Source organism: Xiphophorus maculatus, chromosome 21, assembly GCF_002775205.1.
Source record: "Xiphophorus maculatus strain JP 163 A chromosome 21, X_maculatus-5.0-male, whole genome shotgun sequence".
NCBI lineage: Eukaryota > Metazoa > Chordata > Actinopteri > Cyprinodontiformes > Poeciliidae > Xiphophorus > Xiphophorus maculatus.
Window position 1 is genome coordinate 23,191,943 of NC_036463.1, and position 144,179 is coordinate 23,336,121.

Genomic DNA, 144,179 nt, shown 5'->3' on the forward strand with positions numbered 1-144,179 from the left:
ATGTGGGATGCATGGATGGATGTTTTTGGGAGAGTATCGAAACCTTGTGTCCTCTGTCTTAGTATCAATTGCAGTCTTTGCTGTAATTTTAACCTTGTGTGGATGTTGTTGTATTCCTTGCCTGCGTTCCTTGTTTAACCGTCTCATTACCACAGCAATCTCTCCCATGGACGACCAGAAGGCCCAGATGTATCCTTTGTTAGCAAAACATCCTGAGCCTGACGAAGAATACTCTGATGACAACTCCCTTAACCTGTATCCAGACCCTAACCTGTGGGCTGAATATGATCCCTGAGTGTACGCATGTTTGCGTTCCTAAAAATGAACTCCCGGCTGAAAATCGTTTGAAGTGGCTGCCTTTGGAGGGATATGAGAATTGGAACAAATATGTGATAAAAAGGGGGGGAATGTTAGGTGAAATGTATATATTATCATATATTTGTTGTTTCCTTTATAACAATAGTGTTTCATATTTGATGTTCCATGATTGTTTTCTTTTCTCTAAACATAAAGACTGTTTCTGTATGTTTTGATCTACTTTATCTCCGTCTTCACAAGAGGGCCTCCCTGAAGAGAAGCAGTGATAACCGTGCTCACGGGGTTCATTGCTCACCAGGACTTCTTCTTCCTTTGAGCTGTTAGATAGCTGACGAACCGTCGCCTTGAAGATATACGACCTGTTCTGTTTTTACTCTGTGTTCTAATGCAAGATAACATGTGTTTAGTTAGTGATTGCCATTTAGCACTGCAACTAAAATGCTTTGACCCCACCCCTTAGAGTTGCAGTGCTCTCTGTGATAGGGACTCTGAAGATAATAAAAAGAGAGGAGCGGACAAATGTGTTTCAGAGCGGTTGGAGATTTGTAACTGTAAACACATCTCTGTCCGTTCTCCTCGCGAGTACAAAAGAATCTAACTCTCTTGTCTTTTCTGTGTTGTTCAACTTGTCTTTAATAGGTGTCAAACCTGACAACTTAAAACAAGCTCCTATTTCTTGCTAAAAAGTTATTTATAAGTTCTGTCTTATTTGCTCTAGAAACCAAATGAAAATAGTTGGTAATATTTTGTGTTTTTACAGTGTAGAGTTAAAAGCATCCATGAAGCTTCAGGTTTGAACTTTTATCAGGAAAACTGAGTTTCCTGAAACGTTTCCTGAAACGTTCCTGAGCTGAAATCCACTAAAAGTTTCGTTTTAATCTCAGAAAGTGATTCTGTTTCACAGCAAACCTCAAACCAAGAGGCTTTTCTTAAAATGTTTCCCTTTTTGCAATTTGTTACATCAGAAGCGTGTCGACATTTAGACTCAGGATGTTGTCTAACTTAATGTTCTTGTTGAACTTGACCTGTTTTACATGTTCTAAGCTTAAAATTTCCTCTTTTTTGTGCTTTAAATCTGAGAGCGTCTTCAACCTAATGACTAAAACATTTCTTGATGCCGATCACGCCGAGTCACGGTGAAATCATTCAGTTTCTCTGTATCATATGATGCATGAGGCTGCAGGATGTGGAAAGTTTCCGGCTAATTTTCCATTCTTCAGAAGTTGCCACCACTTCCTGATATTATAATGCAACTCCTGTAATAAATATTGCCTGGTGAATTATTATGCTTCCTTAAACAGGTTAGCCTGGGTTTGGGGTCTACAAAACATGATTATTATATTTTCTGTAGGAAATTATTCTTAAATAATGAGATTTTATTCTGGTCAGCTCATATCAGAATGAGCTGTTTTAGGGTTCTGTCACTTTAAATCTAAATAAGCTGCTGCTGACCACGCCCACAACTCAATGTTTACAACCACCTGTGAAATCAGATGCAAAGAGATGCACAATTATGCAACCATGCATCTTTGAAAAGCAGAAGTAGAGCCTCCTGCACAACCAACGAGAACGCAGCAAATGGTTTCTGGATTCTAAGTCAATAACAAAACACCTTGTCTTTTCCAGCAGCCATTGTACAGCGCAGCATGAAACCAACTGACCAAACGTCAGAGGTGAATAAAGTATCCAAAACTTACATTAAAGCAGGAGTAAAAAATATTGATCCAAAAAATTACTCAACAGTAAAAATGTATTTGGTAAAAAAAAAGTTTACTCAAGTAACTGATCAAATTATCAAACGTTTAATATTTAAAAGTTACATCATCAGACGGACCAAAATATGAAGTTAAGTGGAAATTTTGGTATTTTAAGGACCAATTTTTCAATAATTTATATAAGTAACAAAAATAACAAAATCTGGCAAAACAAAATGTTTCCAAATCAGTTTATTTCAATGAAAACTTATAAAACTTTAATAAAAACTGCAGGTGTCTGTCTGTCTGTCTGTCTGTCTGTCTGTCTGTCTGTCTGTCTGTCTGTCTGTCTGCCTGCCTGCCTGCCTGTCTGTCTGTCTGTCTGTCTGTCTGTCTGTCTGTCTGGTGGATTTTTGGTTAAAATGTTTTTGTTTTTCATTCACTGGGTAGAAAATCCAGAAATTTTACTCAAGTAAGAGTAAAAATACTTTGTAATAAAATTAGTCAAGTAGAAGAAAACAATACAGTAAAAATATTCCTAAATGTACTTTAAAAAAAAGCTACTTGAGTAAATGTAACTAGTTACTATGTGACTCTGATAAACCAGCTGGAGCTCAGCTTGGGTTGCTAGGTAACAAGCTGAGCTGGCTGGGGTTGCTAGGCAACGTCTCATTGCCCTCTGAATGTGGCAGAGTTTTGAAACGGCTCGTTTTCCAGACACTGAAAAACATGAACTCACTGCCAGTAAATGTCTGGATGATTTTTTTTTTTTTAAATCACTTTGGTTGTTTTTTTTAGAAGCTGCAGAAACTCAAATAAAAACGTGTAAAAACTGAATTTTGCTTCACGTTCTGTTTTTGACGTGTGGGGAGGTGAAGACTGACAGCGGCGGGGATCTGAGGGGCCCAGCCGCACAACGTTACGAAACATCAAACTTTAGTTTCTGCAACGTCGTTTTTACCTCAGAATGAAAAAACTGGCCACAGCCGAGCGGTTGATGCAGAAAGTTTCAGTTTAACATTTTCAGACAGTTACAAAACTTTTACTGAGCTTTTAAAATCCTGGAAGAAAATCAGGATGGAGGGAAAACCAACTAAATATACAGCTATGTACAAAGGTTGGCTCAGATCAAATGGCCTAGTCAAAGTACAGACCTAAATCTAATTAAGAAACTTGAAACACGATGAACATTTTTCATGTTTTTGTTTGCGAAAACAAATAAAAACAGCTGTGTGTTGTCACGTAAAAACCACCTGATCAAATTTAGATTTGATGCTCTGGAACAAAAGGTGTGAACTTATTACAGCGACTGATTGTGTGAAATTCATGTGCGACTTCCTCTGCAGTCAGAACAGGAAATCCTGAAAATGCCAAATCATAAATCATACAGTTATCCTCACTGTAGAGCATCAATCTGAGCTGCACTTAAAAACAATGCAAGACTCTAACACTTTATTTCTGACGCCGTTATGAACATGAAGGAATCTTCAGAAACTGTCGACATGAAGCATCATTTGGTAAATAATGACACTTTTAATGCAAAGATCCGTTAAAAGTTTCATTATTTACTGGATGACACTTCATGTCATCAGTCAGGAACATAAAGCCTCCTTCATGTTCATGAGTTGTTATGTTTTGTCTCATCTGCAGCCCTTCAAATAAAATGTCACCCAAACATTTAAAGGTTTCTGTTTCCGCTCTGATTGTGAGTTAAAGGAAATTTGACGTAAACGTCGCAGCTGGTGAAAATGAGTCCATTTAAAAAGATATTTTGGTGCAAACTTGAGAAACCAAACTGATGACTTTCCTCAGCATTTGTGTTTATTCTTATTAGACGTCAGGTTGAAACGGAAACCCTGTTTTGTTGTGGCATGTGAAGTTGCCACCATGACAAAGCGAAACAGGCGCCGCGTTTTCTGACGACGTGTGAAGCCGTTTCTCAGAAACGTGTCGCTGAGATGAAGCTTGTGGTCGGAGGGGCGAACAGGCGGAGGGGCGGAGGTGAGAAACACTGACCACGAAACAATCACACACAACCTGCAGAAGCATGAAGACATGAGCGTCACGGGGCCCACAGGGGCCCCGCTGATGGTGCCGATAAATACCAGACCGGAGATCAGCTGCCGTCACTCCGATCCATCAGCTGATGATCAAAATGAAGATCCTGCTCCTCCTGCTCCTCCTGCTCGCAGTGTGTCCGTGCAGCCACTCCTCTGCAGGTAGATATTCCTGCGTTTCATCCATCGGGTTCAGATACTTCAGTTTATTAACTGAGTGCTGCTTTATTTACTGCTGCAAAACACAAAATATCACCAATATTTTTGGTTTCTGCACTTGAAATAGGACTAAATGAACGTTTGTGTTTTTGCAAAGGAGATTTTTGATGTTTTGGCAAAATCTCCTGTTAGAAACTTTGAAATGATTCATTTGCTCTTGTCCTGAACTGGAAATCTTAATTAATGCTTTAGTTTCATTTCGGTTATTGTAATGCATTCTGCACAAACCAAAACTCGGCCGGCTGAAGTCGCCACAAAATGTTCTCATGTGCCTCAGCTGCCGATGCATCGACTCCTGGGACGTTTTCAAATGCATTTTAAGATCCGATACCCAGTAGTTACAGAATCACCGATACTGATACTTTTTATTGTTTAAGTTTTATATACCATGAAACTTCTGACCTTTAGGTGATTGGCGAAGCAGCAAAGTGTTTTGTTGTTGACTTTCCATCCACAAAACCTGGACAAGGCATTTAAAAACTTTTCAAAGAAATATCAACACTATAAACAGAAACAATAGAAGAACAAAACAAATTTATGTCCATAAAACAATCGTCAGAATAACTTCATAACTCGAACTACAGAAATAAACTTGCTTAATGAAAAGATGCCAACTTCAACAAAACTCAAGTTTTTTAAGAAAATGTTTTTTTTGGCTGAATCAAAGTTAGTGACAGATTATTAACCTTGGTCTGGGAAACTCTTCATGAAAACACTGCCAGGCGACGTCTGTTAAATAAAAAGAGACTATTTCACTCAAAATGTCATCATCTACAGGTGCTGTGGTGGCGGAGGGGTTAGCACGACCCACATTCAGAGGCAACGCGGCTGTCGCGGGTTCGATTCCCGGACCCGACGATGTTTACCGCATGTCTCCCCCCCTTTCCTGTCAGCCTACTTTGAAAATAGGAGACTAGAGCCCACAAAAAGACCCCTTGCAGGGCGATAAAAAAAAAAAGGCATCATCTAAAGCTTTCTCATTTACTACTGACAGAAACGACAAAGAAGACGACAGGAAGGGGAAGGAGGATGACGGTGCTGCACGTTTTCTAATGATTTATCACATAAACAGTTACTCATGTTTGATTTTAATTCTGCTTCTCATTTAATGGAAACACTGCAATTGAGAAATTGTGTTTTTTGGACATTAGTGGAATATTGGCAAAGTTTTAAGCACATTTGTAAAGGAAACCAGTAAAACCCAAAAACAGCTTCCAGTTTATCATGGAAAAACTATCATCTGATTTGGGAAGATTGAACCAACGCACTGACTTTTCTGCAAAGCCTCAGAAAACACAGAGCAACAGTAGGAAGGAACAACAACCCAAACAGGAAGATTATTACTGTTACGTATTTTATGTCAATATTAATAAATTATTGACTTAAAAAAGCTCCTATATCTTCATGAAAAGTTATTTTTATGTCATTTTTGTCCCATTTCAAGTGTAGGAAGATATTTTCATTAGAAACTAGAGGAAAATACTTGTTCATATTTTGTGTTTTTGCAGTTTAAACTCTAATCCCCTCTCTGTTGGCAGCTCACTATCCGACCGGGAAGAACCGGCCGTGCTGCCTCCACGTCTCCAGGAAGAACCTCAGCAGTCAAGTTGTTGGCTCGGCTTTCCATAAGCAGCCGGCCCGGTTTCCCTGTGTGAGAGCCGTGATGTGAGTTCACTCATTTCATTTCAACACGCAGAATCACACCAGAATTAACGAGCTTGTTTACATGTCCAGACTCTACACACAGACTGGACCCATATGTGTCCATCCCAGAGACTCCTGGGTCCAACAAGGTACATTAGCTCTTCAGATGCAAACACATGAAACAATGCATGATTTATGAATTAACTCTGATTTTCACTTTCCTCTTTTTTCTTTTCAGTCATTGCCAATATTACGAAGAAGGAATAAAGCGAACATGAACACACTGTTGGACATGCAGCTTCATTTAAAATATTAATAATCCTCAGGCCACTGATTCTTATATTTATTTTCTTCTACAAGAAAAATTTATATTTATTTGACCAATAAAATTGCTGCATTTGCTTTCAACACTGAAAATAATTGCATTTTTCCCACTCGTCTCATTTTTGTACTTATGAACTTTCCCTGTGAAATGCTTTATGAAATATAAATAAATTTGCTTACTTATTCACTCAAATAAGTGAATTGTGCTGCTGAGAATTAAATAAATATATTTTTGTCAATAATTATGATTTTGAACATTTTTACACTAAAATCTTTGAAGGCGAAAGACAGAAGAAATGGAAAAATAACACAGAAGTCAAATTCCAGGACTTTCCTGCCATCTTGTGGCCACAGCTGGTATGAATCTGAAAAACGGCGATTGGCCTAAAAACTTCTCAGTTAAATCCTGATGAATGGTTTGGTTTTAATGCACTGACCAGAAAATAAAGTTTTATTTAGTTATAAGTGTCTAATTATTAGTAAATACAAACTGAAAATGTGTTGGGAACCACATGAACACGAGCATCAAATCATAAATCATGTGGAAACGTTTCGGTGCAGAAGGTCCAGATGTTTTATTGTTACAGCTGAAGAGGAAAATAAAGCAGAAAAACGTTCAGTTCTTTGACTGTTCAGGCTCAGAACCAAAACCGCCTGCAGGATCACCTGATCCAGAGCTGCAGCCCCACAAAACGAACCGAACTGATGGACCAACTGTGCGCACAACGCGACCAACTGACCAAACGTCAGAGGTGAATAAAGTATCCAAAACTTACATTAAAGCAGGAGTAAAAAATATTGATCCAAGAAATTACTCAACAGTAAAAATGTATTTGGTAAAAAAAAAGTTTACTCAAGTAACTGATCAAATTATCAAACGTTTAATATTTAAAAGTTACATCATCAGACGGACCAAAATATGAAGTTAAGTGGAAATTTTGGTATTTTAAGGACCAATTTTTCAATAATTTATATAAGTAACAAAAATAACAAAATCTGGCAAAACAAAATGTTTCCAAATCAGTTTATTTCAATGAAAACTTATAAAACTTTAATAAAAACTGCAGGTGTCTGTCTGTCTGTCTGTCTGTCTGTCTGTCTGTCTGTCTGTCTGTCTGTCTGTCTGTCTGTCTGTCTGTCTGTCTGCCTGCCTGTCTGTCTGTCTGTCTGTCTGTCTGTCTGTCTGTCTGGTGGATTTTTGGTTAAAATGTTTTTGTTTTTCATTCACTGGGTAGAAAATCCAGAAATTTTACTCAAGTAAGAGTAAAAATACTTTGTAATAAAATTAGTCAAGTAGAAGAAAACAATACAGTAAAAATATTCCTAAATGTACTTTAAAAAAAAGCTACTTGAGTAAATGTAACTAGTTACTATGTGACTCTGATAAACCAGCTGGAGCTCAGCTTGGGTTGCTAGGTAACAAGCTGAGCTGGCTGGGGTTGCTAGGCAACGTCTCATTGACCAACTGTGCGCACAACGCGACACGCTAATAATAAAGGCAGCAAACCAAAGCTACTCGTGTGAGGAGGAGGTCGCTGATTCCACAGGACGTGAAGCTTCATTTCTCCTCTTTTGACCAGATTTTACTGTTTCACTCTCCTGCTGCAGGAAAAATGTCCCGTCAGCCGGTCAGTTCCCGAAACCACAAATAAAAAAGGGTCTGATGTGGAAATCTAATCATAATTGTTAAAATTAAAAAATAACTTGAAATATCTATTCTGTCTCTAAAGAAATGTGATAAAAAAAATCCACTTTTCACAAGTTTTGATTACTGAACTAATGGCTAAACAGAAGCATTTATATTGATTTAAAATAATTTCAGAAAATAAATATTTAATAATATTCAATCTGAAATCAGATTTTTTCAAACATTAACTTGACAAAGCTTCAGTAATCGTCGTTAAGTGAAAAACAATAAAAAGAAACAGAAAGAGACTTTCTATTAACAGTTTTTATAAAAGGTAACTGTCCAGATGTTTACAGTTTTTACATTTTTATACATTTATGTCTAATATGATGCAGATAAAAACATTATAAACAGTGAGTCGATTTTATGATGAAGAAAATCATTTTTATTCAGTTATTTAAATTCAAAAGAGCCATAAGCCTGAAAAATCATATAAAAATATAAAACCTGGCTGTAATAACGTTCTTTGTTTTTCCTCCAGGATTTTCAGTCGGTTTCTCTCTGATTGACATGTGGTTTCTCCCCCAGCTGGGGGCGCTGTGGCAGAACCTGGCTGTTGGTTTAAATGTTTGAGTTTCCAGCCGGTTCTGGTCAGAGCATGGTGGTTTCGGTCTGCAGGATGGACTGGGCCCGGGTCAGAGCATGGTGGTTTCGGTCTGCAGGATGGACTGGGCCCGGGTGTTTCTGGGAAACTGAGTGCTGTTGAGGTTTGCTGACAAGCGGCGGAGCCTGTAGTCCTGCAACACGCAGCGATTCGTGGATAAACTCCTCCATGTTCTCCGCAACTCAGTCTGAACCTGCGGAGGAGAGGAGGAGAGCTGACTGACTGACTGACTGACTGACTGACTGACTGACTGACTGACTGACTGACTGACTGACTGACTGACTGACTGACTGACTGACTGACTGACTGAAGCGTTTCCAGAGACGGATGTGGGCAGGAAGTCTCACCTCGCTGTTGAGGAAGCAGTAGAGGACGGCGACAATGAGGCCCTGAAACACAAAGGACAATGATGGAAATCTGCAGCAATACATCGGTGAATCCGTAGTTCATTTTCTTTTCTTTCTGTTTTCTGCTCCTGATGTCCAACTGAACAGTTAAAACAAAGGGGAGGGGAGGGGAGGGGAGGGGAGGGGAGGGGAGGGGAGGGGCCTTGGACCCTCAGAACCCTCAAAGGTTCTGAGGGTCCAAACGTTTCCTGACCTGGAAGGAGCCGAGGCCGAGGTCGAAGAAGATCTTGATCTGCTTCAGCGTTTCATCGTCCGGCTCCATCAGGTAGAAGAAAACTACGTAGTTTACTCCGAACAGAGGGATCAGCAGCAGGGTGGACTTGGCCAGCCGCCTGGACAGTGGGTCAAAAACAAGGAACTACAATATGAACTATAACATGAACTACAGCAGGAACTACAACACAAACTACGTACAGGAACAATTCCCACACTGACAGGACAAACTTAAAACAATCAAATCAAGCTGAGTTAACGATGATTTTTTACAGTACCTGTACTGTGATTGGTCGTTTCCTCCGACGTCTGAGCTGCGTAGTTTCTGCACCAGGATCCGAATGATGCTGATGAACAGCAGGAAGTTTATCTTCAGGAGAAACAGAGCAGACACAGACGGAGCTTTTATTACATAAATCAGTTTTTTTTATAGTGTAAAAAATAAGTAAATACAGTTTTTAAGAGAACAAAAGCAGACTTTTATATAGTGCAGGAGGAGCGCTCACAGAAAATAGGTTTCAACCAGGTAAAGGTGTCTAAAAACCTTTAAAAATGAAAAATAACTAAGTCTCACGATGATGGACGCCATGATGGGCCAGTTGATCAGCCGGTCAGGAACTGGGTTGTCGTTGATCTCCCAGCATCTGGCAACAAATACGAACCGTTTTCAGAGACTCAAATGTTCCCTGAAGTTTCATCAAACTTATTTCACCAGGTTTTCACCTGGCGGTCCAAACTCACCTGGTGTCCTCCAGGTTGATCCGGCTGACGATCCAGGCCACGGTGAAGACAGAAGGGATTCCTGAGAGAGAGAGAGAGAGAGAGAGAGAGAGAGAGAGAGAGAGAGAGAGAGAGAGAGAGAGAGAGAGAGAGAGAGAGAGAGAGAGAGAGAGAGAGCGGTTCTGTTCAGGTTCTGCCAGATGGAGAACATCTCACCGAGGCGCGTTCAGGAAGCTCAGCGTTTAACAGCGGCGGTGACGCGAGTTTTGATAGATGGTGGAAGAAAAGAGCAGCGGAAAAGAAAACAGAACAGAAACGGTTGTGAAACCAGCTGAGGGTCACTGAGCTGCTGGTTCTGCAGTTCATCTCTGAGGAGAGAAAACATTCAGAACTTCAGATCCAGACGTGAACTCAAACACGGCGCCGAGGCTCTTCAGGGCCGATCCGAAGTGATTTCCTCCCTCTGCATTTAAAACTCGGCAGGATTTAGATGGAATTTATTCAGAACATATTTAACACCAATAAATAAATACAACTTTTGAGAGGAACTTACAGTCGGGTTCAAAATATGATCAATACGTTTAAAAAGCTGCGTAAAAATCCTAAAATTTGCATAAGAGAATCTATTTTGGAACCAATAAAAGAAGCGTGGTGGTTTATTCTTTCTGTTGAGTAAGAAAAACTCGACACACTAAAATATTACCTAGCAGCTTTGATTACACTTTAAATAAGACAAAACTTGAAACCAACTTCTCTGCAAGATACAGGAGATTAGTCAATAAGACAATAATTCCTTAATGATGACGAAAAAGTTCTAGTTCCAGTTACAACATGGGAAAAAGTCTTGTTAGAACTGAAATAATCTTTCTTTTTCAGAAACATTTATTAAAACAAAGCTCCTATTTCTCACTTCTAAGTTAGTTGTGTCTTATTTAAAGTGCACCGAGATATTTCCACCATAAACTAGACTAAAATACTTGGTTAGTTTTTGCAGTGTAGATCTTCTCTGATCACCCTCGACTAAATGAAGCGGACAGCTGAGCCGGTGCGGTGCAGCGGGACGGAGGGACGTCCGGCTCACCCCAACCGATCAGCATGCAGACGGAGAGGCGGACCCAGCAGGTCCGGACGACCAGCAGCAGCATGTGCAGGTACAGACCCTCCACCAGCAGCCAGAAGAAGTTCGCCATGACGAAATAGTTGAAGAAAACCAGGCTGGCCTTACAACCCACCTGGAACAGAAATCAGGACGTGGTAAAAAATTGAATGTTTGAAATATATCGTCACAGGCAGGCAAGAAACATTTATCTCCTTTTTTATTTTCAGTTTTTTACCTTCAGTGCAAATTATCTGCTTTGTTAAACATCCCACCATAAATACTGTTAAACTATTCAGCAGGTTATTTGTGTTGCACAACAACGCTCTCACTTCCGCCAAAACCTACGCTACTTATGCTAAGCTAAGCTAAAATACTTTAAGCTAAACCAAAAAGACGAAACGGTTGACGACAGCCCGTCCTCCATGTTGGATCACCTGAACAGAAAACACCTGATAAACACATCAAACTCGTCTGTAGCAGCCAATAGGCATCGTTTATGTTCACTTCGCTTTGCTAGATGTGTGAAAATATGCCACAGATTAACAATGAGGCATATTTTAGCTAACGCTACATGTAGCGACTCATCGTAAAGATACCTGGAAGGATATTAGGTAAAAACCAGAATGTTGAGCCAAAAAACTTACAGACTTTTAACAAACATTCAATAAAACAACAATGCAGCACTTGGTGCGAATGTGTCAAATAAAGAGAAAAGCACAGCAACAAAAAATGATTTGTTTCTCTGCTTCTATCCTGATTTAAATTAGATACAAAGATTAAATATTTATAATAGGATTTGATCAAATAAGCTAACGTAGTTTCTGCAGAGCCTGACAAATTATTTTTACTCAACTAATCACCAGAATAATTGATTTCTAACATTTTGTCAGATGAAAACAGATTTATAATCGTCTTCTAGATGTAGTAAAGAGCAAAAACTGGACAGAAAGTTGATGAAAAGAAGCCAAAGATCAACTTCAGAAAAACTTTCAGAAAACTTGAAGAACGATTTAAAGGACCAAACAAAGTCCGGCTGCTGGGAGGGAAACTTTAAAGAACTGAATCGAGACTTTCAGAGAACTACTTCCAGCACACTGGGGTAAATGAAACCTAAGCGTGTTTTCTATGTTTTTTCTGTGTATTTTCCGGAAAACGCAAAGACAACAGTTTTCCGTCTGTTTTCTGTGTGTTTTGTGTTTTATGTGTTTTTTCCGACTGTTTTCCTAGTGTCTTCTGTCTGTTTCTCATTTGTTTTCTGTGTGTTTTCCGAGTGTTTTCTGTGTGTTTTCCGAGTGTTTTCTGTGTGTTTTCCGAGTGTTTTCTGTGTGTGGCGCCACCAGAGACAGCTGTGTGCTGCAGTCGGTGCTCTGGTCCTCTGAGAAGAGCAGCGTGTCTTTGATCAGCACGGCCACGGCTCGCAGCATGAAGGACACGAACAGGTTCAGATGGATGTAGTTCCTCATGCAGTGGAGCCTCCTGCACACACACACACACACACACACACACACACACACACACACGGAGCATCAGGAGGAGTGTTTACAGGGAGAGTCGACCCGGTGGGTGACGTGTTGTCCAAACAGCAGCTGGAGTTCCTCCTGACCGAGTCACACACACTAACAGCGAGCTGCTATCGACTCGCTGGAAAACGAACCAATCCGGGTTTAACGAGCTTCTGCTGTTAATTGGTTCATCTTATCTCCACAGAGAAACCGGTCAGGGAGGAAACGCTGAGGCTCCCACATGCTGGACCGTCGTCATAAATGTCTCTCCACACTATAAATAAAACCTCTTAAGAAGATAAATGCAGATTTAGTCAACTGGACAGCGACCTAACAATTTATAAACTCTCTCTTTTTACAGGATTTTCCCAGAAATGTTTCAGATTCCAAAAATCTTTTCATGTTTAGACAAGCGGAAAAGAAATCTAACATAAACTTTATGTTTTTGCTGCATAAAAACGCTGCATGGGTCAACACAGCATCTTTTAGATAAATTAAACATCTTTTAGATAAATTAAACATCCAGATGTGTGTTGATCCTTACAAACGTCTACATTTACGATCAGAAAAATAATTTAAACACATAAGAATCATCAAGTTAAAAGAAGGGCCAAAAAAAGTTTCTTTTAACCTATTTAAAAATAAATAAGCTGACAATATTTTAAACAAAGTAGTCAGATTTAGAAATATGTAAATTATTCTAGATTCAAAACTTAAGAAGTTTCTGCAGGTTTGCTTTATTAAAAGTAATTTTCCAGATTTTCTAGGTTTTAATTGGAAAAAGAGAACAATTTAATCACTTCTGATCAATAAAATCAGGATTTCGGTCACACTTTGTTTGAAAATGTTTGCTGTATTTAGTCAAATAATTAAAATCAGATGAGAGCAGCAAAGGAAAGTTTGGTTTGGAGTGAAAATCACTGAGAAAATCTGACTTTATCTGTCATTGTTTTATCCTAATTATAAATAGAAAGTCTCCGTTTATCAAATGTGTATCATTCTTGAAGTGAAGAAGTCAGGGGCCACACACAGTCAGTGAGGGGCCACAAATGGCCCCAGGCCACACTTTGGACACCCCTGAACTAGAAAAAAATACTTGGTAAACTGAAAATGTCCAGCATTTCTTCATTAATATTATCAGAATTTATCAGAAAGTTTTAAGCAACATAAGGCTGAATGAACTGCAGGTCGTGATGGAACATCTGCTGGAAGGCAGACGACCAGACCGTGAGAACCGCTGCGTTCAGAACCGACCCGATTCTCACCCCGAAAACATTCATCTGGTTATGTAACAAAACAATCCGATTAAACTGGCACTGAGCTGCAGAAGAAAAATATTCTCGACAGGCTGCTGGTCTAAAATATCTGACTTCCAGCTTTTATTTGAGCTTTTATGAACAGTGGATGTGCTGCAGACTCAGAGTGTTTAACGTAAATGTGACGCTTTGCTGCGATTTGGGAGCGCTGTACCTGAAGGAGCAGATGATGGCGGTGCTGGTGATCAGAGCGACGAGCGACAGGCTGTGACCCAGAGTGGACAGGATCTGGACCACTCTGTAGAAGACCAGCTGCGCCGCAACACACAGACATCACTTTATGGAGCATTGAATGAGAAACAATGAGGCCGTTCATCAAAGCCGATCATAAAACATGAGGCGCAGCTGGGCTGGCCTCCGTGAAACCGCATTATGTTTCATAAACACAATGAAAATGGATTATGAGACACAAACCGAGGCCGGCGCTGCTGTTTATGAAAAACATTCTTTTGTTCAAATAAATCTCGTCTGAGTGCAAAAATGTTTATGAGAAAAGACACAAATTCAACCAAATATTTGTGAAGACTGAAGAAGAAATAGGCGGCTTCACAAAAAGCTGAACAATGCAACGTTTTCACTGAAGCAGCTTAAAGTCCTACAGGCTTTAAAAAATAAAAAAAAACTTTCTCTGGTTTTAAATAAGATGTGAAACAGACGAATGTTTCCCTCTTCAAGACAGGAAAGACAACAAAACATGGCACACACCTACAGTTTCTGTTACAGTTTCAGAAGTTTTGTATTGAAAGAAACTGATTTGGAAACATTTTCTTTACTTATATGAATTATTGTCATTTAGGTTCTTGTAATTTTTAAATATTAACTGACTGATCGTTTGAAATGAGTCATTTTCTTTCCAAATCACCAGTTGTCTTACCATGTGTCTGTATCTGGTGAATCTTTGGTTAAAACATGTTTGTTTTTCATTCAGTGGGTAGAAAATACAGAAATATTCCTCAAGTAAGAGCAGAAAAGTAGAGAGCGTCGCATCACTCGTCCTCTGGCAACGCTAAAGGAGAAAACTTCACTCTAAGACTCCAAACTGTTTTAAAACGAGATCCACCCAGTTAGTCATTTCTGCTGAGAATTGGTGCAGAGAAAACCACCAAAGTTGCATTTTTTGTCTGAGGCGATCCAGGAGAAGTACTGACAGAAGAAAAGGTCCAATGAAACCCGAGGCCCACCACAAGTCACAGGAGCAAAACCAGAGTTCCCAGTTTGTTTCTCTGAGCAGGTAATGGTTTGATCAGCAGTATTAACAGATCCAACAGGCAGAAGTTCTGCAAAACACTGAAAAATGCTACAAAACACAAAATCTTACCAGTTTCTAATGCAAATGTTGTAGTAAACCTGAAACTACAAAAACTTACAAGAAACGTTTCTGCAAAATAACGTAGTTTAAGTAAATAAATCCTTAATATTAATAATAAAAAAACATACTACTTCCACTTTTATTTCACTTAAAGATTTTTCCTGATGTTTTAAGTGAAACCAGTTTTTTTATATCAGTGATAAAGACTCAAAATAAGCTCCTTTATCTTGTTAGGTGAGTTTTGGTTTATTTCAGTTGTACTCAGATATTAGAAACCAGATAAAAAATCTTTTTGTGTTTTTCCACCTGACTGAGGTGAAAATCTCTCCCAGATGCATTTAAACTCTTGAAATCAAGAGTTTTAAACTCTGAAGTGATTCTCATAATAACTTGTGTCTCCAACGGGAGGAGGCTCTTTCACAATAAGAGCGGGGTTCTGCTCCGTCTCAGCGAGTTCTGCGCCTGGCGTTCATCGCTCTCTGGTCAGCTGTAAACAACATTCCCCACGGCTGACAATTACCTCCACACACACACACACACACACACGCACACACACACACACACACACACACACACACTCAACATATAGTGTAAAAATAGCTGCATGCATGTCTGCCTCTGTGACCGAAACCCTGAACACGACGCGGAGCAGAGCGATGGAGACCTGGAGACTCGTAGAGTCTGAACTCGTTCCCATGAAGATGGATTCCAGTGGGAGATCCAGACGAAGCGAGTTGGATATTTACAGCGACATTCCTCATTTTCTTAAATATTTCCTTATTTGGAAACTCGCAGCTCTTCTCTGCTCTTTGTCTCAACTATTCAACTCGTTTCTGCTCAAATGTTCTCAAATCAAAAACTGTTTTGCTTTCTTACAGCCCACATCGCCTTCATGCTTCGCTCGGCTTAATTGCCGTTTACAGTTGAAACCAGATATTTACATGAACCGAGTGAAAAGTCAAGTCAAAGTTTATTGATTTACAATTTACAGCAACCTCAGCAAACCAAAGAAGTTAAATGATAAAACAAGATATAAAATTAATTTAAACGATGATAAAATTGAAAGGAAAATACCAAAAATAACAATACAAATAAAAAACCTCGAATAAATTAAGTACTATTGTTTTTATTTTAGCCATCTTGTGATAAAAGACAAACATTTTTCTTGTACTGTCTAAAGTTAAATCAGACCAAACTTTTCTTTTTTTAGTTTTGTTAGAATAACAAAAATTATTTCTATTTGCTAAATAACAGAAAACTTGGGAAGAAAATGTTTTTTTTGGAAATTTTTTTTGTAGCTTTCCTCAAATTCCAAAGTTGGCATGAATTTGGTGAGAGTCCAGATAAATAAATGTCTTTTAAAACGTCTGATTGGTGTTCAAATCTATTGGGTTTCCTGCCACATTTTCATTTAGTTGCTCTTTAAATCTGTTTTGGAGAATAACCGCTGTGAAGAAAATCTAAATAAAACACATGCAAAGCCTTTTACAGCTGCAACTTTGCAGAGTTTGGTTTGACTTTGCGTCACTTAAGAAGCTTCTTTGACAGAAAAGTTGAATTTACTGCAGAAAATCCAAACGTTTTGCTTTTTCTGCTCTTTTTCACACACCGGTTCATGTAACCACTACAGATTTGTGTCTGAAAACATTTAGTGTGCAACTAGGACTTGAACAAAAGCTTTAGCAGACTCTTTTGTTACTTTTCTGTTTAAACCAGCAGACGTCCCTGCAGGCTGTGGCTCTCTGAGGATTAAGCCTCGGTAGATTACGTTAACAGCACCGGAGTGTAAACTCACACAGCAAACCGTCCAGGCCAGTCGAAGCGCGTCTTACATGACCTCAGAGGTTTGGACCAAAGTTCTGCGATCTAACCGATAAATCCTGCAGAATGTCTGAAGCCTGAAGCGTCTCTAACAGCTTTATGACTTCACTACCTCCAGCGTCTCTCTGTTCGCTGCACATAATCAAACCCAAACTGGCAGAAACGATCAAACTGATGAGCTGTTGGTTCTGAGCTAAACTGTCTCTTTATTTTCATCTCAAACACGTAGATATTAAATTAAAATTTCAAGTTTCACTGAAATAATTTGCAAAATGAGCCATTTTCTCCTGTTTTTGACAGTTTTACTCTTAAATTAATGTCCTTCCTCTTGATCTCCTGAAGGTTCAGTTCCTGTTTTAAACACAGATTAAGGATTAGCAGCCGTGACGGAGCTACATGGGTTTCATGAGACGTGGTGTCGAAAGATGTGCAGGAACAAATCTGATCCACGCTGACCGCAGCTCGGACTGACGGGACTTAACGGATCTGCTGACTCGGAGCGTGATACCGCAGGGCACGGTCCGAGGTTCTGCAGAGTCCAGCCGTCTAACGCAGAACCGCAAACTAACTCTGCAGGCCGGCCGTTACGCTTCAGATCAATTCTCCAGCTCAGAATATCCTCAAACTGTTTCGTTTTCTGTTTAGCTTTTTACTCAAGTTGATGCTGCTGACCAGTCAGCAGGGAGTTTTGTTTCATGGTTAAAGCCAAACTGAACTTATTGACAAAAACAGCAGAAAATGCAAGTTTTTTCTATAGGAAGAACAGTTTTTTTCCAGCCGTATCAGAATGACAGTATTTTGCGAAACTGTAATTGAAACACTTTTTTTCGCATCATGTGATCAACAACCAGATGTTACTACTGGCAGAAACAAAGAAGAAGATGACAGGAAGTGGTTGCAGGATGATGGACTTATCATGTAAACAAACTTATTCATGTGTGATTTTATTTGTTTCTTATTTAAAGGAAACATCTTAACTGTGTTTTGGAAACTCGCTGAATCCTGATGAAGGAATCGCAGCTGCTGTGGAGGAGCTGAGGCTCCATTCTGCTTCACTTCTCAGACTTTTCCAGACATTTGTTTCTGCACAGCTTTCTTCCAGATGTGGAGAAGATAAGAAACAGCAATAAAAACCTTTTAATCACGTTTAAAAAACTAAAGCCAGCTCTAAAGTACAACATAAAGGAGGATGTGTGTTTGTATGGAGATAATAAAGATTCTGGCTTTCTGCATTAACCGCTTGTTTAAAGCTATAAAGCAACAGAATCCTGGAATGCAGTAAGTAATAACTGGAAGGTCCGAGTTGAGCTGCATGGCATCGGACTGGAGGCCTCCGGGTTAAAAAACGGGGTTCACTCAGGCTGCGACTGGAACCGCAGACGACACGGAGAAAAGGTCAAGAACGGACCTGAAACGCGCAGGATGAAACCTGCAGCAGCCTCACTCCACTGTTAATCCTCCAGAGTCAGGCGGAGGCGGCAAACTGCAGGACCTGCGTCAGGTTAGCAGGCAGAAACGAATCCAGATGGACCCAAACGGACCGAGACGGAGGCAGACGAGGTCGGATTAGGAAGCAGAGCGCCTCGACCGCGAACTGAACCCCTCAACTGGGAGGTAAAGCCAGCGTCTCGCCACAAACCACCTGATTAATAACCTGAGATCCAACCAGAGCAATCCTAGGAATCCTGAACCCACATGACCTCTGACCTCTGCATCCTGACACTCCAGCAAGTCCCCAAAGTCTTACCACAACAATTTACCAGATTAATCTGGAGTAGTGAAGCGTACGTGACGTCACGCTCTCCTGAACTCCGCCATGACGGACGTCAAAACAACCAATCCGCTCCTGTGAAAACACAGACATCTGGTAGCCTGATATCAGTCTGATTTAGTTGATTTCACTTTATAAATGAATGACTACACGGTGCTGCGCGGCACAAACAGACAAGGATAGAAACCAAACTTGTCATTTTATTGTATAAGTTTTAATGAGGAAAGATGCGGCAGTGATAACAGCAGCCGTCGGTGTAAACACTGATCTGCAGCCAACACTTTTTACCAGGTAAGAAGATTAATGTTCATATATTTTATAAGTAAGTATGATTAGAAAGGTTTCAAACAGTACATTATGGAGAAGGTACATGCCTAACTGTTAGTAATCATGGAGACAATCCCGTAGCCTAGCAGGTACTGAAAGAACTGCTCAGCATCGGGTATTTTGTAGGTTTTTAATGCGGCTCCGGTGTAAATGGAAGGACCGTTTATGACACTGTGATATAAATTATGTGGTGTGAATTCAGGGAAAGTCGGTAATTAGATCAACACGTCAGAAGGCAGGAGGTTCGGGTCGGTTTCTAGGCTACCCAGCGATACCTGTGAGCTCCAACCAGGTGTGTTACGTTCACAGACAAATTAGCTCGACTCGAACAAGAGGAAGAAGCCATGAATAAACCGACAACAACTGGAAAACATTTTCAGTCGCTCCGTTCTTATCCAGTCCTTCACTTCTGACGTCCAGCAAAAACAGAAACATGGCTCATCAAAGAAAAGCAACTAAGGAACACAGAAATTAACAAAACCGACTCAAACGACCAAAGATGCTGACAGTTATTGGTTCGCAAACCCTGAATCTATTGATCCAGTTTGAAGTAAAGAGACTGAAACCACTGAGCAACAGAAGTTCAAACATCAGGAGTCAACAATTAGCAACTGGCAGCTATGAGTTTCAAACTAACATCCTGTAAAAAACACAAAAAAACTCAAATTAGTCCAGGAAGAACATTAAAGTCAGTAACCATCGGGTGAAAGGTCACAGAGACGCTGTTTGTGTTTCAGTCCTTGCAGCCTAATTCACAGAAAACTCTGATTTATCCGTAAAACTGTTCCATGCTAACCTGAAGGCAGAACCAGAAACGACTCTGGTCGGATTCTAGAAATCCTGCAGGTTAAAAGTGGGTCTGTGGTTTGTTTGCTACCTGCAGCAGCTTTTCAAAAGTGGGTCAAACTAGAGACTTAATGCAGTTTTTCTCCTGTTAGAGCAGATTTACCACCTCTGATCTGTAACTGTTTCCTCTCTGTTACAGGACGGGACTTTTCAGTTCTTTGGCTGAAGCACACAAAGGAGCAAACCTGTGGTTTGAATGTTTTTCATTTTAAGATTGAAAAATGAAATTCAACTGCTTTTTCAATAACTACCATAAAATGTCTCATAAAATGCTTACGTTTTATTTTATTAATCCTCTTAACTTGACCTATAAATTACTCAAACATAATATTACTTTGGACAAAGGAAAGTTTAGCAGGGCAGCACAAATGGAAAAAAGCAGGCTAACCTACAGTAGGACTGGTGACTTGTTTTGGACTGTAGGGGTTTTTACCAGCAACCTGTTACAGAACTCAGTTAATTCAGCTGAATAAATAAAAACATGACGAATTTCCCACAGTTTGGTAGAAACTAGGAGTTTTACTCCAGCAATGTGACTCTGAAAGAGCTGTTAGCTGAAAACCAAATCCCATGTTTCTTAAAAATGTGAGTTTTATGCACTGTTTATCATCTGGAGGCAGTTTTATCAGGTCTGGCACTTTTTCCACTTTCCTCTGGACTGAGATAAATAGCAGCTGCAGTTCAGAGGAAAACTTTAGAAAGTCACTGAAGCTGACTTCAGTCTGGTGTTTTAGAAAAGAAAATATGACGAATAACTAAAATCTGTAAAACAAACTTCCTGTGAGAACTCGTCAGGGACGTTTCCTTACATAATCTGTAAAGAGTTAACGTTTCTGCAGAGAAAAGCTTGATATGAAACCAAGGACAAACTCACAGAACCCCGATTAGACAATCAGAACCCAAACAGAGCAGTTTTCAGGTCAACAGAGAGCATCAGAGCGGCTGCAGGAACGCCGCCGCTCCACCGTGCGGCTGCAGGGCGCGGAGCAGATTCCGGGTTTTCAACGCACCTCGTTGGGTTCGTCACTGATGTTCGATGAGCAGGCGGAGCCGATGTCGGGATAAACCGACGACCAGCCGTTCTCCGTGCAGTTCCTGTTTAGGTTACCTGACAGAAACAGAAACAGTTCAGTCTTTTACACTGTAAAACATTTCAGCCGCATTGAGTTGTGTCTACCATCTTCTACTCCTTAAGTCAAATAAATTTAGCGAGTTTTAGATTTTTAACATAAATGTGAGACAAGCTTACTACTAAAGTTGTGTTGACTTTTTATTACTTTTGTCAAACCTTCAAGAGTTGAATAAACTGGAGTTTTTAGGTTAGCACTTAAAAAAACTGAAAAAAGTAAAAGACAGGAGAGGGAACTATTTCCCAGAGTGCTTAGCGGCATGTTTTTGTAACTCCTTGATTTCCTCCGATCATATAAGTATTTTCTTTCCATCGGTATCTTCAGTCTTTCTTTTGAAAGTTTTATAAATTACTATTTTTAAACACAATCCTTCGGTAAGCTAATTGTAGCGCCGACGTCACTTATTTACATGCAGTACCCTGCGGGCCACTAGGGGCCGCCGGCGGACCAAAGTTTGAGAAAGACTGCTCCATGTGGATTAGAAAAGCTTTAATTTGAAATGTAATCTTGTATTTTTAAATGATTGCTGCACCGTGACAACAGAGCAGTTCCTATAAATCATTAGGAGAATAATTGTGTCTGTCCTCCAGCGTCCAGCAGGGCGGGGACATTTTGGAGCCACAGCTGCTGCTGTGAATGCTGCTGATGACTCCATGTTTCATCACTTCAGCAGCTGACCTGGAGCCTCCTGCTGCTGCAGCATGGAGGCGGATGAACCACCCAGAGATAACGACACTTACCCCGATCAAAAACAAGCTGAGAGGGAAAAACCGCAGCAGAAAACAGGATTTTAATGAACAAATCAGAGAAAAAGATCCAGAGATAAAAGTATAAAACCACAGAAACAAAGAAATGTTATTACTAACACAGCTAACCAACCTGATGGAGGAAGGAGACTGAATCCTTAATCTAGATGATAAATTGTTAATTTTGCCACCAGATCTACGGAGGACTCAAAATGCCAAAATCAACAACAAATAAAAGGATTTAGAAAAGAAAAACAATAATCATTTAAATTATTAGGAGGCTGAGATTTCATCAGAAAGTAAAGTTTCAAGTTTCCCAAAGTCGGGATAATCATAATCTCGGTTCCCTAATCTCATTACCGGATTAGGATCCTCAGAAATGTTTGTGCAGAAAGAGAAAAGGCTCGGAGGTCGGAGCGAACGTTCAAACTATGAGCTCCTCATCCGTCCTGACAGATTTCTGATCCTCATGAAGATTTTCTCCTCCTTATCAAAACATCTTCCTGACATTTCAGCCATTTTCATTCACAACGTTTATTTATTATCACCAGGTTTCCATGTATTTTTAATCATAATTTAGATTATAGTCCAACTCTATTGTTATCAATATAACTGGCAGGAAAACTGTTTCTGTTTGTTATTTGATTCAACAGGAATCCAGATCATGACTTTTTTTTACCAAAGTTTCATTTTCATATCTGTTTGTTTTGTCTTTTAATCCAGATTTTTTTCTCTCCGTCTGAAGTAAAATCCGGTCTGTTAGAATCAACAAAATTATTTTTATTTGCTAAATTGAACAGTTTGACTGCAACTTTAAATATTTGGATTTATTATAGCATATCTGATGCCTCATTAGAGAAAGTATTTTTTTTTTTATTTAGTGGAGTTTGGTTCTAAAAAAAAGCAACATTTTTTTATATTTGTGGAAAACAACTTCTTGAGCTTGGAGGGAAAATGTTTATTTTTCGTTTATTTTTAAGAAACATCTGAAGAGACAATATTCCTTCATCTAAAAACGAATCAAAACTTTTATTATTTAGTTTGAATAATAAATTTCTCTTTTACCAATTAACTAGGATTATATTGTAAATTATGTAAATTACTGTATGATTGGGTTTATTCTTAAACGACACCGAGACAATATTTAAATAAACTGAAACCAGTTTAAAAAAAACTTTCCAGATGTCTTAGACTTAGACTTAGACTGACTTTATTGTCATTTTGCATGCACAGGGTGAATACAGAACGAAATTTCGTTGCATATGGCTCAGGACAATGTTTTGTGCTTCCAATGTTGTGAGGTTACTCCAGAATAAAATAAAATACAGTATAAAATATAAATATGAATATAAAATATAAAGTGCAGGACTGACAGTAAAATGGAAGTTATTTAGCTCTGTACATGTGCAAGGTATAAAGTAGAGACCAGTTTTTAAGTGCAGTCCAGTTAAGAGTTCAGCAGTCTGATGGCAAGTGGGAAAAAGCTGTTTCGGAACCTGGTGGACCTGCACCGGATGCTGCAGAACCTCTTTCCAGAGGGCAGCAGGGAGAACAGTCCATGGTGGGGGTGTGAGGGGTCACTGATGATGTTTCGGCCTCGGGACACGCAGCGCTGGGATGAAATGTCCTGAATGGAGGGAAGGGGGGCCCCGATGATCCTTTCTGCTGTCCGCACCACTCTCCTCACGTTCTTCCAGTCGGAGGCGCTGCAGCCTCCACACCACACAGAGAGGCAGCTGGTCAGAATGCTCTCTATGGTGCTTCTGTAGAACGTCTTGAGGATGGGCGGGGGCAGGTGTGCTCTTCTCATCCTCCGCAGGAAATACAAACGTTTCTGTGCCCTCTTGACCAGAGACGTGGTGTTCACAGTCCAGGTGAGGTCATTAGTGATGTGCACCCCCAGGAATTTGGTGCTGCTGACCACCTCCACAGCCGAGCTGTTGATGAGCAGTGGAGCGTGGCTGGGCCGGTTCTTCCTGAAGTCGACGATCATCTCCTTCGTCTTGTCAACGTTCAGGATCAGGCTGTTGTCTCTGCACCAGTCCACCAGCTGCTCCACCTCCTCTCTGTAGTCCAGGTCGTTGTCGTCTCTGATGAGGCCCACCACCGTTGTGTCGTCCGCGAACTTCACCATGTGGTTGGTGGCGAACCTGGGGACGCAGTCGTGTGTCATCAGAGTGAACAGCAGAGGGCTCAGGACGCAGCCCTGAGGGGAGCCTGTGCTGAGGGTGATGACATCGGAGGTGTGTTGTCCGATCCGGACTGACTGAGGTCTGTCGGTGAGGAAGTCTAGCAGCCAGTTTCGCAGGGGGGTGCTGAAGTCCAAGTGTCCCAGTTTTCCTGCCAGATGCTGTGGGATGATTGTGTTGAACGCTGAGCTGAAGTCCAGGAACAACATCCGCACATGAGTGTTCTTCTCCTCCAGGTGAGCCAGGCTCAGGTGTAGGGTGGAGGAGATGGCGTCCTCAGTGGAGCGGTTTCGGCAGTAGGCAAACTGGAACGGGTCGAATGTGGAGGGGAGTCTGGAGACGTTGTGTTCTTTTACCAGAACACATCGCACATTTAATGGTTTCCTGTTTGAACTTTACGTCCGTAGATTAGACGGGTCGGATCTCTTCGTTTTGAAGAGCAGCTTCAGATTTCGGCTGAACATCTGATATAACTGTGTGTCAGATTATAATCTAGAATAAAATAATGATATTTTATTTTCCCACCAACGGCAGAGATGTTTGTTTTATTCTGGAAGCTCTTACAGGTTTTTCCTTTAACTTCTAGAAGCGTTTTCTGAGAAAGACGAATGAAGAAAGGAGGAAGTGCGTGTGTGTGTGTGTGTGTGTGTGTGTGTGTGTGTGTGTGTGTGTGTGTGTGTGTGTGTGTGTGTGTGTGTGTCTCACCGTTTTTACCAAACAGAAGCAGAAAGGGGGAGGGGCACGGGAGGGTCAGCACTTCCCCGACAGCGGCGCTGCGCCAACAAGAAACATTGTTCCACTCGCCTTCACATCCTGCACAGAGACACACACACACACACACACACACACACACACACACACACACACACACACGCACGCACACACACACACACACACACACACAAACAGACAAAGTGAGAGCTGCAGGTCTGAGCTTCCTGTTTATCTGAGCTACTGGTTTCAGACTCTCATCAGCCATAAATCGAGGAACATGAAAGTTTTCCGGCACTCGGGAATGTTTAGACACTCAGAGAATGAAAACCTCTTGTGATGTCATCAAACTCTGATTTAAGAAGCTGCAATAAATACCTGGAAACACGAAGCTTTTCATACTGCAGCTGCTTCTTCTGTGCTTTTTTTAGATCTGCTTCTCTTTAGAAAATATTTAACTACTTACAGGTTCAGAAACGTCATGTTTACACTTTTGAAATTTACCAGTTTTATTAGTTATTAAAGCAGATTAAATGTATAAAATGTAGTTTCATAAAACTGATCCATCATGATGTAATTAAAGTTTAAATAAAATGGTTCCTATTACTGAGCCCAGAGGATCACCGTTATTTTCCTCTGTTGTCTTTATACTCTTTTGTTTCTCATTTACAGCACAGTTTATATAATTTAGTTTTTTAACTTAAAACAGTTAAATAAAAAATAAGATTCTGTTCTCACCAGTCATTATTCCAGATGAATAAACGACTCAGATTTAATCTGAACAGTGTGGATTATCTCTCGACTGTGTGACACTTGCAGAATTAAAATCTGGCCTCAGGTTTCACAGAAATCCTTCGCATCAGTTTGACCTTTTGTGTTCGACACGTTTCTGAGAGAAAAACGAAGCGTTGCTCAATCAGCTGAGGCAACATTTTATTATCAGTCAAACTCCAGAAAGGTTTGAGCAGACCAGTGCAGGGGGAATGAGCCTTTTGCTTGTTTGTTTTTTTAATCTAATCCGTATTCACACAAAAATACAGATTGTCAAACTTTAAATCTTAAATCTCAGGATTTTTTCTCAAGGCTGAGGTGAAGTTCAGGTCAGAGTTCAGGACAAAGGAGACATTTAGTCCACTCTGTGAAAATGTTGCTTCATTCATTCATTTCTGCAGCTCTCTCACGATCCCACCACTGCATTTTGATTAGTTTGAAGTCTAGACTTTGACTAGGCCATTGCAACACATTCTCATTTGCAGCCATTCTGCTGCAGATTTGCTGCTGTGTTTGAGTTTATTGTCCTGTTGACCCAGTTTGGGCCAAACCTTTGACCTCATGGTCCAGTTCATGACTGCGGAACAAGCCCCGGTCATTACTCCTCCCCCACTGTGCTCAGCTGTTGTGATTGTATGATTTTATTCCCTAAATAGTCTAGAAATTAACTTCTATTCCCAGACTGATGGGCAGCAACAACTCTTTCTTTAAATCGTTGCTCATCTTCAACAGTTTAGAGGAAAATGTTCAACAGGAAAGTCTGAACTCCAAGACTGTCCTTGGAGAAAAGTGGATGGATAAGAGGGGACACTTTCCCAGAAGAGCTCTGAACAAAAACACATGAAGAGTTTCGGATTTCAAGTTTCTTTAATGTTCCTGCGGTCCAAAGAGACGGGATTGTTTGGACCCGGCAGGTTTTTTCCTCTGTGTGCGCGGTCTGATCGGGTCGCACTGACCCTGCATGCGCTTTTACGAGGTTTTTTGTGTGTGTGGTTCCAGGAACTGACGATCTGACGGGACAAACCCCCCTAACATTAGCAGGGTTAAGGGACTTCAGATTTACTCCTACACATCATTTAAGACATTTTTACTAAGCTGTTTCTTCAAACTAATATTATTGTGACATTTTCTTTTATATTTTTCACAAATTACAAATATTTTATCTGTCAACATGTTACATTTTACTAGTTTTATCTTTAATTCACCCTCACACTATTATAGGATATATTTTATATCTGTGTAATATAAAGAAAAGAAAGAATTACTTCTTTTTTTTTAAGGCTTCTTGATTGAATTCTTTGTTTTATCTCCTTTTTTAGCAAGTAATTAACCGTCTGCAGACTTTGTAAATCCACTTTTATAACTCTATAACATTTCAGTCATCTGAATAATAAAAATGTTACTTTTATGTTTGAATTCATGTCCTACTTGCTTCCTTATCTGTATATTTTGTTTTGTTTTTTAACACAGTTGAAAAGAGCCTTTGTTGTTTGTTTAATAGAAACAAAGTTTATGTTTCTCCATTAGTCTGCTCTGGGAGGTGTGAATTAGAAAAGATAAAAGATATTTTCCTTTTTATTAATAAATCACTAATATCTTAAGTGTTGAGACAACAATCAGCACATCCTCCTCCTCATTTAAACCAGGAAAACTAATTTCAGTTCATGTTTTCGGGTGTTTTAGTGGTTTTTGTTGGATTTTTTTCAGCTGAAGCAGTTTTACCTTCAGCGCCTGGCGTCTGCTGCTGTAGTTGTGTCTGACAGTCTCCTCTGGCTCGCTCCATCTCCCAGTACAGCCAGCAGTAGGGAAACCTCCCATTAACCTGTCAGGGTGAGGAGGAAATAAACATAACGGACATTAACACAAACGTTAACAAACCTGCCGTCTGTTGAATTCATGCTTCATCTCTCTGGAGGAAAGTTCATGTTTGTGAAACTTGTTGACCTCTGGCTGCTTTCTGCAGCTCAGGGAGGAAAGTTAAGATGAACGGGAGCTTAAAAAATCCTGTGAGCTCATTCTGGTTTTATTTAACACTCTGAGAAGCTGCACTACAAAAACACTAAACCTTACCAAGCATTTTAGGTTTCCAGTACAAACATCTTAGTACACTTGAAATAAGATAAAACTATCTCAGCAGTAACTTTTCAGTAAAATATAGAAGCTTGTTATAAGTCAATAATTTCTTAATATTAATAAAAAAATGCTAGCTGTATAAAAGAGAAATAATCTGCCATTGGAATAAGAGATTTTCCCCAATTATTTCACTGATAACTAGAACTTTTTCATCAATATTCAGAAATAATTGACTTAAAACAAACTCCTGTCTGGTTGAAAAGTTACTTGTAAGTTACTTTGGTTATATTTTGAGAAATTTGCACGAGAAAGTAGAACAAAAATACTTGGTAATATTTTGTGTTAACGCTTTGAGTCGATCTACTTCCATGACCCCAAAATGTAGGACAACATGAAAAAAGCCTTTTTTAGTTTTATTTACAGTTCAGACATCACAAAGTTTGTCTTTAACAGCGGCCATTTTGTCTTCCCACCTGCCCTGTGTAGTCCGCTATAATCACACTTTAGTCAGTTTGTCAGAAAGAATAAAATAGTGAACTGTGGTTCGCCAACTAACCTCGGTCTCTGCTCGGTTGAAGTGAACTCTGGTTCGGTTTGAAAGTATAGGTGACCAAACGGACGGGAGACGCTCCAAAAGCAGGAAGTGGACTACATAGCAGGGCATTCTGGGAAATACAGCCGCGCTAGCCTAGCGCTAGAAGGAGAAATGGCTAGTATTTTTCTAGCCACTGTTGAGGAAAAATTATTATTTTTAGTGCTTAATACAGTTAATCCTACGGCATGTGTAAAAGGTATATTGAACATTCTTATTTTGAACAAATTTCTTAATTTTGAACAGGTTTGTGTTAAGGATTTAAAACTAAACCAGATGGGCAAGCATTCAGACAACAGGAACCAAATGCAGATCAAAGGGGATCTCTCAATGAGGCTCCTGCTGTGTTAACAGAGGACAGGAGGCCGTAAAATTAGCATCTCCTGGAGGGCAGTATCACTTGAGCCTGTAGGAGAGAAGCCTGTTTGGTTCACAGAAGATCAATAGTCTTCCAGAACCAACATCTGGGATGGTGTAAAACTGAATACAACATAGAATGTTGAAACCACTAACATTTAATTTCTAAGACATTTTTATAAGTACTAATAGCATGTTTTTAACGAATATTGTATTATCTAATTTTAAAACTACTAATCTAGTAAATGATGAATGTATTTGAAAATTGTACTATCTGTGACAATATCAGAATCAAATGGAAATTGTTTGAATGAAAATGTTTTGTTTAGTATTAGAAAATTGCTCAGGATTTATGCTAAATGGGGTTTTGGAAAATGATTGTGTTAACTTGTATACTTAGGATTGAATATTATGTTTCATAGGTTAGAAAAGGAATTATACCTCATTTTGTTCTGTTGATTTTATGTGTTATTTTTGGCAGGACTTAATCTTTTGAGGTGCTGGGTGCAGAGGAGTAAAACTGGGGTTTGTGAAGATAACCTTTCCTTGAACCAAATGACTGGATTTAAGTTTGTCCTGAGAATTTATGTAAGGAGAGATAACGGGAGAGACTCCAGATTCCACAGGTATCTGTGAAATCTTATCTTAGGTTTCTCTGTACCCAAATGACTGTAGAACCCAGGAGGCCAGGATGCAGCTGTTGGCTCTTTTGTTTTACCAGAGAGCAAATGGCCTTTGATCTTTGGTGTAAATTAGGGGGAGTTCTAAGTTTCTCTGAGTGTCCAAGGTAGCTTCCAGTTGGTCAACCAGAGGTACGCCTTAAGTGAATATATTAAAAAGGAAAGACACACCTTCAGTATAAGACTTTGTGCACAGGAGTAATAATTCAGAGAGCTGCCACTATTTTGCTTTTTTTGCATCAGCTCTCTCCAAAGACGCGTCTTTGCCTTTTCTTTGTCTTTTCTTTCTCTATTTTTCCTGTCTCAAGGTAATGAATGTATATCTCTGTCCCTCTGCAGTTCTGTTGTTAATTAATGCGTTGCTTTGTATGGGATTAAACTCTGTGATTCTGTGATGTCAACGCGCATTGTTGTTTTCCCTGTGGCTGCACGTCGCCCGCTGAGAGGACCCGGAAGATTAAGGGAGAGAGAGCCAAACTTTTTTCCAAAGTTAAATTATAATTATTCTTCCTTAACACCAGAAATCCTACAGCCGCTAAAATCTGACGCTACTCCATTTTTGTTTACATTTCATGAACAAGGAAGCTGCGATCATTGTCTTATTCGGAGGTTTCCGTGTTGTTTCCTTGTTGGTGCAGCGCCCCCACAGGCGAGGAGGGGGACAGGTTTTCCAAACGGTTTGGTTCATTTAACGCAGTGCAGCGTGAAAGAAATCCACAGCAGCTGAAAATGTAACTTGGTTCCAAATTGAACCTAGTCTTTAGTCAAAGTCTAATATGGAACTACTTTAGAGAAAAATACCTTCAGTTCCATAAAAAGACTGGATTGGAGAGTCGGGTGTGTCGCCTATTTTGAGTTTTTGCGTGGTTTGAAGAATCCATGCTCCAGATGCTTTATCACATGTTGCTGCCCAACCTCACCATATTTCAGGCTGCAGATAAGTGGCTGCCACCTCGTTGTTTAACGTCTGTGTGTTTCCTGGTAGGGCTGATGTAACCAAGGATACGCTCTCAAACACGGCGTACACAAACGGCAGAGCTTACAGTACGGATGAAGGGAAAAACTCCAACAGAGCGAGTTCACACACCAAACCCGACTCCATTGATGTAGTGAGTGTGTGTAAGTGCTGGGAGGTCTGTTTACACTGAGATATACTGCCAACATGTCAGCGCTGTCGGCCCACTTACAACGCACATATTTCCTCTGCTTTCCTCACTTCCTGCTGGGAATGTTAATGCTTTGAACCAACCTGCCACCTTAACGTGTTAGGAAATATTCTTCATATCTGCGTTTTCCATGTTTTGCAGCTCATATTCCTGCCGCATTGCAAAAACACAAAATCTTAACACATCTTTGGTCTAGTTTCCAGTGTAAATATGTTAGTCCACTTGAAATGAGGCAAAACTCGCTTATAAATATTTTTTGGAAACCCAGAAAATCTCCAAAAGTCAAACGTTTTTTCTTTTGAAACTCAGGAATTTCCTGTTTTTTTTTTTGTTTGTTTGTTTTTCAAGAAAATTTGTAAAATTAATCTCAAAATGTCCGAATTTTTTCTAGCTATTTTTTTTTTACTTTCAAGCTCAGAAAATTTAATTTGTTTTCTTAAAAATGTATTTGATTAATGTCAAAATTTCTGAAATTTTCTAGCAAATTTTTCACTTTTCAAGCTCAGAAAATTTAAATTTTTACTAGAAAATTTCTGAGATTTATCTCAATTTTTCAGAGCTTTTGGCAGAAATGTACTCTTGCTTTTCTTTGTTTCCTACCTGCAATGGCCCTAATTCACCGTCGTAGTTTTGAGATAGTTTTCCTTAAACATCAACATTTTCCAAGTTGCCGTCTTTGTGTCCTTCTTTACGTGACGACAAAAAGTTTGTTTATTGTGCAAGTAAATATGCTGCCATGTGGATTTTAACGGATTTAAAGCTGTGATGTTGGAGAATAACAACAAAAATGTTATTTTAATGAGCATTAATAATACATCCCTCTTTCTATCATTTTTTATCTGTAACTTGCAAAGCAACTTTATCTATTTCTCTTGAGGAGTTTAATGTTTCTGGATGAATAATGAACCACAAAATGAAGACATTTCCCGTCGGCAGACTCTTCTTCTGCAGAAAGACGAATCAGAAGGAAACATGGGAGCGATCTGACCGTAACTCTCATCAAACATCGATTCTTTGCTGTTTCTAAGACGTTTAAACTTCTCAGATTTCATCGCAGCAGAGACGACGCATCAGCGGCAATAAAATGATTAGATTCGATTTGCAAAGTGATGCTCTGGGATTTTGAAAAGCTTTATAAGCTAATGCATCAAACATGAGCGAAATACCTGCTCACACTGAAAAAACTTACTAAATCTTACAAAGAATTTGTATTTAGTTTCTACTGCAAATATATTTTTACACTTTTAGGACTTTGTTTTAAGTCAATAATCCTTCATTTTAATGAATAAGAACTAGTTCTGCTGGCAGATTATTTCACTAAAAACAAAACATTTTCTCAGGTCACAAGTGAAATAATCTGCTGGTGGAACTAGTGCTTTTGTTTTATTTATTTATTCATTTTAGCAAAATTAAGGAAACTAGACAAAAATATTTGGTAAGAATTTGTGTTTTTGAGGTGTAAATCTTAGCCTGTCACATAATCTGTGTCCTGAGTGGATTTCTGGACGGCTGACATTCACTTTGGATACTGAAGCAAAAAGCCACTTCAAAAGTCAACTGTTAAATCCAAACCCTGGAAGGAACAAATCAGGTTTTTAGTTTCCAGATTTAAGCCAAAACGAAATCTTAAAATGTTCAGCCAGAAAGTGAATCTGCTCGTATTTTTTAGTAAAATGCAGCAGAGCCAAAAGTGACAACAACAAAAAAAAGTGCTGGTTTATCAGTAATGTGTTGCCTTGGCTGGAAGCGTCTCACAAAGAGGAAGAAGATTCACAATTGACATTAAAAATGTAGAGGAATCCCAAATAAACCATGTCTCAGACAGAATACACTGCAAAAACACAATATTACCAAGTAATTTTGTTCTAGTTTTTAGTGCAAATATCTTAATTCACTTGAAATAAGACAAAACTATCTTACAAATAACCTTTCAGCAAGATATGAGCTTGTTTTGAGTCAATAATTCTTTAATATTGATTAAAGTACTTGTACCATTAGCAGATAATTTAACTTATGCAACATTTTTCTGACGATATACCAGAGGAAGTAAAACTTTTCATCAATATTAAGGAGTTATTGACCTAAAACAAGATGGTATATTTTGCTGAAAAGTTTCTTATTTCAAGTTTACTTAGAAAATACTTGGTAAGATGTATTTATGATGCATTTATGAAAGAAAATGAAAAACAATTGGAGAAATAATAATAATAATAATAATAATAATAATAATAATAATAATAATAATAATAATAATAATAATAATAATAATAATAATAATAATGGAATAAATAAGTTTCAGTTGGATTTACAGACCGACGTTCAGGCTGAGTGAGGACTGACCGTGTGGATGAGGGAGACGCCGAGCAGCAGCAGAGCGAGGCGCTGCGTAAAGAACATGGTCGCATCTCATCCACCTGCAGTTCACCTGGCTGCTGTCATCCTGAGCGGGAAACACGTCCGAACCGAACCGAACCGAACCGACCCGCAGGCTGACAGGTGAGAGAAAGCCGCTCCTGAATCCCGGTCCTCACCTTTACTCGCGGTTCGGTCCAGGTCGCTCTTCTGTTCACCAGCGCCTCAGATATGCAGATGTCCTCCCCTGGACCAGAGAGGACCCAAAGTCAGAGCAATAAAGTCCGACAGCGCCCTCATGTGGCGCCTTCTGCTAGCAGCAGATCTGTTTTAAATCTAATAAATAAATAAAGGAAATAAAAGTAAACTATAGTTTTATTTAGAATATCAGTTAATTTAAAAACAATATGGTCAAAAAAGAAGAAAAGACATTTTAAAAAGTACAACAATAACCACCTTTTTGTTGCCAAAAGATGATTTAGTAAAACAAACAAAAACAATATGTGTTAATAATCTGCCAGTGGAACTAGAACATTTTGAAAATTTATATTAAGGAATTATTGACTTAAACCAAGCCCCTTTATCTTGCTGAAAAGTTACTTTAAGTTAGTTTGGTCTTATTTCAGGTGTACTGAGATGTTTTTACTAGAAACTGGTGAGATTACGTGTTTTTGTACCTCACCTCTCACCAACACACATTTTAGGAAAAATTTCTGCTTCTCAATAGAAACCTCCCCCTTCATGGAGTACAGGATGCACCTGCATTAATCCGCTTGCATTTGAACCATTCTGATTGTGGATGAGCCTACATCCTGATTTTTATGAGAACACAATGTTTTAAAATGGCCTAGTTAAAGCCCAAACCTAATTCCCCCTGAGAATCTATGCCAAGACTTTTAATACTGATTGTCTCAGACTCTCCCCATCCAATCAGATTGAGTTTCAGCTGCTTTGGAAAGAAGAACTGGTACAGATCTGAGTTTAGATGTGCAAAGCTGCTAGAACTGATTTTGTCAGAACAAAATCTTTCTACAAAGTTCTGCAAACAAATGTTTTCATGTGTACAACCTTTGAACCCGCAACCTTTGAACTCTGCTGTTGCAAAACCCAATCACTGAGTTATTTTCAGACAGAAATAAACTTTATCATTCGTTTTTGTTTAAAAACACACAAAAAATTGTGTTTTTAAATAACTTTAAGAGACTTTTGATTAAACAGAGACGACAGCAGATCTAAAACACATTTTATGCTCCAAGCCTCCATCTGGGTCAGTTTTATGGTGTTTATCTGTCCCAGTCTCTGTTTTATGATCACATTTTAACAAGTTTGTATCTATAAACTTTTCTCTTTTGTGTGCGAAGTTGAAACATTTACATCAGCAGGGAAAGGCTGGTATTTGAGCTAATAAAAATATTTTCACAGTAGCAAACAGCTGTCCTCAAACAAAAAGAAAACAGTAAAACTCAACGAGGAAAGTTACTACAAAAAACCTTGAGATGCTTAATTGTTTTTGTGATATTTTACCCAAACATGCTACTTTTTCATTATTTTTGTCAAATATTGTCAAGTAGAATAATTTATTTTAGTATCAATTATGATAGCAAACATGCTGCTTAGCATACTTAAAATATTTCTACAGATAAGTTTAATTAGGATGCTAATTGAACAACTGAACCGCTAACTTTGCTACTCAGCTAATTGGTAGATTAACTTCTGTACTTGATGTCAGTAGAACAATAATTTATCTATGCAGCACAATACCCCTAAATCTGACACATACTTAAAATACCCAAACTTTCAAACTTAGCATAATTTGAAATTTTATAATTTGATGACACTGATTTAGATACTTTGCACAATTAGAATGACAGGGAACAAGTAATCTTTATTAAAATGTTAACTTTCCCATTTTTCCTGGTAGAAATAGTTACTATGGTGCTTGACATACTTTGAAAGCTAACCATGCTAATCAGCATAAACTGAATACTTTCACAAGTCAAATAATTAAAATTAAAATGCCAAGTTTTTAATTAGAATGCTAACTCTGCTTCTCAGCCTAACTGGGTGACCTCTGTACTTTGAATAACATAAAATTATGCTAACTTTGCTAGTTAGCATATGCAGCTCAACATAAACAGATTGCTAACTGTACCACTTAACCTGATAAAAATGGTTAATATGATACTTGACATAATTTGAAGGCCATCTATACAGTTTAGCATAACTGAATACTTTTGTCACTTCAAATAATTAAAAATATTAACTTCTTAATTAAAATGCTAACTCTGCCACCTAGCCTAATAAAAATAGTCACAATGGTACGTGATATAATTTGAAGGCTAACTCTGCTAGTTAGCTCAATGAATACTTAACTTCTACATTAGAATGCTATCTCTGCTATTCAGCCTAACTGAGTAAGTTACTCGACTTAGTATAACATAGTTAGTAGAATAATATGCAGCACAATAAAAATGATAAATCTGCATATTTAACTTGTTAAAGTTCTTCCAATTTGACCCAGAAATGTACCGCATGCAGGATGTAAAAATGTGAATGGTTACGAATTAACTAACATAATTATGACTTTTTACCGATTTCAATTCAAGTTTGAGATATAAATGAACCCATTTCCTCCTCAACTTTAACTCGCCCTAACGATTCCGGTACCATTGTCCGGTTTTCCATTTTATTTGTTTGTATACGTTTCAGTTTTAACTGATGATTCATTAATAAATCGTATTGAAGAGAATCACACATCATCACCTCTGCTGCAGCGGATGAGAGCGGAACAAAGCGGCCCAGCCGGTTCTAGCCAATCAAAGCACTTTATTGCACTGTATAGTGTGACAGGGAGCCGGTAGCAGGCTCTTATAAAAGTGTCATTTCCTCTTTTCATCATGTGTACAAAACAAGTCACACACACACTTTTACCGTACAAAATCAACACTATTTACATACAACACACACACACACACACACCACACACACACACACACACACACACACACGTGCAGTCTCTCTCCCATTCAGCCCTGAACACAGACGGTCCTCCTGGTTTCTGACGTCATCGCTACGCTGCTACCAACAATCCAAGCAAACCTCTGATATGCATAATTAATTTTTTTCCTCCCGATGATGTGAAACAAAACGCGAAGAGATGTCACGTTTTTCACCCGCAGGTGTGTAAACTAAATTTATCCAAACATCGAGACTCTTACATCAGGAGGATCCCCAGGAATCCTGCCATAAACTGATATTTATTTAAACTCTACATAGATTTATTTATTTTTTATCATCTGTTAAAACGTCTATAACTTCGGAAAATGTTTGAGTCAGTGCACATCAGGCGGTAGCTCCGAGGTTGTTCTTTACTGAGGATTCCTGCTCAAAATGCACAAAAAACAATCATTTTTATGGTTTAAAGTCAAACTCTAAGGTTTGCAAGAAATATTTTGACATCTACAAAACATTTTCTATGTGACAAAAACAAAAGACTTTTAGATATTCAGTTCTTGAAAATGTCTCACTGCTTAAAAAAAATCCATATTTATATAGTTTAAATAAAAAAAATCCTGCAATTCAGGGATTTCATAATCTTTTTTTTAAAACAGATAAATTAAATAAAAGTTATTTTTTATTCTAAAACTGTGATGTTAGAGTCTTACAGGCTGATCAGAGTAAAATATATATATATATATATATTTGCATCCAGCAGCTTGTTTCACGTCTTAAAAGTCCTGTCTGCGGGATGTAGTGCCATCTAGTGGCCCAGATTGCAAACTGCAGCCAGCATTTAAACAGCAGCTGTTGTTTTTGTTCTTTTCAGGCCACCGTAGCAGCATTTCTGAAGGGTTTCACTCTAAGAAAAGTGTAATAAATGCAGGAACGTAATGAAAACCTTCAGGTATAGATATGATTGTAAATGCTGTGATGTGTTGAGATTAAAATCAGGAATCCACAGAATCAGTAGAGAACAACCTTTGGATGATTATTGCTACAACGGGAGCTTTTTTATGTAAACTTCATCCTCCTCTTCACCCCCGCAGCTTCCAGATGTTTCTGCCAGGACAAAATTTAACTTCCAACCTGGTAGTTAAATGTTTTAATGGAAACCTTTAATTTAATAATTTAATTCATTTAAATAATCTGAAGAAACTCCCTCAACACGATAAAATGTTTATTTAAATAAAGTCATTTGGTTTATTTTTGTTCACATGTAAAAACCTCTGCAGTAACATCTGGATGCTGAAGATGTATTCTCTAAAACTTTATTTAAATAATGATAACTTTATCTATGTTATATTCACACAGTGCACTTTGCTCAGCGAGACGCTTTTGGTGCTTCAGGACTGAAATTCTGAGTTTGCTCACATACAGAAATGTTTTTATTGTTCCTGTTGAAATCTGCAGCATTATTTTTGGTTCAAACCGACCGCTTTAAGACTCTTTTCCTTCTTTTTTTGAGATAAAAACAAACGTTTAGCCCCAAACAGAAGAAAGCTGCAGCCGATTCACACGGTTGTAGATTTTTTCTTTGATCGTTTTTGAATAAAATCTGCGTTTAAAAGCACAGAAAATGTTCCTGTCGCACATCGACACAGACGGGTGAACACACACTCACACACACTCAGGGTGCAGGTGGAGAGAGCTGCATCAGGGGCTACTACACCTCGCTGTTTGGTTCCTCTCCATATAGATTATTATGTTTATGTACAGTATTTATAGTTTTTACAATAATCTGACGCCCCCTACTGGTGGAACTGAGACAGAAACCACAGATTTGAACACAGTGCTCCTCTAAGGCTTCCTGTTGGCCGCGGGGTCGAGCGAGGGGTTAAAAACGATCCATCGGCCAGAATCAGCCGGCGAAAACAAACGACTGCAGAACACATCAAATCAACGCTCAAAAATACAGTACATCTGGATTTCTGGGAAATTAATGAACAACGACGGCGATATGAGCAGCACACACACACACACACACACACACACACACACACACACACACACACACACACACACACACACACCCTCTCTCACTCTCACACACACACACACACACAGCCAGGCTACATGTTGTAGGCCACGTAGATGGGGTCCAGCTGGTCTTGTAGGAAGCCGTCGCGGAGGTGCATGCGCTGCTTTTCGCCGCGGGAGTTGATGGGTATGACGCCGACGTCCGTCACCACGACGACGCCCACGATCAGGTAGTGCTCCTCCAGCACGGCCTTGGTCACCATAGGAACCAGGTCCAGGGCCTCCTGCTCAGAGCCCTCCAGCTCCACCACCACCACCAGCAGGTTGGTCCAGGTGAAGACGGCGCTGGCGGAGACACACAGCTTTCAGAAAAAACACAACTTCCTGTTGTGTTTTTCCTGTTTACTTATTCTGACGATTAATTGGTAAAGAAACTGGGATATTGTAAAGATTTTTCAGTCAATCACTTAGCCTTTTCTGTACAATGATGCACAAAGTATGTACAAAGATTGAAAAATGCAAATCCACTAATAATTCAATCCCTTTTTTGGAATAAAATAAATATTTTATTGCCTAAAATGCAATAACAGGTGAATTTGAATCAGCGAATATACAGTACAGACCAAAAGTTTGGGCACACAGTTGTGTCCAAACCTTTGGTCTGTACTGTACACAGGAAGGTGTTTTTATCCGAAATACAAAATGAAAATATGTTTTGTACAGTTTTGGCTTAATTACTGCTATGAATACGTTTTTTTTCTCCTGCAAATTGCCTTTTTCTTTGAGTCTGTACGCTCCAGTTCACGATGAATTGATTACAAAATTATTTACGATTATGTTAATAATCGATTAATCAGATTAATCAGTCTATTTTTAGGTTTCCTAATGGCTCTCCTACATGTTAGTTATCTGATACAGGAAGTGTCTGGTCCAGGTTCTTCCACCGACGGCTGCAGAACTGGGAACAGCTTTGCTGATTTAATCTCATCTAACTTAAATTTTTATTTCAGTCATTGATTATTCTGATGATTAATCAATAAAAATGGTACATTATGCAGATTTCATTTTCATTTCATTAGTAAAAATACATAAAAATGCACATAAATAATTAAATTTTATATATATTTGTTACAGTTGTAACTTAATTTTTTATTTATTTGTGCTATTGTCATTCTTGTACAGAACTTTGATGCAGTTTTATGCCTGTTTTTAAAGTGCTATATAAATAAATTTGACATTGACATTAATTTCTGCTCTGAATATGCTGTTCTTTCACCAAATGACCTTCTCTGAATGTTGTATAAACTGTTTAATGATTAATAATTTACTAAATTAGTTGACAATTATTTCAATTGGCTCGATTAATCATGATTAATCCATACATAAGAATATGACACCAGCTATCAGCTGGTCTCAGTTTCCCCAGCATCATTCTGTGCAACTTGTTTAAAGCCTTTCTTTTTACTTTTAGAAATCCGATTTGTATGTTCCACAGAACAAAACATGAAAACAAACTTTTCTCATTATTAATGCTAACAGCTTCGTACTTCAGATGATGCTATCTGACCTGAACGTGTCTCCATGGTGCAGATGGACCTACCACTCCATGATGCTCTTGTGTGCGCGGATGACGGAGGTCTCGATGTCGATGGGGTGGTACCTCATCCCCCGCAGCTCCATGGCCTCCTCCAGCGCCCCGACCACGAACAGAGCGTCGTGCCTCTCTGCTCACAAACCCACAAACACACCGTCAGTCCTGCTGCCGGTGCGGCCGCCGAACATCTCGCAGGAGACGGACGCATCATCCTCACCTCCGTTGGCGTCTGTGAGCTCGGTGCGGCGGAGGAAGCCCAGGTATCCGGTTCTGGCCCAGACCGTCTGGGTGTCTCCGAAGCTGAGTCTGGAGCTGAAGTGGTCCGACTGCAGCACTTCCTCGCCGTAGCCGCTGTAGTAGCCGCTGCCGTTGTGAGCGCTGTGGACCCAGATCTGCAGGAGGAGAGCAAAACCACGTCAGACTGAACAGACACAGTTCCAACAGAAGAATGGCTGAAACGATTAATTGTGATTAATCAATCAATAATCGTTAAGTAATTTAGTAACCGATTAATCGCTAACTGCAGTACACTGAAAAAAACGACATATTCAGAGCAATAATGAAGCTAAAACTCTACAAAAAATATATGAATATCACATTTAAGATAAAAAAATCTTTGTTTGTAAATATGTTCTGCCTTGAACTCTGGTTCAAATTAAGTAAAAAAATGGTCATGTTGATGTAAGTATTTTTTTAAAATCTACCAATAATCAAGCTATACCAATAGCTACCAATGATCACAACAATAATGCAGTTATTGCATTTTACCAGTAAAATGTTTATTTTCCTGTTTGAAAAGGAATTAAAATATTTATATATATTTTTAACATATTTCCAATATATTACAAAAAACCTTAAGTGGTTAAATGGAAAATCCGTACAATGTGTGAATTTTTTAGTTTGAATAATTGATTAATCATTAGAATAATCGATCACTAGAATAATAGTCGGAGCTGCAGACCTCTCCCAGGTGGGAGTCTCCCAGCGGCCCTTTGGTCTCCGGGTTGGCGATGATGATACGGACTCCTGGCAGAATCTGGGAAAATAAAAGCACCACTTAACCTTCTTTCCAGTCCATTAAGAGCCCAGATTACTGTCTGTTAATATTCCAGCTTCTCTTTGAACATTTTGAACAGTAAACTGAAGATCCTGATAAAATGGATCCAAATTGTTTCTCCAGTTTTGTTTTTTTTACTGAATGTGGGCGCAGAGCGAGTTTTCTTCCAGCTGATGAGTTCTTCCTGTTCTGTGTGATTCTTTTCTCCCCGGATGAGCGAACAGAGAGGGAGGCTGTTCGTTTCCTGCTGGACTCAGACCTGCAGTCTGTTGTGACTCACTGGATGTGGGAGGACGTGCAGAGAAAAGCAGCAGAAATAGCCCCAGAACCGGCTGCCACTCCTCATCTCTGAGCTGTCAGCGCTCAGCTCACATCTTTGTCTCTCATTTCTGTCACAATGAGACTTTGACTGCAAGTCAAAGTGACCAACTTTTCTCAAAACTTCATTTAGATCTTAAGTCACGACTTGGATTTACGGTCCAACTTCACTCACCTTCCCAGACTCCATTAGCGGCAGGCTGTGGGGCGAGCCTCTCTCCACCAACCGAACCCTGAAGAAAGAAACGTTTCAGGGTTAAAACCGTTCCCACAGCAGAGGCGGATGACGGGTAGCAGCAGCCGGACCTGTCATGGCGCAGCGCTCTCATGTCCACGTACACGGTGGTGGGGTCGGGTCCTGAGGTCCCCTGCAGCCAATCACAGGGCAGAAACAGTCTGGCTCACTAATTCACACTTTCACCCTGAGTTTTTCTGTTTTTAATTTTAAAAAATGGATAAATGGCACAAAAACACTTTGAGAGATGTGCATTTAAACTGATGTGATCGAATTTATGTTTGTGACCAAAGAATAACAAATAAAGGGTTAGGATGAAATAAATGTTCACTTCTTCATACTCCTTTTTAATCAGGAAAGTAGGAATAAAGAAATAATTTTGTTCTTGATTATGCATGCACATGTTTTCTCTCTGTCCTGCTGATTGCTTGCTCTTAAATCTTTTAAATAAATTAAATAAAACAAAGAATAATATGAAGTGGTTTACATCTCTGTCTGCTCTTGCAACTTGACAAAGTTCATTTCATTTAATTCACTTGTACTTTATTGATCCCGAAGGGACATTAAATGCTGCAAGTCAAATTAAACACTGTTTTAGAGGCTGATGATTGTAGCGGTCTGTTGTACAGCCAATCTAAAGATGCCTCTGACCAAAGACTGCTGTTGTAGGATGCTCCAGATTGTCCGTCATTATGTAAATGAGCTACTCAACCAGCCAATCACAAACAGGTATTTTTCAGCCAATCAGACAGTATTAAGTGCAAACATTGCATTCTTTGGCGTGTTGCTGGTGTGTTGTCAACGTGTTGTCCGCATGTTGTTCACATGTCATAGGCGTGTTATCGACGTTTTCCTCGCGGGTTCCTGGCGTGTTGTACCTGCAGACAGATGGCCAGGTTGACTCTGCAGCCAAACGCTGTGCTGACGGAGCGAGGGTGGAGGCCCAGGTCCTTGAAGAGTTTGGAGAAGGAGTGTGTGAGCGCCATCCTGGGTCTCTCCTCTGCCACCACCACGCAGGCCCGGACCCGGGACAGGTCCAGACCTCGGGCCTGGATCGGAGACGAGCAGAACACAAACAGAAGCTTTTTATAAAACGGGAATGGATCGGTTATTTCTGTCTTTGCTTTCACTCAAATCAAACCAAACCATGTGGAGGGAAAAAAGTCTCCCAGGAGAATCATCTGCTCTTCAGCGAGGAAAGTGTTTTATGAAGAAACAGCCAGAAATAAACGCCGTTTCTCCTCCGCTCTGCGTCTCCATGGAGACTTAAAGACAGATAATCACTAAAATTAACTTCCATAAGTGACCGATCACTGCAGACGCCTCCGGCTGAGCAGATGGAGACGGAGTTTATTAAACCGAGCCGGAGGACAAGCGTCTCCTGCAGAGGACCGTGATGGAGCGCTTAGCCTCACTGAGTGGACTGACAGGCCGACAGGACGTGTCCACCGGCACCAAGACACGTCCTGCTGGGCCTGAAGATCGGATCAGAGCCAAACCCGTCCAGACTCAGGATATCTCTGATGTAAGAGGACCAGAACCGTTGGGTCTCTGTAAGGAATTCATCTAAATCTGAACCACCTCAAAGTTTTAAAACATAACATTTTTACTGATTTCCACTGGTTTGTGATTCCACCCCAGAGAGAACCACAGAAACGGGCCGGTTCAGGGTTCTGCATCATCCTGACCTTCAGTGCTTCGGTCTGCAGGCCGAGTCCTTTGGTGCAGAGCTCCATGACGCTGTAGGAGCAGAAAGTGTCTCGCACCCTCAGCTGGCTGACGGCCAGCAGCCACAGAGCCGGGTTGGTCTCCAGCTCCACCGGCGGGATCAGGATGGACTGGTGGCCCGAGTAAACGCTGCGGACGACACGCAGAGCTCACATCCAGGAACCAAGCTCCCATCGTGGGGAATCGTGCTTTTAACGACGACGAAGCACCGACCTGCAGAGACACCAGAGGACGAAGCCGAGGCCACAGTACGGGTCCAGGCAGATGGCCACCTCTCTGGACGGGTACAGCTCACACTGCAGCTTCACCGAGCGGCAGAAGGCTCCAACTGCATTATGGGACATCTGGAAGGGGACAAATGGAGACGTGAATGACAAAACTACAGAGTTAGTTTCATTTTTACAACATTTAGGCTTTAAACTTGGAATGTGTTCGGACCAATTTGTTTTCAGCTTGGAGCAGTGGTGTCAAAACTTTTTGCACAAAGAGGCCAAAACTGGCAAATTTAAACTACTGACAGGTCACCAAATTAATAAAATAAAAATACAACATTTGGTTTATTGTGTTCAACAAAAAATAAGATTTTAATAAAATCTGTAAAGGTCCAAAATATAAAAAGGGTTTCAGATTGTTGCCTTATTAAAAGAAAAACAAACAACTTCCAATTTGATCAGCATCTTCAATAAAAGCTGAACTTTGACCCCAAATCCCAGAGGAACTGAGAAGAAGGTTTCATGGATGCAGAGCAGAGAGGCGAGGAAGTTCAAACTAAATCTTCCCTCCATCATATTGGATAAGAATCGTATCCCCTACTCCAACATCTCTCTAACCAAACGGCCAGACTGAGAGTGAAAGAGGAGCAGCAAAAGCAAAGGAGGTGGATTATCAGAGCAACTGATGGTGCCATTTATGTATTGATCTGTTAGCATATTATAATAGCAACAGTCTTCAGTCAGAGGCTTCTTTATTTGTTGCGAGACTGACTGCTACAGGAGATCCTTCCTGCCCACAGCATCACCTTCCACAACTCTTTCAACCTACTTGGATGATTTACAACATTTAATTTCAATATTTATGAATTTAATTCAAAATAATAAAAAAAAATTTTCCCACTCGCTGAATGAAAAAGTTATTAAATTAAAATATTCAATGTGAGACTCTGCCACTGCAATAAAAAACAAATTTATTTTAAGGTTTTTTAAACATTTTATTTTTCCCCAAATGTGCAAAAACATCTGATTTCTTCTACGTTACTTTAATCAGAAGTTGAAGTAAAAATCTGAATAACTTAAATATTTATCCTTGATTTTAGAGCCCAAAGTTTTCAGTCTGCAATAAAATAAAAACCCCTTTATGTTCTGTTATTTTTGGACTCTTGTTCTTGCTACAGTCGTTGAACTGAGTCTCCCTGTGGTGTGATGGGTGAGGAAGAGGATCAGGAGGAAGAGGCCCGGTTCTGCTGGGGATTAACCGACCTGGACTCCGGCCAGCATGCCGGTGGTGGACACGCTGAAGTCCAGATAGGCCAGGCCGTCGGGGTTGGTGGGCTTATGGAAAGCTGGAGGCTTCTTCTTTGGCAGGTCGTCTGCAGAGCAAACAGAATCAAACAGAATCATTCGGTTCTGTTCGGAAAGCCTGAGTGACCTCTGGGTGACCCCAGAGCTGCGCCGCAGTTAATGCTCCACTAACAACCGACCTGCACCTGATACTGGTTATTAACTCAGAGGTCGGTTCTGATCCAGAACCATCACAACCTCCAGGATGACAAACACACAGGAAAAAAGAAAGTACACCCTCCTACAGGTGTACATACTTACTTACTATATGACCTTTCTCCCATATTTTAATTGAAATAATCTGCCAGTGGAACCAGTATTTTCTATATCATTATTTTCTTAAAACAAGCCAGTAAATTTTCCTGAAATTTTTCATGTAACTTAGTTTTGTAGATGGACTCCCTGTAGTTGCCTCTTTGGTCCAGTAGGGGGAGAATCAGCAGGAATGAAAGCAGCTGCAGTTCAGACTCTGATTTTACTTTCAGCAAAGCATTTTCTGGGGTTTCTACACGTTCTTTTGTCAGAAATAGAGTTAATTTTTCGAGATTTAAATTCCTTTGTAGTAAAAAACCTAAAGTGAGAATCCAAAAGTTTATGGAATATATTTTTGATAGAAAAAACCCAGGACATATTTTTCTTTCTCTGGACTTTTGACTATTAAAATATTTCTAAATTGATTAAAGCAGAAGACGTTTGTACCGGTGTCCAGAACCGGAGGCCAGTTCCTGATGTCCACGGTGGCCGTGGCCTCCTTAGAGCGCAGCAGCTTGCAGATGACGGCCGTCGTCATGACGCAGGCCGAGTGGCTGACCTGCAGAGAGGAGGGAGACATGTTGGTTTGTATTTTCTGCGGTGATGTTGCAGCAGCGCGCGCTCTGATGGAAGCAGCGGCGAACCTCGACGATCATCTTGACGGTGGGCAGCGTGGTGGAGATGTTCTGGGGGTGAGGCGGCCGCACCGTGATGGGAACACAGCCGGCGTACAGGCAGCCGTAGAACGCCGCGATCAGGTCGATGCCTGCAGGAGGAGCAGAGAGGAGAAACCTGAAGAAATGAAGCTGGAGATAACTATTATTCTATTATTATTTACCAATTAATTTATGGATTATTCAGAGGATTAACCAATTAAGCAGATAAATTCTGAAGATTTTTTATTTTATTCTTTTTCTTATGCATTATTAAAACTACATTTAAAGATGCAAATAAATTATGTAATTAATAAATTAAAAAAAAACATCATATTGTGTGAAATGCAATAACAGCATTCCTTTACTACATGCGTGATCATTTGTAGCAAAAGATGCAGGTAAAAAATACTTCAGGACTTCCGGCCGGAACACCGTAAAGATGGCTGCTCAGTAGAGAAACTCCCCAGGCGACCGGAGAAATTACTGAAATACTCCCGTTCAGCTGAGTAATATTGCCTTGCGAAAGCCATTTAGAGGGGGTAAGACGACAACGAAGCCCCAACGACAATAAAATTAGAAGAGGGAGGACGAAAAACTTCACGAACAGGTTCAGCTAACGTATCGTAGCTTTAAGCTAATAGGACGGAATGGCTAGCCTAGAAATTTTATTGGAAGAACTGAGAGGGTTCCGCCAGGAAACCAAGGAACAACTCTCGACTATTAAAGAGGAAATACGAAAAGCAAACGCAAGGATAAGTGAAGTAGAGGAGCGGTTGGAGAAGACGGAGGAGCGAACTCAAAACATGGAAGAAGTGGTAGCAGAGTTGCTAAAGCTACACATGAGTCTGGAAGATAAGCTGGTAGACCTGGAGAGCCGTTCCAGGAGAGAGAATATCAGGATCTATGGTGTTCCAGAGGGGGCTGAAAAGGACTCCGTGGTTGCATTTGTGGAAACTTTACTTAAAGAGGGGCTCGGTCTGGAGGACAGCGGGCCAGACATGCAGATTGAGCGGGCACATCGGGCACTGGGACCGCAGCCACCGGAGGGAGCGCCGCCACGGTCCATCGTTGTGAAATTTCTGAGTTTCAAATATAAAGAGCTGTTGCTTCGCAAGGCTTGGCAGCGTAAGGGTTTTGTCTGGTGTGAAAAACAAATAAATCTGGATCATGATTATCCACCAGCCATCCTCAGAAAGCGCAGAGAGTACACCGAGGTTCGGAGGGTCCTGAAAGAGAACGGGGTTCCGTTTCAGACGCTCTTCCCGGCGAGGCTGCGAGTGAAACATAAAGAAGGGTCCAGAACCTACGACACCATTGAGGAAACCACCGAGGACATGGCTAAAAGGGGCTACAAAGTTAAAGTCATCAGATCTCCAGCTTCCCTGAAGGAGCAGATTGAGCGGCTGTCCTGGAGCAGAAAGGAGGGGAGGAAACAGAAAGGCTCCTCCGGTTCTACAAGAGGAGAAAATTACAAAGAGAGGCTCTGGGCTTTCAGAAGAACATCTCCACCTGCGACCTGAGAACTGAAGGATACATCACTTTCCCTCCCTGGTTTTTCCTCTCAGAGATAAGTGTATAAAGGGCTGTTTTAAGAATGATGGGACGTTAAAAAAGGTTTGTTTGGGGTTCTCTCTTATTTGGGCTGCTGCCACCTGTAAGGGCCCTCCTTAAAGATATGGGAGGTTTTTCCCTTCTGGGCTGTTTTCAAGCGGCCCAACAGGGTCTAGTCAACAGACCCCTGCTTTGGATGTTGAACATGTTCTGTTTTTTCATGGTTCCTGTTTATATGTTTGTTTCTGGTTCACCTGTTTACATTCTGTTTATATTAGTTCTAGTGAGTGGTGGGGGATCTTCAGGGTCATCTGTGACATGCCGGAGAAAATTACACAAATGGGGAGGACACAGTTAAAGGTGGTTTCTTTCAATATAAATGGCATAAATAATCCAATTAAGAGATGGAGAGTTTTATCTAAACTCAGAAAAGAGAAGGTTCACATAGCGATGCTGCAGGAATCCCATCTAGATGACTCTGAACATGCCAAACTGAACAAGATGGGGTTTAAATCTGTCTATTTTTCTTCCCACAGCTCCGGGAAGCGAAGAGGGGTTGCGATTTTAATATCTAGCTCCTTGTATTATGAACATGTTGCAGAACATAAAGACAGGGAGGGTCGTTATATTTTAATTACAGGAATAATAGATGGCATCCTGATAAGTCTTGTTAGTGTCTACGCCCCACCTGGTAGCGACTGGTCATTTTATAAGAAAATACTTGAATTAGCAGCAACAAAAAGTCAGGGTATAATGATATGTGCTGGGGACTTTAATATTAAGTTAAACCCAAATCTGGACTCATCAAATGGGAAAACAAACTCGAAAAATATTAGTAAAAGAATGAAAAATATGATGGACGAGCTGGGATTAGTGGATGTATGGAGGGATAAGTATCCAACCAGTCGTGACTACACACATTATTCCTCTTCCCACAATGTATATTCACGAATAGATTATTTCTTCATGTTTAAAAAAGATGTGCATAAATTAAAAAATTGGGAGATCGATATAGTCCAATCTCAGACCATAGCCCAATCTATATCTCCCTTCAACTAGCTGAAAAAAGCAGATCCACGCTCTGGAGGCTAAATACAAACTTATTAAATAGTACAATCTTTAAGGAGAATATGAAAATTGAAATCAAAAGGTATTTGGAAGAGAACGATAATAAAGAGGTGGGTCCGGCAATACTTTGGGATGCTCTAAAGGCGGTAGTCAGGGGGAAAATAATAGCCTTTTCCTCCAACGAAAAGATAATTAGACAACAAAAACAAACTCAATTGGAAGTGGAACTAAAAAAACTTCAGAAAGAACATTCCAAATCGTTCAAGAGGGCAACAAGAGCTAAAATTGAGATGGTGAAAAAAGAACTGAATAATTTAAACATACAAGAAATACAAAAGAAACTTATCTTCACTAAACAGAAATATTATGAAGCAGGGGGAAAATCCCTGAAGTTCCTAGCATTTAAATTACGAAAACAACAAGCTGATAGAACTATTCACAAAATACAGAATATATACACAAATATGGTTGAAACAAACCTAGAAAAGATTCAAAAATGCTTTAGAGATTTTTTCCAAACCCTATATTCCCAACCCAAATTGAATAATGAACAGCAAATAGATACATTCCTTTCCCAACTCTCTCTGCCCAACATTACAGACGAGCAAAACGAACAATTAACATCAGAGATAACTGAAGCAGAACTAAGATCAGTGATCAGAAAGTTGAAAGGGGGGAAATCTCCAGGAACGGATGGGTTTACCTCCGAGTGGTACAAAGAAATGCAAGATCAGCTAGTCCCTGTTTTACTAAGAGCTTTTAACAATGTAATGGAAAAGAAAATAATCCCTCCCTCATGGAGAGACGCAATTATTTCGCTAATTCCTAAGGAGGGAAAGGATAAGTTGGAATGCGGAAACTATAGGCCAATAAGCGTGCTAAATATTGATTATAAATTATTTACTGCTATAATCGCACAGAGAATGGAAAACATATTGCCAGTGATAATCCATAAGGACCAAACAGGCTTCATCAGACAGAGACAGACGCAGGATAACATCAGAAAAACCTTGCATATTCTAAATCATGTAGCTCAACAAAAAATAGAGACTCTTGTACTGAGTCTGGATGCGGAGAAGGCCTTTGACTCGGTCAGATGGTCTTTTCTTTACAAAGTTATGTCCAGGTTCGGGTTCCACCAGACCATAATAGATGTCATTGCAGCTTTGTACAATAAACCATCGGCTAGGATTAAAATTAACGGAGACCTTTCTGACCCCTTTACTTTGGAAAGGGGTACAAGACAGGGATGCTGTGTTTCGCCGCTCCTCTTCGCCCTTTTCATAGAACCGTTAAGTCAATGGATAAGACAGAGGACAGACATAGCTGGAGTTCACATGACATCTGGGGAACAAAAGTTGTCATTGTTCGCGGACGATTTATTGTTAACCATAACAAGCCCAGCTCAAACTCTACCTGTACTTATGGAGGCGATCGAGGAATATGGTTCGCTCTCTGGTTACAAGATAAACATTACCAAGACTCAGGTTTTAACGATAAACTATAACCCACAGAACAATATTAGGAGCCTGTACAATTGGAACTGGGAAGCAGAATCCATAAAATATTTAGGGGTCACTTTGCCCAAGGATTTTTCCAGGATTCTCTATGCCAACTATGGGCCCCTAATTTCAAATCTGAAATCAGACATACAGAGGTGGAATCTGATCCCTTTCTCAAATTTACACTCCAGAGTGGAGTCGGTCAGAATGAACATTCTCCCGCGCTTCCTATATCTATTTCAATGTTTACCTATCTTGATACCAGAAAGGCGTTTCATAGAGTGGGAAAGATTAATATCTCAATATATTTGGCAGGGGAAAAAGGCAAGGGTTAGGTATAAAACGCTGCAGTTAAAGAAAGAGAAAGGTGGACTGGGTCTTCCCAATCTACAGATTTATTACCTTGCAGCTCAGCTAAGACCAGTGTTCTGTCTAAGCTCTCCATCCTACGATGCAAAGTGGAAAGATTTGGAAGGAACAACAGTGGAAGGAAAACCTTTAATATCAGTGCTAATGGACAAGGATTTACAGGAGGGGCTGAATATACCACATGAGTCAATGCTACACACAATGCTGGATTCTTGGAGAAGGGTAATTAAAATTTGTGGAGTGGGTAACCAGATAAAAATACTCAGATGGTGTGCCTTTGATTCAGCTTTTAAACCGAACAAGATTGACAGAAGATTTAGAGGATGGATCCAAAAAGGATTAACCACTTACTATACATTTACCCAGAAGGGGGTGTTTCAGAGTTTTGAGGAGCTTCAGAGATCTAAAGGGCTGGAGAGGGACGACTTCTTTAGATATCTACAGGTTAGGGATTATTTTAATCACAATATACGTGATAATTGGGAAGCAGCCAAACCTGGACTTTTTAAGGTGTTTTTATCTTTGTTGAAGTCAGGTTCATGCAAGAAACTTGTCTCCTTGCTGTACAATGGTATCCTATCCTCTAAACAAGGTGACACAAACTACATAAGAAACAAGTGGATAAAAGAAGGAAGCCTATCCATCTCAACTGGAGACTGGGAACAGATTAACAAATTACACTGGATGACCTCGAGCTCCAATACATGGAGACAGTTCTGCTGGAAAAATACGGTTCGATATTTTGTAACTCCAGTTCAGAAAAAGCATCGGGGCAGCGGAGACACATGCTGGAGACTCTGTGGAACAAACGGGGCAAATCATCATCACATCTTCTGGGGTTGTCCTGTGATTAAAGTTTTTTGGGAGCAACTGTGTTCACACCTAAATAACATCTTTACTGAAAGAATCCCATGTAAATGTGAATCCCTATATTTAGGAAACATTTCATTTGATAACTGGACTCTGGATGATAAAAAACTGCTGTTAATGCTTTTGGCAGCGAGCAAAAAGTCGATCACTAGAAAATGGTTGAAGCCTGAAGCACCTACAGTGGAGGACTGGGTCATTATTGTACAGGACATTTACATTCTGGAGAAGTTATCTTTTTCTGGTCGAAGGGAATCGTTCTTCAGGATCTGGTCTAAATGGACAAACTATGTAAAATCAGTCATTCCTGTGGACTAAATATGTCAATCACATGCAAATACTGTTGTGCAGTGTATTGTACCCAGGCTTAGGATTATGGTAAAATTATGCTCTTGATTGTGTTTTCTTTCTCATAACATAAGAAGAATTAGATCTGGCCCTCCTTTACCCCCCACTCACTCTTGTGTTATGGTTGTTTGGTTACTGTAAAAAAAAAAAAAAACCTGGATTGGCTTATGCTATTCCTTCTTATATTTCCACTGTGTTGGAAGTTGAATTGTACAATGTAATTGTAACTTGCCTTTCCAAATAAAAGATTAAATATAAAAAAAAAAAAAAAAAAATACTTCAATAAATATTCAGCCCTTCCTGCTTAAACTCAGCACAGTGCAGGGATGATCTGGTGATTACTTATGATTAGTTGGTTAATAATTGGATGAAAAACCTGCTTAACAGATTTTTTTTACAGAATGTGAACCAGGTGAAGCTAAAAATGCCACTTGTGGAATTTTGGGTAGAGCATATTTACGGATGAAGTTTTTTTTCCATCTTAAATTCAAAATGTATATTTTTTGTACGGTTTTGGCTTAATTGCTGCACATGCTGTGTTGTTCTTTCAGCAATTTACATTTTTTACGTCGATGTGCCATTTAATCGACTAGTACATTAGCTGACGATTATTTTAGTAATTGATTAATCACAACTAATCTGATTAATTGCTCCAGCTGTAGCTGGTTCAGTCCAATGAATCATGTCTGACCTGGCGGGTAAACCAGAGCCACATGGTCTCCCTCCTGCAGGCCTCCTCTCTCCATCAGCAGAGCTGCTACTCGCTCCGCCCGCTTGTGCAGCTGCAGACAAGTGAGGGAGCTCGACACCGCCCCCTGGGGAACCAAAGATGAGAAAACCGGACTGAATATCCACCGCAACACGATCTGTGGCTGGACGTGTTGATCTGAGGGTAGAGGGCGGTTAGGTTACCCGGGAGCTGAGCAGGGTGTAGAGGACGTGGTCCGGGGTGGTCTGGGCTCGCCACTGCAGGATTTCTGACAGGAACAGAAACTGGAAACAAAGACCAAAATCAGAGGAGTTCAACAACCAAATCTGAAGTTCTTCAACACTTCCTGTTCAAACTGCAGCAGAGATGCAGAAATGGGCATTTCTATCTAATTATTGGAGCATCAGCATTTAAAAGGAGCCATAAAGCACCGGAGCAGGACTGCAGGGCGTCTTTAAACACATCTCAGTCTCAAATGGAGCCTGAGTTGCCAGAGCTGCTGACTCTAATCAATACATCAGGGTGTTGAATCTGATGGACTCCTAGTTGTTCTGTTTCAGAGAAATTCAACTGATTCAGTCAGAAACAGAAGAAAAATGGTTCTGACCTTTTGTCCGACGGCTCAGAAAGGCAGAAACAAAACCACCACAGCAGAACGTTTAGCATCCGATCTGCAGAAATCTGAATCACATGTTTGATTGTTTTGTTGTGTTCATCAATCAGTTGATCAAGGTGTCAGAATCAGCAGAAACACATCATTTTTCAGCCACCAAACAACAAGATATTTGATGCATTTCATCTTGTCTTGGTAAAAATATGGCTGAAAAATCTGTGAGGCTTTAATAATAAGGAACCATGTACTCAGACTTTACATGCCAGTGATATTTCTGGCATCATAAATGGACTTTCACTTTCCTTTCAGCAAGCAGCTGGTGTAGATCGTCATGACAGAAAACCTGAAGCTCATGCAGAGGCAACATTTAATAGCATCCTGCAGCTCCAGTTTTATAACAAAAGAATAAATAAAGGAAATGCTAGAATCTGTCTTGTAAAGCAAGTATGTTAGGCTTTTTAGTACAAATAATGTAACTCTTGAACCTGGAAAATTTAGCTGTATTTGTGGAGTCAGATGCTTCTGTAACTTTGTCCTTGATTATCAGTTATTTCACTGTTAGCACTTTCAATTGATCCAGAAAGTAAACTAATAAATCCTTGAATCCTTCCACTGATGTTTCTTCAGTAGAGATGGAGGTTGGCTGAAATGTGATTTTTATTAATCCAGGTACCAGCAGGAAGCTCTTCTCCAATATTAGCTGGAATTGAAACAAAGTTTTCCTGAATGAATCTGAATGTTTCCAGCCTTTGGATCTTCTCACCTGGTCGTTGTCGTCGGTCTGCCCCAGGTCTCTGCCACTGGCCTGAGCTATCCTCTTCCCCGACACCAAGTTCCCCACCATCACGGAGGCGGGTCCGATCTCTGCGGCACACGGACAGAACCCGTATCACCACCCGGATCAGCTCCAGCTTTTCCTACCGACCGGAAACGGGCGAGTCTCACCTGGCTGCTTCTGCCGCGGTTTGGGCAGGTTGGTGACGCAGGTGTGGGGGCACATCAGGACGTTGCAGGGGTGCAGCCCCCCCTCCAGGTACAGCTGCTTGATCTCCGACAGGTGGATGCCGCCCAGCGGGGTTTTGGGGAGGGTGTTGGCCGGAACCAGAGCCAGACAGAACACGCCTACGCCATGGATGCTGTCGATGGCCTGAAGAGGAGCAGATCCGACAAAAATCTGTCGTTTTGATCCATTTCCTTTCAATAAAGATTATTACCTCAAGTTCTGAGGAGCGATGAATAAAAGATGAGTATGCCTAACTGTTGCTATGGCAACCCGACATAAAAAACTGAACCGACACTGACAGAATCTCAGTTTCTGAGGTTTTATAAGGTCTGTGCAAACCACACTGTTTCTAGTTTCTAGTGAAAATGTCTTGCAAATACCAACTCATAGGAGCTTAACTTAAGTCAGTAATTTCTCAATATGGATAAAAAGCTACTAATTCCACTGGCAGATTACTTGACTAATCATTTTTCCTGTTAAGTGAAATAATCTAGTACTTTTTGCATCTGTATTCATGAATCATTGACTGAAAATAAGCTTATTTGTCTTGCTGAAAATTTATTTTCATGTTAGTTTTGTTTTATAATTGCAGGAGAAACTACAGAAAACGTTTTGTTAATATTTAGTTTTGGCAGTGCAGGTGTCCCGTACCTGCAGCACCCGGCTCATCCACTGGAAGCTGTCCTCCTCCGTGGAGTCGGGCCTCTGCTCGGCCACCACCACGATGCGCTCGTCTCTCAACACCGTCACGGAGAACACGGCGATCCTGCAGAGACGGAGAACAGAAACACGGTCGGCGCCGTTCTGATCACACCTGGACTGAAGCATCGGGTCACAGAGGTCAAGACAGATCTCCAGGACCAGTCACTGACATGAGCACTGGTTGATATTGTCCTGGATGAAACCATCAATTGTTGGTAATCCATCTCATTTGTTTTTGCAGCTCCTCTTTAAAGCACCGTTTGGTTTTATGTGCCAAATCATTCAACTTATGTAACAATAAACATAAAAATGCAAAAATGAGTCCAAATGAAGATGATCTGGGACTTTTGGGAGTTTCTAAACACTTCTAAGGAGATGTGTTGGTAACACAGAGGAGAAGATGTTCACACTTCATAGTGTAACTACGGCTTCACACCGACGATGTTCTGAAAGTCAGGAGTAAACAGAGGCTACGGCAAGCCGAAGCTGGAGAAAGGAACGCAACAAACTGAAAGTAACGACTGCTTTGGGAATCAATTCTTCCATCAATAATTCTGACAATTATTCGAGTAGTCTGAGAATTATTTGGATAGTTAAATATTTATTGTAATGATTAATCAATTTTTCTGACAATTATTCTGACGATTAATTGATTTGTATGGCAATTGTTTGGATGATTAATCTATTAATTTGTCAATTATTCTCACAAATAATCAATTAGCCTGACAAATAGTCTACTGACAATTCTGACAATTAATTATTATGACAATTATTCTAATGATTAATTGATTAGTTTAACGATAAATTAATAAAAACTGGTATATTTTGCAATCTGTATTTAATCACTAAGGCCTTTTTATGCAATATTATACATAAAAAATACTAGGAAAATAAACACTAAACTGCAGTAACAGTATTCCTTTAGTGAATCATCAAAAGATTCATCTGCTGTTGAAAATATCTTTCTAACATCAAGATGTGAAAATCTGTCCTTTCTGCTTGACTTTACATCGATACAGTGTAGGACTGATCTGCTGAGTGAATTATTCTTTTAAAAAGGCTTTTCTTAGAGTTTTGACTAGCTATACAAGTTGAAGATTATTTAAACAATTGATTAATCACGATTAATTGTTTCAGCCCAAGTTAACCTGCTTTGGACCAACTGTGGGTTCCTGCAGCTGAAACTTGAAATTGCAGCATTGAGCGTCATCAGAGCCTGTCAGGTGAAAGATGAATTTCCTGCTCAGCGGCTTTGAATACAATTAAGTTTCTCCGTTTTGCTGCATCCCGATTCTTCCGCCATCGCTCGACTTTATTAGATTCATAATGTGCCGGCTCGGCTCTTTCATCACTGTGACAGCTGGGAGTGACGGCCGCTCCGAGTGGGGGGTCCACTCACCGGCCCCTGTAGACGAACTTCATGGGCTCCACCGCCAGCGCCGTGGCGACGATGTCGTCGGCGTTGTGCCGCCGCCCGCTCACCATGATGAGGCCGTCCATTTTCCCCGTGATGAAGGCCAGGCCGCCGGGTCCGATGAAGCCCAGCAGGCCGGTCCGCACGAAGGCGTACTCGCTGATCAGACCACCGCCGGAGCTCACCGGGTACACCTGCAGGTACACGGAGAAACCGTCACCGTGGCAACTAGCCAGGTGTTCAGCCCGGAGGCAGAGAGCAGGATAAATTCAAGCTGCTGGTGGAAAAGCAGAGAACCTGACGGCCAGCCGTCAGATTTAATCATTTCAAATCAACAATTAACATTTTTAAGGTTTAAAATATCAACCGAAACTTTTGATTCTTTGTGGGGTTGGCCAATAAATCAATTTTATCAATTTATCAAATTTTGGTGTTTGAAGATTTAATTTTAGGAAAATCTGGATTTTTGAAGCTTATATTTATTTGCACTTTGAATTCAGGTCGACTCCACCATGAAATATAATAGCCAGGTTACGTTTTTTTCCTTTTTCATTATAAGAATAAAATTATAATATTACAAAAATAAAGTTGTAATATTAGGAGAAAGAAGTTGACATTTTATGAGAACTCTGCCACTAAAACAAAAAAATTATTATCCCAGCCATTTTTCATTAAAACTACTTTTTTCTCCCAATTTCTCAAACAATTTTCTGGTAATATTGTCACTATATTCCCATAATTAAACAAAAATTCTTGTAGCCAGGCCTTAACAGTCCGTTGTACAATTCACAGACGATGGCTGGAATAAAAGACACTTTTTAAAAGACATATTATTTGTAATATGTCAATGTCAAATTTATTTATATAGCACTTTAAAAACAGGTGTAAAACTGCACCAAAGTGCTGTACAAGAACGACAATAGCACAAGTTGATAAAACAGCATCAAAACACCAAAGAATAAAAATGAGTTTTGAGAAGCGATTTAAAATGATCCAGGCTGTGGGCAGATCTCATTTGGAAAGGTAAATTGTTCCATAGAATAGGAGCAACAACAGAAAAAGCCTGATCTCCTTCCCTCTTAAGTCGGGTATGTTTTTTAGAAAAGAGAGCAAGAAAAAAACGGATTAAAATCGGAAATCAGATCTGTTTTTCTGATTCTCAATTTCTGAGTTTGTTTCCTAACTATTTAAATTTGTATTATGTATGTACATAGTGCTTCCTTTTGCAGCAGGGTTTGGGTTTGTGCAGAGCTGCTGCTCCGTCCTAAAACGCCTCACCTCGAAGGTGTTCTTGGTCATTCCTGTCAGGCCGTAGTAGGACGTTCCCGTGGCAACGGAGCAGACGCAGAATTCGCCGATCTCGTCCGTCTGGCAGAGCTGAGGGACGCCCTCGGGCTTCACCACGCACACCAGGCCTGGGACAGAGAAACGAGGACACACGGCGGTTAACGGCCAGCGGGTCGACCGGCACCTGGTTCTGAAAGTGGAACAGGCGTCTGAGTCACAGCCTCCAGCAGGCCTGCAGCTTTAAATAGGCCGTTCTACTCTGAGGTAAGGCTGATGTCTGTGTACCGACAGAAACCGGGATGGACCAACTGGAACTGTGTTAAAGCTGAGAGCAAGCAGCATTATCCAAGACCCAGAGAGGTTTTAATGAAATGAAAGATGAATATTATTCACTTGGTGGTTAATGGAGAGGGTGATTATTGTGTTTTTAATGCAAAAACACAAAATCTTAGCATATTTTTTAAAATACTAATTGAAATAAGATGAAAGTAACAATTAATTTTTCAGGAAAATGTAAGAGCTTGTTTTAAGTAAATAATTCCTTAATATTAATGAAAATGTTCGAGTTTCACTGCCAGATTATTTCAGATTAACGAGGGAACAATGTCTTATTATAAATGAAATAATCTGCCAGTGGAATTAGTCCTGTATGTTAGGGAAGGACCAAAGGGCCACTGGTGGCTCCAGAGCCGCAGGTTGAGGACCCCTGGTGGAGAATGAGACGTTCTGATTGGACAGAGGTTTCCTGTCACAATTAACAATAAATCAATTAATCAAGATAAACTAAAACAATCGCAATAATTTCCATTTGCGTGATTTATCATTTTCTTTTCTCTCTTTCTACCAAACCTGGTCTTCAGTCTGATGTTTGGGTCTCAACAAATGACTGTTATAAATTGTCCTTTATTATTTAGAAGAGCCTTAATCAGTCCATGTTGTTGTTCAGCCATAATGACTCAGGAGATGAACTGTGCTGCGTTTCATCAGTTAAAACCCAGAGAGTGAAGGCTGCTGCTCAGGACAGATTGCAGCTTTTATTAAAACTGGTTTCTGCGTTTTTCTGAACTTCCACAGGGAGATCGGTCATGAGTGGAGAGAGCGAGACCCAGAAAAATGGACAATGATTAAGAGGAGAGGCCACACATCCAGACGCCCTCCGACTAATTCAACTGTTTAATGGACTTAATGGATTCTCTGCCCTGCAGAGCGTGAAGCTCTGACAGCTGATAGTTTAACTCTTCACACAGCCGCGGCTCAGCTTCTGCTGCTTCACATTTAACACTAAACTCATGAAAAACTTACAATAACCCTGTCAGCATTAATATTAGAGTTTATAGAACAATCCCAAAACTTTCCAAAGATATTTTTGCATGAACATTTTCAGAATGAAAGATGACAAGTGGTCTGGTCGGGTTCTGGTTCTAAGTGGGTCTTCCTGAGGTGAATACAGTCCTGGTTCTGGCTGAGGAAGAAAGAAACCGTTTTCTGCTCACATAGTTTTATTATCCTTCAGTCAGCAGAAACAACCTGAGGCTGGAAATCCAGATTTAGATGAAACATCGCCGGAGTCGAGTTCAAACCGTTTCTCTGTCGTTCCTAAAAATCCAGACGGAGCAGCAGGAAGCCGTTACCTCCTGGTGTGACGGTGCCGACGTCCTGAACGGTGAGGACAGACAGACGCTCCTCCGTGTCCACCCGCACCACGCCGTAGCTCAGACCCTGCATGGACAGGACGCCGCGGCCCGGAGGCTGGCTGCTGTCCTCCACCGGCCTGCACACACACACACACACACACACACACACACACACACACACGCACACACACACACACACACACACACGCACACACGCACGCACACACACACACACACCAGCTGACTCTCTGCAGGAAGCTGCTGGTTGAATGCAGCCGATCAGAGCATAAACATGTTTCATTGTGAAGTTAAAAACATTGTTCAAATAAAAAGCTGAAAAGTGTGGAGTTCACAATTTTATTCACACTGCAAAAACACAAAGCCTTTCCAAATGTTTTTGTCTAGTTTCTAGTGCAAATATCTTAGGACATTTGGAAACAGACTAAACTAACTTAAAAGCAACTTTTCAGCAAGATTGTTTAAATAAATAATTCCTTAATGATAATGAAAAAGAACTAGTTATAAGTGAAATAATCTGCCAGTGGAACTAGTTCTTTTTTTATCAATTGTAAGGAATTATTTACTCATAACAAGCTCTGATATCTTGCTGAAAAGTTACTTCTAAGTTGTTGTTATTCTTATTTCAATTGTATTAAGATATTTGCACTAGAAACTAGAACATAACATCTGGTAAGATTTTGTGTTTTTGCAGCGCAACCTTCCTGACATTTTCAGATTGTTATTTGAAAATGATCAACTGTAGAGCAAAATCTGTAAAACTCTTCGTTTTCAGTCTGTGTTTGCGTTTGCATGCAGGAGGAATGTGAAGCATGCTTCATGTTTTCAGATTTCTGCATGTAAAAGAGCTGAGGCAGCATGTTTACCTCCTGATGGCGACCGTCAAGGCCTCGGGGGAGCTGGCGCAGGGACAGATGACCTCTCCCCTCAGCCCTTTGGTCTGAAACACGTTGAGGAAGGCGTCACAGGAGGAAATGGACCCTAAAACACAGGATCACCCACAAACACTCAGAATAACATGTAAAAAAAAATCCAGATGCATTCCGCACCAATTTGTCTGGCTGATACAGCAGAAAATCTCAAAAATATTTTTAAAAATCCATTAAGCATTTTTTGTTATCCAGTTATTAATTGGATAAAGTAAAATAAATAATCACCAGATAAGTCCTGCTCTGTAGGACATCAACTTTTCACATGTTGATGTTAGAAGTATTTTGTAGAAGGTATCCTTTGCTACAAATCATGAAGCGTACTTTAAAGTTATGCTCCTGTTACATTTTATGTAATAAAATGCTTATTTTTTTATTTTAAAAAAGAATTTAATTATTTGCCTTTTTGTATTTTTTCATGTATTTCTAATATCGCATAAAATAAGCTAAGTGGTAAAGAAAAAAACTTTTTTTTATCAGATTAATCATTGGACAACTGATTAATCATCAAAATAATCAATTAATCAGACTAAACAATTAATTGGCAGACTAACCAACTATCATATAATATTAATTATTAGAATAATCAATTAATTGTCAGACTCATAAATCGTCTGAATAATCGTTTACTAAAATAATTGTTGCTGCAGCTCTAGTTTAAGACTCATCACAGATTTCATGCCTGTAAAGTAAAACGTCTCATTTTTCACCAGATGTTGGTCTGATTTCCATTTTTTTCCTAAAGGTTTTCAGACTTGAAAACCTTTATTGTACGACACGTCCACACAGAGACGTTCTGTTCTGACCCAGACGTCCCCAGACAGTTCCTCCATCTCCCACCAGCAGAGAAGCTGAGCAGGAGCTTACAGGGATTGGAACCGTCGGCCACCAGCAGCATCCGCAGCGAGCTCAGGTTGATGTCTTTCTGGTCCTTGTGGGCCACCAGAGCCCAGTGCATATCTCTGGACTTGACGCAGGCCACCTTGGCTGCAGGTAGAAGCGCACATGCAGGAAGTTAGCGTCTAATCTGACTGACAGGAAGGAGAGGAGAGCCGAGCGACGGAGGAGGAGGCTGACCTTTGTACTGGCAGACCTTCTGGATCCACGACAGAGGGTTGACCTTCATCAGGGAGTACGGCACGCTGATCACATGCATCATGTTCATCACGCTCTGCAAACACACACACACACACACTCCAGCTTCTGCTTGTTTCCTAGCTAAATATCCAATTTAAGATTTCTAAGATAAACTTCTAGACGGGGTGAAAACAAATTTCTAGGCGTCATTATTGACAGTAAACTCAAGTGGAAGCCACACAACAGGTACGTCCAAAGCAAAGGCTCAAAAAATATCACCTGTTTAACAAAGCCAGGTCAGTCACAGATGACATCACATTACTGTTCATTAATCTGAGGTAATAATTACAAAAACTACACTACAGACATTTAAAATACTACAAAAAAGAGCAATAATAGTAATTCATAAGATGCGATATTTAGAAAACACTACTTGTAAAATCTAAATAATGAAAATTAATTGTCTGTGAAACTACAGACAGCTCCAATTCTTCACAAAACCAAAATTAAACAATTACTGGAAAAGAATAAAAATCTTTATAAGTTAAGGGGGAATCAAAGTTTAAAATATGCAAATGAAGAACTACTAGAATAAACTTTTTTGTATTAATAAATGGAGTCAAAAACTGTTTGACTGTCCCAACATAAAACTGGGCAAATCATCATATTATTAGTGATTATTGTTGGATACGATATATAATATCAATAATCAATTATTGTTGGTGTTTTATATTGATGCCAGCTTTGTTTTTTGGTGAATTTTAAAGAAACAATGATTGTTCATCCCCTCTAATTAAAATTAAATAGATGCTATTAAATATGGGTTTGGTTGTTATATATGTCTGGATATATAAATGTAAGACTACTACCACTGATGTTTTCACATTATGCTTCACGTTGGAAGTATTTCCTGTACATATTAAAGGAACAGAAAAACGTCTGGTGTGTGTTCTCACCGTCAGGATGCCGTGCCACAAGCCCACGTCCTTCTTAAAGTCCAAGACGTTCACTATGGTTTCAGCTGGATCAGAGGAGGAGAAAGGGTTAACTCCCCCATCAGGGCAGGACGACCTGCTGTGTGTGTGTGTGTGTGTGTGTGTGTGTGTGTGCGTGTGTGTGTGTGTGTGTGTGTGTGTGTGTGTGTGTGTGAGGATACCCTCGGTGTAGCTGCAGGACTGGGTGAGAGCCTGGCAGTGTGTTAGCAGAGCGATCCTCGTTACCGTGACGCCCAGAACGCTGCCGTCCTTACAGGTTTTATACTGACAGGGGAAACAGCAGATGGAGCATCGCAGTCAGGAGCTTTCAGTGTGAAGCTAGCAAAATCTTTAGCTTTAATCTGAAACATCATGCAGTTTAAATATAAAACAGATGAATGTGTCCTTGATTCTGCTGCAGATCTTCTGTCAGAAATGTTTTACTCAAATCTGGAAATCATCCCAAATCAAGTTTGCTTGTTTTAAGTCAGTAATTAATTAGTACTAGTTCTATTGCCAGATTATTTCATTTACAGCAAGACAGTTCTCCATGTTTTAAGTGAAATAATCTGTGAATGTTGTTCTGTGAATCTCCCTCAGACTCTTGAATGGGTTTTGCTTCCTAGTTCTATAAAATTTGTGGTTATTTTTTGTTGTTTGTGCATCTTTTTTCCACCACAGATCTTTCTTCAACTAAACTTTCCACAGGGTTGCTTGGGGATTTATCACCCGTTGATAAACAGAATTCCATAACAAGAGCTTCTGTGAAATTTTAAAACAATAAAAGCTTTTTCTATTACACTTTTCCTTCCACTCAACTTTCCATTGATAAGCATGTATGTAGCACTCTTTGAACAGAGCCAGCTTCTTATCCTTCTTTAGAGTGGGTCAGTGACGATTCCCTTCATCGTGTCAGCCATAACATAGGCATTGCAGGACTTTGTTTTATTTTAAAAATTATTGGTTTTATGTAATATTGTAATTTTCTGAGAAACTGATGTTTAGGTTTTCATAAGATGTCATGCAAAATCAGACATAAATAAACCTGAAATATGTCACTTTGTGTGTGTATTTCAGATGCATAAGGTGGCACTCTTTAACTGAATTAGGGAAATAAATATTATTTTGTTTTTTTGTTGGATTAAAAATTGAATTCATAAACTATAAAACTTGAAGCTATGCAAGTTTCAGTGCGTCTGACAGAGGACAGCCGGTTCTGATCCAAACAGGGAACTGCCGGTTCTGATCCGGGTCCGTCTGGAAGCTCACCTCTATGTACGCCGTGTCGTTGTTTGCGTCCTTGATGTGCGGGAACCAGTCTCTGGGAGGCTTGGAGAGATGCTTGGACTCCGTTACAAACCACAGCAGCTTGGGCCATCCTGCAGGGGGCGCTAACATGTAAATTCCTGCTGAACGCAGCGTCAGCCATGATTAATGACCTGTACTCCAACCTTTGAATTGCGGGATCTCTCCTGTTGCGCTCTTTGGAAGACCCTTATGGCAGGCATCGCTGGTCAGCGCCACGGTAACGCCGCAGCTGCCCAATAAAAACCCGATCTGCTGGCTGCCGGCATCCTATTGGACGACAGAGGGAAGCAGGAAACGACATTTAAACATTTAAATCAACAACTCATGTTTGAGATAAAGGGTTTGAATAGTTTTAGAGACGTACCAATCAATCGGTTGGAGACCGGAACAACTACAGAAAATATGACATGTTTTCCAGTTCACGCAAGGATAAAAAGTAAAATCTCCAACATTTCTAGAACAGCGCTGCTCTTTATGGCGGCACGTTCCAGCAGCTCTACTACATTTGCTCTGATTTATTCTTTTTTCAGACTTTTATTCATCATTTTTCATGTTGTATCATTAAATATTTGGACAATTATTCCCTCTGGGTTTGGATGCTGTGAAGCTGGAAGGATTCGTGGTCTTACGTTTTTACTTTCAGACAGCTTTTATGACAGGTAACCATGGCAACAAGGTGTTGTTTCACAACTGGGAGCTGCTGATTAGCATCTCAAAAGCTCAACTAGTTCCTGAACTACGACCCCAAATCCCACAGGAGCTGAAAAGAAGGAAGTTCAAACCATCCGTCATTCTAACCAAACGGCCAGACAGATTTAAAGAGGAGCAGCAAAAACAAAGGAGGAGGATTAGCAGCTAGCTAACAGCTGATGATGTCATCCAGGACATGCCGTCCAGTTCCAAGAATAATCTAAAAATTCCTTTATTTTCTGCTAAACTCAAATCATCAATCAGGTCTTCAGAGAGAATCATTGGGGCTGACCTTCCCTACATCCAGATTTAGGGTCACAAAAAGAGCAGCTAACATCTCTGCAGACCCTACACATGCTGGACATGCTTAAAGTAAAAGTCAGCACTGAAGAGCACTATTTGTAAAATAAATAAATGTTAAAAAATTACATATTTGTACCTAATGTTTCTTTTTGTTTGCACAATAATCTTAAACTATAAAAACACAAAATCTTACCAAGTATTTTTGGTCTAGTTGTGCAGATTATTCCACTTATAATAAGACATTTATTTTTCTATGTTCTCAGTGAAATAATCTGCCAGTGGAACTAGAACTTCTCCAACAATATTAAGGAATTAATGACTTAAAAAAGCTCCTTTATCTTGCTGAAAAGTTAGTTATAAGTTATTTTTGTGTGTTCTAGGATATCTGCAAACTAGAAACTAGACAAAAACTACTTGCCAAGACCTTGTGCTTTTGCAGTGTAGCCAATAAATCTGATTGTAAATGTTGCATGAAAATATCTGCAGGACATTTTCTTCTCTTTTGTTTCAAACTTTTAGACTAAAACAGGATCAATCATAACTGGACTCATCAGGTCGGACCTCAAAGAAAACTAAATGGACATGAGCAGGAGAAGACTGATTTGTGCGTTATTAATTTATCTAAAGTTTGTAAATAAACTGATGCTTAAGCTGCAACAACATTTTAAACCTTGCAGCAGAAACACAGGCTACCGGCTGAGGGAGGGGTTAAGAGAGGTGGACAGCGCGCAGCAAGACATTTTCTTACTGCAGCAAGTAATCAGAGTGTAACCATGCCAACCGTGACAGGCAGCACGTCTCGGTGTTGGCTCCCAGATTACAGCAGAGGACTCGGTGTGCTGAAGCACAACTGACAGCTGGAGGCTCAGTAAACCGGCAGAACGAACGTGTTTCCAGATAGAAGCTGCTGTCAGAGGACAGACAGACCTCAGACCGGTTCACACCGCAAAGGTCAACTACATGACCCCGTGTCCCAACAGCAGGGGGAAAGAGGGGGAGGGGGGCGTACAGACACATGTTTCTCTTCCCGCTGCTCCCTGTTCAGACCGGATTAACTTCTTAGGAATACTTGTTGCCAAAAACAGATAAGACCGACGATCCGAAGTAGTTTTCCCATCATCACCGACAGGACAGAAACACGTCCAGCAGGAGGTTAGAGGTAAAACGCTGACAGGGACGAGGCGGAGGGGATTAACGTCACACATCACCTGACCTCCAGCTGGGAGCAAAACGAGGAACTCAAAGACCCAAGAAGAAGAAGAAGAAGGAGCATCTCTGATTGGCTGGCTGACTTACTTTGCGACTCAGCGGCACCTCGATGGGAACAGGAACCACCTCAGCCAGCAGGCAGCCGTAGAAGGCCACCATGAAGGCTACTGGGTCGTTGTTAGGAAACACCAACGCCACCTGCAGGAGACACAGAGAACAGCAGAGAGGCGTGGTTTAACCTGTGGTTCAGCAACGCAAACAGACGAACGCAAAACTGCAAAAACACAAAATATTACCAAGTATTTTTGTTTTGTGAAACTTTATTTTGTTTATGACATTTTTTCCATGTTATAAGTGAAATAATCTACCAGTGGAATTAGAACTTTTTTCATCAATATGAAGGAATTATTGACCTAAAACAAGCTTCTATATCTTGCTGACATGTTATTTCTAAGTTTTGTTTTATTTCAAATGTACTGAGCTATCTAGAAACCAGACAAAAATACTGAAGAAACTATGGATTGTTTAGATCAAAGCATGTGTTGGAATGGTCTAGTCAAAGCCTAGTCCTATATCAAACATCTGAACACTCACCCAATGTGACAAAGATTGGCCTATTCTATTTTGTAAATAATATACATGTCTGCCACACTTCTCTTCTGATTCTTGCTAAATTTACCACAAAACATCCCAGAATAAATGGAAGTCTAAAGGTTTAAAGGATGTGAATACATTTGCACTTCATAAGTTAATAAATAAAAGTCTGTTTTAGTCAGATTGAACAGATGAGTTTCTGTCTGCACTCAGTTTCACATTTGCTTTATTTCTTGTCTTACAGACGGTGTTACTTAGGAACAGAACACCAGGCCGATCTGGCTGAACGGATCGTAGATGTATTTTTATAGAAGTCAATATGTCGGATGACGTCTGATCAGCGGCTGATTCATGTAGGAGACAGAAAGAGGAAGCTGTGAGGGGTCGGAGGTGACTCACCCGATCGCCCGGCCGCACCATCGGCTCCTGCTTGCTGCCCAGTTTGTGGAGAATGTTGTAGGCCAACTTGATGCTGCGTGACCACAGCTTCCCTGCAGGGGGCAGCACAGAGAATATGAGTGTGAAAAAGTCCACAGGAAGTCAGAATGAGATTCTTTGTTCTCTGCCTTGTGAAAAAAACACTAAAAAAAAGGAAGAGACCACCATCGATTGATTCAGTTTCTATAGGTGATTCAGCTCCTAATAGACTGACAGAAAATCAGCCACGGGAGAAAGTAAGTACACCCTTAACACTTTATGCAATTTTTAAGACTAAATGATCCTGATTAGTTGACGATCATTAAGTCCAACCAGCTGCTGCTGCAACATTTGGACACATGAAGCGAAATTAAAGATGTTTGGTCAGAAAACAAAACCCAGGTTTGGAGAACCTGCACTTTTCATCAGTATTAAGGAATTATTGACTTTAAACAACAATAAGCTCATACACTCCTTGCTGAAAAGTTGCTTATAAGTAGGGTTGGGTGATATGATCATCCAATATGATATGACCGTCTTTAACAAATCTAGCAGATGATTGGCAGCGATAAGCCCCGCCTCCTGACTCTGATTGGTTGTTTTCGGTCGGGGCATGTCTTCAGACTGCATTAGTAGCTCCAGCAGAAGGTGGAGGAGATAAATTTTTTACAGATTATTTGTCTCATAAACTGTCATCACTTGGTGACAGTTTAAACAAATATGGAATAAAAACTATTTTTGTAAAAGTTACATAAAATAGCTTCAACTGGAATTTATCAAGACAACGATTAATCAAAATTCTTATTATGAAAGATTTTTTTTTCAATAGGTGATAAACAATATGACAAATGCCCACCCCTAGTTGTAAGTTAATTTTGTCTTATTTCAGGTATATTAAAGGTATATTGCATTAGATTTCAGGTTTTTGCAGTGTGCATGTGAGCGCCACGCCCGCTGAGCGTCTGCTTACCGTATGTGAGGACGTAGAGGGGTTTCCCCGCTGTGTCCAGGCTGGTGAGGCAGGGCGCTTTGGGGGAGATGGTGCCCCAGCGCTGCAGCGCCGCCTCCAGGGAGGGGGGCCAGTTAGTGACCACGCCCAGCGGCTCCCCCCTCACCGGCATCATCTCCGCCCCCTCCGGCCGTGGCTGGTTGGGGTCCGGCTGCTGGACTGGAGGGGAAGCAGAGAGATGCTCTGAGTGTCATAAAGTTTTAATTCCTGGTGCATTCGCTGTTGCAAAACCAACATGGCTCCAGTAACCGACGGCAACGAGGCGAAGCAGCTGCGAGGCCGAACACACGCTGCACCTGCTGCTGACACGCGGCTGCAGGACGAGTTCATGAGCAGAAAATCCATCAAACTGTGACTTCATGCAAACTTCAGAGGTGTTAACTGTTACAGGAGCTGTGAAACTATTCACCTCCTTTAGTCAGGTTACAACCACAGATTTTAATGGATTTCACAGGAATTTCATTTGATAAACACAAAGTAGTGCATCATTTTGAAGTGGAGGAAATTATTCACGGTTTACAAATTAAACACACCGTAAACGTATTTACAGAAAAGTAATTTTTTTCTTCTCTCAAATCTAAAATGTATAGATTCTTTGTACAAAATCTACTCTTAATATTCAGCAAATGGCCTTTCTAGAGTCTGGATATTTCAGTTAATGATTAATCGATTACTAAACTGGTTGATGGTTATTTCAATAATTGATTAATTTGTATAATTGCTTCATGTATTTGGATCCTTCTTGTATAGGAAGTAAAGAAAGTAAATGACTGCTGACTGAAAATGAACAGACAGCAGGACAGATGGTGAAGTCTGAGCAAACCAAGCGTTACGCCTCAGAGTGGCTCAGGTCAAAGGTCATCTTCATCTCAGAGGTTCTGTAAACATTTATTCTCCATCTACGGCTTTCTGACCTTAATTATCTGTATAGAGAAGCATTCATCGTGGATTTTTAGAAGGAAATTAACAAACCAGAAAATTCTCCAGGAAGATATAAAAAAATAATATCAACCATAAAGTTTGATATTAATTTCAACCATCAGTGAAACTTTATGAGCTGTCACCGGTCTGCCAGAAAGTTTTTATTGCCAAAATATTTGGTGACCAACAGGATTCCCTCACATGACTCCTTCATGTTCATTTTAAAATGTAAAACATTAAAGTTCATTATGAATCTCTACAGTAAGAAAACTTTATAAGTCTGAGAGACTAGGAAGTATTAAAGGAAACAAGGAAGGAAGGATGGAAGAGAAAAAGAGGAAGGAGGGTCGGCATAAGGGAGCAAGGAAGGAAACAAGGAAATAGATGAAGAAAAAAATACAAATAAAAAAAACAAACAAAATAAGAGAAGGGGAAGAGGAAGTACATGGAGAAAAATTAATCAGACAAGCAATGAAGAAAGGACACAAGAAAGGAAATGAAATAAGGAAGGAAAGAAGTGGAGGACGAAGAAGCAAGGATAGAACAAGGAAGGAATAGAGGGAGAAAGGACATAAAGAACAAAAGACAAAGGGACAGAGAAAAAACCACAAGAACAAAGGATAGGAAAAAAGTAAACGGAAAAAAGGAGGAAGGAAGCATAGAAGGAAAGGAATGAACAAAAGATATAAAAGGAAACAGAAAAAAAGGATACAAAAAGTAAAGGAATCAAAGAAATGGAATGAGGAAGGAAGTTAGTAAGGAACTAAGGAAGGAATTAAATTTTTCTATATTTTTATTTTATCTGCAGCAGTGGCTTTAAGGTTCTAACAGTGACATAACTGTAAACTACGGTGTGGCTTCAGTTTCCACGGCAACTATTCACCACAGAAACTCTTAGAAAACCGTGCAGAGGTTTAAGAGTCACGACTCGGCCTTAACAGAAAACAGTGTGCTAACTTCCTCTCAACGTGGAGCAGAACAACTGGAGAGACAAAACTGACAAAACTCCATCAGTCTGGATTCTGTCAGAAAGAGTTAGAAGTTAGGAATAAAATTAGGCGTTTTTTAGTAATAACTCCTCTGGAAAACGAAGCATGTGTTGCTGCTGAACTGAGAGTTAAATGTGAGTGAGGACCGACAGGCAGGAAGTGATGCAGACATGACGGCGGCGTCTAACCCTCCAGAAGCTCATCAAAGTCGTCGACGAAGAACTCGCGCAGCGGCGGCCTGCGGGGCTGCTTCAGCGTGTTGACGAGCTGCTGGATCTTAGCCGACACCCGACTGCTGACTGGAACACCTGGATGAAGCCCAGCAGAGACAGCAGGCTGAAAACGGCTGGAAAACAGAGCTGGAAACAAAACGGCCAAAAACCACAGCCAGAAACCAAACGACCAGAAAACACAGCCGGAAACAAAACGGCTGGAAAACAAAGCTGGAAACAAAACAGCCAAAAACCACAGCCAGAAACCAAACGACCAGAAAACACAGCCGGAAACAAAACGGCCAAAAACCACAGCCAGAAACCAAACGACCAGAAAACACAGCTGGAAACAAAACGGCCAAAAACCACAGCCAGAAACCAAACGACCAGAAAACACAGCCGGAAACAAAACGGCCAAAAACCACAGCCAGAAACCAAACGACCAGAAAACACAGCCAGAAACAAAACGGCTGTTAATAAAACAGACGGAAAACAGCTGGAAAATACAGCCAAAACAAAACGGCTGGAAAACAGAGCTGGAAACAAAACGACCAGAAAAAACGGCTGGTAACAAAACGGCCATAAAACACAGGATCAGAAACTATTTCATCTGGAAGACGCTAACGAGGCTCAAACAGCAACTGATCCAGAACTGCAACTCTAAAATGCTAATACAGAAATTCATTATGGAGTCATTATTTCAGTTCAGGTCAAAGGTTAAATACCAGGAAGGAAGGACGTGAAATAAGGAAGGAAGGAATCAAAGAACTAAAAAGGAAGAACAGCGGAACGGAAGGACAGAAGGAAGTGCTCTGCACTTCCCGTTTAAAATGCTGCTTGTTCTATTGGCCTCGCCCCCCACTTCCTGTTTACAGATCTGCTGGTGGTGCTGACCCCGCCCCCCACTTCCTGTTTACAGATCTGCTGGTAGTGCTGGCCACGCCCCCCACTTCCTGTTTACAGATCTGCTGGTAGTGCTGGCCTCGCCCCCCACTTCCTGTTTACAGATCTGCTGATGGTGCTGGCCACGCCCCCCACTTCCTGTTTACAGATCTGCTGATGGTGCTGACCCCGCCCCCCACTTCCTGTTTACAGATCTGCTGGTGGTGCTGACCCCGCCCCCCACTTCCTGTTTACAGATCTGCTGATGGTGCTGGCCCCGCCCCCCACTTCCTGTTTACAGATCTGCTGGTGGTGCTGACCCCGCCCCCACTTCACGCCTTGGCTCACCGTCGCCGGTCTCCATGCGCTCGGCGTTGCCGTACTTCTGCGTGCTCCTGGCGATGGTGCCCATGTTGGACATGTGGTGCCGCTCGGTGTGGGAGTGGGACGAGTCCGACGAGTATCCCGTCACGTCCGGCTGCGCCGAGTGGTTCTCTGCAGGAAGACGGACAGGAAGCAGTCAGTCAGTGCCACTTCCTGTTGGCGCTACGCTCCATTAGACCCGTCTGACCGTCACTTTGTGTCACATCCTGCCGCGGTCAGCAGTCTGCTGTTTCATGACTCAGCGTTTTGTTCATGTAAACACTGATGTGAAGCGAGCAGCTTCTCCAAACATTGTCACATAATCTAGTTACAGCTATAAAAATCTGATGAAGTTATTGTCATAAATCATCAATATTCAGCACGGTTCATTCACTTTTCAATTTTAAATCAAAAACATTTTCAAGGAAAGTTTTTAAACAGAAGGATAAGGTAATCTAAAATATATCAAAATGTTATATTTTAAACCATTTCTGTAACACACTCTATAAACAAAATACAAATTTAATTTAAAAAAATGTCCCACTTTCAATAACCAAATTGAGATGATCAATAAGTTATTAGGTATAATAAATATTCATTACATTGAAACAATCCAGACAAATCATGTTAAGTTAAATGAACTTTCTGCTCATATTAATGCTTCAAAACAAAGAAAATTACAACAAAAAAATCTATAAAAAATGTTTCTGCTAAATTCTCTGGCATTTAGCGAACAGAAATAATTTAGGTAATTCCCTAAAATAGTCAAATTTAGCCTGATTTAAGTACAGATAGTGATAAAAATGTCTGTCTTTAGCTGTAAACAATGTTTTCAAATTGTTCTTTTAATCAGATGTTAAATTGCACTTTATTACAAACTGAGCAGTTTGATTATCAAACACATTAAAGGTTGAAAACAATGAAGCATTTAAAAAATGTAAAGCACCGTAGGAACCCTGAAGATGTTTTACTGAATAAAAGGTAAAAATAAATAAATTTAGGTTTGATCTTTGTGAAGTTCGGATCCGTTTTTGTGTGAATTATTCCGTAAGCCGGATTTGGACGCTCAGATCCCGGTCTGGACCTACCCTCCGACTCCAGAGGCGGCGGCCACAGCATGTCCGATCCAAACTCACAGGACCGCCGCAGAGAGCCGCCGTTCTCCGCCACGCTCAGAGCGCCCTTCCTCTTCAGAGACAGGTGGCCGATTCCTGCAGAAACACAGCGCCGTGTCAGAACCGGGTCAGAACACGAGATGCTGCAGGAACAAACGCTGTGACATGGAGCTCTAGTCACCCTAAAATCCAGGCTAAAATACTTTATTCATTAAATAAAACGTTAGAACTCATTGAGTACTTTAAAAGGCTGTTGTAGAAGCTGACGGCTATGGGCAGGAAGGAACTCCTGTAGCAGTCTGTATTACAGTGGTTCCCTGGAAGCCTCTGACTAAAGACACTGTTGTAATAAATACTCAGTATTTTCCTAAATTTTCTTCATTTTATTTTGTGGCTTTTGATTAAAACAGTTTTAATTTGTGCTTTCTCAAGGAGTTTTCACCAAATAAAGCTGAAAAATAAAAGAATCTGAGTTATAAAAAAAAAAATTATCTGAGAATTAGGGCCACTGCAGACAGAAAAAAATATGTAAATTTCCACCAAAAAACTTAGATGAACCTTGGATAAAAGCAAAAATTAAAGAAAAAATGTGATTTTTGAAACTCAGTAATGCCCAAGTTTTTTTTAGGAAATTTCGGAAATTAATCTAAAAATTTCTGAGATTAATTTTGCCGGAAATATACTGCTTTATATATATATATTTAAGTTTTAGGCTTTCATGGCGTTTCAGCCGGTCACAGGCTAACGTTCTAACCGTGATGCGACTGTGACAGCAGGCTCTGCTGGTGGTGCGGCTGGCCCAGGTGAGGGTGGCCCAGGTGCGCCAGGTGCGCGATGTGCGTGTGCGCCAGCGAGTCGGCCAGCCGCCCGGCGTTCCCGCTGCCTCCGCTCTGCGTGGACGACGACGACGAGGAGGTGGAGCCCAGGTGGGCGGGGCCGAGCTGGGAGGGCCGGCTCATCCAGTGCTCCATGCCCGTCATGTCGTCGCCCGGACCCGCCTCCTCCTCTGAGCCCGACGACGAGTCAGAGCACAGCGGCGACAGCCCTGGAGAGTCATGGGAGGATGTTACTTTACACAGCAAATACCAAAACATTCAACATGACAGGAAAAGTTAAGGAAAGAAAAACTCTTTTACCTGCTTAGTCAATTTTATTTTTATAGCAACATGCCAGATCAAAGTGTTTTATACCATAAAAACACAAAAATACAGTGTTTTTATTTGTTAATGTAATAATACAGTAACCAATTATGAAACAAGCCAATGCAACAATACATCTAAATGAAATTAAAAACTAGTGATGGAACTCAATTCAATTGTTTAATTGATTTGACTGCAGACTTTAATTAATTAATCACATTTTAATCAAAAACCATACCTCAACAAAAAAAGCAATATTTTAAATTCAAAAACACTTTTTGCTGCAAAATTATTAAATAAATCAATTATTCTATTTAGGCAATATATATGCTGTTGTCCGTTGCTGCTGTTTGTGAATGTTGCTTGTGCGTCAGATAAACAGGTGTACCAGGAACATGTGAATACAAAGGTTCTGGTCAAAATCTTTGTATATAAAAAATTAAAAAAAATAGAAGCTATTAAAATCTTTCACCCATTAAAACTTTTATGTAGTTAATTAATAAAAACTTCTACAAAGAAGGGATGATTGTTTTAAATGTATTGTTAAATCTGTGGGGTGAAATGATATATTTTTGGTTTTAGTTCCTCTGTGGCTGAGTATCTGAGGAGGAAGAACAACCGTATTGATTTGCTGCTTTGGATTTCTATGGTCCTGTTTTTTCTTGGATTTTTGTTTCTGTGCTTGGATCAAAGCAGCTGAGACTTTTTGTTTTAGGACAGGCTCAATGTTCCAGAGCAGGCGGGAACACGAAACGTTAGAAACGAAGGTGAAAATCCCTCCATTCCTGCCGAACTTCATGAGAAAAAACAAAATATTCCTGATGGCAGTTTCCAGAAAATGAAACATAATGTTCCTGCTGGCCTAACGCTTCACATCCCTGATTAAGATGTACAACAATAGAATCATTTATTAAAGCAGCAATAAAAATCCCAACCTGTAATTGTACGTTTATTGACAGGCCCACAGCATCACAGATTTCCCACCTTACAGTGAGCCTGAGTTGCTTTTTCTAAAGTGTTTGCTGCCAAAAAGCTCGACCTACTGAACAAACACAAAACTAACTCTAGATCCCTTCATATTTTCACATAATTATTGCCCAGACTGTGACATAGAGACGTTAAGATAAGTAGTTACAACATATCTGCCATATTAGAGTGACATGTTCTCTTTTCTTTCCAGTTTTGAAGAAGAGAAATTGGCATCTTGCCCCACAAGGAAATCTGATCAACTTAAAATATTTTTATAAAAAATCTTCATTAAACTTATTTTATACAACTTTTTGAAATCTGTCATATTTATTAAAAAAAATTTCTTAATGTTATTTTCCACTCACAGAATAAATTAACGCTAATTAAAATTTTGATTTTTAAAAATCTTTTCATTGTGAAATTCTGCAGCTGCAAAAAAAGATTCATTTATTGAAACACACATCTTTACAATTAGCGTTTTTTTCACACCTGATAATCCGGTAAACTGGAAGCTGCAACATTCGTTCCATTTCCAGCTGCTGCGATTTGTTTTCTCCCTGCTGAGTCAAACCCACCAAACGATTTGAGAAACTTGTTCCCTTCCTTACCTGTAGGGGCGCTGCACCAACAACCACTGAAGGAAACAACATGAACCCCTCTGAAGACACTGAGTGCAACTTCCATCTTCACTAAATGCAAACAAAAGCAAAGCTGCGTCCGATTGTACCGGTTGGAGGATTTCTGTTTTGTCTTTGGTAAAAGACAACAAGCCATTTCTCCTGCTAGCACTAGGCTAGCAAGCTTGTTTTGGTTACATTTACCCAAAATGCCGCGCGCTGTCGTCCACTTCCTGCTTTTGGAGCGGTCTCCACTCTGCTTTTTGTTCACATAAACATTCAAACTGGACCAGAGTTCACTTCAACCAAACAGACAGAGGTTTGTAGGCGGACCAGAATTTGGTTTTGGTTTGATTACAAATTCACATCTCTCCACACCAACCAGTTTAGGGACAAGCAACAGTTTAGGGCCAGAAAACAAAATATTTCAGCTTCCAAACAAGGAATTAACTTATAATTATCTAAACTATGGAGATTATAAATGCAAAAGTCCGGAAAGAAAAAGATTTCCAATAAGACAAATTTGCCGTTGCAGTACTGTGACCTTTCAGTGACTGAGGCAAAAAGCTCAGCAGCTCAGAGACACCAAATGTCAGTAATTAGTGAATCGGATCTTGTGGCTTGTCAGTGAAACAGCCACAAGAACCAATTTGGGTCCAACATGCTTCAGGCGGCTGAATTTCCTGCTCTGAACAGCAGATAATTGTGAGAGCAGCCGATAAGGCCTGGTGAGAGCCGCTGTGTGCAGACATTTAACTAAGTGTTGCCAGAACGGTGGAAAAACACGACATGATGCGTTCAGGGACACGTCAGCTCTACTTAACCATGTTCTCAAAGGTTAAGGAGCAAATTACAAAGGAACAAACTTATTATATTTCCTTCATTAAGATTCAATCAAAACCAAAATTATTCCATCAACTGTGGTTATGGATGATCTAATGAGCTGATGAGTGAGGTAAAGGTCAGCTGCGCTGGCCGTTTTCTGGACCGTCTCTCAGCAGAAATGCTGCAGAAGGTGACAGGGTTCAGCTTTTACAGGGTTCAGAGAAACCTGCGGCCGGTTTCTCTGTAAATCCCTCCGTGGGTTTTACACGCCACAGAGAATGTGCCTGGTTGCAGTTTTGGGTGGGATGAGCGTTCCTCTGTCAGAGCCGTCTGAGAAAGCAGAGAATCCTGTCTGAGCACAGGGCTGCTTCTCTGGTGGAGTCAGGAGACGCTACTCATTCAATATGAGCTGCTAACGTCACAGCTAACGTTAGCATCTCTATGAGGTGGATCAGAGAAAAACCTTGAGTCTGCCTGGGAGATGACCTGGTGTAGTGAGAGCAGGTTTTGTTTGTGCGCTGTCACCTGGAGGCGTGTAAGCGTCCATGGAGGTCTGGACCACCAGGGAGCGCCGTTTGGAAGGCATGGGCACCGCCATCTTCCTCTCTACGTGTCGCGCCAACACGGCCTGGACCGCCTCAGTGTGGACGTCTGAGGAACAAAGACAGGAAGTTACACGTCTATGGACACACAGGACGACCTTTAGCCTGTTTGTCGTTTTCAAGTTACCAACTCTGAGCTAATTTTCATCTGTTTTTGTGTTTATGTTATGTTCATTTTTAGCAGGACAGACAGAAACACTAAATAAGAGTAAGATAACGTAAGTAAGTCTTCTGATGTAGCCTGAACCTACCTTTTAATTTTGACATGTTGGCTACAGAAGCTTCGTTTCTACTACAAAAATGCACAAAACTTTTTCTATATTCTGCTAATAAGACTTCCTTTAGCATCTTGCAGGCTTCTCTCAGAGTGAATTTGTTCAGATATTAATCTTCCAATAATTTCAAAATTCCTGTCAACTGTAAACATTTTTTAACCCAAAAACATGACGGGCTGCTGGATGGATGACTGCCCTCGCACCCAACCACCAGGCTTAGCAAGTTTTCTGGGGAAAAAGTTGATATTCACTTGGAAAGGTCACAACCAGCTAATCCCAGTACTGCACTAAACCAGACTAAACAAAACGTTAGAATTTCTGAAAAAACCTGAAAACTTAACATAATAAAAACTTTTGTTTTTTACCCAAGGAATACTTAGTTAAGCTTGCTTTGAGATCCACTGGCTGATTAGTGCAATTATTTATTTTAATTGTATTTTTCTGTGTTAGCATTTTTCTTAAGTATTGTCAATACTTTCTTCCTATAACATATATTTTCATATTTTCTGTAAAGTTTTAACATTTTTTAACACAAAAACTCCACTGGTGGCCCGTCTCTGCGCCTCTTCCAGCAGGTTTAGCAGGATTTCTGGGGAAACCCAGACACGTCTGACTGCAGACAGAGTGTGAAAGATTTCCAAGGTGTTGCTCTCAGTTTGTGAAAACCACAATAAAACGGTGCAGCTGGTGTTTCTCTGGGACGAAGCGTGGATCAGGTGGGCTCCCCCGTACCTGATCGGTAGCGCTCGTCTCTGGTTCCGGACGTTCTCCGCCGGTGGAAGCGGGCGGCGGCCGGGGGGCCGAGCGGGGCCCGATGAGACATGGGCCCCTCCATACCTACAAAAGCAGGCAGAAAAGCTTGTGGACACACGGACGGGTTTTTACAGGAACAACATGTATATGCACATGAAAGCAACAGATAAGAGCGCAATAAAGGAAAAACAGAAACATGGAGGTGATTTGAAACGGCAGAAAAATTTTATTTTTCTGACTTCATAACCCAAAATAACCAACATAAAACCAGAAACATGCAGTTATTGCATCTCTGCTCTGCAACAGAACATCTCATCCCTCGACCCAAAGCTTACCCTGGTGTGTGTGATGTGTGTGTGCTTTAGAGACAGGGAGCGACTGCAGCCTGATCAGCGACTGATTCAGAGGAGCAGGCCCAAGCTGAGCTCCAGGGAATCCTAACCTACATCCACTAATGGCGGCTCAAGACTCCATCAATAGAGTACAGTGTTCAGACTACTGTATTCCTCCTGATAGCAGATCGATACTCTAGCAGCGCTATGGGAATATTTCAGCTGAGTGGGCGAAGCGGGTGTGTGGAGGGGGTCAGAGGTTGCTAAATTACCTCCAGCATATGCCCTGATCAGCTTGGACCTCTTCTTCTCATAACCCTTCTGAGTGATGTCCCCTGTGAACAGATAGATAGGCAGAGAGTGAGAGAGGCAGTCTGGCTGCGAGCGACGCTTCTGCTTTCATCAGATATGTTTTGGTTGCACAGATGATCATCTTTTTGTTTTAGGATAATCACTGCAGCCTTTTCTGTCTCTCCCAGTCTTCAACGTCTTTATCTGACTGTTAATCAAAGAGAAAAATGTGAACATAAAGAAAACAAGATGAGATGAAGCGATGCATGATAATGAAAATGAAGAATGGAAAAACAAGACATAAATCATAACCAGATCACCATCCTCTTATCTGAAATATAGCAAATTTAACATTCAAACAAAGATAACCTGAGTAAAAACAAATAGCAGTCGTTAAATTTATAAATGTGAAAATATGGTTCCCCCCTCAGCTAAATCGTGAAATAAATGTGATTAACCGCATGGTTTTGGTCCAGTTTCACTAGAAACAACCACAACTGATTGATGCTTCGTGCAAAGAATCAATAAATCACTTAAATAGAGCCAAAGAATCAATAAATCACTTAAATAGAGCCAAAGAATCAATAAATCACTTAAATAGAGCCAAAGAATCAATAAATCACTTAAACAGAGCCTGTCTGGCGATAGGAAGTAGGCTAAAATATCCCAGAACCAACACATCAGTTCTGAATCTAAAAGCAAAATTCAAGAACTGATGAAAAACAAAGTGAGCTAACTTTAAAAAATGTAAGTCTGCATGTTTCCATCGACTGATTTGTGGACAGTGGGGAACCTTCCCAGGAATGGCCGACCAACAAAGTTTACAACAGCAACAAGTCTAAAACTTTCCAACAAATCACAAAATAACCCAGAACCACATCTGAAGCTCACTAAGGTTAGCGTTCATGATGTAAAAAAGACTGAAGCCACTGCTGAACTATAAACGCTTTCCAGAAATCATGTTGAAGATCCCTGAGACTTGGAAGGTGTAGATCGGGTTGCAGTTACTGTAAAACTGCCGGTTTCAGAAAATAAAACAACACAACAGTCAAACATTGTGGTGGTCAGTGGTTGATTTGTTCCTGGATGACTTGGGACAATTCATGGAACAGTGAAATCTGCTCTCTATAGGAGAAAGTCAGTTTGTGACCTAAAGCTCTGGACTTCTTTGGTTTTGCTGTCAGAGTTCTGGGTTCTACCAGAACCTGCAGGGATGTTTCAGGCATTGTTCACGACTCCAACATGAGTTTGTGGGTTCAGCGTCCAACAGGAGCTGCAGTGACGGATCGTCTCTCCTGGCCGGATCGTTTATGATTCATTTATGTCCGGCCTTCTGAGACACGGAGTAACAAAGTGCTCCCCAAACAGAACCCAGAGGACGTATGGATCCATACATGAGAGCAAACACATAAACTCATAAAAATGGAAGTGAAGGCGCGAACCAGGATTCAAACCCAGGATCTCCTTTCTGCAAGGCAACAGCACTACCAAACGCTCCACCAAAAACTCCAATTTCTTTCGAAATTCAGTCCTAATTTGAGCTTTGTTGACCATTTTTATGACACTGGGAAAAACAGAGAATAAAATAAAATATTAATTGCAACTAACACACATTTTCCAGCTCTTCTCTTCATCAAAGTCAAAATATTAAATATGTTGTTTGCCAAAGGAGCAATAATGCATAAATAAAACATATTTTATTGTTCCAAAAAAGAAATGGGTCTTGTGTAGAGCTGCTGTTATTTATCAGTGTCATCAATCATGTTGGCTATAAACATCAGTTAACTCCAGTATTTTAGTTTTATGTTTGTTTGAATAAATGTATCTTCATATTTATAGGACCTTGCATAATGTCTTGTGCATATTGTACATAACATGCAGTATAGTTGAGCCTGAAATTATTCCTGCTTCTGGCAGATTTTTAAAAAATCTAATAAAATGTTATTTGTGTAGCACATTTCAGCAACAAGGCCTCTCAAAGCGATTTTTATAAAAACACAGAAATACAAAGTCATAGGACACACAGGCAACAATCGAAACTTTTAGTCAAGTGACATCGTTCATTTTTTCAAAAGCAGCTCTAACCAGGTGGGTTTTTAGTCTATATTTAAAGGCACTCCATGTTTCAGCTGTTTTGCAGTTTTCTGGAAGTTTGTTCCAGATTTGTGGTGCATAGAAGCTGAATGCTGCTTTTCCACATTTGTGGTTTAAAGCCATATTAATTTTGCCAACATCTTTCTTCTGACTGGACGTCATATTAACATTTCAGAGCCTCTCAGCCAGAATCAGGACTTGATTAGCACTGGGAGTACCAGGGTTTTCGACTTCTCCCCTGACGTACCGAAACAGGGTCAAAAGACCCTGAGTCCAAACTGACGACTCTGATGGCTCAAATTAGCCTCCATTCATCTCTTCTATTGTTCTATTGTACATGTGGTCGTTGACCGTCAGGCCAGAAGGTAGAAGTGTGAATAGTCCATGTTGGGGGTGGGTATCTATGATACCTACAGGAGATCAGATCTCCTGTAGGTAATGCTCTTCAGTTTAGTTTTGAAGCATACATGAAGTGTTTTTGGAGAGATGTGACTAGGGCTGAAACGATTCATCGAGTAACTCGAGTAACTCGATTACAAAAAATCCTCGAGGAAATTTATCTGCCTCGAAGCTTCGCTAAATTTATTGTATTGTAATAAGCAATGCTGTTAAATACGCAGCACACTGGTCTAGCCGGAGGGTTTTTGTGTTGCACAACGCTACCACTTCCGTTAGCACCTGGAGCACACGTGCTAAGTTTGTAGCTATGGAGGGAACCGGAGAATGCTCAGAAGGAGAACCCCGAAAGTGACAAAAAATGTCAAAAGTTTGGGAACATTTTAGGCTAAACAGAAAGGACAATACAGCGCAATGCATCCACTGCAAAGCAGAATTGGCGTACCACAACAGCACGACATCAATGTTGCAGCATCTGAAGAGAAAACACCCGCTACATGCATCCAACTCGTACACGGTTGCCAACAGGTAACGTTTATGTTCTCTTTGCTAACTACGTTGTGTGATAATCTGCCATGTTATAGATGTAAATTGAGGCACATTATTTTGCTAACGTTACATCTAAACATAGCGGTTACTTAACCGGGTGTAGTGTAAATTGTATGTGACGGTGGAACTGAGAGAAATTATGCAGGACTTAATGTAAGTTTGTTAATAAAAATACGCAGCAACAGATTACAGGCATAAGCTGAAAAGCATTTATTTATTGGTGTCTTTCCATCCTGAAAAGTTACAGTCTTTTCTTCTCGCTACTGTTATGTATGAATTAGAAATTTTTGATTAATATTCCTAATTCTAAATTTGTTTATACCTAAGCAATCAAGAATAAATAATAGCATCGTTTTAATAAAAATAGCAACATTTTTGCATTTTATCATGACTAGTTAAGGCTGCAGAACTCTGTACAAACTCAAACCTTTACATTTTGAGTAAGTTTAATTTTTCCCTAACATATAGATTACATTCTGTTTTCCAATACATAAAAAAACATTTCACTGCATTTAGATTTTTCTGTGATGGTTAAAAATAATGCTTTTAATTAAAGCATCCTCAAAATTGCGTTATTATCAATAAAATGTTAAAGTTAAATGAGTTGTTTACTTAGTTCTTTAACGTGTATGTGTATTACTCACTGAAGATAAATACATAAACTAAAAACTGGAGTATAGACATTTTTATAAGCATATTTGTGAGCCTGCCACTTTATTATTTGAATATAATTTAATATCTTAGTATAACTTTTCTTCAGGTTAAAGCAAACTACTGTTACAAGTAAACTTTCTAAACTACAAACATTTAACTGTTAGGGATGCTCAAAAAGGAGATATTGGACTGATCTGGACTAACTGGTGTTATTGCAGATTTGCCAATAGTTTATTTTATAATTTTTTTTATCCGATTACTCGATTAATCGTAAGAATAATCGATAGATTACTCGATTACTAAAATATTCGTTTACAACAGCCCTAGATGTGACCTTTTGCAGCTGATCCATGATGTTGTGCTGCATTATCCAGGTCATTTTGCCAAATGTACATAGAGTTTGCAAAACATACAATCTGTTTCAAGAAATATGGAAAGGTTTTTCTAAAAGAAATTAGTAATGTTTCTCTTTGAAATAAAGCTAAGAGGGTTTAAAATGACAGTTTAGAAATAAACTAACCAAATTAATTGTGTTGATCCACCTCAAAAAAATCATGCAAAAAGTGTAAGCAAAAGAAATCTGGGAGACTTTGCAGGCGACTGCTTCACCTATTTAGTTCACAAGAACTAATGGCATTTATTTCAGTCATTATTTGCGGGGGGTGACCAAGGTTCCATCACTATGTGACAGCTGGTCAGCAAACCTGGCAAACATGATTGATATGGCAGCACTGAATGCACATGTGCTTTATCAGGCATGCATTGGGGTGCAGGAGAGACGGGTGGACTTCCTGGTTGAGCTTGCAAAAGAGTTCGGTAACTCTCATGTGAGTGAGAAGAAGGCACACAAGGAGAAACTGCTTCGGCAACAACCTTCCACACCCAGCTCAGGCAAAAGGGCGAAGTGTCAGGTCAACCATCGATGCAGGACGCGTGTCCTGAGGCTGAAACATCATCAGTGACCCCTCACACCCCACCATGGACTGTTCTCCCTGCTGCCCTCTGGAAAGAGGTTCTGCAGCAACCGGTGCAGGTCCACCAGGTTCTGAAACAGCTTTTTCCCACTTGCCATCAGACTGCTGCACTCTTAACTGGACTGCACTCAAAAACTGGTCTCCACTTTATACCTTGCACATGTACAGAGCTAAATAACTTCTATTTTACTGTCAGTCCTGCACTTTATATTCATATTTATATTCATATTTTATACTGTATTTTATTTTACTCTGGAGTAACCTCACAACATTGGAACCTCAAACACTGTCCTGAGCCGTATGCAACGAAATTTCGTTCTGTATTCACCCTGTGCATGCAAAATGATAATAAAGTCAGTCTAAGTCTAAGGAACAATTGTGCAACTGTGAGATGCGTTGAGGCCATTACCAGGGTACTTATAAGGTAATGGCCATATTCACAGAACAAAAGCACCTGCTAGATAAAATCCTTCAGGTCAATCGACCCATCTCTGGGGTCCAAAGGTAGAAATGTTAAATGACCTTTCTCTGGTACGTAAAGAACCTGGAGAAAACTAGAGATTAGGGTGATGGCAGGCAGGTTTTCCTAAGGACTGTGGAGACGTGTGAAAGACTCAGTCCAGGATTAACTACCTCACAGAGCAGAAGTTTCCTCCATCAGTCTTAGCGAGGAAACCCAAGGAGCTACATGAGCTAAACGGCGCTCTGCAACCAAAGAGACGACGACATCAGCGGCCCTGTCATCAAACCGAGGGCGGCCATGACAGTGGACAGACACAGAGGTCAGTGGGTGACAGGGAAGGTGAGGGGTTCATTACAGTCCCTGAGGGGGGTCTTCACTGCCATGGCAACCTTACACCAAACCAACACAATCACCAGCTATCAATCGCACCCTACGGTCTGCACAGCACCGCTAATTTCTGCTGATACTTCCTGGTTTACCCCAATTAAATGTTAAACTGCCTCTCCAGTTGCTGATTATTGATTATTCTTTGGAAGGTCAGGGAGAGTAAACAGAAGATGTGTAACTTCATGCTTTACAGTTTTCCCAATAACAGGAGAAAATGGGGAATAATTTGTACTTGCAGTAAAACGATGGATGTTTTCCACTCGCTAAGCTATTTTTCTGAGTCGTGAAACGCAGACAAACTACCAGAACACAGGCAGTCATTCACTTCTCCTCAACCTTTTTAATATCTTGTGTTTTGACACACAGTTTTCTAAAATTAAACAAGATAAACAGCTTCAGCAAATGTTGCTAAACCGAGCAGAAGGAGCATCTGTGTGGAGTATTTTCAGCCCTGCTCCAGAGCTGCAGTGGGTGTTTCCTACAGCAGGATGATTTATGTGGAACCCGACCCAAACAAACCAGTAATGAAGGAACATGTCAGCAGTTAGACTGGGACGGGTTCTGGAGGACAATCCGTCTGGGTTCAGGTGAACAAAGAAAACAAGAATAAATCACTGCTGGGTCGAATCTTTCTGCAGACAGCAAGACTAATGGAGGACTGTGTAAGTCTGAACACAACCAGACAACAGCTTCTTCACACTAAAGAGTTTACAGTCATGAGGAAAAGAAACACTCCCTCCTACAGATGATTCAGCAAATAATAAAAATACATTATTATAATCTGAACAGGGTTTTACTTTTGAGCTTTCAGCAACTCTTAAAACTTTTTCAAGACTATTATGAAGAAAATGTAAGAGACTAGAAAAGACTGGTGACGCTACAAAGCTAGCTAGCAATAGTATATCAGCAGCTAGTTAGCAGTAGCCTCAATGGCCTCGAGTCACAAACGCAATGAAGATGCCTGCGCATCACTCAAAGTTTAACCTGTCCTGTGAGAAAAAAAATGATGAAATTGTTCTGCCACGACAAAATTTAAGATGTGATTAACAAATTCAAGATCAACTTACATTTTTAAAATGAATTTAAGACTTTTTAAAGATTCACAGACACCCTGCTGACCTAACTTCTATGTAAAGATGCAGAATTTATTAGCGACCAGGTGCTGCGGATCATCAGTGGGACGGGTCCATAAAGCTGCTCTTTTTCCAGTTTGCTGGCCTGCAGAGTTCAATGCCAAACCAGAAAGACACCAGCAGTGAGCTTTAGAGCAGAAACTGCTGCTTGACATCAGTTTTGGAAGGTATATTAAGCACATTTCCAAACTATTTGACGTCATTCTGCAGCTGTAAGTCTTCCCAGGAAGTCCACCATGATCAGCCCGTGCAAGTTTCAGAGAGTTAACTAAAAAACTCACAAGCTCCATCTTAGACTCTGCAGTTAGCAGGTTAAATGTTCTGACAGGAGAGGTGAAGAAGAATGAACATGTATGGCTGTCTGGAAGGGCTTAAAGGAGAAAAACTACCACTTAGGATGTTTCACTAAGGATTTTTTTTACACCTGATAGTCTGGCAACCAAAGTCACAACATTTGTTACATTTTCAGCTGCTGCGATTCTCTTTATCGCTGCACTGAGTTAAACAAACCAAACCATTTGAGCAACCTGTTCCCCTCCTCGCCAGTGGGGGCGCTGCACCAAGAACTACTGAAGGAAACATCTGAAGACTCTGAGAGTAACTTCTTTCTTTATCAAATGTAAAAATGTAGTAGCCTCAGATTTCAGAAGTTGGAGGATTTCTCTTTTGTTTTTGGTAAAGACCAGGAGCCATTTCTCCCAATAGCGCTAGGCTAGTTGTTATTGGCCTCACTAGATACTCGCACTAGCTATCCAAACAGCTAAACAATCTTGAAAGATGAAGAAAATCCTGACGGCGATGACTGGTTAACAAAGTTTACTTCAGTGATAGTTCAATAATTTTCTTCTCCTTCCTTTTTTTGTGAAACTGTAACATGCAGAAATGCAATGTATTACAATCTAGGCTTTACAGAGCGATACAAATAAAATAAAGGACCAACATGGCATTGACTTTCAATGAAATGAGGATGTTAGCTAGCGATTAGCAACAAAAATTAGCATATGAAAACGGACTCATTAGCATAATAATAACGGGCTATAAACATACAACTTTACACAATACCATCATATTATGTAACATTACAGGTGCCTTAATGTTTTTACCAAGTAATACTCACAGACAATGCTTTAACAAACACCAAGAAAGAACTAGGAGGAGTGTAGAGCGGCCATTTGATTCTGGGCAAAGCACTTCCTGTCCATATTCTTCTTCTACTATTAACTTAAACAATAACTTAAAGTGACCACAAGGTGGCGTATTTCAACTAATAATAACACTAGTAATATTCTACAGTGTTGTATAGTTACGAAGTAAAAATACTTCACTACTTTACTTAAGTATATTTTGGAGTACTTCATACTTTCCTCGAGTATGAAAATTTTTGATGACTTTCACTTTTACTTCACTATATTTCCGAACTTAATTGCGTACTTTTACTCCGATACATTTTCAATGTGTGGTTTAGTTACTCGTTACAAAAAAGCGAGAGAGAGAAACAAAGTGTTTTGATCCCACCTACTGATTAGCAAGTAGCAAGCAGGCTACCGAACAAAGTCGGTACCCTACTTGCCTGGGCTGGTTCATCACCACCAATAGGATACACCTGTTTCGCTTCTTCCATTAAACACAAAGCAAGTCTGGCAATCAGCAGCAGCCACATGGAGGAGGAGACGGAGACCACAACGACTGCAACTATGTCGGACACGGCTCCAGCGGAACCACCAGCTGGTGATGAGAGCCCATGGCCTTAAACACAATATACTCTTTTGTGGGTGTTAAAGATTCGTCGTACCGCATGCAGTTTATGTTATTCCTGCCCGAAGATGTGGAAATTCTATCTTACAAAAACTCCCCGTCCAACTTGAAGAAACACATCGAGGTAACTTCTTATGAAATGGTTATAATCCTCCTGTTTCAGTAACTATAGCTTGGTCACTAGACACTACTGTATTGTGAAACATTGACCATAAATGAACTTTGTTTGGCATTGTTTCAGTTCCATACGTGGCGTATTTAGCTTAGGCCTAATGTTGACTGTATCAGGCTACCTAGACTCCTCTGTTCAAGGGGGACAGAAGCCATAGCGATAGCAATTTAGACTAAATTTAACGAATATAGGAAAGGCATGCAAGTTCAAAACCAGGTTTACAGATGCCAATAAGCTGCATTTCCCTCCCAATTCTTTTTTTCTTTTGCATAATGACCAGTTGTGTGCACCACCTACTGACTGTAGCATTGACTGATTCACTGATTTGTGAAGTAGAGTAATCGTAACAGATCTTTTTCTTCAGGTTGGCCGCATTTTCTGTACTATTTATTTTTCTCATTTTCAGCACTGACCTTACTTGAAGGGAAAACTTAAGGCTTACAAAAACTTTGTATTTTCTGTCCTGGAGGGTATACTAAGAAGCTGGTTCAGTTGTAAAGCAGGTTAAGTTAACCTTGTGCTATAGGTAAAGCACCTAATTTTCTTAACTAAATGATGCCTGCAGGTATATCTATTAGCAGGTTTCATTTTGCCTGCACTTGGTTGGGTACATTATTTTAAGTGTATTTGACAAGTTTACCAAAATATAAAAAATGTCATTCAAACTGCATTTGCTTTGTTTTACTTTTTACTTGTACTTTTCATTACATTAGTTGAGTACATCCATTTTTACAGTAATTTCCATACTTAAGTACAAGAAGTTTCAGATACTGTAAGACTTTAACTCAAGTAACATTTCAGTCAGTGACTTCGACTTTTACCAAAGTCATATTTTGGAGAGGTACTTATACTTTTACTTGACTCTGAGATTTCAGTACTTTATACAACACTGATATTCTACACAATAAACATAACACTAGTGTTTGTTTTGGTTGGATTTACCCAGAATGCCCTGCGCTGTAGTCCACTTCCTGCTTTTGGAGCTGTCTGCGGTCCGCTTAGTGTTTGCATATGCATTGAAACCGCACCAGAGTTCACTTCAAATGAACCCAGACTGAGGTTTGTAGGACTTCACTTTTCAGGTCTTCATCAGAGTTTTATTACACATTCACAGCTCTCCAAACAAACCGGACTTTCAAACGGACTAGACTAAACAATGCTGGTGACAATGCACCCTAAAACGATCATCACACAATCTGTTGAGCACGGTGTGGGAAGTGTGATGTCTCGGACTTCTACCGTAAACTCTTCAGCGAACCAGATGTGGTAAAGCACGTTTCTACCGGAGCAGCGTCTCTGCTGACTTCATGGATAACATATGCTGAGCTGTGGGGAGTCTCTGGAGTGCAGGGAGGAAATATGTGAGCAGAAACACGAATGAGGGGAAAATAAAGCAGATTCGCTGCAGGGCTGTGATGACTGAAAGGTGTCGGTCTGCAGCTGAATCACAGACGACAGAGAGTGCAGAGAAAACGAGCCTCCGCTGTTTTTAATCACCCAGAATCAAATCAAATGGATTGATTTAACTCAAATGAGGAGAGAGAGGGAAATAAAGAGTTGATAATCTGATGGTGGAGAACAGCCAGAACATCTGGGTCCAATCTTCTGATCGGTGCCGGTAAGCTTCGTCTGTGTGCTATAAAACCAACAGATGCCTCCAGCTTCTTCTTCTCTCTGATCAGCCGCAGTGGAACAACATTCTCTGTTCTTCTATTTTTTACTCTCTTACAAACACACCCGAGGTCCGTGGGGAGACGCCATCTTCCACTCGCAGCGCAGCGCAGCAGAGCTGGGAGGGTGTTGCCTAGCAACGGTTCTCTTGGAGAAGGCCTGAGATGGCCATCTTGGATTTGGAGCATCAGATGAGAGATGCTCCAACCTTTTAAACTCATAGGCGAAGGTGAAAACCAGGAGGAAGATTTTTACACATCCAGACTTTATTTTTTATGGTTTATAAAATTCAAGAACTTTTCAAGCATTTTCAAGATACGTTTTCAAACTTTTCCAGCACCACACTGCACAAATGAACTAAAAAACTGTTTCAATTCACTATTATATTCACTATATGATCATTTATCACTGTTATTAATCATGTCCTGTGACTAGAGCTGAAATGATTAATCAGATTAATTGTGATGAATTGATCAATAAAATAATTGTCAACAAATATAGTTATCAATTAATCACAAACTGGAGTACACAGATTCAAAAAACGCCATTTACTGAAAAAACATCATACTCAGAGCTATAATTAAACCCAAACTGTACATTATATGCATACATATTACATTTAAAATAAAAACACCTTGGCAGAATACTACTGGTATGCATTTTAGTGCATTTTAAAATAAAATGCTTATTTTCCTAAAAAAAGGAATTAAATTATTTGCTTATTTGGATCTGTTAATGTATTCCTAACATTGTACAAAAGACTTAAAAGGTTAAATGAAAAATCGGTAGAATGATTTTTAATCAGTTCTTTCGATTAAACTAAAATAATTTTTAGCTACGCGTGATAGTATCTGTCTTCTACAGCAGGCAAACTAAAATAAAATAACATTTTATGTTTTGAAATGTGTTTCTCACAACTTTTACGGCTGACTGGTCTGAGAACAAAACATTGACAAAAAAATCCTTCAGCCTTGTAAACGTTGTTTATCGTAATATAAGCAACATTTAATGCAATGAAACAGATCAATAAGTCATTGTTAGAAATAATACATATTCATTACACTGAAATAATAAAAACAAATCCTGTTATAGTAAATGACGCTTAAACACAAAATAAAAAGAAAGTTACAAAATAATCTATAAATGTTACTGTGGAATATTGTCTCTGCTATTGAGCTGTTAGCATATGGCAAGTCTTCAATCAGAGGCTTCTTCAGATTTGTTGCAGTACTGACTGCTACTGGAGATCCTTCTGGATGTTATGAGTTACGACAGCTGATACTAAGGTGAAAATTGCAAATTGACATATTCTGCATGTACATAAATATTTAAGAAACTAAATATTTTGTGTTTTCTACTCAATCCTCCGCCTGCCTAACGTAGCTTTGGTTCATCATTGGTGGCAGTCAAGCAGCAAGAAGGCTTGCAAAGTGTGACAGATAATAGCAAAACAAAGCAAAGAATTGGAAATAAGAAGGTTAACATTCTGGATGGTTTGTTACCAGAAAGATGGCTGAGTGCTATCTGAAGGAAAACAGAGCTGACCGTTTGATTTTTCTCCAAAGCCACATTTCAGCTCTGGTTTTCTCCTCCTTTAAGCCCCGTTTGTTTGTTTGGTTTCCTGGAGCTCTAATACGTGCTGGAACTGCTCTGTGATTCTCGGGAACTTGACATTTATCATCCAATGTAAAAATAAATGGCTCATTATACACAGCGTCGGAGCAGAGTGTGCTGAAAATGTCACGTACTGAAAACAGGCAACACGTCTGGTCATATGGAGCGGCTTATTCAGCCAGCCTCCGACTTCTGTCCTCAGCAGCAACCAGGAGCAAATGTTTCTGAGGCCGTGTTGGGAGGAGAGAAAAATCCAAATGTTTGGAAATTCATAAGCAGAATCACTTAGATGATGGAATATCAGATACAAATCTTTCAGTGTCTAGAGATTTGATTCAATTCTGATTTATAGGATGACGATTCGATTCATTTGTAATTCAGAAACGGTCTAGAAAATCTGTCTGAATGATGAGACTGACAAGAGGAAAAGACAGTAAACAAACAAAAACATTTATTTACAACTATGAAATCTATTTTAGAGGATTGCCATGATTGTGATTCTCTGTAGAATTTTTTCTTCTATAGAATATATTCCATAAGAACAGCATGGAACCAGAAGCAGCTGCAGGATCCAGATGTGGAAGTTTGATAAAAATGAAACGAGTCGTCGGTGCGTCGCATCATCTCCATGGCGACCGGCTCACCCAGCCTCCTCTGAGCAGCTGCGTGTGTCACACTCAGCAGACCCCGGGCGGTCCCACTCACGTGTGCAGCGTCCTTTAGCTCTGCGGCCCGTCTCGACCCATCTGGGCCTGGCCGAGCCGGCGGCCCATTAACAAACACTGAACAGGAAGCAGGGCGCCCAGTTGGAGCACTGGGTCAAGGTCGTACTGTAAGGTCATCCAGTGGCGGCTTGGTCAACGCCTAGTGCTGAGTGTTGGGCTGCAGGCGGACCGGCTGCCCAGTTCTACAGAACCAGACCCAGAATGACTAGCAACACAAAAAACTGACGCCACTAATTAGCCGAATTATTTCCAGTTAGTCAGTATTACTATCCCAGTTAACCCAGTTCCACAGAGCAAAATTACTTCAACAGCACATCAACCATTTTTCAGGAAGTCATAGAATCCAGAACATCTAAAGCTCTGCTGGCCTTAAACGCCTTGGGGAAGGTCAAAGTTCATAATTAAACAGTGAGAAATAGAGGCAGAAATTTACCAGCAAACATCGTGAAGATCCTGAAGAGCCTCCAGAAATCAATTTGTTCCTCTTGTTTTCAGTTCTGCTTCCTTTTTAATCTCAATAATAAACATTTTCATTTAATCACAAGCTCTGCTGATCTCTGATTCAAATGTCTCATCATAATCAGAAACAATCAGTTGATCAGGAATGAATAAAGTCCATAAGCTGCTCTTTGTACCAAACAGAGACGCATGTTTCAGCAGGAGTGACGCCTCTCTGCTCCGCTCTCACGTTTTTCACTCTGACCCAATTAAAAGCTGCGGATCTCACAGCAACATAAACATTTATATCCTCAAACACAAGTTTCGATCATATTCACTGAATTAATTGGTTCTTAATGGGCAGAAATAGAAAACCAGTTATCCAGTACAGTAGTCACTTAAAACGATAAAAAAAATGATGTCACTACGATCATTTAGGGTTTTAACTAAAGATGGTGACTCGACTTTGATATTACAGATCAAATTGCACTGAAGTTGCAAAAATTAAAGCTTCAGATTTGACTTAGACTTGTGCTGTAGAGATTTGTACCTTGACATGAGCAATACATGAAGATGTACCGGTACCACAATATCAAAACTAGACCAAAAATAAAGGCCCAGTTATTCAGCTGCCAGTTGAAACGATAAAAACAAAATGTCGCCATGGTAATTTAGAGTTTTACTACTTGGACTTTTTATCTTTTAGGACGTGTCTTAGCCTTTTCTTTGAAAAACTTGAGACTGTTTGTTTAATTTCATTAAGACAAAGTGAGCATAAATTAGCTTGGATGTGTTATTATTTTCTGAAAGAAAATCACCAAAATCAGAATTTTTCTATTAGATCTCAAAGAAAAACAAAAGATATGATCAATCAGTAAACTATTTTTTGGATGATTAGGGTTTGATGATGGACATATTGAGGATCTAGAATCTGTTAATCTGAACCGAGGTGAGGATGTGTTCGTCTTTAAAAGCTGACAGGAAGAAACATTTCCTGCCAGACTTCTTTGTTTCTGCTGAGTGAGGCTGTGAGGTCTGGTGAAGTGACGCTGCACAAACTGGACGTAAGAAATGCAACGGCGCTCTAAAGTCGTTAAACCTCAGCAGAGCGGTCAGGCTTGTCATGGTTCTGGACCTTCTGACGGAGGACCGTCAGCAGAATCATGAGCAGTGAAGTTACACAGCCCACAGTGTGTTTGTGTGGAGTGGGGCGACGGAGACGAACGTCAGTGTAACCAGGCGGCGCAGCCAGCGCTGACAGCGTGTCCATTCTGAAAACACACCGACGCATCAGTCAGCCAGCTGTCACCAGATCAAATGCCTTCAGAAATGGAAACATGCCGCGGTTTCCTCCGCTGTCCGTTAACGGAGGAACGTTCATCCTCCGCTAACCGCTAACGGAGGAACGTTCATCCTCCGCTAACCGCTAACAGAGGAACCTTCATCCTCCGCTGTCCGCTAACGGAGGAATGTTCATCCTCCGCTAACCGCTAACAGAGGAACCCTCATCCTCCGCTAACCGCTAACGGAGGAACGTTCATCCTCCGCTAACCGCTAACAGAGGAACCTTCATCCTCCACTGTCCGCTAACGGAGGAACGTTCATCCTCCACTGTCCGCTAACGGAGAAACGTTCATCCTCCGCTAACAGCTAACGGAGGAACCTTCATCCTCCGCTGTGCGTTAACGGAGGAACCTTCATCCTCCGCTGTGCGCTAACGGAGGAACCTTCATCCTCCGCTGTCCGCTAACGGAGAAACGTTCATCCTCCGCTAACCGCTAACGGAGGAATGTTCATCCTCCGCTAACCGCTAACAGAGGAACCCTCATCCTCCGCTAACCGCTAACAGAGGAACCTTCATCCTCCACTGTCCGCTAACGGAGGAACGTTCATCCTCCACTGTCCGCTAACGGAGAAACGTTCATCCTCCGCTAACAGCTAACGGAGGAACCTTCATCCTCCGCTGTGCGTTAACGGAGGAACCTTCATCCTCCGCTGTGCGCTAACGGAGGAACCTTCATCCTCCGCTGTGCGTTAACGGAGGAACCTTCATCCTCCGCTGTGCGCTAACGGAGGAACATTGGGCCTTCGCTGTCTGCTAACGGAGGAACCTTCATCCTCCGCTGTGCGTTAACGGAGGAACCTTCATCCTCCGCTGTGCGCTAACGGAGGAACGTCGGGCCTTCGCTGTCCGCTAACGGAGGAACGTTGGGCCTCCACTGTCCGCTAACGGAGGAACCTTCATGGTCATATATCTGACCAATTTTATATTCAATGGACACTTTAGCCCAGAATAAAAAAATCTTAATATTTGAACCTGAATATTTCCATCACATAATTTAATCAAACTGAAAAATACGTCTCATGATCTAAATATACAGATGAAACCAGACGTTTACATACAGTTAATTCAGACCAAACTTCTCTTACTTTACTTCCATTTGCTAAAAGTTCATTTATTTAACATCTTCAAGACCAGAAGTTTACATACATTTCCTCAGTATTCGGCAGCGTCGCCTTTAAAATGATACAAGCTTCCCCTGACAGTTTGCTGAGTTCTGGTCCATTCCTCCTGACAGAACCAGTGGAACTGGATCAGGTTTGTAGTCTGCCTCAGTCTCAAACACCTCAGACTAATATTAAAAAGTCTAACTTTTTCAAACAGCTGTAAAATTATAATAAAAGTTGTTTATTTTGGTTAAATTTGCTTCCCAAACCCAGCAGCCTGCTGACAGAACCACGACACACAGGAAGTAATCAGGGATTATGAAAGACGCCATAAATGATCCCAGCTCCACAGAAACAGAGCTGACCTGAAACGCACCGCTGCAGGCCACATGATGAGCATCGCTGCGTCGCATGCAGGCTCACATGCGGAGCAAAGCAGGGCTGCATCTCTAACGAAGAAAACTCTCAATCTGCAGCGCTGCAGAAGGTCAGAGGTGAAACACCAGAATCACGAACAGGTTGATTATGAATGTCCAGTTATAAACTACACAGGCTGCAGGTTTCACACTTTACTGATTAAATATTAGATTATTTCTTTTTATTGTTCTGTCTGGTCTCAGTTGGTTTTCCCTGGATAAAGCTGCAGGTTTTTATGGGACAAATAAGAAAAACTTTCCAGAAGGTCTTTGAGCTTCATCACATAAAACTGGAATGGATACTTGAAGGTGTGTAGGACATGTCAGAGATCACAGTTTGGTCTGATCTGTAATGCTGCAGGAGCAAAATGCTCTGAGACGCTGAAGAATATTGACTTTTAATGGCTGGAGGTCACAGAAAGGCGCTGGAGGAGACAGGATTCAGCGGCGGAGAGTCGGCTGATTGCTCAGTTTATCTAATAAACAGGTGGAGCGCCGATTATCTGCCAGGTTGGAGTCAAACACTGTAGCTCAACCCATCAAATCTGACAGACAACCGCACCGATCTGCAGCTCTCATCTTCTACAGGCTGGAGTTTATTAGATAAAACACTAAAGTTTGTCAAAACCTGCATGCAGACAGTTGATCTGGAGGTTTCCTGTTTTAAACCCAATAAAGCTGCGTTCAGGTTGCCATGTTGGCTTAGATTAAAGTCATGTTATTATTGTGTCGTTGTGATTTTTAAGGTAATCCGCATGTATACCGGCAGCTTTCAGATTCCCTTTCACAGTCGTTTTACTTCAGTCGTATCAATCGTACAAATTCCCAATAACACACCGAAGTTTGTTATTGTGATGAAATGTTACATATTTTCCATGACTAACAGATGAGATGAGGTGATTCTGCTCTGAGTTACTAAACTGACTAATCACTTTTATTTGCCTCCTTTTCCTTTAGCTTCATAAGCAGAGACAAACTTGACCTCTATGGACATTTCAAACCAGGACTGGGCGATACGGCTTACAAATAAATCTGCCATTCTTTTTCCTCGCTTTGTTCCTTGAAAAAAGATCCAAATGAGAGAAAATATCTTTAAAAAATGGCTTTTATTTCAACCTTTCCTTCAGCGAGTTGACAAGCCGTAAAAAATGCTTTTCAAACAAGATGGCCACCCCGGGTGCACTTACATCACTCTGAAGACTCAAGGAGAGCATTGGTGAAATAAAAAAATCCATTTTAAAAAATTAAATCTTCAAAAATAGAAAATTTGATTATTGATCAAATTGATTTATCTATTTTTCAATTAGTAAAAACAGCTGTTGACAGGAAGGTTCTCCAGTAGCAGTCAGTCTTGCAACAAATCTCAAGAGGCCTCTGACTGAAAACTGTACAACTGTCTTGACATGCTAGTGGCTTAATATGTGGCAACAAGCTCTGCTAATCCTCCTCCTTTGCTTTTGCTTTTTAATTTTCTGTCTGGCTGTCTGGTTGGAGACAACCAGACAGCCAGACAGGAGGGGAAGAGACGGTTTGAACTTCCTCCTTCTCTCTCTGCTCTTTTTCAACGTTTCTGGGATTTGAAGTTGTAGTTCAGGTATTATTTGAAGTTTTTAGATACTAATCAGCTCCTTCCAGTTGTAAAAAAGTAAAAGCAAAATTTCTTCCTGTCTGCACAGCATCTAAAACCAGAAGGAATATTTGTCCGAACATCCAAAAATTCAACCCAAAAATATCAACAAAGGTCTTCAAACACAACAAATGATTGGAGTATTTTCTGTAGCAGCTGAGCTACTGTTGCCTAAATGAGGTCAGGACCAACTGGGCCGCAGGAATCCGTAGAACTGGTCGAGCCTGGAAACGCTGTGCAGGGCGCAGATCAACGACATCTGAAATATTACAATCCACACATTCCTGTGTGGTGCTAATATTATCCACCCAGAACCAAAGACAAATACAGTCTGACAGAACCTCGCTGCTTTTCAGAGTCTGTCTGATAGCTTTAATTTTTCAAAATGATTAACGATCAGATCACTGCTCTGGATTTCCTTTAGGAATCAAAACTGATAACTCAGAACGTAAACATGGGCTGGTAAAACTCCGACCGGTTTGTTCCTGCATCACTGCAGCACTGTTATTAAATCAACACCAAGAAAAGAAGAACCAGACCACCACCCAGCTCTGCTCAGCTCAGTCTGACTAAAGTTCCCACATTTTCACAGAAACCCGGAAGGCAAACTCACTAAACGTCTTCCTGACTGCAGTAAAACAGAGGAATTCTGGGAGTTTTTTATACAGGTGAGTCAATCAAGTCAAGAATCCAAGCTTTATGTGATCAGAGACAGTTTAAAAAGTGAAAAGTTTTACAGCGACTGCTCTCTCACACAGTGTGGCATCACCTCCGCTCCTGATTTAAATGATGATTTGGAACAAACTGGATTTGTAACTGTTGGCCTTTGAGAAACCTAGAAACTAGGTGTTATTATTATTGTTGACGGCTTTAGAGGTGGGCGATAAGGACTTTATCACGATATTTTGTTAGTATTCTGATAGCAAATGTGAAGAGAAGAGTTATTTACTAACTTTTTTAGCTAGTATATCGCTGTAACTGTGTGTCACAGCAGTTATAGTCCCACTAATACAAACACTGCTTTTGAAACATTCCTATTTGTAACACACTTCTTTAGCTAATGTAAGATCCTAAAAACAGCTGAATCATTTTATCTCCCCAATAACCACAAATTGGTGCATCTCTGCTTTTTTTTCTTGGTTTTGTTAAACTATAAAAGCTTTAAAATAGCTCTAGTTAGCTTTTTTATTTACTAGTAACTATAGTGTTTATTACTGATCTTTGTTTTTCTAGACATTTAGTCTAGTCATCTAGTCATAAAAGTATAAAATGTACTATTTAACTGAGTTTAAAATCACAATATCTGCTCATTGAACTCAAAGATATTCTTTCCAGTTTTGATAAACATGGAAAAAGAAGGTAATTTTATGAAAAACATCAACAACAACCCTGTTTACATCAGGAGCAACCGGCATGCTGCCCAGACAGTTTTAAAATAAAACCATTTATAATTTTTTTAAAAGTCACGGCCTTTTGGTTAATCCTCTGAAACGCTGCCCTATATTAAAACAGCTTGGTCTCATTTGGTAACCGATTGCTCAGTCTCCCTCAGAGATCAGCAGCAGAAAAAAACACCTGAGCGTCCGGACCGAGCTGGTTCTGGAGGTCCACTTCACCTCAGGAGATCTCAAAAAAAGAAGAGTCCTGATTGTGTGTCAACCTTTCCATGATAAATAATTCAGCATTCATTCCAGAGTTTGCAATAAACATATTGGAAAGATTGTTTTGTTTTTTTAGCAAAACAGCTGCAGATTTAGCTGCAGCTTGCTGTCAGGATGTTTCTCCAAAATAAAAGGAGAATTTTAGGTGAAGAATGTGAATTTCACATGAGCCGATATGAATAAAATATGTGATTCCCATTATATAAGCCGGTCAGGAAGAAAATCTGAGCTCGGATGTGGGTTCAACTCACAATCCAGGGAGAGAAGGAGCATCCTGCTCCTCACCCTCCAGCTCCGCAGGCCCAGAAAAACACGCACAGGGAGAGGACGGGGCGCCCGGAGCCGGGGAGCCTCTGTGTGCTGCGGTGTCACGCAGCGTCGCACCGCAAAGCTATTATTAAAACCGACCACACACACACACACACACACACGCCCGCACACACACACTCACGCAGTCAGTCAGTCAGGTAGGCCAGGCTGCTTGTGTCAACATCTCAAGGTCACAGCACGGCTCTGTTTTTGGATCGGAACCGGCAGAACAACGCGGTGTTTCCCTAAAAGCGGCACCGCGGCTGAGACAAAGTGCAGCGGCCCAACCCAGCAGCCGGATCCCGCTCTGCCCTCACCCTCCCCGGGCAGCACGGAGCTGCTCAGGCCGGTTCCTCCGGCTGACAAACATCTGGATGGGAGGAGCGGGAGGAAGAGGAGGAGGATGAGGCCGCAGGAATGAACGGCCGGATTCCGCTACTAGTGAACAACCGGTGAGGATGGAGATGAGATAAGGTGATGAGGATGAAGAGGAGGGAGAGAAGGAGGAAGGAGGAGGGGGGAGGTTTGCGCTCTTTTTCTCTCCCCCCATTTTCTAATTAATTCCTTACCCTCTGACAGCTCCAGCTCCAGCTCCGCCAGCCGGGCTCGGATCTCCAACGGTATCGGCGACGCCTCACGGTCCGCCATTCGGCTGGTACCGAAGAAAACAGCTCTCCGGCGGTAACAGCTACCTCCTCAGCCGCTCCTGCCTCCTCCTGGCTCGGCTCGGAGGCGGTGGGGGGAGTGCTTCTCCTTCTCCTTCTCCTCGGCGGCCCCTCCTCAGCGGAGGCGCGTAAAGACAGCGAGGCGTCGGGGTAGAACAAAGAGGATAAATCTGGGTCCGGTTTTAACGGGGGTCCGCCATGTTGCCCGCTTCCTTGGCTCGGTGAAGACCCCCTGTGGTTCGGTCGGTTCTCCTCTCTGCCGCTGCGGAGGTTCTGCTGGCGGTTGTGATGAGGATGATGAGGCTCGCGCAGCACCGCACTCGCAGCCGTTTGAAGCTTGCTGCTGTCACGTGACTGTACGGAAAGCGGTGGTGACACTCATCACCTGCAGGGGGCGCAGCGAACAACCACACCTACAGAGAGACACCGCTTCAGTTACACCTGACTGAAATACGAGATCAGCATAATTTTTATATTTCATCCACTGAATATCTACTAAATGTATCTATTAAATTAAGTTGTGATTAACTAAAAACTGTTTTAATGAAAAATGCCTAAAATTAACAAGTTAATTTTAGGCATTTTTACTGCAAAAATGTTCTTGTTTTACAAAAAATAAAACATATAATTGTAATAGTAGTGCCATTACGTCGTTTTTTTCATTTTTATGTTTCACAACATATGTTTCTAATTTTAAATTAAACCAATTGTTCTTATTAAATGATATAGTTACTTTCTTGCTTAGTTAATGACTTTAAAAAATATAGTAACATGTTTATTAAGTTTGTGGAAAAATTAATTAAAAATAATACAATAAAATAAACAATTTTGATATTTTATTAGTTGTTCATTTGATCTTTCCTTGCATTAAAATGTATTTCTTTAATGTAATATTTAACATGAAAAATAAAACAAGATATTTTTTAAAACAAAATGCTCCACTGTGTAATAAAGTTTGCATTGGGTTTTACTGACTTAGACTCTTGAAATTCGACTGTTAATTTTCTTGCTTAAAAATAATTTTAGTATTGAATTATTTCATTTAAAAATAAATTTGTTGGACTGACTTGAGAAATTTTGTTTCTTTCTCATGTCTCTTCCAAAAATGTCATTTCACGTCGATATTGCATTAAAACTATATAAATAGAGTCCTTTCAAATTAAAATAAAAACGTAAAAAGAGAGGTGAGGGAAAGTCAGACCTGGTGTCAAGATGGCCTGAAGACAGAATATGTATTTAGGAGGTGACTTGATCCGATGCACTTTATTACATTTTTGGCTGATATCTTTATGATTTTGGCCTGTTATGTCTCCATTGTGCATCTAAAACCTTTTATAACATTCCTATTTGCAGGTGACCCACTCTGCAGCAAAGCCTCTTTGGAGCACAAAGTCTCAGTAACAACATATCAGCACATGTGAGTCATCAGCCAAACTCAAACCTGTTTCATTTCCTTGAATTTATTTGATCATTTGAACCATATTTGTCAGGTGAAAAGTTCATTACAGATTCCATGAGGAAAAAACAACCGTTTCTATTTCTGTCCCCTTGATGTCAGTTTCTGCCCTCAGATGACCTGCAGCTGAAAGGGGAAATGAACTAAAACGTGATCAGTCTGAGCGCAGCCTGTGACCCGTTTTCATTACAGGACATTTACGAGTCCTGCCAGGAAAAACAGCAGCTTCCTGCATTTTAAAACTTTTACTCATTTCATGTGAAGCAGGAGAAATGTGGCGCCCTGGTTTTGACACCTGCCACTCCGTGTGCAGGTCTCCTCTGAATGCAGGTGAATGCACCTGTGGCCCGGTGGAACAACCACAGGATTTATTACTAAACCAGAATCTGTTCAGACCAAATTTGGTCATTCTGGTGTGAACTGAATTCAGAGGCGGATCCTGAAGTCATCAGTTTTATTTGAGTAAAGTGTGATGAAGTGAGCCCAGTATGGATCATTTCATTAGTATGCTGCATGCTATTCATTAGGCCGCTGATAAACAAATGCTGAGCCAAACAAAGTAATTAGAGTTGTGATGTGGCTCTACCGCCATCTGCTGGTTAAGAGAAGGAAGTAAATCTGTAAGAGGCTGAATGACTCAGAGCTTCATACAAATAAAAATCTAAACATGTTACATGTAAAGGCACTTTTTTAATATATTTCTGTTCAGTATTCTGTACATTTGTACACAACAACATATGTCACAATGGTGCCAGCTTTACATTCAAACTTCACATCAGAAAACAACATTAGTCTCTTTACAATCAAAGAAAACATTTCTTCAAGTTGAATCAGTTTGTTCTTGGACGCTCAGCGGTCAAAACTCAGCAAGTTAAATAAAGTCAACAACTAAAACAGGCCAGTTTAACAAATAAAACTGAATCTGTGTTTAAAATTAAATAAAACAGAGCAACAATAAAGAGTTGATATTCAGTACTTTCAAACATACAGGAAGGCTTTACAGATCTGGTTATTAATTGTTGGGCCTCTAAACACAGGAAAGATCCACTTCAGACTTAAAAATTCAGAATAAATAACAGAATCCTGACAGAACTTCCTGTACAGAGCCGACGGCCAAATACAATAAATCTGAAAATAATGCCTGGCTCTCATTACACTGAGCCCAACAACAAGACAAGAAACAAAACTAAAGAATTACAAAAACATTTACAGATTATTTTCAGTTCCCTGCCAAAAAATTAAAGTGTTAAAAATTTCTATTCAGCATCAGCAGTTTCTATAGTTCTAAGATTAAAAATCCTGAGCTTGTAAAGACTGGTTTCTGTTTAGCTCAGAGTTTATCTCCGTTACTTACTGATCAATCTTTATAATAAATATACAGCCAGCTATACAACTACACATTCCCATCGGACTGTTTTTGTCTCACGGCGGCAGCTGAGGCTGTTGGGATGCCTGGTACTCTGCTGAGGGGGCGGGGTCAGCCAGCGGCGCCAACGCCTCATTGGACGAAGCCTTCTGGCAGATCTCAGCGTAGCTCAGCTTCTTCAGCTCCTGAAGGAAGTGAAGAACAGGACCGGGCGTCACGAGGCGGATACGCTGACATCTTTCAATTATTTATGTACTTTTCATCTTTACATAAACCTTACACTGTTTTTAAACCAACAAATGAGTCCAGTTCAAATAGAGCTGGGTTTCCCCACTGTGATAGAGTACAACGTTTTCATGAAGTTTTCATGTGATGCGATTAATGACAACACAATGGATTAAAACCAGCAGACAAAATACACAAGAAAACAGATAAAACTATTTTAGTAACCAATTATTCTGACAATTAAAAGAAATTGAAAGAAATGTGATTTTTCACATAAGCCTTTTATACAATATTAGAAATACATTAAAAGGTGAAAATCAACAGAGTTCAATTCCTTTAAAAGTAAGAAAATAAAGTTTATGGCCTAAAATGCAGTGTCATCATTCCTTTAGTGAACGTTTGTAGAAAAAGATAAATCTGCAGATAAAAATCCTTCCAACATCAACAACAGATTTACAGAAAAAGGTTTTCATCTTAAATGCCCTGATTAGTTTAATCTTTTTAAAAGAGGTTCAGCGTATATTGGTAAGAGTTGCTAAGCAACTATTTAAGACTGTTTGACCAGTGGGCAGGCTCTGTTTTAAATAAAAGGTTAAAATGTTTAATATTGAAGTGACCTAATCAGGGAGTCACACGCTGCTGTCACAGAGCTGGTTGTGTTTTTGTCTTTGTGTTGTTAAAATGAAGCAATAGGAAACATTTTGTTCTTTTCTCCTGTTGAACTGAACCCAGATCAGCTCCAACCAGAGACAAGCACCATTAAACGACCCACATCTCCCCCTCTGGCTGATCCAGGTGATAAACGTGAGTCCTGAATGTGTCTTACTGCTGCTGGTTCCAGTGGCAGCTGGACTGGTTTGTCCTCCACCGTCGTCTCTCCGCTGTCCCCGTCTTTCCTGCACACAACAACAGAGCTGCATGTGAAGCCTCCGGTCCGGCCGCACAGCCGCAACAGCTGGATACTCACAGCAGAGACGCCGGCTGAGGCTCCACTGGAGGAAGTGATGATGATGAGGATGAGGACGATGAGTTTGAGCTGCTGCTTTTTGTCAGACTCTGAGGATTCAGACACACAGGTCAGACTGGAACTGATTCAGGTGTGGGTGTGTATGAGTGTGTGTGTTACCTTGACGCTGTCATTAGCTGCAGGCGTCGTCGCTGTGGCAACATTTGCAGTAGACAGTGGGGGGAAGCTGGACAGGCTGAGCTCCAGAGGAGGAGGAGGAGGCTGATGAAGAGGAGACAGAATGGGAGTGGTTCACTTTTCCACAGTCGTCAGTCGTCAGACTGCTGTGTTTTCTTACCTCAGAGTTCAGTTTGGGTCTCTCCAAGGATTTCTCCGTCTCCCTCCTCTTCTGGCCGAAGGTTCCCCTCCTGCTGTAACTGAGACAGAAAAACAAAAACCTGTTTTCTGCATCTCTGCAGCGAAATCCTCGTGTTGCAGAGCGTCGCTAAACTAAACTTTTCCATGTTTTGTTGCTTACTAGCCTCAAACTTCAGTGTTTTGGGGGGTTTCATGAAAGACAAAGGAAAAGCAAAGATAAACTGTGAAGTGGAAGAAAAATTTTGTGTCAACAAAAAAGAAAATCTGAAAAATGCGGTGTGCATTTGTATTCAGCCGATCTGAGTTAATACTTTGTCTACAATTACAGCTGTCAGTTTGTTAATCAGCTTCAAACATTAACATCTGAAATGTCTGCATGATCTTCAGAGTTTTCCACTCTAAACACACACAGGGCTCTGCATGCGGGGCAAAATGTTCCTACGCTGCCGGCTGCTGCTAGCTTGCTAAGGTTTGGTTAGTATTTACCAAAGAGAACAGGAAGGCCTGCTGAGGCTGAACTACAGCTGCTGAGATTCTGCAACAGGAACAGTTACATTACCTTCCCCGGTCAGAGGGGGGCACCAGAACCTGTTTGTTGGATTCTGTTCTTCCGCCCCGGCTCTGCCGGCGCAGGCCGCCCCTCAGCCGGCCCCGCCGGGCCCTCAGGGAGGGAGAGGAGTACTGGTCTGCAGACAGCTGCTCTGACGGCTGGTAGAGGTCCGGGTGGTGGGTCTGCCAGCGGTCTCCACAGCTCAGCATCCTGGAGCCCCTCCTGCAAGTAGAGACCATAATCAGCTCCAACCCGGTCCAAACTGCACAGAACCAGCTCAGACCCGGTCCAAACTACACAGAACCGACTCAGACCCGGTCCAAACTGCACAGAACCGACTCAGACCCGGTGCATTAAAGGAGCAGTATTATGTAGTTTCCAGGCACGCAGCACCATTTTATAGCACAATCAAGTTACTATGTTACCTAAAGTTGTCATAATCCTGTATATATCAAATATCACTTAAAAGAAATTTAACATTGTAATTAAACGCCATAAAATTGGGCCTCTGTCTCTTTAAGAATCTCATATCCTTTCTGAAGCTCCGCCTACAGGAAGAACATGCAACATGGCTCCTCTATTAACCCTTTAACAGCATTTTTACCAGCGTTGCTCTGAGTAGCTCCTACAGTGAGCTTAGCAGTTCCAACAGGTGTTTGCTAATTTTGGCAGGCTAGTCTGAAGGAGCTGAGTGGGAGAGAGTTGCTCTGTGAAGTGGAAGGGGAGGAGGTTTGCCTCAAAGGCGGAGCTAGGTCCAGCTGCTAAATGGTTGCCATGGAGATTAAAGGATTTCTCAAATATGAATGAACGAATTGAGGCTTCTGTTTTTGAAGGAGAGAGTATTATTAGAAGATGTAGAGCTGATAAAAGTGGATTTTTTTTTTTACACTGGCCCTTTAAGAATGACATCAGCGTGGCGGTCGTACCTCTGTCTGTGAGCTGCGTGCGGCTTGAAGGTAGAAGCTGCTGGAAACTCGTTCATCAAGTTGTTCATCAGCAGCTCAGGCTGCAGAGAGAATCAGAGTTTATGACTGAAACACTGAGTAGGACGGATCAGGTCCGGGTCAGGAAACCCGGTTCTGCTCTCACCTCCACATTCTCCTGGTACTGGGCCGAGGTGGCGGGCCATGCCTCATTGTTCTGGTCAAACATCTGCTGAGGGAGGCAGGACGGGTTGAACGTGGTGGGGGGGAAGTAGGAGCTGTAGCGGCTGCTGCACTGGTCCAACTGGACGGGCCTGTAGCCGTTCTTGGGGGCGAAGGAGGCAATAGCCATGGTCTTAGCTTTGATCCGGGCCATGATGGGCTTCCCCTTAAACACCCGGACCTCCTCTCTCAGGTACCTGTAGGCCTGAAGGACCGGCCATGTTACTCTGTCACATCCCACACACTGATAGGATTATAATCTGACAGAAATACAGCCAAGCTGCTGGAGCACAAAATCTGCTGGAGGCAGCAGAAGACCTGAGACTGGGGTCAAAGTTCACCTTCCAGCAGGGTGACCACCCTGAACATGCAGCATGGTTCTGGTTCTGGTGTGTTGTACGAACAGCTCAGTTTATAACTAAATCACTACTGCAGTGCTGAAGCTCTGCAGAGGCCTGATGATGAACCAGATCTGGACCACTGGAGCTCAGATCAAAGTAGACTCATGTCAGAATGGCCCAGTCAAAGCCCAGATTTAAGTAAGAATGATGATATTGGATCAATTTAATTGATTTTTTTTAAAGAAAACATCAAACAGAGAAGCAAAGAACAAAACCTCTGGTAAGGCTTCCCAGTGTGGTTTCTGCTGTTGGCTGTAAATGTCCAGGCTGAACCTTCAGCGGCCAGCCCGGCGTCTGATAACGGATAACAACAACTTCAAGTTCATAACAGGAAACAGGAAGATAACTGAATGTTTTCAATATCATTTCCATTTTAAAGCTTTAATAACCAAATATTAGTCATACTATGAATACCAGTATCTATTTCACTCCTGCAACATGAATCTGAAGGTAAAGGAGGGAGCATAGAGCTGCTATACATAGAATGTGTCATTAGTTCATTCTTATTATTCATGTCTGAGCTTAGTTGGACTGATGTCCATCCAAACTGACTAGAGTCTGTTGTGAAAAGCTGAGACCAAACATGGTTCTGAATGGAGGCTGAATACCAACACGACACACTTTTCAGATTTTGGTTAGTTGGTGGCATTCAGGCTTTTTCTTGTATTTCCTGGCAGATCTTTGTGGTTGACATCAACCTGTTAGTGTCTTTGATAGCTGGATCAGTGACTGGCTCTCCAGCAGCATTGTGGTTTGAAACTCAGGTAAGACTTTGATAGGAGCTGTTGTACCTGCTGAGCGTCAGCCTCTGACTGAAAAGTGAGGAACCAGTTGTCGTTGTTGACGACCTCACAGCTCAGGACTTTGGGCAGGTTCTCTCCTTCGAACAGAGCCTCCACCTCCTGCAGAGAACATCAGAGGGTAAAGCCTGCAGAGAGCAGCAGGCGGATCAGTGCAGCAGCGGGACTCACCTCTGCAGGCGTGGTGCCAGGAATCTCCCGCAAGATCACAACGCAGCGGTTCTGCCTGGGCCGGACTTTCTGCCCGCACGGGGCCACCTGGACCAGAGGCATGGCTGCCAACCAGAGAGCAGGACGTTAGAGCTCAATTATTCTGGTGATTAAAGTTTTTTAGAATAAAATATTGATGTGTTAGTGGGAGCTAAAACACGGAGCCACATTTGAGGATGTCGGAGATGAGCTCCAGGTCTGTGGTGAGGTTCTTGATGCCGTCCAGGCTGGCCAGTGTGGCGATGGAGACGTACTGGTCGTTGTCCATCTGGGACTTAAGGTACAGGTCGCTGCTCAGATAATCCCTGAGAAGGAGAGCAGGAAAGGCTGACGGAGAGGTTAGATCCAGAAAACAGCAAAACGCACATTTCTCTGTACTCAGAGACACATGGAGGGTAAACACGGCGGGTAAAGGAGCTTTCTGCTGCACCAGCCGCTGTGGTTCCAGATGTTACCTGGTCAGGCAGGACTCCAGAGCTCTGCTCAGTTCCTCTCGGATCTCATCTGGAAACAGAGCAGATGTTTTCAGTCTGACAGTGTGACAAGTGTTGCTGCTGCGTGATTCCAGCTCCTACCTGTAACCGGAGGATCAGAAGTCTCTCCGTTCACCGCCAGAGCTTCAGGCGTTTGAGTCAGATACTCGGCCTCCGCCAGGTCCACGTTCCCTTCAAACTCTGACACGAATCCTGATGGGATGGCGATAGGGGAAGGTGAGGTAAAGAGGACAGCGTGATGCGGTGAAGAGGCGGGACCCTGGGCTCACCTTCCTGGTGGTTCAGGTTGTCGGGGAGCTGCAGCCACGGCTGCTGCAGCTGCTGGTAGTCCGGGTCGGGGATGTGGAAGCTCGGGTTGGGATCGTTCCATACTTCAGCTTCAGGGTTGAGACACGGAGCAGAAGCAGCTTCCTGAAACAAACAACATTTAACTCTAAAACACATTTAGACTTCCTGGTGGTGTGAGCAGACAGGAAACAGATCCACATCCTAATGAATGTTCTGAGCCCAGTTTACACCGCTCTGGTTCAGCATGTTGAGCCACTTCTTGGATTAACAACAGCTTAACTAGTTCATCAAACCCTTAACTAGTTCTCAGTTCACTCAGGTTCACTGAATCTGTTCATGTTCAGAGTTCACTAGGTAAATGAGTCATGCCAACAGGTTTATTTCTTGTTTTTACCAGAAACTGTTAAAGATTCCCAGTTCCAGACTGGAAACCAGAGGCAGAAACCAGTCTGTTGATCAGATCGTGTTCAGCTGCTTTTAACTCTGTGGTTTAATGGTTTTATCTTGTGTGATTTTAGTTATCATATTATACTTTATTGTTTCTACAAGATTATATAAGAAAAAGTTCTTTATTGTCTGTAGAAAACTTTGATCAAGAGAAAATTGCTTTTAAATGTGAAGGATAAAGAAACACTGAATGATCGTTTCATATAAACTCTATTCTAATTTAGCCAAATTCTAATTAAAACTGAAATTTGCCCACAGAATGTTTCACTTTATAGAATGAAATAAATGGAAACCCCTAAAACATTCTGCTAAAACTTGCCTGTTTTTCAAACGTAAACACTTCCACATATTTTCACTTAAAAATGTCATTCAAACTTGGAATTGTCTTAACGCCTTTTGGTTACTTCTGTATGTTCCAGCTTTTTTATGCTTTTTACTATTTTCATAAAATTCCTCTTCAATTTTTTGGTCATATTATTGTCAGATGTCACATTTTCAATGGAATCCAATTACAAAGTTCTTCAGCTGCTAGAGCAAAAATTTTTATGGTCTCTGAACAAATTCTGTTAACTCAATTTTCACTCTTTCTACATGTATTATGCATCAAATGTAAGAATTTTGTCTGACTTTAGAAAATACAAGTCCCTCACTTATGTGGGACTTGCAGTTTTCTGGCAAACTGTCCCAAACGCTGAAGCGTCAACTCATCAGGAATAAGAAAATCCAATACAGGAGACACGAAAATCAGCAAAGTGCAGCTGTATTGTGACATGTTTTCATAACGTCATATTACCTTCTAAATGATGTGACAGAGACACATGAACCTGGTCTGGTTTTCTCCTCAGACCTTCCTGACTTTCACAATTCAATCATTTTTTCTTACCAATTAATATTTTGCCATGAATCTTCTTTACTCCAAAGTTCCAAATCTGTTTTACACTAAAACACCTCAGATTGAAAAGTTGCTAAATCATAATTTGTACATCACAGCTAGACAGATTATGATGCACACATGAAACACAGCATGGCTGTTCACTGATTCTTCTCAGTGCTCAGTTCAGGTTCATCGTGTAGAAAACAGCGCTGTTAGGGTCAAAGGTCAGCACAATCATCTGAATGTAACGAAAACCATGACTCCAAATTAACTCCAGTCTGGTTTATCAATTAAACCTAATCTCTTGAAACTGTGTGTGTACATGTGAATAATAACCCATTTGTTGTGTCAAACCTAGAACATTCCAGATGTTTTCCTTCCAGTGTGTGTGTGTGTGTGTGTGTGTGTGTGTGTGTGTGTGTGTGTGTGTGTGTGTGTGTGTGTGTGTGTGTGTGTGTGTGTGTGTGTGTGAGACATGGAGCAGTAGAGCTGGAGCCAGACTTACAGCCTGGGAGCCGCTGGTGTGCCAGTCCCAGACGCAGGGCCCCTGGGGCGTCGCTGTGCTGTAGGGGAAGGCCCCCAGCAGGGCCATGGAGGGCTGCAGCTCTGACACCAGGGCCGGGATCTGCTCCTCATCCTCGCCCTTCGTCCTGTCCACCTCCGACGCGCCCTGGGCCAGAGCATCGGGGTTCTGGTCCGGGCTCAGCCGGATCCAGGGCTGGGGGTACAGGCGGCAGACGGACGCCTCGGCCAGCTCTCCCAGCAGCTCCGACACCATGTCCCTGATCCCGCCCTCCTTCTCCTCCTCCTCCTCCTCCTCCTCTTCCTCAGTGGCTGGAACTTCCTGGTTCAGGAAGTGAATCTCGTAGGACGGAGTGGAGGCATAAACATCAATCTGATCCGGGTCCACTGGCACCGAACCAGAACTCTCCTGGCAGCTAGCATCAGTAACCATCCAGTCTGAGTAACCGGGGGCAACGGGGAGTGAACTCTTCATCTTCTCCATGTTGTTTCTGTCTGAGGAAGAGTCAAAGGTCCGATCCGGTTTGGGGGGGGGTCTCTGACCCGCTGGAGTAAACCCGTCAGACGGCGCCTCCTCGTGTGAGGAAGAGGAGGAAACAGGAGAGGAAGGTGGCGGCCCAGAGCGGCTGGGAGGATGGTGGCTTATACCTTCATGGTTCTGAGGTCCAATCCGGTCCCAGCCCTGTGGTTCTGGTTCCTGTACACCAGAGGCAGCATCGCCGGCCTCTGCAAGGCTTCTCTGAATGATGACCTCTGACCCCTGCTCAGCTTCATCACAGAGCTCTGCCTTAGTGTTTCCTGTCGGCTCTTTGGTTTCCTGATGAAAGGAGTCTGACCCAGGAGCCAGCGGGGTGGGGTTCTGACCACGTCGGGTCGGGGTCGCTGTAGCATTGCTGACCCTGCAGATGACCTCTGTGTGGCATAGTCGGAGGGTCGGTCCCTCCAGCAGACAAAGGTCATCTTCGTCTTCCTCCTGGAGCAGCATTTGGACCTGGACGGTCTTCGGACCTGGACGGTTCTGGACTTCTTGCCCAGCTCTGAACCCAGACCCATCACTGCTTAGCTCTGCTTCTTTCTTCCTTAAGCGGATGTTTTCTTCTTCTGTGGCGGCGCCGGGGTCCTTCGGCTGATGGCTGTCCACTGTGGATGCCTGAGGGTCCTCGCCGCTCACGGCGGCCTCACCCTTTTGATTTAACACTCCGTCCTTCTCCAGAACTGAGCCAGGATCCAGTTTGTCAGCAGAGACCACTTCCTGGTCATGTGACCAGGCTATACCTGTGTGGGCATGGTCCCTGAACATGCTGGCCTCTGATTGGCTGGAGGGTGTGCCGGGCAGAGCCGTCTGGGTCCAGCTGGGCTCCAGCTCCTCGGCTCCGATGGGACAGATGCTGAAGAAGCTGCGGTGCGTTGCTGCAGCATTGAGCAGGAATCCTGCTGCGTCCTGGAGGCCCGATTGGGGACCCGGCTCTGGCCCTCCCTGCTCGCCGTGCTCCGGCGCCCCGCTGCACCCCGCGGCCCGGTGCGCGGCGGTCTCCAGAGTCTCCGGACCGAGCGGACTCTGGGTGGACACCTCCATGTAGGGAGGCGTCCCGCGGCCGGAGCTGGCCTCCCGCGTCCCAGCAGCCATTGCTCTGGTATCTGTGTGTGTGTTTGTGGTGATGAAGGCCTCTGGGCTCTTCTGGGGCCGCTGCGGTTCCGCCTCACCGCCAGACAGAGCCACCTGGGTGCGGTCCGGGTCGGGTCGGGGCCGGTCCTGTTCCCTGGCCGGCTCCTGGTCCTCCAGGCGGGCGCTGTGGGCCACGGCCTCAGCCTGCCTCCTGACCTGCTCCGTCAGCGTGCTGAGCCCGTCCTGGAGGGGTGCCGATAACAGAACGCTCCTCTCAGTCTGCGGCTCGGGGCCGAGCTCCTTACTAAAGCAGCAGCCCATCTTCTCCGGCCTGGAGGGAGAGTAAAACACAAGTCTGCTACGGCCGCACTCACCAAGAGCCACACAACATGAGAGTAACACAGCAGCTGCTCCTCGCCGCCGCCGGCCCGCATGCGGGAACAGGAACGCTCCCCCCTCCGGCCCCGCCGGCCTTCCCAGAATAGCTGGAGTGAGGGGCTCACATGTCCCTGCCACTCAACCCAGGGAGGGTGGTCTATGTGTTTGAATTAGGGCACAGACTGAGAGGAGTCACATGATCCAGCAGCCCACCAATCACTGAGCTGGGTTCTTCCAGGAAATCCCCCCCCTCCCCACTCCAGGTCCTTCCCTTCTCAACCTGCCATGTGTGAGAATAATCTGCTCATGGAGGATCCTTCTTTTATTTTTTGATTTTATTCATTAGCTTTATTTGTTAGGGACAAACACACAATAACATAAACAACCTGAATGAAGCTGCAGTCCCACGCCTGAATCATGATGCTAATAGCACAAGCTAATGTGCAAAACTTCGCCCTAGATGGGTTTTCTAGTGAAATAGCAATAATAATGTAAAATAATAGAACATGATATTAACAAAACATGCAAAAACATACACATAACACAAAGACATGAAAAACAATTGGTATGGATACAATGCTGTTTTTGACAAAGTCAGAGTTTTGTTTTGTTTGTTTTTTGAATATATTGAATTATGAGTCAGGCGGCTCTAGAAACATGACAGAAAGCTGCAGTGTCAGCTAGAGTTCCTTTAATAATCACAAGTAGAGTGCAATAGTGAACTGGAAGGAAAACTGTTTTACAACAAAAACCCTGAAAACGTGTCATGTGTCTGTGGCCCCCTCTGAACACCGATGGGCCCTCTGAGGTGGATTTACCTGGTAAACACAGTAATAACCAGGAACCAGCTCTCCGAGCGTCAGCTGCACCTCTAGATCAGCTGGGTAGAACGGATTCACTTCTGACGTCATGGAGGACGTCGGCTCAATGGGACGAGTGCTGCTGCTGCTGGTCGCCACGGAGACTGTTGGGGGGGAGCAGAGCAGTAGTTAGCCAACTCAGCATGGATCTGAACTCAAAATGAGACGTCAGGTTGGGTCAACAATAAAATAGCCAAAAAAGACAAAACAAAAACAAAAGAATCAAGCTACAATGGCCCAGTCAAAGTCCAGACCTCAACCTTAATGAGATACCAGTGAAAACTTTTTCTCTTTTCTAGACCAATGGAAAAATAAATTACACTTAAATTTTTGTATTTTTTACAAGTAATCAAATTAAGTTTATACAATTAAATATGTTAAGTTTATTAAGTTATCATTTTAAACAACATAAATAAATTTAGTTTGAAAATTTTTATTTGATTACATGTAAGAAATTAAGTTTGTTTTTTTAAGATGGAGCTCCTTTTTCTTTTTTTCAGTGAACGCACCAAACCTGAGAACTTCCAGCTCACCACAAAACAGGAAATCTTTGGATAAAGTGAAAAACCGGCAAGCAGAGATAAAGACCTGCTGGGTGATTCTCTGCTCTTTGCCAGCCAATGAGCCGATGTGCTGCAGGACGACGATCTGGACCGTTTTCTGGCCCAGATTGTCGTCCTATTGTAACAGTCATTATACTGCTTGGTTCCTAGACATGAGTAGATATCACCCCAAGGGGGCGCCTATTCCCTTTTTCTTTTGTTGTACTATTGTACAGAGTAAGAACTCGTCTTCCATGTGGTGTACAGTAGAGGAGATCATCGGTGATGATGAGGTGCAGAGCGGTGAATTATCGTTTCTTTTCTCATGTATGAGACTGTAATGTTAGTACCGTGGAGACCTGGCTTTACATGGACGAAGTGAGAATAAAGCGACAGTGTGGAAAACTTCAACAGTGCGTCCTGCTGTTCTGGGTTAGAGTGGCTAACCACCATTGCTAACTCCTTCTCCAACCTCTCACCGCACCGTCACAATTGGCGCCCGAACATATTTTGGACCTTTCCCTCCTGGATACCGATTCAGCTTTGGACTAGAGGTGATTGTTTACAAGTTCCTTGTGGATGTCTGTTTCACGGGGTGGATACAGTTTCTGAGCGGAGTACGTCGCGATCAGTGTTAAAGTTTGCTGGAGGCATTCATTGCCCGCATATCGCTGGACGTCGTGATGAGCTGTCCCCGTCGGATTTATTCCCTGAAAGCTGTGCGTCTGCTAGTCTGCTGAAGAGGAGGATATGTTTAAATGACAAGACCACCGCATATTAACTAAATTAACTCATGATTGCTGAAGGACTGGGTGAGTTTTGTGGATTATTTTTCAGTGGAGCTCAGTCATACGGACTACTTTATGGATTTTGACTTGTTGACTTGCGGAAGCATACGGACAGACTGTGCTGCACAAATAACGCAGCAGTGGCAGCGGAGAGCAAGACATCCCCGTGAGCTCGTTTGTTTCTCTGTTTAAGAAGATATATTTTATATTTGGACATTTTCTCGCCTACGAGCCCTACTGTCAGTGCTGACAAAAAAATAAATAAAAGCAAAACGAACTGAACATAAAGAACACAAACGATTTTGTTCACAGTCCTGAGTGTTTTTGGTGTGAATATTGCATTTTTTTTGGACTCTACCATAAAGGTTAAAGAAACAAAAATGGCATTTGAACCAGATTTTTCTGTTTTTGACTCTGACATGGATATTGACTCTCTTCAATTTATACCGCCACATCAGAGAGCTCCAGACCTCTGTCAGCAGGTACAAGAATTAAAAGATGATGTCAAGCAGCTGAGGGATGTCCTCCAAAACACATTGTCCCTGCAGCAGAAAATGCTGAATCATCTAGATAAGGTTAATTCCTGTGAGTCTAGTGGACCTCCTGCACAACAGTCTCCTGCAGCTCCTGTGGCCACCTCAACGCCATATGTGCCTCCTGTGAATATCAGTGCGAGGCATTCCAATGACACATGTCCTTATCCTGAAACTCAGAGGGACCTGCATAGCTCTTTCCTACAGACTCATTCAGCTGAGCTAACCAACACCACAAGAGTGATTGCTGCTGCACTACATCACGCCAAGCTGGAACCGCCAGTATTCGCTGGGGATGGTGAAGTGCAGGCAGAGGACTGGCTACAGGCTGTGTCAGCATACAAGTCCACTCTGAATTTAACTGATGTCCAGATTCTGAATGAGTTGCCCCATTTTCTCACAAAAGAGCCTAGTAAGTGGTTTAAAGCCCTTCGTTCACACATTAGCTCATGGGTGCACTTCTGCCAACTTTTCCGAACAGTCTTTCTGCCCACTGACAACCAAGAAAGTATTCTCAGAGGCATACTTGACCGTGTCCAGTCAGTTGATGAACCATTACCGACATTTTTAGCTCATATGTTGAGTGAGTTTAATAAGCTAAGTAGCCCACCACCTGAAAAAGAGCGTATTCAATTAATATGTAAACATTCGCTTGAAAAATACAGGGTGGCGCTGTATGGCTCACCTGTGTCTTCTGTGATGGAGTTGCTGCTCAGGGCTCATGAACTGCATGCTGTACTGGGACCTGATAGCCACCAGAATCTTCAAAAAAGACATTGGAAGCAGCAGAGAGCTGAGCCACGCTGTTATAAGTGCAAAAGCCCTGGATATACATCGAAAACGTGTCCTGCCTGTAATCAGGACCATAGTCAACAACACATATCGGCTTGGTTCCATAATGAGATCAGTCCCACTACGTCCTTTGACACACCTGGAGCTGAAACAGACAATGGAAACTCCAGCCCACCTGTAGACGAAGCACCCCAAAGGCCATTGGGAAACTTCAAAGGGGGGAGGATATTTCGTCGAGGCAATCCTCCCTCCAGACGTTAACTGAGCCTCACCTTTCTGCAAATAAATTCCACATCCTTGGTCATGTGGAGGACAATGAGTCTACTGCTACCTGGAACACTCCATTTAAAACTAAGCTGAACTTTAATGGAACCTGCACAGAGGCGACTCTGGACACAGGCGCTTCACTTTCGGCTGTACGTGCAGATCTCATTAACGTAAATGGGATTTGTCCACAGAAAGTACGTCAGTGGCAGGGGCCGCCAGTGAGCCTAGCGGACAACGCTCCTTGCCTTCCAGAGGGTGTGGCTTGGCTGAGTATCGGCTTTATGAACAAGCGCTTTTATCAACGCTTCGCCATCATCCATAACCTGTCTTCCCCTTTCATATTAGGGATGGATTTTATGATGAGAGCCTCGATAACCATACATATACCGACAAGGACAGTTTTTATTGATGACAGTCCCTGTCCTGCCTTGGATGAAAATGAGGAACACAACCTTGACCTGTTTCCTGTTGAACAGACTCTTATGTCTCTGAACATTTTATTAGACACCATGGAGTCAAAAGTGGCTGAGGCGAGCCTGGAGGAAACGCAAAAATCAGATCTGTATGATCTTCTTTCCCACCACAGCTCCGCTTTTGATGGACACCTTGGACACACTACATTGGTGGAACATGTGATCAATACCGGAACTGACAAGCCCATAAATCTTCCCCCCTATCGCTCATCTCCAACCAAAAAGTATTTGATTGAGGATCAAGTGCGACAAATGCTGGAAGACAACATAATCGAACCCTCTACCACAGGGGTCCCCAAACTTTCTCCTGTGAGGGCCACATAACTTGTCCCTTCTCTGATGGGGGGCCGGGGTCATTTTGTAGCAGAAAAAGTGTGACGATTGTAAGAGTGCTAAACATAAAAATGTATTGTTTTTCAGAAAGCACAATCAAATAACCTTTTCTGGATTCTTCAGAGAACAAAAGTCAGGAAATAACACTATTTATGAAATAAATAATAACCAAATAACACTGGGTTCTCCACATAAAAAAAGGGTTAGGGTCAATTATATGCATATATAAAATAGTTACTAACTAATAGTTAATAATAAATAAAGTTCATTACTAAGGAACATTTTATTGCAAAAGTCCAACTTATCAAATAAAAATGCACATATATGAAAATACTCTGGTATTGTTCAGGGGGCCGGACCAAATGTGGAGGCGGGCCACATCTGGCCCGCGGGCCGTAGTTTGGGGACCACTGCTCTACTAGTCCATGGGCTGCTCCAGTGGTGATTGTGAATAGACCTGGTTCTGATCCAAGATTCTGTGTGGACTATAGGGGTTTAAACCAAGTCACACAAAAGGACTCCTATCCATTACCACGAATTGACGAATCCCTCGACTTTCTGGCTAGAGGAAAGTACATTTCAACCCTGGATTTGGCTCGAGGATATTGGCAAGTTGCTGTTTCAGAGGAATCCCGACCGAAAACGGCTTTTGTGTCTCACTGTGGCCTCTACCAGTTCCGTGTGCTGCCATTCGGCTTATGCAATGCGCCAGCGACATTTCAAAGGCTTATGAATTCTGTGTTAGCGGGCCTGATCTACAAAACATGTGCGGTGTACCTTGATGACATCGTGGTGGCATCTCCCTCATTCGAGCAGCACTTGAAAGATTTGGAGGAGGTCCTGAACAGACTCGAAGCAGCTGGCCTCACTTTAAAACTGAAAAAGTGTCAGTTCTGTCTGAGTGAGTTCACATTTTTGGGTTATCGCATTACACCTGCAGGCATAAAACCTGACCATGATAAAATCAAAGCTGTCATTGATTTTCAGTCACCATCCACAGTGAAACAGGTCAGACAGTTCCTGGGACTCACTGGCTATTATTGGCGCTTTGTCAAAGATTATGCCCGGCAAGCTGACCCACTCCATAAGCTCACACAGAAAGACACTGTTTTTCACTGGGATGACAAATGTCAGCAAGCCATGAATGTTTTAAAAGACCGAATCACGTCAGCCCCTGTGTTAAGATTTCCGGACTTTGCTAGACCCTTCTATGTTCATGTTGATGCCTGTGATCTAGGACTGGGCGCTGCTTTGATGCAAAAAGATGAAGAAGGCCGAGATATTGTGGTCTCGTATGCAAGTCGTTCTCTACACAAGGCTAAAAAACCATACTCAACCCCTGAAAAAGAATGTTTGGCCGTCATTTGGGGGCTGGAACACTTCAGGCCATATGTTGAGGGCCTTCACGTGACTGTTTTCACAGACCACAACAGCCTTAGGTGGCTTATGTCTCGCCCAAACCCGTCTGGCCGGCTGGCTAGATGGTCTTTGAGACTGCAAGACTTTGACTTTTCAATTGTCCACAAGCCAGGACAACACAATGCAGTTCCTGATGCTCTTTCCAGGAATCCCCTGCCGAATCGAAGTGACACGCCCACCGATATCTTGCCAGAACATGCTGTTATAGGCAGTTTGGACCTCCGTTCCCTGCCCCCAGTGTTATTGTCGGATCGTTCGCACATGAGGCAGCTACAAATGGACGACCCTGTGACGGGTCAACTCCTCAGAGACATTGAATCAGACTCATCGGTTCAAATGGACAGTGAATGCCAAGAACAATATACTGTCTATGACAGTTTGCTGTATTACAGGGACCGAAAGCCTGTATGCGGTTTACACCCATTAAAAGAACTTAAACTTTTTGCCCCAACATCTCTTCGTGGCACCCTGCTGAGCTATTACCATGACCACCCCACTGCTGGCCATCTCGGTGTTTCCAAAACACTAATGAGACTACGACACAGGTTCTTTTGGCCTGGCATGGCAGGTGATGTCAAACGTTATGTCACTTCTTGGTCGGTCTGCCAACTCAGAAAACCAAGTCAACAGAAACAAGCTGGTCTCATGGTCCCTATTGTGCCCAAAAAACCCTGGGAATACACAGGAGTGGACTTTGTGGGTCCCTTGCCCCGTACTCAATCAGGAAATGCTTATTTGCTGGTCTTTGTGGACTATTTTTCGAAGTGGATTGAAGTATGTGCAGTTAGAGAGTCCACAGCTCGGGTCGCAGCTAGCAAGTTCTTGAGTGAAATATTTGCTAGGCCTGGTAGCCCCAACTACCTCATTTCAGACAGAGGCTCTCCTTTTGTTAGTGAGCTGTTTGAACACACTGTGTCAGCTCTAGGCTCAACACACAGGCTTACTACAGCCTATCACCCACAAACAAACGCGACAGAGCGTGTGAACATGACGCTTAAAACAGCTATCCGTGCCTATGTGAGTGACAAACACACTGCTTGGGACAGGTTTCTACCACAAATATGTTTTGCACTTCGCACAGCCCCGCATGACAGCACAAGTCTTAACCCATCCATGATGTTGTATGGTCGTGAGCTGGACACGCCTCTCGATCTAATCGTTCAACCAAGCTGTGATGGACTGGATGACCCAGATGTGCAGTATCCAGAGACTCTGAGAGCCACCCTCAGGGATGCTCATCATCACGCCAGGGCTGCGCTAGATCTCAGCCACAAAAGACAGAAACACTACTATGACTGAGACCCACGCTGATGAGACTGAGTCTGGCCAAGTTTCAGGAGGTGATGGACATTACAATCTGAGAGCCCGACCTCAACCCAGGATCACGACTGGTTGGTCAGATCATAAATGGACAAATATCTACCATACTGACAGGCTTGACAGGGTGTAAGGTTATATTTGTTCAGGTTAATGAATGCATCTAATTTTCAGTTAGATGTGTTATGTTGGAATTTTTGTGGTTACAAACCAAAAGATAATAAGAAAAGAAATTCTGATGATTTGGGATGATGTTGGTTTTGTTGTCAACCATTGTTACATAGGAAGAATTTTATTGTCCCTTAACTGTTCTTTAGAGGGTTTGTGTTCAGAAAACAAAGAAGAGTTCCACACTGATTTTATGTTTGCTTTTTGGAACCTAAGCTGGCTTTGTGTTATAGTTATCCACGGATATGTATACAGGGGTGATTTGATACCTGCCCCGGGTGTAACTGCGGTTTTACGGCTATGTGTTGCTTTGTTAAATTCTGTACTGGTGTCTATAGTCGTGTGCGGCTGAGGACAGCCTTTGTTTACCAGGGGGGCATATGTAACAGTCATTATACTGCTTGGTTCCTAGACATGAGTAGGTATCACCCCAAGGGGGCGCCTATTCCCTTTTTCTTTTGTTGTACTATTGTACAGAGTAAGAACTCGTCTTCCATGTGGTGTAGAGGAGATCATCGGTGATGATGAGGTGCAGAGCGGTGAATTATCGTTTCTTTTCTCATGTATGAGACTGTAATGTTAGTACCGTGGAGACCTGGCTTTACATGGACGAAGTGAAAATAAAGCGACAGTGTGGAAAACTTCAACAGTGCGTCCTGCTGTTCTGGGTTAGAGTGGCTAACCACCATTGCTAACTCCTTCTCCAACCTCTCACCGCACCGTCACACTATCAGAAATCCACCAGCGGTAGGAATACTTTTTCTGACTCATTTATTTTGATTTATTGTTGTCCCAGTGAGATAAAACTCATTTACAAGAGACCTGTTTGGAAAAAAAGAAAATACAAACATTTATTAAAACATTTTCATAAAAACTGACCTAAAACAAGAGCAAGTTTCATAAGATTTAACTGGCGCAGATGATTTGTAACGTTTTTATTTTTATTTAATCTGCAGTATTTTGCTGGCTAAGTAACATATAGACTATAAAAATGTAACAGGAACTGTGTAAAAGTTTTTAACTGATCACAAATCTGGAGTTCAGTAACTGATTTTTAACGGCTGTCACTTTCAAGCTAACTTGAAGTGACCTGGCCTTTATATAAACACATTTTTAAACATATTCCCAGTTTAAAATTCTAAGAAACGGACTAGTCTCAAACATTTCCAGGTCTTTAGGTGTAAATATTAATCATTGGTGTGGTTTGATACGCTTAGCGTCAGTTCTCCGTTTCAAACAGCCGATTTAACTCGGACAGCTGAAAGTAAACAACACAAAAACCTTAAAGAAAAACGAGCAAAAACAAAAATCACCGCTTCCGCCACTCGGGGTCAAGCTAACCGAAGTCAATACAGCCGAGTTTGTTTGTTTTCTCTCTCTTTTTTTAAAACAACCTCTTCTGTTCACTAGTTAGTCAATTATTCCCCCGCTCAACGTCTATTAGGCTAACGGTTCCAGCTGTTGCTAACCTTTTGGCGCTCAGCTCGGCAGAGAGCAGCTCGGTTCGGTTCGGCTCGTTTTCCCGGACTCAGAAACTCACCTGGATCCTCCTTCCCGCCTCCTCCGTGGGCTCAAGTCACGCCGGGTTAGAGGTTTTCTCGCACCGTGTTCGTCGCAGTGGGACTTTCTCCGCGTTAGCGTCCATGAAAGCGTCAACCGTTGACACTTTGCTGCTCATACCTAAATTCTGCGGTTGCTATGGAAACATGGCGAGGGACCGCCTGAAGAAATGACAACATTCGCTGATTGGGCACGCGCGTACACTCACCTGTAGGCGCACAAAGCAAACAAATTATTATATTATATTATATTATATTATATTATATTATATTATATTATATTATATTATATTATATTATATTATATTATATTATTTCAAAGGGAAATTAAATGTTTTATCCAAGTATCTTCAGAGTTTTGTACGTTGATGCTTTTGGCAGAAATGCTTGATTTTAAACACAAACACGTTTCTAAAATGTTTATTTTTATAGAGAATGAGAACATTTTCATTAGGCTTGATTTTATTATTTTTTTCTTACCATCAATTTATGTGTAAAATAAATACTTGTGTGATTGTTGCGTTACAATCTGACAAGTTGTGTTTGAGCTTCAGTTTGTTCTTATGTAACCTGGTTGTTGTTATAATTACACAAAATGTCTTTTTTTTGTTGTTGTTTGTATTGCTCTCTACCTGACCGAAAAGCTGTCATTGTTTTGAATGTGTTATTTTAAGAACAGTAGCCCCTCCTTTTTATTTCTTCTTCTATGGTTTTGTCTTTAAAATGTTTGCGTCCCTTAGGCCCTCCCCTTTTGTCATGTTGTCCTGCGGGAGAGGTGTGTCCTATTTACTTTCTATCTAAATACTTCCAGTTTATTTGTAGATTTATTAAGTTGATTTCTGTTATGTATTTTTGTTTGTGTAGGACTTGGAGCGGGCAGCTTGTAACTATTGTTTTTCTGTTGGATATTTTCGTCAGGTATGTTGTATAAAAAAGGTTTATTTTATTTAATGTGAGACATGATCCCGCCCTTTTGTCATGTTGTCCTGCGGGAGAGGACTTGGAGCGGGCAGCTTGTAACTATTGTTTTTCTGTTGGATATTTTCGTCAGAATAAATCTTTGAAAGCCGAACAGAGTCACGGCCTGACTAACATCTAATAACCAGCACAACGCAGAAGGGATCCGGTTACACTTAAACACATCTCAGTGATTAGTAATCAATTATCCATAACTGTTTTAAGCTCCACCCCCTTTTCCATATTCCACAGTTCTGCCTAGGGTCCCATATTGTGAAAAGAATTTATAGCTAACATGTTTGAGTTTTATCCCCTCAATCAAAATGGACGTTTTACTCACAGGAAGCCATTTTTACATGAATTCAACTTTATTTTAGCTCTTATACACAAAATATCATAACATTTGATCATGACAAAAGACAAAAAGAAAACACACACAGTTTCAAAAATCCAAAAAAAGAAATGCTGTACTGTCAGGATGTTAAGCGTTTGGCTGATTGAATCAGTCCGACTCGCCCTGCAGACTGTGCAGCACAGATCCAGTCATCATGGATCCGGTCAGCAGTACAGGCTCCAGTAGACGGTGTTGAAGAGCAGGTAGGACAGCGGGAAGGCCAGGCGTGAGTACGAGTCGATCATGTAGCTGTTGTTCACCAGCAGCTCCACGTTCTCCCGCACCGACCGCTGCCGCCGCAGACGCGTCCCCTCCGGCGGCCGCGGGTCCGAGTTCGGGCTCGGGGCCGTAAGGGGGTCGGAGGTCAGTGTCGGCGCCATCCGAGGAAAGGTGGTCAGCTCGATGTCGTTGTCATGGAAACAGCCATCAAAGGCCATGGCCTGGCTGGCGTTGAAGGTGGAGGGGATCTGAAAGGGGCAAGAAATTATTTGTTTTCTGAAATAAAAATATCTAATTATCAAAATTTCTGAGTAATTCATAATTATATGATGTGAAGCTATTAGTTACTTTGTCTTTACTTTTATGATTTTATTCATAATTAAGAAAATAAAGAAAATCTAAAAATATAGCTATAAAATTATGGCTATACAAAATTACATAAAGAAATATTGAGATTGTTTTAATATATTCAAATAAATCAAAATACATAACCCAAATGTGTATGTGTCACTCAAATAACATTACTATTATTATTATTACATGCTAATAACCTTCAACATATAAAATGGAAGGAATCTAAATGTGCCTTAATCCTGTTAAACTATTTTCTAATTATTTCCAACAGAATTTCAAACAATGATAGCAATAAACATTTAATTTTTAATTTATCACTCACTAGAAATATTCCCCTTGCTTGAATAAACCCCCCTCATATTTAAATCTAATTTAATATTTATTACATGGAGTATTTATTTAACATTGTTAAATAAATAAAAGTAAATTAATCAAAACATTAGATCTTTAGATGTTCTTGCTTTTAAATTCAGCTGTTAATAGTTCAAAATGTGAAGGAAAACAAAAAAAATCTGATATTCAATTCCATCTCAAAATTAAAATTAACCACAAAGCTCTTGATAAGAAGATGTTTTGTCAAGAGCTTTGATTTTTTTATTTTTCTAAAATGAGAAATTACTTGTAATGTCAAAGTGTGACCACAAGGGGGAGACAAAGTAAGCCATAATTCTGCAGATTTTTGTTGTGGTTTTGAAACAGCGTCTTCATCCTGACCTTCCCCCTCCTCATCTTCCTCATCTCCTCCAGGGTGGTGCAGTAGTTGACGGCAGCATATTCGATGACAGATAGGAAGACAAACAGGAAGCTGGTCCACAGGTAGATGTCCACAGCTTTCACGTACGACACCTGCACAGTAAAACACGCCTCCTTTTTAACCCCATGTTTACTTCTAGTCAAACTTTTATTGCGTTATTCAGCTAAAAATCTTTTTTTTTAAGGTCAGATGGCATGTGTAGCAGAAGTTACAGAGAAAAAGAGTCAAATACAAACATCTGAAGAGTAAATCTGGACTGATTCTAACCGAAACCTCTTTAAAAAGCTGGGTTCACGTTTTTTAGCTGAATTATGAAAGTATAAAGTTATATGCTATTCAACTTAGTATAATTTCCAAGGTGATTATCTTTCCATTTATCTATCTCACTGATTTCTTTAGAAAGCTAAGACAGAAACTCTGAACCAGAAAACAACGAGAGTCAGTATGAGAGTCGGAGAAAGTGTCCGTCTCCATGGAGACGTCCAGACCTGAGGCATGGATGAGGACACTCCGGTGATGATGGTGGACATGGTGAGGACGGTGGTTATACCTGCAGGAGGACACAGCAAACGGTTCTGTCAGACTTTACTGCTTCAGCCTAATCACTGTCATTCTCACCAAGGTCCAACAGAGGGCGCTGTGCATCTGTTTGGCTTGAAGTAAGGAAAGGAAGAAGAGGCTAAAATAATGTTAATGCTGCAGTTTGTAACACAACAAAAAGAGTTTTAACAGTTTTTCTGTACTTTTAGAATATATCTTCTGCTTATTCCTAAGAAAATAATGAAAATAACATCCTTAGAATAACAGAAAAAATCCTAAATACCTTTTAAAAAAAATCAGTTTAGCCATTTTAATCATAAACAAACTTCTCATTAATGTAATAAACTACTATATTTTCTGGGTGTGATGCTATTATCATAGTATAATATTAATTTAACTACCAAGAATACTTTACCATTCAATGAAACTATAATTTTACACACTTAATAACCAAAAAATTCCAGTTTATCCAGGAATACTTCAAATCTCTGCTCAGATAGACTCAATGTAAAGGTGTGGGAGGTGGTGACATCATAACGTCATTATCTAAAGGAAGAAATAACCCAAAGCAGCAGCCACACTGTGATGGAGGTTACAATGCGTGCGTTACCCAGAGACACGCGGGCGGGAACGGCTCTGCGGTCGATCCAGAAGGAAACCCAGGACAGGACGACCATCAGCATGGTGGGGAAGTACGTCTGCAGCATGAAGAAGAAGATGTGGCGCCGCAGGATGAAGTTTATGAAGAGTCGGTTGTACCAACCTGCAGACACACACAACGGGTTGACTTCCTGTCGTTAGTGTTTACTGCAAAACTTCAAACGTCTGACAGATTAATGATGGATTAATGTCATTCAACATGTACTAACAGTCACAGTGAGTTAAAAACAGACTCGGATCGATCTGCGACTCAGGACAGAGAACCAGAACCAACAGTCTCTGCTACGGCCACCAAGGATGTAAATAAAAATAAAACCAGTGCAGTTAAAAACTCAGTTTTACAGTGTCTCACTCCAAAATATGGCAACAACAGAACAAAGTAGAACAACGCAGAACATGGCCATACGTAGAATAATCTAGACTTCTGCATGTGTGAGATATGACAGAAATTATTCTAATAGTTCAGATGAAGGAGATTAACTACAAACCCTGAGAACTGATAACGAGATGTCTGCTAATTTTATTAATATTAAAATACTCTGATCGTCACCTCATATTTATTACATGCACAGAAATAGAAACTGCAACTTAATCTGCATTTTTACTTTACTAAGGGTATTTATAGTAACATAAACTTTAATATTTCCCAGCTCATTTGGCTTATTTACATATTTAATCAGATTAATCACACTATAGCAATGTGGCTAATCACTGTTATATTATGGGGATTTTTTTGTCAAAAATTGACTTATAAATGTGCAAACATGTATGTAAAAATGTGTCTTATGGTTTAAGAACTCATTTTGTTTCAAATGTTATTTTATAAATGCGAACTATTAACTGGTTGTTACTTGGTTGATGGATAATTCATCATCACAAGGCATTTTTCAGACATTAGAAGTGAAATACTGTGGAACTAGTACTTTATCTATACTCAATAATTATTTATTTAAAAGCTTATTTATCTTGGTGAAAAGTTACCTGTAAGTTATTTTTGTCTTATTTCAAGCATACTAAGAAATTTGAACGAGAAACTAGAGAAATATACTTTGTAATATTTAGTGTTTTGCAGTGTATGGTTCCTGAAGGCCTGAGGTGGAAGTTTAGGTTTGTTTCCTTATGCAGCATCAAACTAAACATCTGAGGTTTAACAGGATCAATCTTAGTGAAAAGTCATGATGTTCTCATCATGCCTGCCTCTGTCTGTGATTTTAACCACACGAGGTGTGAAGAAATGTAATAAACAGCTAAAAGGTTGTATTTTTTTAGTTTGATTGCAGCACAGTTAAATGATTTTGCATATCATTAAGTCTAAACATGGAAACTGTCAGTTTTCCTACCTGTGCTGCTGTAGAAGGCGAGGCCACTGGAGGCGTGGAAATGCTCGATGAAGAACTGGGACAAAACGATCTCATCCGTCCTCAGAGAGTCGTTCCCGTTCTTCCAGTAAAGCATCAGGTCGTTCTCATTATAAGCATCTGCAGGTTACAAACAGACAGAAAGAGGAGGAAAATGTTGCAGCTCCTTCAGTTTCTGTCTTACAGTTTGAGCACATTAACGGCTCAGAGGGATTTGTTATTGACTTGATTCTTACAGCTCTCCAGCTCCAGAGAGCAGTTCTGAGTGTCCAGAGGAAAACTGCTGAAGTCCATGGAGCAGAGAGCCGTTACCGTCACCCTGAAACACACACACACACACACACACACACACACACACACACACACACACACACACACACACACACACACACACACACACACACACGCACACACACACACACACACACACACACAAACGCACGCACGCACGCACGCACACACACACACACACACGCACACACACACACACACGCCCGCACACACACACACACACACACACACATATATCAGAACAGAAATAACTTTCATTTTATATTTTTAGGATTTTTAACATTCTTTGAGGTTTCCTCAAGTTGTCCCTTATTAGCAGCAGCATGGATTTTAAAAAGAACAGGACCAAATACTGAGCTGTGTGGAACTCCATATTTGTCTATGTTATGTTTATGGAGGTTTTGGATTTCAATGTTCTTTCAAGCTAAGCAAGAAAAATCTGTTTCAAAATGAAAAACATTTAAGGGTTCAGACCGTATGTTCAATATGAGACGGACCTGCAGATGATAGTGAGGGGAGCTAAGGAGATCGCTGCAGTTTTTCCATATATTTCATATTTTGATTTACTGAATATTTCACACAAACTTGAACATCTCAGAAAAAACAATATCTTTATTTGTTCATAGTTACACAATGAAACTTAAGGCATTTTTTAAAATTTGCAGTTTAAATAACCAGCAAACATTTTGAGATTTCTACTTATTAAAGAGTTTTTTTTTCTCCAACTTCATTTGTATTTATTATGTTTTTGAATTTAAAAAATATGTTTGTTTTTGTGTCTTTTTTCAGCTTCAAATCAAATATTTATATCTAAACCAGGGAAAATTTTGATAAAAAATATAAAGACAGTGAATCTGCAGCCAATAAAGCTCCCAGTTTTGTTTTATTCTGACTTAGTTCTGTTTTTTTGTGCTAAATTGAAGATATATATTGAATGAACAAAGCAAATATCGTTGAAGTAGTCATAAAAATACACAGAATTATATTTATAACAAATAAATTATGCAAATATAAAAACAAATGAATAAAATAAGTATATCTATTAAATCTATTTGCATGGATACAGTACAGAAGGAGCAATATTACTTCAGGTAAAACGTTTCCCACAGTAAAATCTGATAAATTAAGAGAAATATCAACAGAGGATTCAGTATCAACTGAGAAATAGAGACTTTCTTTAAATTTATGATTTTTCTAAGAGAGACTGTGGATATTTCCGTGTAGCCTGAGAAGTGAGAGGATGTTGTCTTTCCTCTGATCTGTACCTGACGCTGTAGAGGATGTTTCCGTCGGGGTAAACCCGCAGCATGATGTTCTCCATGGTGGTGTCGTGGATGAAGGAGCGCTTGGAGTGGACGAAGAAGACGTCAGGAACCCAGATCTTCTTCACCAGCCGGGAGTCGAACGTCCGGCTCTGGTTGGTGTGGGACGGAAACGACAGCCGCTCATCCTTCCAGTAGTGACGCAGGTACAGAGTCATGGTGAAGTCCTGAAGGATGGAGACATTACTCCACTTTGTTTCACTTTACTTAACTTTTAGAATCAGCTAAACAAAACAACAAACTTCTTACAGTTTCAGATCATTCATATTTATCTGATTTCTGTTTGAATATTTAAATTTTCTTTGTGGTATTTTTGATTGTGAAAAATATATTTTATAAGCCAAGATGTTGTGCTAACATTTTAAGCTAATTTGATCTTTTTTCTCATCATTTTATGATTTTCTTCTGCATGTTTATTGTTCTAATAACATGACTTCATGGTTGTAATTACAAAAACAATACTCTGTCGTAATTTCCTATATTTATCAATCAGTTTCTCCTATCCCAGACTTCTTCAGCTGTTATTTTTCCAGGGTGGAATGACCAGGATCTTTCCTGGTACGGATTTGTAAGCATAGTCCTCAAATTTCTAAATTTGACTAAATAGCTCTAATTTTATCCCGTCTGACCATAAAGCGTTTCTGCAGAAGGCCTTTGACTTTCCCATGATGGTAAAAACAAAGTGGTTTCTAAATGCTTAACTGTTTACTGCTTGAGTCTTAGCCGTGAAGAGAACGACCAAAGATCACTGAAAACCTTCATTATGGGTTGAAAATTATAACTTTTCTTTAGACCGTATGCTTTTCCAGCATTTTATTAACTTATTTAGGAATATTAATAGGTTTAAAAGAGTTGTATGTGGTTCTCTGAACTGGGAGGCTCTTTGTTCCAGTTCAGGCAGCCATGACAAAACCTTCCTGTGCAACATTCATCTCAGCCCAGAAGAGATGAATGAGTGAGCCGGTGATGAGCCGAGTTCAAAGCTGACCCCTGCAGGGAGCGGCTCCACATTATTACTCCTCTTTTCATGGCCGACAATGGAGCAGCAAATAAATCCACTTTCACAGAACATATTTATACAAACACTTCAGGAGATTCTTACTGCTTATGGTTGTTAATCAATGTGCTTGAAAGGAAGTTTTGATTATTTCAGCTTATTTACATTATGTTTAAATTTCTCTCTTTGATGGGAGTCAGTAGTGCAGGGATTTTTATGGGCCTTTCACAGTAAAAGACAGAAACTCACCATGTTGACCTCAGAGATGCTGTCAATGCTCTCCACCTGCACATCGATGCCCACCGGGATGGCTGAACCTGAAACCACGGCAGAACGTTCAGCTTTCACTCAAAATTACAACAAAACAGAGCAGATCTTTTCTTGGCTTCTTAATATCCGATAAGTATCTGATCTTTTCAAATATGGCCTGAGTTTGTTCGACCAGGCCGCGCTCATCTGACGTTGGACGTCATCGATACTTGACAAACGTCACTATTCTGCGCCCTGATGCGCGCAAGTGGGAAGAAAAACAATAACCATGGCGGACCGTGATGTGTAGCCTGTGTTTTACCTTATGTTAGCTTCAGCAGTTGCTTCTCTCTAAGCTTAAGTAGATGCTAGTTAAACTAATGTTCAGTAATTCTTAGCTCCACCTTGTTTAATTATCAGATTAAGTAGCTCAGCTAGGATGGCTGTTAGACTAACTTACTGTTGGATTTATCAATTGTTATATTTGTTTACTCTAAGCTTTGTTAGCTTAAACAGCAATTAGCGTTGGCAGATGCTAGCTTGATTAAGTCTTAGCTTAAGTAGGTGTTATGGTTTATGGTCTCTTTGTACTTAGGAATCAGATTTTTTAGTTCCTAGTTGAAGATACAACAGAAACGTCCCATGAAGTTGGAAATGGGAAAGACCAGCCCTAAGTTTAGTATCCAATATGGCCGACACACACAGAACATAGTGAAAGTTGCTTATGGTTGTTGTGTTTGTTTTTATTTTTGAGAAAATAAACCCTGTGAATAAACAAAATAAGGGATATTCTTTTTGCATGTATAATAACCATAACATTTAATTTTAAATATGCTGGAACGCATGTCAAATTTTTGTCATTCATCTTATTTTATCATAAGATAAAACTTTTCCATGCCTCTGTAAACAGATTAGGATAGAAGTTCTCTGACTTGATTGGTATGGAAAAGTCAGGCACTCAGTCATGCAGTTCCTTAATCCAACCGTCTGTTCAGGCCTGTAAACCTCATTTTGTTCAGTGACATTCTTTGTTTTCTTTGTTTTTACCACAAGCTCACTACAACCAACATCTGCCCCTCCTCCGCCCGCCTCATTAGCAAATTATGTATGTGTAAACCTGATTTAAGCACAAACAGAGCAGAAAAGGCTAAGCAGCACAAATTCTAGAGGAAAGAAAGGCTTTGATCACAGCTACTCTGTTCCTGCTTTGCCTCCACAAAATAACCAGGATCTGATGGTGTTTGGTTTTCAGAATGCTGGCCCACCGCAATGCCAGCTAAAACACTCCGACACAATTTGCTCGGCTAATTTTAGGATCTGTTTTGTGCTGTGGCTTAGAGAGGAAACACATGAACACCCTTTTCTCAACACAAACATCAACACTACAATTCACTGCAGGTTTAAAGTCATAAATCATCCTTGTTATGGGGACAGAATGTGAAAAGCCAAACAGGAAGTGAAATCCACAGGAGGAAAACAAACCGAGAGCCTCTGTTAGTCTCTGAGGATGTTTTCATGATGGTTGATAATATAAAGGTAAAATAAAAACAAGTTGAATCAGGAGCAGGTGACGAAGTATTAATTATAAAAATACAAGTTGAAGAACCAGTAGAACGGTCAGTCTGGAGAATGAATCAATTAAAGATAATCTGGGAGCAAAGTCACATATTTTAAATATAAAAGTGTAAATTTATTCAATTTAACTCAAAGATGCTTTATTTATCCTAAAGGCAAATTAAAGGTTGTCATAACTGATATCATCAAAGTATCTTAAAAAGTCGTTTTTGATGGTGATGGTGTGAACAGGATGAATCCCCAGTAGCAGTCAGTCTCACAACAAATCAAAGAGGCCTCTGACTGAAGACTGTTGCTATGTGACTGACAAGCTAACAGCTCGATGACATGGCAGCAGAGACGATATTCTACAGTAACATGTCTTGAATGATCAGTTGTTAGCGAGCTGTGCTAATCCACCTCCTTTGCTTTTGCTGCTCATCTTTAAGACTTTGTCTGGCCGTATGGATAAAGAGATGTTGAAGTAGGGGATATGATGGAAGGATTCTCTCTCTGCATCACTTTCAGCTCCTCTGGAGCTGAATACTCAGGTATTATCCGAGTTTTTGAGATGCTAACCAGCTGCAAAATAATACCTGTTTGTTTCGGTTAAAAATCCTTCCAGCTGCACAGCATCCAAAACCAGAGGAAGTGACTTGATTGGTGCAACACATGCAACGGCTCCACCAAAAACAACTCCAACAAAAGTCTAGAAAAAACAACTGAGAAATAACGAGCTGCTCCAAAATACCTTTCCATAAATTCTGTTAATTATGTTTATTTTCTGCTCACAGTGAATGAAAACACAACATGTAGGATTAGAATATCACATCAGACCAATAAAAAACACCCTACAGAGGAGAAAACCTCCAGGAGAAGCAGAACCAGGCTCAGTGTGAGGGGCAAAACAAAAACACACTCTGGTCCAGGAGGAATGTGTGTGAAAGGCTGCACTGCAAAAACACAACATTTTACAAAGTATTTCGGTTTAGTTTCTAGTGCAAATATCTTAGTACACTTAAAATAAGACAAAACTAACTTACAAGCCAGTTTTCAGCAAGATATAGGAGCTTTTTTTAAAAAAAGTAAATAATTCCTTTATAATGATGAAAAAATACTAGTTCCACTGGAAGATTATTTCACTTTTAACAAGATTTTTCTCAAGTTTTAAAAGAAATAATCTGCCAATTTAACTACTACTCTACAAAAAAATCTGTATTAATAAATTATTGATCTAAAACAGGGGTGGGCACTCCTGGTCCTCGAGGGCCGGTGTCCTGCAACTCTTAGATGTCTCCCTGGTCCAACACACCTGAATCCAACAGCTGAATCTCCTCCTAAGTGCAGTCAAGTTCTCCAGAGTCCTGTTAACGACCTCATTATTTGACTCAGGTGTGTTGAAGTAGAGATGCATCTAAAAGTTGCAGGACACCGGCCCTCGAGGACCAGGAGTGCCCACCCCTGATCTAAAACAAACTCCTATATATATTGCTAAGTTAGTTAGTTTTGTCTTATTTCTAGTGTGCTGAGATATTTACAGTAGAATTCGACCAAAACCCTTGGTAAGGTTTTGTGTTGCGGCAGTGAACAGGTACATTTAGTGATCGCTCTCTGGATGTGCAGCATCTGCTCACATTCCTGCTCCTCCTCTCGTGGGCTGCAGGGAAAGAAGCCATGTTTCCATTTGGCTGAATGTTAGCAGACCCACCACACAATAAACAGTTTATTTACTGACGCAGACTGACAGCCAGGCCTGTAAAACTTCTGCTGCCGCTCGGCTCTGAGCCCGGGAGACAGAACCGGCAGCGTTGCCCCGACATCGACCGACCGGTGTCAACATGGAGAGCTTCCTCGCTCACCGCCTCATCTCCTTACTGTCTGTTAGAGGAAGGTCAAGGCCAACGCCGCAGAGTTTTACTCAGACATGTCCATAAAGAAGTAACTCTGACATCTTTTCAAAGTGTTGCACTGCAAAAACCCAAAATCTAAGCAAGTATTTTTGTCTTGTTTCTGGTGCAAATATTTTAGTACACTTGAACTAAGACAAAATGTATTTACAAGTAAGTTTTAAGCAAGACATAGCAGCTTGTTTTAAGTAAAGAAAATTCTTTGTATTGCTGAAAAAGTGCTAGTTCTACTGGCAGATTATTTCACTTATATAAAGGAAAAAATGTTTTATTAGTAATGAAATAATCTGCCGGTGGAATCTATGTAGTTCTGTTTCATCAATATTAAGGAATTATTGACTAAAAAGGAACATATATTTGTGCAAAATGTACATTTTGCAAATTTTTATACATCCATTTGAGTTTCCTCTGCTTCAAACCCCCCCCCCCCCCCAAAAAAAAAACAAAACCCAGGCACTTAAAAAACCCAGTGTTGTTTTGGCAATAAGTTAATGTTTTTGATGTCTGGAAAACGAGTCCTTTCAAAAACCTCCACAATGTAACGTCACAAATCAGCAGGCACTACCCGTTTCCTAGCAACCCCAGCAGAGTACAGCCCGTTACCTAGCAACTAAAGCTGAGAACAAGCACATTTGGTCATCTGGTTTTACCGCTGTAAGTGCTGTACAATGGCTGCTGGAAAAGACAAGAGTTTTGTTTTGTTGTTGATTTTCCATCCTGAATCCACTTGCTGCATTCTTGTTGGTTGTGAAGGAGGTTCTACGTGGAAAAATCTACCAGCATTTTTAAACTAAGTACTAAGAAATGATTGAGGTTGTTTTATTAGAGGATTTCTCCTTCATTCAGCCAAACGAGCCAGATGTGTGCACTCCTTTCTTAATTATCTTGCTAACAGAAAAATATCTGAAGGTCTTGGTATTTTCTGAATTCACAGATCTTGCATGCCTTTCATCACAGATTCACAAATCCAGCCTAAAACCAGAGACTGTTTTCTGGATCACTGTTACATTCTCATAGACTCAGAGATTCCTGATTATGGTTCTGCAAATCTGAGCTTTGAAAGTGAGATTAAGCTCCGGTATCAACCCCTGGGCCAGATTTTAGAGAAACAAAGAGACGTGGGGCCGAAACAGCCTGGAGTGTCAGGAGTCCAAGGTTTACTGACACTAAAGCTTTATATATATAATATAATATAATGTAATATCTAAATGTTCAATTAGAGACATTTTATGAAAATCAATTTGATCAGTTTGGCTTTTATTGCAGATTATTAAAATTGCAATAAAAAAATCTGACTTTTAACTTTTAATAAAATCTCCAGTGGAACAGTTATTGATGGTTTCTATAGGATTTGGTTCTGATTGAAGACGGATTTCATGCCAGATTAACAGTTTCTGCATTGGTTTGGCCATATGTATTGGATTATAATCCCATTTTCTGTTTTCGGGCAGAAGCCAGCAGCTTTTTATTCAGAATGTCGTATAGTAATTCAAGGAATTCAAATTGAAAATGATAATTTTTTAAATGTAGGATTCTTTTTTACCACAAATATTTCAACTCAGATTAAAGGTTGGATATTAATCCATTTCTCTGTGTGAGATTATTTTTGCATTAAATGCTTTTCTAACAGATGGCCAATAAATGTACTTGGCCTTGTGCATGCCCTCATGTTAAAATAGAATAGAGTTCAATAATCCTTTATTTGCTTGTTACAGTTAAAAAAATAAACATCTATAAACAGCTGTATATGAATAAAGTACCTACAAAGAAATAAAATTAAAATTTAATAGAAACCTGAAAATCATAAAAATAAAAATGACATAATTATGTTGTGCAGTTTCCATTTGATGCATGCAGATGAACCAACACAAGGCAGCATCTTTAGGAAAGGATTTTATGTGAATGAGTGAAAATTTAATGCATTAATTGGTTCAGTTTCTTTAGCTCCAGATATGCCAGTTAAAATTTGCAGAAGTTTTTCCACCAAGCACCATCTGAACTCATCGACCTCCAACTAAAAATACTCTGCAGAATTATGGTTGATTCCTGTTTGACATTTTTCTCATTTCAAAGTTTCATGTTTAAAATCGAAGACAAAGAATCTTAAAATCCCAGCTGTGTTCAATATATAGATCATTTGAAGTTGGAAACATTTAGCAGGAAACCAATCAACATGTGTAAATACTTTGTAAAACACGTGGAGAAATTAAAGTTTTTTTTATGTTTCACTTTGATGTGTAAAGACCCCATAAAGGTTGACCTGGAATTAGAAGCATTAGTCATAAACACGTGCAAGAAATAACATTAAATGCCACATGGAGTATTTTTGGTGTGGGTTGAACCCTGAGGTGTCTGACGGGGGGTTGACTTTAAATCTCCAGACGCTGCAGGCTTATCGGCGGGAGAAAACTGCACAGATTTAAATTACAGTGCGATGAAATGCCGCAGGGCTGCGGGGCAGACGGCGGGGCAGACGGCGGTGCTGCTGCTGACCCCACCCTGAATGACGGGCAGGACCACAGACTGCAGTGAAAACGTTAAATACGGCTTCATCTTCCAGATCCAACGGGATTAAAAACATATCTGGATATTTCAGATGCCAAACTTCTGCCAAAATACAAGAACACAAAAGGTTTACCTTCAGCCTTTGATTGAAATCAGGGGAATAAGATAGTAAATTCAGGATGAGATTATGAAAAGTGAAAGGAAGAAAATGTCATGAGCAAAATGTATTACAGTATTGTCTTCTGTTCAGAAAGATCCTGTTTACATGATCGCTACAGCTTGTACAAACACTGAAGGTAAAAAAGTCAATGTGAAGGACAATATTCAGATTCTCCTGCAGGATTTCCTTTATGTCATCCTTTGAACTGAAAGTTCACTCAGGAAATAGCATCTTTAACATCTAAATGAACAAATAAAGGTCAAATTAAATCACCGTCCACTCCAGCTCATATCTACGTCATTAAAAAAGGAGGTTATAACTCCTTTTTAGGGGAAGATTGAAGTATTAAAAAATTATTAGAGAGATAAAAAAGAAAAGAGACCTTTAGCAAACTCAGTGGTAACAGATAGCATTGCTACACTGAAAATACAAGGAAAATGCTAATAACTGTCTCACCAGTTTGTTTTACATCAATAAAACATTTGCTCTTAAGTAGTTTAGATTAGCTGCTAGCTTATGTAATCTAACTTCGGTATAGTTATAAATTTAACACTGATACTTTAATAATCCTGAAGTATTAAATAGATATTAGACCCAGCTGTTTAGAACAGGGTTATAGCTACAGTTTGAGTGCTAATTAGCTTGATTAACCAGTAGTTTGATGTTAGCTCTAGAAGTGAAGCTTGAGTTGCTGTTAGCTTGAGTAGCCAGCTGTTAATTTAAACAGATTGAGTAGCAGTTAGCAGTTGTAGCATTTAGCTTGGATAGCTGTTAGCTTTAGTAATAAATAGTTAAAATATCAATCAGCTTGAACTGGTGTTAGTTTTGATACAAAGTATTTTGACTGGGTAGCTTTTAGTGATAGCATTGAATAAGTTGAGTGGGAGTAGCTTGGGTGTTAGCTATACACTGAAAAAAATACCTCTTTGGATGAACATAAAAAAATGATGGAAAGGATTTCCACCTGATTACTTTGCTTTATTTCAGCACCATGTAATTGTGTTACTCCTATTGAAAGCAAATGTGTTAGGTCAACTTAATTTATTAAGATTATTCCAATGTAAAGCAATTGTGTTGGCTCAACTTGTTACTATGGTTATTCTATGGGTGATGCTAAATCAAACGTGTTGGCTCAACTTAATATATTGTGGTTATGCTTATTTAAATAAAATGAGTTGGCTCAACTTAATTTATTATGGTTATTCTAATTTTGACCAAATGTGTTGGCTCAACTTAAATTATGGTTATGCTATGGTTGATTCTAATTCAAACGTGTTGGCTCAACTTAATATATGATGGTTATTATAAGTTAAGTCAAATGAGTTGGCTCAACTTCATTCATTATGGTTATTCAAATTTAAATGAAATGTGTTGGCTAAACTTATGTTTTAAGGTTCATTTAACTCATTTACCATAGTTTGACCCAGTTTAATGTAATAGAGCCAGCCCAACTAATTTGCAATGTTTTGGACTAAATCATTGATTTTACTTGATAAGATGAATGCAAATTTAGTTGAAACCACCTTATTTTACAGTGGTACCTTCACACTACTTGATGACGTTGGTCTAACTCATGACAATTAAGTTAGCTCAACAAATATGCTTCATTCTGACAGAAAGCTATTTAATCGTGTGGAAATCCTTTCCATGTTTTAATTACGTTAATTCAAAGACATTTTTTTAAGTGTTAGTCAATCAAGTGTTTTAAGAAAGCACTGGGTGAAAGGGTAGAAAGTACACTCAACAATTAGAAAAGGTACAACAGAATTGTATTTTCGACATAGTTATACATTGTCTTTTTACACAGCACAAAACACAGCTGAGTTGGACATTGAAATAAAAAACAACAAAAAAAAGGTTACAGTTTTGATTTTCCAGCCAATTCTTCACAACATAAAACGTGCCAGTATATTTGCTAAACTTAGAGAACTGTAACAATTTAAATGTTTTCTACTGCAGACTTTAAACACTGATTTTCCATATGAAATTTCCCTCAACTTATCAAGTTTCTCAGCGGGACAGTTTTATATTGAGAACTTGTGCTTTCTTTGATAAGTTCTTTCCATCCACTTTCATAATTATTTTCTGTAGCACTTCAAAGGTATGCTTGAGCTCTTGAGGGTAGCTCAAGTTTAGCGCGTAGATTAGCCCCAGCAGCATCACTATTGCAAACAATACACTCCCCAAGCTGTTCATAACCTCCACCCCCTCCAGGACAAGCCCAACATCCAGATGTGCATCGGCAGCCTCCGCACCCTCCGGTGGAATGACAAAGATTCCGAGGAAAGTCTCGGCTATGGCTATTTCTGCACCTCCATCAACGTCCTATGGGAGTTAGGGTGGGGTATTGGGGGGGAGAGAATTCACATGTAATTAAATAAATAATTAACACTGACATTGATTGAGTGACTCATGGACCTTAGTTGTTTAAAGTATTTTACCAACTCTTATAACCTCTATTGTAAACACAAGGAGAATTTAACATACCATGTACTCTTTCACCAGCTTCTCTGGATCTTCATTTAGGTACGCACACAGCCCTTTGAGGATGCACTCTCGTCTGACTTCAGCAGTGTCCTCCTAAATATGCAGATCAGAAAACAATGAGAACAATCTCAAAACTCCAGCAGTACAGGTTCCACAAAGCTTATGTTTCCTGCGAGAAGTACCCAAAGGATTGCAAACCTCAAAATCATCTATGTATAAACGTAACAAAAGCCTCATCTCATCACCTGACAGAAAACTGTTTTGCTGGAAGTGTGAACCATCCTGAGGAGAACTGTAGGTGTGATGTTCACCACTCACCCTTTTACTCTGCTGGACGCTATGGTTTTCATTTGCCTTGTCCACAACATCTTTTTTTAATATCTGCTGCAAAGACTTCAATATAGGCACATACTGAAAACTTTTGTTTTCATTGGCATCAAGAACATATTCAATGGGTTTTACAACATTCAAGCTTTCCTTATAATACTTGTTGCGGAGATAAGTTGAGCTTAGGGGAGCCTCCTTCTCTATGGCTTTGAACAATGAGTTAGAAGTGAAGAGAGCAGTGGCTACTTCTATTACCACAGACCTATCAGATGTTAGTCTATGTTTCTTAAATACCCCTTCAAGGATGTCAATTGATGGGGGGAATGTTACTGAACTCAAGTAGTGCAGTTCCTCTAAAAGCTCGTCAATTTGTTTGCCTGCCACATGTGCACAATGTTCCAACTTCAGCAATGCTGCTGCAAAGTTCTTCTCTGTTACTTCAGGCAACTTACTGGTTATATCAGTGGTAGAGCACGCACTGTCAGCTTCAACAGAAGAGTCATCTTGACTACATGCATCCTCAGAATTATGAGAGGATTGCTTGGAAACTTTAGCATTCCTAACTATATCTGGCTTGAAATCTGTCAACGTATATTGACTGTGTTTTCTGTTCTTGTGAGAATGACATGTTCCATATAAATTTGTTGCAAAATTACAGTCCCCAAACATACAACTGACTGTTTCATGACTTTTCAAATCCCTGTTAATGTGTGAAAAATAGTCCTTCACTGTAGGAAGATTACTACATGGGCACAAATTACAACTGTATGTTGACAATTCTTGTAGCTCCTGAGTGTTTTGTTTTTGATGGACTCTACTTAAATGAATATGCAAAGCATTCCATGTCTTAAAAGTACATGGACAGTCTGTGTGGGCATGGGTAACGTCGCATATGCCGGTGTTGAAGTCTAAAATGTTTTAGCAGGTCATATCTACGAGACAGAGAGAGACTACACTCCTTACATTTCCACATCCCCATGCAAATAAAGACAATAAAACAGACTGGCTAAATACAAGTTTAGCTGAACCCTAGCTTCATAAGTGCTCCAACACTACATTCAGTCACTTTAGATCTGGAAAAACTTACTATTAACCACTGAAATCTAGAACTTGATAGCCAATGACCCCCTTCACCAGTACTTAAGCAGGTGGATAACAGACAGGTGATGTTCTGAAAGAGATCAAATAAATTGTCAGCCATTAAAATATGCAATTCATACTGAGCTGAGTTGTATCTTTTAGTACAAGTCCCTTGAATGCCTCATGAATATAACCACTGGACACATGCAAGCGCGTATGTGCAGAACAGTGGTGAACTGAACATGGTAGAAAGCAATAGTAACATAGGTCAAAATGAGCACATACAATCAAAACAAAAAACCTCAACATTTCAAAATTAAACCAACGAACTTCAATATTGCTTCTGAGCTACAATTATTTGGGAAATAAAGAAAACAAATAAGAGTACAATAAAAAAACAAGACATCTTTAGAGCAGAGGAATATGTATTTTAAAAAAAGAAAGCTCAAGTCTCTTCATGGAGTAGTAGGAATAATGGATAATCCACTGAGAGTTTTAGCCTGAAAAAATATACTAGAAATCCATAGCTAACAGGTATATTTAGGCACATTTAACACATTGCTGTATTTAGGCACATTGCTGTGAAAGCAAAGGTTTCTGCAGGTTTCACCGATTGAAATATAAGAATTTTTATTACCCTAATAAATTAAGAATCTGTATCATGATAGAAAGATACCAAAGTGTGTGTATCCAACGTCCACTCTACATTTACCTCCATAGTAACATTACTGAAATAAAATTAAAATAGACTGGTGTTAGACCCCTGTGTTTAAAATCCACTAAACCTCCAGGGAGCTTTAGTCACCTCAGGAGGAGCAAAACTGGGACATTTCTGGGGTCCATTTGTGTCTCTGGCAGCAGCTTTGTGACCCTTACACTGCATATGGCTCTCTGCAGACTTTATTCGCACAGAATGCACCTAACATGGTGAGGCAATAAATGTAAACATACCAATGATATCACAGAAATCTATCTGCCTTAACCTAACCGACTTAATCTACAAAACTTGAAATAATGTGACACAACTATGAAACAAGTAGAAAATGGTGCAAATGGTAGAGAAACGCTAGAGAACTGCCAGCTAATCATCACTTCATGTAATGTTAGCACATGCTAGTCACTGACTTGAGTATATCAATTACTTAGACACGTGACAAAACATAGCAAAATATTATTTTTCTAAAGTCTGATGATTTTAATTTACATGTTTTTATTTGGACTTAGGTGGATGAAAACAGATTGAATCTTACCTTTTTCAAATTAAGTAGATGCCAGTGATGGGCCCTCTGGAGCCAGGCTTCCAGGCTTGTACCGAGTAATAAGGGGGCGTGTCCGATGAAGCCCGCTTAGAGGCTTGTGTCGTCTTGTTGAAAACCACGTGACTGGCAACAAACGAGGCCTCACATTGCATGGGTCACGTGACTGCTTCATTTTGCGTGTCGGTTTTCAAAATAAAGGATCGCATGAGAGGAGTATTTGTCTTCAGCAGTGGCCGAAATAAAAGGAACCTTTAATAGTTCATGTGCATTAATGATTTTGATGATGGCACTCATCAAAATGTAATGTTTGTTATTGATTTTCTCAATTGTTGATAATGGTATATTTTATGACATTATATTTGTGTTTTTTATTATGTAAAGCACTTTGAAACTGCAAATATTGCTGAAATGTGCTGCACAAATAAATTTGATTGAAAAGGAGCCATATGCACAATGCTGTCAGGAAAATGTAGTCTTCCCATAACTGCCGCTGGATTTTCCCGGCACGCAAAACAATTATCTAGCATGATCTCATGTGATTTCCATAATCTCGCGCGTGATCTCTTGTGATCTCACGCGTTATCTTCAGCACAATAGCAGTCTGACTATAATGAATCACGTTATCTCAACATGATTCAATTTCATAAACGTGAAGTTGTTGAATGTTTTGTTTATCCAACATGATTGTATCACGATTTCGTTTCAAACGTAAATTATTGTGTTAGAGGTACATGCTATTCTTTTGTTAATGTAATAAGCCCCGAAGTTCATTTTTTTCGGCGGCAGATCAATCTGACTAAATTGAATCACATCATCTCAACTCGAATACATTTTATTCGAGTTGAGAGAAAAAAAACCGATTGTCTCGTGTGGTCTCGTGTGATATCCCGTGATTTCCCTTGATCTTGCGTGAACTCGCGTGATATCCCGTGATCTCACTGTCCTCTTCAGCACAATAGCAGTCTGACTATAATGAATCACGTTATCTCAACATGATTCAATTTCATAAACATGAAGTTGTTGAATATCTTGTTTATCCAACATTATTGTATCACGTTTTTGTTTGAAACATGAAATTATTTAGTTAAAAGTACATCATATTCTTTGGTTAATCTAATAACCCCCTAAGTTCATTTTTACAGTGTAGCAAAGAACATATTGAGTGACAGTTAGCCTGAGTAGCTGTTCTATTAAATAACTCTTAATTTTAGTAATAAATAAATTGAGGAGCAGTTTCTTGGATAACTGTTAGCTTTACTATTAAATAGATATTTAGCTTGAATAGTGTTAGCTTTAGTAATTAATAGCTAAATTAGCAGTTAGCGTGGACATCTGCTAGTTCTGATAAGGTTAGCTATAGCAAGGAATACATTGAGTGGCAGTTAGCCTGAGTAGCTTTTCTATTTTTAACAGATTTTCTTCTTCTTTTATGGCGGTTGGCAAACAACGTGTTGATGTGCCTGACCTCCATCTACTTTGAAGATTTTTCTAAACTGAAGTCACTTTCACTGAAACTGAAGATTTACTTCCAGAGTGTCTGTTATTGCGCAATAGCCAGCCCCGCCCTCTCCTCACAACTTATCCTAGGCTGACTACTGACCAGTTCTCTGTCTAACAGGTCCGGAAAATCTCTGAGACCTGGGTATTACCCTAAAAGAGATCTATAAGAGATGATCTGTTCAAACTGGTGGCGAAAGCGATTCGTCTAGCTCTAACTACCTCCGATCCAGAAGTTACAACCCTTTACAGTTAAGAAACAATCAGCTGAGTAGCCCTCGCAGCTGCATAATTCCAATAACCACTTCTGTTAACAGTAGCTCGCTTTCTAAAATATAACTCGCTCTTGGTACCGGCTAGATTAGATTTAGTGACTTGGATGCAAGTCCCAGGGTCATTATTTACACTCACCAAAGGAAATTATGAAGCTACCTATTTACTGGAATCATGTACCTTAGTTTTACCTCAATTAAAAGAACTGAAAAATGATTAAATGACTCAATTAATTCCAATGTCCACCAACCTCATTAGAATTTTATAGTATAAATTTATTAAGCAAGCTTAAGCAGGGATATGTGACATACAAATCCATAATCAATTGTATATAATTCAAGAGCAGTATAATAAAATCCACATGTATAACCATATCATCCTGTCTCTTTCCCCTAACCTATGTCGCAAATTCTGAGATAGATTTTTAGGGAGCAGATTCAACTCACACCCAGTTGTTAATGGATCTTTAGCAACAGGAACATCCGGAAGCCTTGGTCAGAATCTTTGTCCTTGTATGGAAAAATCCTCCTTAGAATAGATGCAAAGCAGAACGGGTCCAAATCCTTCGAAAACCCAGCTCTTTTATCCCTTCGGGGCCTTTGTCTTTTCTCCAAGTCTGTTGCAATATTTAGATTGAGGTAGGACCGACGGTCGAATCAGGAGCCAGGGATGGGGCAATCGGTGTCTTGTCCCTTCTTGGCGGCGCGAAGTCTGGACTTCTCCCGTGGCTCTTGGGTGCGGTCCTTTCTGCTTAATCTGCTTCTACATGTCAACTCTTCTTCAGCGCCGCGGACTAAGAACAGTTGGTTCCTCTTTTCATCACTCTTTTATACTTTTCTCCACCATATGTGTGTGCGGGCAGTCTGGTCTACGTGACTTCCTGACCAACTGCTGACTCTGGTGGAAAACCCCGTCGGCCCCCAACCTGTTTGCTGAGTAACTAGAAAGTCCCTTCTTTCCCCAACTTGCTGATCTTAGCTAACCTCACCGCACCACCCATCCTGTGCGTTCTGGCCATCTGTTCAGAACTGCTTGCGACATTTCCTGACAACAGGACCTCACCCATAAATTCCTCTTCTTTCTCTAACTCACCATATTATCTGTTACTAATCATTACACACATTCAACCTATATTAAAACTCATTTGAATTGATTTTTAACTCATCACAACTTTGATATTCATTAAGAATTAATCACATCTTTCACTTATTATAAATCATCAACCACAATCATTTCATTGTTGTTGCCGTTACAGATCATTATTCAGAAATACATTTCAGAATGTTATTCAGTGATTACTTATACCCATATCATACATATACAAATTCAATTATTATTATAATCAAATCACAAGATTGCTATATTTCTCTCAGTCCTTTCTGCACCTTTTCTGTGTGTACCTGGAAAGATCTCACAACCCCATGCCAGTTTTCATGACAAGAGTAACAAAAACACCTCTCCAGTTTAATATGTGACAATAGTTATTTATCACTTTTGTTGTATTAAACTGTTTCTGTTGCTTGACTTTGCTGCGTTCCTGCAGGTGTTTTTCTTTCTACATCAGATAAGAAATGCTCTTAGACGGGTCTGAAAGTAAATGTTATCACTTTCTAAAATCTTCTAACATTAGTGCAGTGGCTTTAATACATCTACACTACACTAGCTTTTAGTACAGTAACATCATTTTGAGGATGTGTGTATATTTTTATATGCATTGTTGTGTGACGGTCATTGTTGCAGATGACCCTTTGTTTCCCACCTCCCATCTGCTCCAGACTTGGAATATAATCCAGATTAATGCCCACAAATTCCCCCGACTCACACACACACACACACACACACACACACACACACACACACACACGCACACACACAGCAGGTCCCAATCACATTTGAGCTCGCTTGCTGCTGTATTCCCAAACTGCATTAACACTCACACACGGTGGTGATATCTGGGTCAGCGCTGCTGATTTTTGGATTGACACATCCGCTGTCTAAGTGACCCAGTGTCCATCATCAACGCGCTGCTATGATCCGCGTGGGAGTGATTTTCTCTGTGTGAGTGAGTGGATTAACTCATCAGGGATCAGGGATGAAATGAGGAAAGCTATTGTCTGTTAAACAATAGGTTTGCTGGATTTTTTATGAGTATTTTTCTGCTTCTGACCTCCAAAGCCTGGTCTAATGGCGAAGTCTTGTTCCTCGATCCTCAGCAGTTGTTCACTTTTTATTAGCAGCGTTTTGGTGCTGTCCTGCCTCTTCAGCTTGTAATCGATGCGTCTACAAATGAACACACAGATGAACAGACAGCTGAGTGATTAGCTCTGTTTTAGGCTGGGATTACATGTTTAATTAGAGACAGTAGAGATTGTGCTTTTCTCTTTTAATCCTCACCTCCAACTCGCTCTCATTCGGCTAAAACTGTAAACTTAATGACAGGCGTGTTACGTCTTTATGCTCAAACAACATCCATGCAAACAAAGACATTTGTTCTGCTTCTATAAGCTCAGTAATTTTATTGCTCTGCAGCCATTTGTTGCCGTGTAGGTCTCATAAAAATAAAACCAGCAGGCAACGAATACAAAAAGTGGGTAAAATTACGCAATTATGTTTCAAAATAAATCAAACTTTATTCAACTGTTAACATAAGAGAGAATTTGAACCTCACAATTACAGGCTTAACTGCCTGTGTGTGTGTGAGCATTCATGAGCTAAAAACAAACACCTGTGCAAACAGGTGAACAAACAACATGAAAAATGACAAACGCTGGCAGATGAAAAGCTTTAATGCATCCAAACACATCCGCATGTTTGTTATGAGAACAGCAGCCAAACTCTGATTTCACTAGAACTGCCGCTTTAACATGTTTATTCCTTAAAAAATACAAAATAATGCAAACTTATCAAACAAAAGGTTCAGAATAAAACTGTATAAATATAAAAAAAATCCAACAATAATCAAAATAACTCATATTCAACAGAAGTTCACGTTCTCTTACATTTCCCCTTAGTAAGCAAATATCAAGTTTAAAGGTGAAAAAATTTACTTCAGCCTTAAAAGATTAAATAATATGAAACATTTTAACTATTTGTGACATTTATAAACATTTTGGATGTTTTTAATTGATCAATTTACAATATTGATATTAAATTTAAGATATACTTTACTAAATTTCTTTATCAATGCAATTTCTTAACTTTTAAGTGAATTAAATTGTAATTTTAGACATTAAAACTTAAATTATTAAAGGTTTTTCTTGAAGGATTGTGTTAATTGAGAGAAGATCAGCTAATCAAAGCAGTTTCTTACTATTACATTAAAGTAAAGCCGTGTGTTTGTCAGATGAGAACATCAGTAAGTGAAGCTCTTTATGTTTATTTTCTTGCAGCCAGCAGAAGATTTGATCAGTTTGGTCCTCAGAAAGATGGAAGTCCTGATAATCAGACGGGAACAGATGAGGGCAGAGCGGCTGCAGCTGTCAACATCTGCATTCAGCCGTTACGCACACACACACACACACACGCACACACACACACACACACACACACACACACACACACACACACACACACACACACACACACACACACACACACACACACACACACACACACACCTAACGAGCTACAGAAACAGATTTATGGCCTGTTACCTCATTAATTATTAGAAAGGAGTTTGTTTGTTTTAGTTTAGCGATTGCTCCAGTGGAGCTCTGATCGAGGGATTTCAACTGGTCCAAATGGGATTTAGCAGAACTGGATAAGAATCTGAGTCATTTCTGTTCTAATGTGTCTTTAAATTATATTTAACATGAACTGAAGCTAAATAAATCTAGTCAGGATTAAAGGTGCATAAATGAAAAAATATTTCTGAAAAGTTTATTCATAAATTCAAAAAGTAACACTTATATATTGCCCAGATTTATACAGAGTGATACGTTTCTAGTGTTTATTCATGTTATAAAAATATAATATTACATAAAATCAATAAAAAAAGATTTTCTAAATGTGTATGCTAAGCTATGAGAGAGACGATATAGGCCACCTTCTGTCAAAATTTAATCGGAGTTTGATTGATGAGTGATTAATGACCCGTGACTAATTGATTTTAATTTCCGGTCACATGATGCCCCTACCCCCATCCGGTCACATGACCCCCCCCCCTCCCCCGGATGTCTCATGACCTCAGCATACTTAACACGTGTTACACTATATTCCCGCTAATTTCAATTCATCCAATAGAAACAGAGACAGGGGGGGTTCGGCCTTTAGTGTTTCTGCTATAAGTAATGCCGGAAAAATCAAGCACTCTACTTGTAACAGTTGTTCAAAAACTTTAAAATGAATGGAACTAAACGAGTTCATCCTGCTGCTGAGAAAAATGGACCTACCTCCTCTGCATCAGCTGATACGGATTCGAAGTTACCTAACCCGGAGACATTCGCTAAGATGATGAAGTCAACACCGTTAACAAACAAATACTTGCTTGCTGAACAAGAAGAAGAACCTGCTATTATATGAGATCCCAATAGCAGTGAAACCGGATTTGGGCCCAGTGTTGGATAAACCTGCGAGCTCACCTTCGTTGCCTGATGCATCTGCCTCAAAAACTGCGGATAAAAGAGAAATAGTTACAGGAGGAACATCTCTTCTATGCGAGACCCCAATATCCATCTATGACAACTCCAGGCTTAGAGCGGATGCCCCAAAGAAATCGAAATTTTATTTGTGCCGCATGCAGAGCCCGGTACTTGGATCCCTCAAGGCAGACTGGTCTTTAAAACCTCATGGTCTATGGGGGTCATGGGGTTATGTTTTCCGTTATGGGACCGGAGAGCTTTACCTGTAC

At 40.6% G+C, this 144,179-nt stretch overlaps 5 protein-coding genes across 10 annotated transcripts in view; 1 reads left to right on the forward strand and 4 right to left on the reverse strand.

The window, feature by feature from the left end:
• Positions 1–4,088: 4,088 nt before the first annotated feature.
• LOC102231455 (C-C motif chemokine 2-like) lies at positions 4,089–6,465 on the forward strand. The gene is made up of 4 exons (XM_005810776.3): positions 4,089–4,231; positions 5,827–5,953; positions 6,023–6,081; positions 6,171–6,465. The coding sequence occupies exons 1-4, from the start codon at positions 4,159–4,161 to the stop codon at positions 6,197–6,199; spliced, it is 288 nt and encodes a 95-aa protein (XP_005810833.1). The 5' UTR covers positions 4,089–4,158; the 3' UTR covers positions 6,200–6,465.
• Positions 6,466–8,232: 1,767 nt separating this feature from the next.
• Positions 8,233–32,998, reverse strand: LOC111606255 (vasoactive intestinal polypeptide receptor 2-like). The gene is made up of 13 exons (XM_023326647.1): positions 32,634–32,998; positions 27,148–27,247; positions 24,649–24,756; positions 20,889–20,986; positions 13,959–14,056; positions 12,324–12,462; positions 10,969–11,119; positions 9,909–9,969; positions 9,742–9,811; positions 9,446–9,537; positions 9,148–9,286; positions 8,895–8,936; positions 8,233–8,740 (listed from the first exon to the last, which is right to left on the reverse strand). The coding sequence occupies exons 1-13, from the start codon at positions 32,688–32,690 to the stop codon at positions 8,579–8,581; spliced, it is 1,317 nt and encodes a 438-aa protein (XP_023182415.1). The 5' UTR covers positions 32,691–32,998; the 3' UTR covers positions 8,233–8,578.
• A 2,453-nt stretch (positions 32,999–35,451) lies between these two features.
• Positions 35,452–97,053, reverse strand: LOC111606237 (disco-interacting protein 2 homolog C-like). Of its 4 annotated transcripts, none has more exons than XM_023326444.1 (38): positions 96,954–97,053; positions 76,880–76,942; positions 76,255–76,359; positions 75,171–75,296; positions 71,850–72,140; positions 71,069–71,191; positions 69,966–70,112; positions 68,712–68,831; positions 66,575–66,772; positions 65,587–65,678; positions 64,681–64,791; positions 62,535–62,658; positions 62,353–62,462; positions 61,266–61,368; positions 61,066–61,130; positions 60,110–60,203; positions 59,900–60,019; positions 58,970–59,084; positions 58,083–58,222; positions 56,443–56,579; positions 55,150–55,358; positions 53,700–53,814; positions 52,991–53,192; positions 52,809–52,909; positions 51,636–51,716; positions 51,415–51,538; positions 45,007–45,128; positions 44,810–44,921; positions 44,030–44,139; positions 42,768–42,898; positions 42,515–42,683; positions 41,705–41,875; positions 40,898–40,959; positions 40,767–40,824; positions 40,178–40,252; positions 39,434–39,608; positions 39,223–39,346; positions 35,452–37,967 (listed from the first exon to the last, which is right to left on the reverse strand). In XM_023326444.1, the coding sequence occupies exons 1-38, from the start codon at positions 97,030–97,032 to the stop codon at positions 37,715–37,717; spliced, it is 4,857 nt and encodes a 1,618-aa protein (XP_023182212.1). In that variant the 5' UTR covers positions 97,033–97,053; the 3' UTR covers positions 35,452–37,714. The 4 variants fall into 4 exon arrangements, with proteins under 4 accessions (XP_023182212.1, XP_023182211.1, XP_023182213.1 ...); XM_023326443.1 differs by having other exon boundaries at positions 76,255–76,380; XM_023326445.1 differs by lacking the exon at positions 76,880–76,942.
• A 2,122-nt stretch (positions 97,054–99,175) lies between these two features.
• Positions 99,176–109,218, reverse strand: LOC111606141. The gene is made up of 15 exons (XM_023325866.1): positions 107,135–109,218; positions 105,290–105,431; positions 105,102–105,212; positions 104,982–105,030; positions 104,695–104,831; positions 104,488–104,591; positions 104,308–104,418; positions 103,060–103,320; positions 102,897–102,976; positions 101,980–102,192; positions 101,401–101,479; positions 101,223–101,324; positions 101,064–101,152; positions 100,923–100,992; positions 99,176–100,056 (listed from the first exon to the last, which is right to left on the reverse strand). Exons 1-15 carry the CDS (start codon positions 109,076–109,078, stop codon positions 99,928–99,930), a joined length of 3,621 nt encoding a protein of 1,206 aa, XP_023181634.1. The 5' UTR covers positions 109,079–109,218; the 3' UTR covers positions 99,176–99,927.
• A 10,315-nt stretch (positions 109,219–119,533) lies between these two features.
• The window catches only part of LOC111606306 (gamma-aminobutyric acid receptor subunit rho-3-like), a 44,327-nt gene continuing 19,681 nt past the window's right edge, over positions 119,534–144,179 (reverse strand). For 2 of the 3 annotated variants that reach the window (XM_023326867.1, XM_023326868.1), the window contains exons 2-10: positions 141,498–141,610; positions 126,282–126,349; positions 124,979–125,202; positions 123,659–123,741; positions 123,405–123,542; positions 122,015–122,167; positions 121,353–121,414; positions 120,825–120,956; positions 119,534–120,004 (exon numbers count right to left, since the gene is read on the reverse strand). In XM_023326867.1, the coding sequence (XP_023182635.1) occupies positions 119,702–120,004; positions 120,825–120,956; positions 121,353–121,414; positions 122,015–122,167; positions 123,405–123,542; positions 123,659–123,741; positions 124,979–125,202; positions 126,282–126,349; positions 141,498–141,610 (1,276 nt within the window). In that variant the 3' untranslated portion in view covers positions 119,534–119,701. The remainder of the gene's footprint in view (positions 120,005–120,824; positions 120,957–121,352; positions 121,415–122,014; positions 122,168–123,404; positions 123,543–123,658; positions 123,742–124,978; positions 125,203–126,281; positions 126,350–141,497; positions 141,611–144,179) is intronic. The other variant, XM_023326869.1, reaches the window with a different exon arrangement.

Bases quoted from the DNA above. Each gene is read 5' to 3' on its own strand.
- LOC102231455 (XM_005810776.3), top strand. From the start codon at position 4,159: ATGATCAAAATGAAGATCCTGCTCCTCCTGCTCCTCCTGCTCGCAGTG. The intron at 5,954-6,022 runs GTGAGTTCACTC...TTACATGTCCAG, and splicing joins CCCTGTGTGAGAGCCGTGAT to ACTCTACACACAGACTGGAC. The intron at 6,082-6,170 runs GTACATTAGCTC...TTTTCTTTTCAG, and splicing joins AGACTCCTGGGTCCAACAAG to TCATTGCCAATATTACGAAG.
- LOC111606255 (XM_023326647.1), bottom strand. From the start codon at position 32,690: ATGTTCTTTACGCAGCGCCTCGCTCTGCTGCTGCTCGGCGTCTCCCTC. The intron at 20,987-24,648 runs GTGAGACACACA...TGTTTCTGTCAG, and splicing joins GCTTCTGTTTGGTAAAAACG to GTAACCTAAACAGGAACTGC. The intron at 8,937-9,147 runs GTCAGGAAACGT...TTTGTGTTTCAG, and splicing joins TCGGCCTCGGCTCCTTCCAG to GGCCTCATTGTCGCCGTCCT.
- LOC111606237 (XM_023326443.1), bottom strand. From the start codon at position 97,032: ATGGCGGACCGTGAGGCGTCGCCGATACCGTTGGAGATCCGAGCCCGG. The intron at 75,297-76,254 runs GTACGGGGGAGC...TTTGTTCCTCAG, and splicing joins AGACGAGCGCTACCGATCAG to ACGTCCACACTGAGGCGGTC. The intron at 53,815-55,149 runs GTGAGTGGACCC...CCGTCTCTGCAG, and splicing joins AAGTTCGTCTACAGGGGCCG to GATCGCCGTGTTCTCCGTGA.
- LOC111606141 (XM_023325866.1), bottom strand. From the start codon at position 109,078: ATGGGCTGCTGCTTTAGTAAGGAGCTCGGCCCCGAGCCGCAGACTGAG. The intron at 105,213-105,289 runs GTGAGCCCAGGG...CCATCCCATCAG, and splicing joins CAACCTGAACCACCAGGAAG to GATTCGTGTCAGAGTTTGAA. The intron at 102,193-102,896 runs GTACGACCGCCA...CTCTACTTGCAG, and splicing joins CACGCAGCTCACAGACAGAG to GAGGGGCTCCAGGATGCTGA.